Consider the following 144,179-nt stretch of genomic DNA (forward strand, 5'->3'; position numbering starts at 1 on the left):
CTGACCCCCTCCTGCCTGTATCAAAGAAATTTAAAAGTTTGGTTGATGGAAGGGAAAAAGTAATTGAAATCACACACATCCTGATCAACCCGCTCTTTGCACTGTCTCCACATCCTTTCCCACTTTGGATCTTCCCAAAGTTCTGATTTTGCCTTTTGTGTGACATTACCAAGCTAATGGCAAGTGATACTAAACAAATTGTTCAGAAATGGAGTTACTAAAGTCTATAATAAATCCTTAAGTCAATGGGGAACAGTTGGTGTTGTGGAAGAAAAGGAAATAAAACAGAAATAAGAATCCTGGTCCGAACTTTTTTCCTTCTGGAATAATTTCCAGTTCTCACTCTTTGCCCCATTTCACCAAGAGTGAAGGAATGAAAAGCAAGTCATAGTAACTCCAGTCCAAGTCCAAGAGAATAAATGAAAGGGGGTTGTGATGTTATTTCTAACTTTAATATTTATTAATTTATTTTTCTCCCCCAAGCAACATCTTAAAATCATTTGATCATTTATTTAATTGCTGCTTGTGGGATCTTGCTGTATGAAAATTGTCTGTTCAGCATTTTGGGATTTATCCTGGTGTCATGAAAGTTCGGCATATATAAATGCAGTTTTGTTTTAATTATACAATGTCGGTCATGGAAGTACAAAATAAAGGAAAATAATGAGAAAATGGTCAACACCGATCTTTTCATCCACTTTCTTTCTGGAATGGGTACTCCTTTTAAAGTAAATTAAGGCAAAACATGCCATTGCTTTGAGATCTTCAGGGCATCTTTTAAATTGTGGAAATTAGAAGCTATGATTTCAGAGATAAAGAGCTATGCTCCATTCCTGTAAGAATAATTATTTGCTCAGGGATAAAATACAACTTTGGTATTGCCATTTTGAGCACAAGCATTTTTAAAATAAAGTTGATAAAAACTGATTATTTCCGAGGCTATTAGATCTTAATGTGCAATTTTAATGAGATCTTAGTTTTAAAATGCAATGCAATGGGGCTGTTCAGCACAGGGCTAAATCGCTGGCTTTGAAAGCAGACCCAGGCAGGCCAGCAGCACGGTTCAATTCCCGTACCAGCCTCCCCGAACAGGCGCCGGAATGTGGCGACAGTAGCTTCATTTGAAGCCTACTTGTGACAATAAGCGATTTTCATTTCAATTTGGTTATATGTTTCTCATCCACAAAATGAAACAGTTCCATGAAATAGGATACAGGCTTTAATACTCCAAGTCCCAACATTTGCTCAAAGTTAAATGTTAATTCATACTGTAGTACGAACATCTTTAGCAAACCGATTTTGCCCCGAAGTCAGAAAATCACGGAACGGGAAAGCAAAGTCGACCTTTCGGTCCACCGTGTCAATATTAGCTCTTCGAAAGAACACCCCTTTCATTTCTCCAGAGACTCGCCAAACCCCCCCAAATGCGAACTGAATTAAAATGAGACTTCAATCGGCTGGAATCTGCCAGCTGCCAGCCTGTGTCGGTTGGTGCTGGAATTGCGGGTGGCCGGGCCCCCAATTAGTGAGACACCGGGGTTTGTGCAGGTCCCTCACTTCCTGTCGTCCGGGTGGAGCGGAGTGAGTTTGGAGGTGGGGAAGAGCTTGGATTGGGTCCCTGATACTGGACGGAGGGAACTAACTCTGGTTATCTAACATTCCCCTCTCGTCAGACAGGTTTGAGCCGGGAACCACTAACTCAGCAGCCGGAGTAAAGAGGCGGAAGGAAAGGGAGAAAGGTAATGGAGGGCCCAGCTGCTGCCCCTCATTGATCAGATTTAAACGCCATTTGGGCTATCACCCTCCCCCCCCCTCCCTCCCACTCCCCCTCCCCCAGAGCAACAGCAGAAACAAACGAAACGGCTGAAAAGCCGCAAATGCACGGACTGCCCACGGGTCTCTAAAGAGGAAATGTGTGTTGACCTTCAGGAAAAAAATCTTTCTTTTTCTAAAAAGTACCGAGTTCTGACAAACCCCAAAGTTTTTCACGGCTGTTTCCGCCCAACCCCGAACTGGTAGTTGAAAAAGTAAAGGTAAAAAATGGTGTTGAACACACTTAAAGAAGTAAGGTACCAGGTACAGCAGTCGCAATGAGAAGATTACTACTTCGAATCTTCCGCCAAATGTTTATCAGGAAACTCACACGCATGATATAAAAGATTAAGTCATGATATTCAAAATCGAGAGAAGCTCCATCTAGTACAAAAACAAGAAAAAAATTCAGACAAATGCGATAGAATCGCACAGTAATCCATCCAAGGCAAACAAACACTTGGGGGGCCCTCCATCCCACATTCTGCCACACACCTACTCTTGGATGCAGATAAACCATTATAGAATGAGTGGGGGAGAATGATAGTCAAAGTTGCACTGGATATACAGGCTAGAAAGAGGCTCTTTGACTCAACCAGTTCTTTCTGGTATTTATACGCCACTCAAGCCTCTTCCTCATCTAACTCTATTTGCATAAATGTCTGTTCCTTTCTCATTTATACTCTGATATAGTTTCCCCTTAAATACATTGAAATGAATTGCCCAAACTTTCCTCTTTAGTAGCGTGTTGCACATTCCCAGCGTTGATTGGGTAAAGAAGTTTCTCTTGAATTCCCGATTTGATTTCTTGGTGACTATCTTATTTTGATGGCTTCTAGTTTTGTTCTTAAATCATAGAATTTATAGTGCAGAATGTTCAGATCAGAGAGAGATAAGAAAGGTGTCAAGGAGCTCTACCTGTTGAAAAGATGTAGGGTGTCATAAGATGGAATGGCCAGAGTGTGAGTGTGTTGAATGACAAGACACTCAAGAGTTAGACTTGTGGACAAAACTTCCCATACCAGCCTCCCCGAACAGGTGCCGGAATGTGGCGACTAGGGGCTTTTCACAGTAACTTCATTGAAGCCTACTCGTGACAATAAGCGATTTTCATTTCATTTCAACTGAGGTGTCTATAAAGTGATCATTGGAACCCAGTGTTCATATGCAGGTGATTAGCAATTACATAATTTTACATGTAGTTAATTTCTAGAGATGTTTTTTGTATTTTTAAAACACAAATCAAGCAGATATGTAGCTTCTGACTTTAAAACGTCTTATTTGTCCTGCCTATTTTCTGCTGTATTCTCATTAGTAATTAGTGCAGTGATATGGTTTCATATGTGCTGACTGCCTCATTGTACAATATTGGTTAGTGTAGACAGCCCCTATTTTTCTGCAAGGTATATCAGAGAAAAAAGGAAACAGTTTCTGCTCAGTGTCTACACAGCAGAGATCACTGAATAGCAATCATGAGCAAGGACACGAGCTGCCATTTTGTTTTTCTTCCTCTCCCTAATTTAGCAGGCATTTGAGAGACTACTTGTAAGATCTGAAATATGTTTAGGATGTCTGATGGTTTACATCATAGGTTTTCAAATGGGGTCTCTGACAGGATCTGAAGGTCATGCGAGGTCATTGGATTTCTGGTTGGCTGGGACTAGTAAAGCAGATGCCCAGTATCAAGAATTCTCTTTGTCTTTTGCTAGGACATAGTGAAAAAATAAGAAATCCAATACATGGTGATGTGTTTTGGTAGTTGTAAGTTTAAAGGGAAAATGAGTCATTATTTTTTAAATGGAAAAGTAACAAATTGTTTGAGTTGATAGAACTGGGGCTTTGATATGCTTCACTGGGGACACGTGTTTACCTAAGGCCAATTTGGCAAGAGTGGAAGATGGGGATAGATTTCACATTTACATTCTAAGAGGTGAGGTAATTACAGGTGACTCCTGAAAAGCTTAGTTCAGATAAGGGGAGATCAAAAAGAAAAGAGGCAAATTCACTTTATGCAGGGAATTGCTTTCCATCTTCCCAGGCAGTACATTCCAGGCTGTCATCACCCTCGGGATAAAAAGGTTTTTCCTCAAATCCCCCTTAAACGTCCTGGCCCTCATCTTGAACTTCTGCCCCCTCGTAACTGATCCTTCAACTAAGCTCTCTATCCACCATGCCCCTCATAATTATGTGCCCCTCATAATTCTGTACACCTTGACCAGGCCGCCCTTCCATCTTCTCTGCCCCAGCAAAAAGAACCCAAGCCTATCCAAGCTGTCTTCATAACATAAATGTTCCATCTCAGGCAATATCCTGGTGAATCGCCTCTGCACCCCCTCCAGTGCAATCACATTTGTGTGCCAAAACCTTTGCAGTTACAGCTACGAGCTTGTTTGGCAACTGTCAGCTCCTATTTATTGTCTCAAATGAGGAAATACACATTTTTTTCCCCTCGTAATTCTTTCCAAGGAGTCTTAATTTCTTAAAAGTTTTGCTTCATAAGCTTTATTTTTGATCAGCAGAAATGAAGACAGGATTTTGGCTTCGGGATGCAAGAAAGCATTTATTTACCTGGCGAAACTGCAGTTCTCTGCAAAACATCTCAGCACTCTCAGAAAGAACTCGGATGTGGAGAAATTATAAAATAAAAATCCAAAGTTTAACAACATTCAGCAGGCATGGCTATTCAAGTAAAGATTCTCAAGTTTGGCGAACCTCTGTTCAACACAGTGTGGAATTGGTGCCATGTGCCAGATTTCATTCAACCTTCAGAAGTGTTGTACACAAAGCAGGACTTGCATCAAAAAGAGTGCCAGACATCAAAGCAAGCACACTCTCCAGCATGTCAAACAGTGGCTTTTCATCCAACAGCAGATATATGCCTGCTTGTATTTTGTCCCCCAAAAAATTTATTGCTGAAGAAATTGCTGACCTAGCCAGAGATTTTCACACATCTTCTCGGGTCTTAGCCTTGCCGATCCCTCTACTCTGGATTCTACTGAAACCGCTGAAAAAGCTGACAGCAATGCTTCTTGGCAGGTAAAGTGCTGGACCTGTATGTGTTTGATCAGATACAGTGCATTCCTAACAAGTATCACAATTTTTACACTGCACCTCCGAATTGGTGATTTGGAACTTGCTTTCCAAATTTGAACGGGTACTATCAACAGTGAGAGATATTTGCCTTTTCCCTGATAATATTGCCATAAGAGCGTCCTCTGTTATGTCAAATTACTAATTAAGACTCAACAGGTGGATATTAAAATGCAATTTTTATAATATATTCTTTACAATGAATTGCACTGAGTGCTGAATTTGGTGCATTTGAGTGCTATAGTGAGAGTTTGGTGACTGAGGGAGTATAATGGTTCATTTATATCTGAAGTCTAGTCTTTCTTTTATTTAGTTAATTAACTTAAAAGTTGCTGTTTGGTTTAGAAGAAGGTGAATTTTCAATCAGCTTTAAACAAATGTTCTACTTGTAGATACTTGCAGCTGGAGCTTGTTAATTAGTTAATTGGATTAGGCCAGTTCTCAGAGGCTAGATTCACAGTATAAAAGTGATCCACCTACAGTGTGCAGATTTTGTCTGCACTGAGTGCTGAATTTGGTGCATTTGAGTGCTATAGTGAGAGTTTGGTGACTGAGGGAGTGCTGAATTTGGTGCATTTGAGTGCTATAGTGAGAGTTTGGTGACTGAGGGAGTGCTGAATTTGGTGCATTTGAGTGCTATAGTGAGAGTTTGGTGACTGAGAGAGTTAGGTGAGGTGGGAGTAAGGTGCTCCTTTCATTTCATTTCCTACATTTCCGCAAAGAGCGAGAAGGGAGCCAGGAGTTTACAGAGAGTGCAGCTGACTGGGAGCAGAGTCGGAGGGCGGAGGTCCAGTTGGTCCACAGGGCAGCTATATTCTGTAAGGTAAGAGGGGATGGAGGCTAGGCCAGTTTCATGCTCCTCCTGTAGGATGTGGGTGGTGAGGGATACCACCGGTGTCCCCACTGAATATACCTGCGGGAAGTGCACCCAACTCCAGCTCCTCTGAGACCGTGTTAGGGAACTGGAGCTGGATGAACTTTGGATCATCCGGGAGGCTGAGGGGGTTATAGAGAAGAGTTACCACACCCAAGGTACAGGACAAGAGCATTGGTTACAGTCAGGGGAAAGAAAACAAACAGGCAGACAGTGCAGAGATCCCTCGTGGCCGTTCCCCTTCAAAACAAGTATACCGTTTTGGATGCTGTTGGGGGGGATGACCTACCGGGGGAAGGCCCTTGCGGCCAGGTCTTTGGCACTGAGTCTAGCTCTTGGGCTCAGAAGGAAAGGGGGGAGAATAGAAAAGCAATAGTGATAGGAGATTCAACGGTTAGGGGAATAGATAGGAGATTCTGTGGTCGCTAGCGAGACTCCCGGAAGGTATGTTGCCTCCCGGGTGCCAGGGCCAGGGATGTCTCGGATCGTGGCTTCAGGATCCTTAAGGGGGAGGGTGAGCAGCCAGAAGTCGTGGTGCACATTGGTACCAACGATGTAGGTAGGAAAAGGGGTGTGGAGGTAATAAACAAGTTTAGGAAGTTAGGCTGGAAGTTAAAAGCCAGGACAGACAGAGTTGTCATCTCTGGTTTGTTGCCGGTGCCACGTGATAGCGAGGCTAGAAATAGGGAGAGAGTGCAGTTGAACACGTGGCTGCAGGAATGGTGTAGGAGGGAGGGCTTCAAGTATTTGGATAATTGGAGCGCATTCTGGGGAAGGTGGGACCTGTACAAGCAGGACGGGTTGCATCTGAACCAGAGGGGCACCAATATCCTGGGAGGGAGGTTTTCTAGTACTCTTCGGGAGGGTTTAAACTAATTTGGCAGGGGAATGGGAACCGGATTTGTAGTCCAGCAACTAAGGTAGCCGATATTCAGGACGCCAAAGCGTGTAGTGAGGCAGTGGGGAAGGGAACACTGACAAAGGAGAGTACTTGCAGGCACGGCGATGGATTGAAGTGTGTATACTTAAACGCAAGAAGCATCAGGAATAAGGTGGGTGAACCTAAGGCATGGATCGGTACTTGGGACTACGATGTGATGGCCAGCACGGAAACTTGGATAGAAGAGGGGCATAAATGGTTGTTGGAGGTCCCTAGTTATAGATGTTTCAATAAGATTAGGGAGGGCGGTAAAAGATGTGGGGGTGGCATTGTTAATTAGAGGTAGTATAACAGCTGCAGAAAGGCAGTTCGAGGAGTATCTACCTACTGAGGTAGTATGGGTTGGAGTCAGAAATAGGAAAGGAGCAGTCACCTTGTTGGGAGATTTTTATAGGCCCCCCAATAGTAGCAGAGATGTGGAGGAACAGATTGGGAAACAGATTTTGGAAAGGTGCAGAAGTCACCGGGTAGTAGTCATGGGTGACTTCAACTTTCCCAAACATTGAGTGGAAACTCTTTAGATCAAATAGTTTGGATGGGATGGTGTTTGTGCAGTGTGTCCAGGAAGCTTTTCTAACAGTATGTAGATTGTCCGACCAGAGGGGAGGCCATATTGGATTTGGTACTTGGTAATGAACCAGGGCAAGTGATAGATTTGTTAGTGGGGGAGCATTTTGGAGATAGTGACCACAATTCTGTGACTTTCACTTTAGTAATGGAGAGGGATAGGTGCGTGCAACAGGGCAAGGTTTACAATTGGAGGAAGGGTAAATACGATGTTGCCAGACAAGAATTGAAGTGCATAAGTTGGGAACATAGGCTGTCAGGGAAGGACACAAGTGAACTGTGGAACTTGTTCAAGGAACAGGTACTACGTGTCCTTGATATGTATGTCCCTGTCAGGCAGGGAAGAGATGGTCGAGTGAGGGAACCATGGTTGACAAGAGAGGTTGAATGTCTTGTTAAGAGGAAGAAGGAGACTAATGTAAGGCTGAGGCAACTAATGTAAGGCTGAGGCAACAAGGTTCAGACAGGGCGCTGGAGGGATACAAGATAGCCAGGAGGGAACTGAAGAAAGGGATTAGGAGAGCTAAGAGAGGACATGAAAAATCTTTGGCGGGTAGGATCAAGGAAAACCCCAAGACCTTTTACACATATGTGAGAAATATGAGAATGACTAGAGCGAGGATAGGTCTGATCAAGGACAGTAGCGGGAGATTGTGTATTGAGCCTGAAGAGATAGGAGAGGTCTTGAACAAGTACTTTTCTTCAGTATTTACAAATGCGAGGGGCCATATTGTTGGAGAGGACAGTGTGAAACAGACTGGTAAGCTCGAGGAAATACTTGTTAGGAAGGAAGATGTGTTGGGCATTTTGAAAAACTTGAGGATAGACAAGTCCCTCAGGCCTGATGGGATATATCCAAGGATTCTAACGGAAGCAAGAGATGAAATTGCAGAGCCATTGACAATGATCGTTTCGTCCTCACTGTCAACAGGAGTGGTACCGGGGGATTGGAAAGTGGCGAATGTCGTGCCCCTGTTCAAAAAAGGGAATAGGGATAACCCTGGGAATTACAGGCCAGTTAGTCTTACTTCGGTGGTAGGCAAAGTAATAGAAAGGGTACTGGAGAATAGGATTTCTGAGCATCTGGAAAGACACTGCTTGATTACGGATAGTCAGCACGGATTTGTGAGGGATAGGTCTTGCCTTACAAGTCTTATTGAATTCTTTGAGGAGGTGACCAAGCATGTGGATTAAGGTAAAGCAGTGGATGTAGTGTACATGGATTTTAGTAAGGCATTTGATAAGGTTCCCATGGTAGGCTTATGCAGAAAGTAAGGAGGCATGGGATAGTGGGAAATTTGGCCAGTTGGATAACGAACTGGCTAACCGATAGAAGTCAGAGAGTAGTGGTGGATGGCAAATATTCAGCCTGAATCCCAGTTACCAGTGGCGTATCGCAGGGATCAGTTCTGGGTCCTCTGCTGTTTGTGATTTTCATTAATGACTTGGATGAGGGAGTTGAAGGGTGGGTCAGTAAATTTCCAGACGATACGAAGATTGGTGGAGTTGTGGATAGTGAGGAGGGCTGTTGTCAGCTGCAAAGAGACATAGATAGGATGCAGAGCTGGGCTGAGAAGTGGCAGATGGAGTTTAACCCTGAAAAGTGTGCGTTTGTCCATTTTGGAAGGACAAATATGAATGCGGAATACAGGATTAACGGTAGGGTTCTAGGCAATGTGGAGGAGCAGAGAGATCTTGGGGTCTATGTTCATTCATCTTTAAAGGTTGCCACTCAAGTGGATAGAGCTGTGAAGAAGGCCTATGGTGTGCTAGCGTTCATTAACAGAGGGATTGAATTTAAGAGCCGTGAGGTGATGATGCAGCTGTACAAAACCTTGGTAAGGCCACATTTGAAGTACTGTGTACAGTTCTGGTCGCCTCATTTTAGGAAGGATGTGGAAGCTTTGGAAAAGGTGCAAAGGAGATTTACCAGGATGTTACCTGGAATGGAGAGTAGGTCTTACGAGGAAAGGTTGAGGGTGCTAGGCCTTTTCTCATTAGAACGGGGAAGGATGAGGGGCGACTTGATAGAGGTTTATGAGATGATCAGGGAAATACAGTCAGAGACTTTTTCCCCAGGTGGAACAAACCATTACAAGGGGACATAAATTTAAGGTGAATGGTGGAAGATATAGGGGGGATGTCAGAGGTAGGTTCTTTACCCAGAGAGTAGTGGGGGCATGGAATGCACTGCCTGTGGAAGTAGTTGAGTCGGAAACATTAGGGACCTTAAAGCAGCTATTGGATAGGTACATGGATTATGGTAGAATTATATAGTGTAGATTAATTTGTTAAGGGCAGCACGGTAGCATTGTGGATAGCACAATTGCTTCACAGCTCCAGGGTCCCAGGTTCGATTCCGGCTTGGGTCACTATCTGTGCGGAGTCTGCACATCCTCCCCGTGTGTGCGTGGGTTTCCTCCGGGTGCTCCGCTTTCCTCCCACAGTCCAAAGATGTGCAGGTTAGGTGGATTGGCCATGATAAATTGCCCTTGGTGTCCAAAATTGCCCTTAGTGTTGGGTGGGGTTACTGGGTTATGGGGATAGGGTGGAGGTGTTGACCTTGGGTAGGGTGCTCTTTCCAAGAGCTGGTGTAGACTCGACGGGCGGAATGGCCTCCTTCTGCACTGTAAATTCTATGATAATCTATGATATAGCTTGAGATTCTTAATGTAGCTCACATTGGAAGTTTCAGGGTTATTTTCAACAGTGTTTTAGCTGTGAACTGAGAAATGGGATTTTTTGCAGATGAATGTATGAGCACAGGGTTTAGTTGCAGTGATGAAGGCAAATGAAGTAACAGGGTGATGGGAGGACACATCTGGAAATTGTACTTGTGCTATACAAGGTACTGGCTGTCATCGGGTGCTCCCTTCCTGATGGGATTCATTTGATCAGGCACTGAATGCTTTTGAATGAAGGATTCCCCTGGAAGCTCCTAAACAATCCCGTTATGATTTCCGATTTGGGCTTTCCGCATGACGTGTTCCCCACCCACCGCTGGGTGAATACAAGTGGTGGTGGGATGAGGCCCTTAAGTAGACAGTAATTGCCCATTTGGAGGCTCCAATAGGCAGTAGAGCAAAAAGGCTGTCCACAAGCCTTGCTGCCGTGCACTTAGTCAGGGACTGAGGCAGGAAAGCAGCGTGGTCCTCATAAGCCACCCTCCACCACAATTAAATGCCTCCACCCCCCCACCCCCAGACCCCATAAAGCTCGCCTCAGGGCTGGGCATTCAATTCCATCCAATGTCTCTACTCAACCACTATATAATTTCTTCAACTGTCACTTACCAGCCCATGTCTGGACGTTGTCCAGGTCTTGCTGCTTTTGCATGTGGACTGCTTCAGTCTCTCAGGAGTCGTGAGTGGTGCTGAACATTGTGGAATCATCAGCAAACATCCCCACATTTGACCTTATGTTGGAAGGAAGGCTATTGATGAAGCAACTGAAGATGGTTGGGCCTTGAACACTAACCTGAGGAACTCCTGCAGTGATTTCCCGAGACTGAGATGACTGAACTCCAACCACCACAAACATCTTCCATTGTGCAAGGTACAACTCCAACCAGTGGTTGGCTGATTCCCATTGACTCCAGTTTAGCTAGGGCTCCTTGATGCCATACTTGATCAAATGCTGCCTTGATGTCAAGGGCAGTCACTCTCACTTCACCTCTGGAGTTCAGCTCTTTTGTCCATGTTTGAACCAAGACTGCAATGAGGTCAGGAGCTGAGTAACCTTGGCTAAACCCCAACTGAGCATCAGTAAGCAGGTTATTGCTGAGTAAGTGCCGCTTGATAACACTGTTGATGATTCATTCCATCACTTTACTGATGATTTAGAATAAACTAATACGGTGGTAATTGGCTGGGTTGGATTTCTCCTGCTTTTTGTGTACAGGGCATACCTGAGCAATCTTCCACTTTGTCGGGTAGATGCCAATGTTGCAGCGATACTGGAACAGCTTGACTAGGAGTGTGGCAGGTTCTGGAGCACATCTTCAGTACTATTGCCAGAATATTGTCTGGGCCCATAGCCGTTGCTGTATCCAGTGCCTTCAACCGTTTCTTGATGTCACATGGAGTGAATCGAATTGGCTGAAGACTGGCATCTATGATGCTGGGGAGCTGTGGAGAAGACCGAGAACGATCATCCACGTGGTACTTCAAGCTGAAGATTATTGCAAATGCTTCAGCCTTGTCTATTTCGCTCAAAATGAAACAATCAAGTACTGGAAACATATCAATCTTATGCTTGAGGTAGCTGTACTAATTAAATACAACATAATGGCAATAGAAAATGGGTCGTAACTTTAAAGTAGAAATAGGCCTATATGGATTGTGACGAAGGACAAGAAGGATTCAGATACAGTAGTATTCTACAAACCACCGCATAGTCGAAGGGAAGTTGGGGAAGAAATATGTAGGCAAATCTATGGAATGATTTTTTAATAATAATAAATAAGGGAGATTTCAACTATCCCTAATAAACTAGCACAAAGAGGTAGGAAAGGGGAAAATGAATGGAGTTTTTATAGTGTTCAAGATTCATTTCTTATCCAACAAGCGAAGAATCACTGCTGAATCTAATAATGTGAAAGGAATCAAAGCAGAAAGTGTAACGGAATATCTAGGCAACAATGATCATAACGTAAGATTTAAAATAATGATTGAGAAGACAAAAATAAGACAAGGAGCAAAATAATAGGTTGGCAAGGCTAATGTTTGTAGAATGGAACTAGGGAAGATGGAATGGAAAGAAATGACAAATAGAACAGCTGTTGGAAATATTTGAAATGGATATTGTAATATCTGAGTGATTGACAACCTCCAGGTTTGAACAACTTCTAACTATTTATTAGAGTAATGATAACTATATGCAGAGTGCTATGATGTGCTACTGACTTCTACAGCTCCGGGATTGATTCTGATGGGAAAGCTCGTGCTCAGCCCCTGGGATCCGTATACTACAGCCCTTCTGGCCGATCGGGTCACATGACCCTTCGAAAGCTCAACCTTCAAGGGGCCTGCTACTACATTACCCCCCCTTAAGTCCCTGACTACAACATACTATTAAAAAGTTAAACTATTTACAAGGCAACATCAATAATAAATATATTTAACACAGTTCATTATAAACTCAGTCTATCTGGGGACTTTTGAATGGGAACGACGTAGCTCAACAGGTTGTGTCTCAACAGTAAAGGTTGTCTCAGTTGAAGTCTCTAAAACTTGGCTCTCTCCTTGCAAGGGTGCAGCAGTGCTCTTTACTTCTTCAGTTTCCACAGGATCAGTACTTGGCCCTTCCTCAGCCTGACTCACCTCTGCAGTTCCTGGACTAACAGCCATATTAGAAGCAGGTACAATCAGAGCGGACTGTCCAACTGGTTCTTGAAGTGATTCCCGTCTCATCTAATGATCCATGTGCTTTTTTTGGATTTTGCCCTGTACCTCCACCTCATATGACACCAGGCACGTTCTGGCCACCACAACAGCTGGGACCCGATTTGGTCCACTTCCAAAGGTTTTGACAAACACTGTATCTTCTACTCCGAATGTCCTCTCACCCCTTGATGTATTGCGATTCTTCTTCTGAACACTTTGCCTTGACTCCACCCTCTCCGCCAAATTTGGAAGAACCAGGTCCAATCTGGTTCTTAAACAATGACCCATCATTAACTCAGCAGGGGTTACTCCAGTGGTCAGGTGTGGCATGGATCTGTAGGTAATGAGGAAACGCACCAATTTTGTCTCCAAGAATGCTGGTGGTTGTTTCGTCATGGCCGCCTTAAAGGCCTGTACAACATATTCAGCATGGGTGGTAAGATGCAGTGCGCAGGTGTTTAATCCCATTTGATGACATGAAGGGCTGGAACTCAGCACTGGCAAATGCTGTCCCATTGCCTGAAAGTAGTACCTCTGTCAGACCGTGGAGAGCAAAGCAGTGAAGAAGCTTCTCCACTTTAACATAAGCAGTTGTGGCCTTCACCTCGTAAATGTCAAGCCACTTTGAATATGCGTCCACTAAGCAGGAACCTTGTACCCATAAATGAGCCTATCTAATTAACATGAACTCACATCCATGGCCGACTTGGCCATACCCAAGGGTGCATTGGGGCTGCAGTTGGTCATTTCTGTTACAGTTGGCATTGGGCGAACCATTTTATCATTCTTTTGAAAGCTGTGTCTATCCCGGGCCACCAAACGCAACTACGAGTCAACATCTTCATTCTTGACATTCCAGGTCGCTGTGTAATTCATCACTTAATAGCTTTTCCAGGTGCGGGGACGATCACTCTCGCTCCCCACAGGGGGATACTGTCCTCACGGCTAAATTCCTTTGATAAAGTTTCAACTGTTCTGACGTCCTGTCATGATGCCAACAATTGCTTGACTTTTGACAACATTAGATCTCTCTGGGTCCATTACTTTATCTGTTGTGCAGAGGCAGGGAATGTGTCAAGAACATTTAAGGCTAAGATGATTTCCGAGGCACTGATGGGATTGGCATACTTTCTGCTAATGAATGATGTCTTAAGATGTTTGTGTTGGCGATGTGTGCGCCTGGTTGGCATTGGGAAGTGTATTCATCAGCAGCCAATAACAAAGCCCAATGCAATTGGGGGATTGCTTTGTCTTCCTTGAAAATCCCAAGGAAAGGTTTATGATTGGTGATAGAACCATAGAATTCCTACAGTGCAGAAGGAGGCCATTTGGCCCATCAGGTCTGCACTGACCCTCTGAAAGAGCACCCTACCTAGGCCCACTCCCCCACCCTATCCCTGTAACCTTGAATCCCATCTAATCCACACATCTTTGGGCATTAAGCGGCAATTTAGCATGGCCAATCCACCTAACCTGCACATCTTTGGACTGGGAGGATACCGGAGCACCCGGAGGAAACCCATGCAGACATGGTGAGAATGTGTAAACTCCACACAGACAGTCACCCAAGGTTGGAATTGAACCCGGGTCCCTGACACTGTGAGGCAGCAGTGCTGACCATTGTGCCACCCCTATGATGCCTCCCATAATCGGAATTGTACTGGTGAAATTTTCTGATACCAAAGATGACAGCTATGCCCTCCTTCTCGATTTGTGAATATTCTGTCTCTGCATCAGTTAGATGTGCCATAAATAACAAAATCAAAATCAGGATAGGGATGCTCAAGGTAAACCCACAGATAATGACAGCGAACTTTGCCTCAGTATTTACCATGTAAACTAACAATGTGGGCATGGCATTAGAGGAAGAGATCAAAAAAGATTTAAAGACATTTAAGCTAGAACTGGGCAAGATAATTAAACTATTTAAACGTAAAAAGGATGAAACGCCTGGCCTAGATGAAATGCATCCAATCATAAGATGAAGCTGGGGAACAGATAGCAGAGATACAATTACATATATTTGAAACTATTCATCAGGAAAAGGAATGCTGCCAGAGAATTGGAGAACAGTAATTTAAAAAGGAAGCTGGAACAAGTCCAGGCAACTATAGACTATGAGCATAATGTCAGTGATAGAAAAGGGAATGAAATCTTTTCTCAAAAATGTAATAGAAAAAACATGTAGAAATGGAAAATATAGTAAGAAGCAGTCAGACTGATTTTAAAAAGGGATGGTAATGCTGATTAACCTCATTGAATTCTTTAAAGAAGGAACGGAAAGTGTAGATAAGGTGTTACGGTATATGTAATGGGCGGAATTCTCCGTTTTCCCAGTGCCCGGGGGTTTCCCGATGTCGTGGGGCTGCCCCACAATGGGAAACCCCATTGGCCGGACGACGTATCGGGGAATCCGCCGGCGGGTCGGGACAGAACTGCGGCGGGGCAGAGAATCCAGGCCAATATATTTGGAATTTCAAAAGACGTGTAATAAAGCACTGCATGGTAGATGTTTGACTGAGACTCGGAGCATTTCGAGTTGGGAGCAGCTAATGAGATGGATAGCAAAGCTGCAGAACAGAAAATGGAAAGTAGGTGTTAAGGATAGCTATTCAACCTAATAAATGCTCTGAAGTAGCTAATGCACATGGATTGATGTTGAGCCATTATTGTTTGTATTGAAAAGCCATAGCAGACAAGGCTACAGACCAAGTGCTGAAAAATGGGATTAGAATACATAAGTATTTGAAGGTCGGCACAGACACGATGGACCGGAGGGCATCTTTCCGTGCTGAAAAGCTATGACTATGACAATTTACAGTAACAATTTGGATTTGGGAATTGAAAGTACAATTTCTAAGCCTTTGGATAATACCAAGTTGAGGGATGCAGTTAATACAAATCAACAATGTGAAAAACTGCTATTAAACTTTAATAAACTTTCAGAATGGGAATTCAATTGGCAAATTAATCTCACCATAGATAAGTGTTAGGTGATGCATTTTGGTAGGACAAATTAGAAGGCCACATACTGCTTAGGTAATGGGAGTCAAAATAGATAGAGGAGAAAAGGGATCTAAATTCCTCCCCATTCTTTATTTTAAGGCTTCCTGGTGCCTCCAATGGGCAAACAAATACCATACCCATTTAACAAGTCTGACATTTCCTTATTGTCCATTAGAATCTTGAAAGAAGCAATATTTCCTTTTGCCAGTCTTTCTCTGTTTATATATTTATTTTTTAAAACTTTTACTGTTAGCTTTGCATATCCCTTTTCACATTTCTTTTGCTTCCTTTGTATCCATTTGCTGTTTTTTTAAAATATAGCTCTCCCAGTCTGATGGATTTTTCAGGAATTCCAAAGTTGTGTGGTCTTGGCAGAATTGAGTGTGAGTACATAATGATATATGAGCCAGTGTGGAATTTGTACAGGCACAGAGTAAATTGTTCTCCCAAACTAGTTGCTTGAGAAATCATTTTATGTGCACAGCAAACAAACTTAACCAAGCTCCTCATGTAAGAGAAAATAAACTCTTTGCTTATCCTCAGGCACTGTAAGGTGTCAGAAGATCAGGAGTCAGGGAGAGTTTCAATATAAATCCTTTCCCAAAGTTAGATAATGGTAAATCATTTTTAAAAATTACTAGATTCCATCCTTCTGGAGACTCATCAGTTCAGATGTCCTTTCTATTACGGAACCACTGAACTGAAGTTAGCTGCAGCCACCCCATATGAACTCCCCAACATCAGCACTCTTTCTGGTCCTGGATGAAAAGTGAGAATTTCTTTGGCTGCCTATTTTGCATTGCTATGCACTTAGCTGGCACTGAATGTTATTAATCATTCAGTCACCATCAGATCGAGGACCACAAAACACCTCCAAATCTATATAATTCCTGATGGAATACCTGACTGACATTCCTACAAATTGTACAAGCTAAAAATATAGGAAAGTAGTCAATGAAACATGACCTCTGGAGGCCGACTGTTTGAAAGGGGCATTGGAGGAAGCGAGTGGAAATGGAAAGTTCAGTTGACTGAGAAGAGAGCCCAAAGAAAACAAGAGGCCAGTGAACCATTGACTTCCTCAACCCACTGTCTTCCTCTGGGGTAAATGTGGTGGAGTCTGCCATACCAGAGTGGGATTCCTGACCCACACCAGGCGACACGTAACAGAGTTGACCACTGCAGCGCAAACCATCGTCTTTTGAGATGGAAGACTGCAACAAGAAGTCAATGAGTAGGATGTCTTTTTAAAAGTCAACTTGGGGGGGGGGGGGTCACATGATGTGAGCATGGGACTAGCTGTATTTACATGTGCTATGGCACTCCTCAGCCTATGATCCTTTTATTTATCGTGTTCATGCAGCTCATGCTTAACTAATCTGGGAGTGAGAACTCTCAGGTATGTCCCTTATATCTGACTAAACGTTGGTGACAAAATGCCAAGAAATATTAAGAAAATCGTTGACAAAAAAGAGCAGTCAGAAGTGACTGGGATGGAGCAACCTCCTCAACATGGCGACTTACCGGCACTCTCAAAGCCATTACAACTGATGACTGCTAATATTATTAATGTAATTGACAAGAAACTCGATTTGATTAGCACAAAATATCAGCTCATACTAAAGAGCTGCAGAGTACGGGTAAAAGGGTTGACAAAGAGGAGAAGAGAATTTGTACTGTCGAAAATGTAACTTCCTCCGTAGAGGCCCACTTACAATTATTGGAAATGCAGCTACTTGGTGTGTCAGAATTCCAGACAATCTGGAAAACTGAGGCCAGAGGAAGAATGTCCAGATTGTTGGTTTGCCAGAAGGAGCTGCGGGTAAGCTCTCAGTTAACATTTTTGAGAGCTGACTACCGCACCTTTTTAATTTAGAAACAAACGGTGGGCACATTAAATTAGAAAGGGCACATCATATCCTGCTTCTGAGGTCTCTGAACAACCAACCTGTAGTGATCCATTTTCGTAACTTCAAGAGTCACCAAAGAGCATTGGAGGCAGCTGGTTGTAATTGGGCCTTGCTCTATGAGGGAGTGAAGGTCTCTTTCAAGATTTCTTGGCTGCAATACATCAGAGACGCATGGGGTTTGATGAAGTTAGAAGACACCCAAAGGCCATTGGAGTACAAATGCCCTACTGTATCCTGCTATACTGAGAGTGACATCCAAGAACTCAATAAAGATGTTCAACAATCCAGCCAAAGCCTTGGCTTTTGTGAACTCCATGGGTGGCAATAATTTGGAGTGACAGACTGCAGTTCACTCTATCCCTTGTCATTATAATTCCTTCCTGATTCTGTGTTGGTATTTTTCATTCTGACAGAGATGACTTAGCAATCTAGCACTACAGTGCGTTTTTATCCTTAAGAATGGCAGGGACTTCCATCTGCCTTTAATGAAAGTTTCTCCTCAGCTACCTCCTTCTGGTTACGGAATATTTTGTGCTGGTTGTATGACACCAAGGCTGTGTGAAGACTATCCTTCTTCCTTTCTTTTCATCTGTATGCTTATAATGGAGGTATCTGTTTTATGGTCTCCTTTGCTCCAATTATGATGAATATGAGTAGGGCCACTGCTGGTAGGTGGGGGTGTGGATTAAGTCTCAATAGGAAGGGTTAGAATGCAAAAAGGGCATTCTCTGCTCATCCTTTTCTTGGCACCTTTGAGGAGGAAGACTCCTTGGTATAATTATGGAAGATTTGTAGGTATAGACCTACAGGGCCTCACATTTGGTGAGGATAGGGCAGCACGGTGGGGCAGTGGTTAGCACTGGGACTGCGGCGCTGAGGACCCGGGTTCGAATCCCGGCTCTGGGTCATTGTCCGTGTGAAGTTTGTACATGCTCCCCGTGTCTGCATGTGTTTCACCCCCACCACCCAAAATATGTGCAGGTTAGTTGGATTGGCCACACTAAATTGCCACTTAATTGGAAAAACAAAATAATTGGGTACTCTAAATTTTTTTTTTTTAAATGTGGTGATAATCACTAGAGCTTTTTTATTATTTGGGGGTTAAAGAATCATGAATTAGTTCCTGTAAGGGTACAGACAAGTCTCATATCTTAGAAACAGACTTTATAATGTGTCACTGGTGCTTCCGGTCTGGTTGGAGATGGGGAAGTATGTTTTGGTGCACATTCGAGCAGGGCAGGGAAATCCTTGGCTGGTAGCCATTTTCTCTGTGTCAATATCCAATACTCTCTTTGACTGAATAAACAATGGAAGTAGCTACTTTGAAACTCTACTTCTGGAATGTATTAGGGTTAAATCATCCTATTAAAAGAAAACAGTTTTTGTCTTTCCTTAAAAAGTTGAAAGTTGACATGCCTTTGTTGCAGGAAACTCATTTAGATCACAAGGGTGGTGGTTGCGATTTAAGTTAATAAGAATGTGCCTTTTAGACTGGAGAACTGTGTGAAGGATAAGGGGGAAGGTATGTAATTGTTAGGAGGATGCTACATGGGAAAAGTATGTTGGGAATGAATTTCTATGGCCCTCCAAACTACTCTCTGATTTTATTCGTGAAGACTTTATGGATTTTGCTGAATTAGCTTCAACAAATTCCTTCATAGGTGGGACTTTAACGGCCATCTTAATCCTTTGATGAACAAATTTCCCATAATAAACAATCCTCCCATTCAACAGTCAAAGGCATTAGCATCGGTATGTGAAGATTTGGGATACTTGGATGTTTGGAGAACATTGCACCCCAAAGATAAAGAGTTCACCTTCTACTCCACTTCTCATCAATGAAATACCAGAATTGATTATTTTTTCATGCCAAAACAGTATTACATTCAGTGGCCTCCTGCTATTATAGGTAGTATTATAATCTCCAATCATGCCCCAGTCTTCTTGGAATTTTTATTAATGGGGATTTATCCTGTGTCTATTTCTTGGAGATTTGATGCATCTTTACTTAAGGATCATAACTTTTTAACTCGTACTTTGAGGCCAAATTTGATCTCTTCCATTCAGTCAATTCTCTCTCTGAAGTGAGCCCTTCAATCCTATGGGAAAATGTAAGGCCTTTGCAAGGGGCTTGGTCATTTCGTATATGACCTTTAAAATGCTGTAGTGACAGCGCCAACTTGAAGTAAAATTGCCCAAAACAGCGAGAGTGTATGGTCGGAATCCCAGCCATTAATGCTGAAAATAATTATTGCAATCCGACGGAACTGGATTCCTTATAGACTCAACATGCTGAGAGGAGTAGGAAGTTTGCCAAACAAAAGCTACATGAGTTTGGAAATAAACCAAGTAGGTATTTGGCTTTCCTTACTTAGAAGAAGGTGGACAGTAGGGTTAAAGGGTGGCATGGTAGCACAGTGGTTAGCACTCTTGCTTCTCAGCTCCAAGGACCCGGTTTCGATTCCAGATTTGGGTCACTGTGAGGAGTCTGCACGTTCTCCCCGTTTCTGTGTGGATTTCCTCTTGTTGCTCTGGTTTCCTCCCACAAAGTCCTGAAAGACGTGCTTGTTAGGTGAATTGGACATTCTGAATTCTCCCTCTGGATACCCTAGTGGCAGCTAACGGATTTTCACAATACTTCATTGCAGTGTTAGTACTTGTGACACTAATAAAGATTATCATTATTCTTATTATTTTTCCTCTGTGCTAGATTCCAAGGGTAACACAGTGATTAAGACAGAGGATATTAATCGGGTATTTAAAAGCTTCTATGCTGATTTATACAAAACGAGTCAGTTGCAGACGCACTCATATATATGGAGCGATTTTTCTCTTCATTTAAACTCCCAGCAATTTCTGAGGACCAAAGGTCGATCATAAATGCTCCCATTTCTATGGGGGAAGTGGCAATTGCCTTGAGGAATCTTCAGTCTCGTAAGATTCCGGGGCCTGATGGTTTTGGGAGTGAATTTTATAAGAAATTTAAAGACTTTCTAATAGATCCTCTGATTAGTATGTTAAATCGTTCATTCAAAGCAGGTCTGATGCCTCAGTTGCTTCAAGAGGAAATATTTCCTTAATTTTGAAGGCAGGCAAGGACCCTGAGGAATGTACATCCTACATGCCAGTTTCACTCTTGAATGTAAACTTGAAATTGTTGTCCTCCCCCTGATGATCTAGGGTTCATAATAGCTGAAATCCATGTCACAATGTTAGGAGATTATTAAATATTATTCAAGTCTTTCAAAAGCAGGTGATAGCCAGCTTGATGATCTCATTAGATGCAGAGAAAGATTTTCATCGGGTGGAGTGGAATTATTTATTCTACATGCTGCAGAACTTTGGACATGGAGGGGAGTTTGTTTAGCGGATACAGGTGCTTTATAAAAATCCTCTGGTGGCATTTCTTACTAACCTCCAATCATTTTAGTATTCAGCAAGGGACCAGGCAGGGTTGCCTGTTATCCTCATTATTGTTTGCAAGGGCAGCACGGTGGCACAGTGGTTAGCATTGCTGCCTACGGCACTGAGGACCCGGGTTCGAATCATGGCCCTGGGTCACTGTCCGTGTGGAGTTTGCACATTCTCCCCGTGTCTGCGTGGGTTTCACCCCCACAACCCAAAAGATGTGCAGGATAGGTGGATTGCCCACGCCAAATTGTCCCTTAATTGGAAAAAATAATTGGGTACTCTAAATTTATAAAAATAAAAATTATTGTTTGCAATAGTTATTGAGCCCCTAGCGGAGGCAATTAGACAGAATCATTCGGTGTTGGGTTGTCTAGTGGTGGGAAGGAACATAAGATCATGTTATACACGGATGATGTGTTGCTGTTCAGGTCGATGCCAGACTCTTTTCCTGCTATTATTGATATTGTGAGTAGGTTTGGCTCCTTCAGGGGTAGCACAGTGGTTAGCACTGCTGTCTCACGGCGCCGAGGTCCCAGGTTTGATCCCGGCTCTGGGTCACTGTGAGTTTGCACTTTCTCCCTGTGTTAGCGTTGGTTTCACCCCCCACAACACACACATGTGCAGGGTAGGTGGATTGGCCATGCTAAATTGCCTCTTAATTGGAAAAAAAATGAATTGGGTACTTAAAAGCTAATTGTTTCCTATCCATTGAAAGTTTCTTCCGAAGAATTCAGTAGCTCCGCAATCTCACTTTATTTAAGCCTCTATTTTAGACCTACAAAGATCAAAATCAGTCAGGATTCCATTCTTCCTAAAGAGCTCATCTGATCAAACGATGCCCAAAGGTAGAAACTCAGAGACAACAACCTGAGAACCAGTTAGACCAAAAGGTATAATGATTTCTCGCGAACATTAAATAAATACACCTATCCACAACCTACTGAATAAATATACAGGATCACAAAATATTGCAACAGGATCACAAAATATTGCAGCAGGCTAACAGGCCAGTAGGCCTGTCAAGTCTGAACTTGTTTTTTTTTCTACATGATCGCCACCCATGTCCTTAAACATTTTTCTTTTTTAAACAGCAATCTAATTCCCTTTTAAAAGAAATTATCGCTCAAGTTCACAATTGCGCAGGTGTGCACGCGAGTGTGTGTGTGTTGTATCAGCCACTGAGTGCAGTCACTGAGTCAAGGGCTGGTCTAGCACACTGGGCTAAATCGCTGGCTTTTAAAGCAGACCAAGGCAGGCCAGCAGCACGGTTCAATTCCCGTACCAGACTTCCCGAACAGGCGCCGGAATGTGGTGACTCGGGGCTTTTCACAGTAACTTCACTGAAGCCTACTTATGACAATAAGCGATTTTCATTTTTTATTTCACTTCTTAATTGAAAAAAAGTGTTGGCTCCTTTTCGGACTATAAAATTAACTTTGTGTAATCGGAGATGTCTCTGGGAAGGCTTAGAGGGAGGCCAGGTCCCCACCTCCGCCCCCTTGCATAATCGAAGAATCGAGGCATAATCTGTTTTCTAAATGGGGATAGACTTTGGAAATTTGAAGCACTAAGGGACATAGGAGTCCTAGTTCAGGATTCTCTTACGGTTAGCATGCAGGTTCAGTTGGCAGTTAGGAAGGCAAATGCAATGTTAGCATTCATTTTGAGAGGGCTAGAATACAAGAGCAGGATTGCACTGCTGAGGCTGTACACGGTTCAGGTCAGACCCCATTTGGAATATTGTGAACAGTTTTGGGTTCCATATCTAAGGAAGGATGTGCTGTCCAGAGGAAGTTCACCAGAATAATCCTGGGAATGAATGGCTTGTCACATGATGTCTCTGGGTCTGTATTCAATGGAGTTTAGAAGGATTTTTAAAAATAAATTTAGAGACCCCAATTTTCTTTTCCAATGAAGCGGCAATTTAACGTGGCCAATCCACCTACCCTGCACATCTGGGTCATGGGGATGAGACCTATGCAGACATAGAGAAAATGTACAAACTCCACATGGTCAGTGACCCAGGGTTGGGATCTAACCCGGCTCCTCGGCACCGTGAGGCAACAGTGCTAACCACTACACCACAGTGCCGCCTAGAATTTAGAAGGATGAGGAGGGAATCTCATTGAAACTTGCAGAATACTGAGAGGCCCAGATAGTGTGGAGGTGGTGAAGATGTTTCCACCCGTAGGAGAGACTGGAATGCAAGGTCATAGCCTTAGACTAAAGAGACGATCCTTTAAAACTGAGATGAAGAGAACTTTTTTCAGCCATTGGGTGGTGACTCTGTGGAGCTCATTACCGCAGAAGGCTGTGGAGGTCAAGTCACTGAGTGTCTTGAAGACAGAAATAGATAGGTTCTTGATTAATAAGGAATCAGGGGTTAAGGGGAGAAGACAGGAGGATGGAGAAACATATAAGCCATGATTGAATGGCGGAGCAGACGCGATGGGCCAAATGACCTAATTCTGCTCCTATATTTTATGGTCTTATGGATTAAGATGAATGTGTTGCCTAAGTTGTTACATCCTTTACAGATGCTATCAATTTTGCTTTCTGCTATGGTCTTAAAGGAAATCAATGGGTGTTTAGCTCTTTTATATGGAATAAAGAGAGACAAATTGCAGCTTCCTAGTTCAAAGGGAGGTCTAAGGGTGCCGAATATTAAGATGTATCAATTAGCCTTGCATCACAGGTTTATATGAGAATGGATAAGAGGGGACCACACTTCCACCTGGCCTGATTTTGAGCTGGCCAGTCTGAATACTCCTTGCAAGCTCTGTTGTTTCTGAGGGATTTTAGGATTGTGCCGGATAAGTGTGAGAATCCAATAATTATCAACAATCTGAGAGCGTGGAGAATGGTCCGTGAGTTAGAAGGTAGATTTAATTTGACTTCCTCTACCTCCCATTCAGGGTAACCAAGATTTCCCTCCAGACAGACCCCAGTCTTGAAATTTGAAAGGATAGAGGACTTGTTTGGTTTGGGGACATGCTTTCTTGTTATCTTTTGAGCAAATGTGTCAACAATATGTTGCCCAAAATATTGCTTTCTCAGAAATCTACAACTTAGAGATTTTATTCTTGATAAGATACTTCTGCAATGATGTTAGTTTCTCCCCGGTGGTAAAAATCCTGTTATCTACAAAAGCAAAGCAGTTCATTAGCAATTACTATGACACATTGGGCGCGATTCTCTGGAAAAAATTCTAAGTGTTGCAGCAAGCCGCGAGCTTCACAGGACTTGGCCCAGCGAGGCCGGCAACGCAATTCTGTGTTAATTGGTCTTCTTAACGAGGTCTCATGGGCTTCTCGCTGCAAATGATGGCTCACCAGCTGATTCGCCGGGTCCCCAACTAACAAGGTCGAGCAGCACTTAAGCTGCACTTAACCCCAGCCAGCTTGTAACAATGGCGCAGAGGAGCTCAGCCCCAAGATTTGGGGACGTGGTGGAGGTCAGGAAGGATGTCTTGTTCCCCCAGGGGTCCCAGAGGGTGAGCCACAAGGCGAACAGTGCTGCCTGGGACGAGCTGACGGCAGCATTCAGCTCAGGGAATGTGACCAGGAGGACTGGCATCCAGTGCCGGAAGAAGTTCAACAACCTATGCCACTCAGCACAAGTGAGTAGACACCAATGCCCCACCGTCCCCCCCAAACCCTCCCCCTCAGCCACACAAGGGAGCATTCACCCTCCCAACCTTCCCACCACACCCCTCCCCCTTCAACCCTCCCTCCCTTCAACTCCCCCCACCCCCCACACACACACACAAAACTGTGAACCACACATGTGGCTAATGGTGCCCTCTCTGTGTCTCCTCAGGAAAAGCTCTCCCATAATCGGCGGGAGAGGGCCCAGAGTGGCAGAGGCTGCCAGACTTGAGAATCCTCACTTTGTTCGAGGAGCGAGCCCTGGAGGTTACCAGGGTGGCCGAGGACAGGGCGGTCACCACGTGGAGGCTGGTGGACGCCACAGAGGTGAAGAACCACCGGGCTCAACCGGAAGACCTGTCAAACATGAGTTATTGCCCATCCCTCCCACTGACCACATCTCCATTCTCCTGTAGATCCTCCAGCCGACGGTGCTGGCCCATCCCGGGCGGCACCCTCTTGTGGCTCCGAGGAGAGCAACTTGGAGGAGAGCTTCGATGATGCAACCATTATAGTCGCGCCACAGTTGTCATCCCACCCTCCACCAGCGCAGATACACACACCTCGGTGGCAAATGTTAGTGATCAGGCCTCTCGAGCGCAATCTGGTGAACACTACACTGCTGATGCTGCATATCTGGTGGAGGCAGGAACCGCCAGGCGAGACAGCAGTCGGAGGTCTGCTGGATCCCAGGACCCAGCTGGGTGCCAGCTTAATGCTGGGCCTATGGAACAGGGTTACCCGGAGCGGATGGTGATGATAGGGAGAGGCCGGGACATTCAGAGAGAGATGTCAGTGTCACATCAGCAGATCCATAGCCGATTGGAGGAGTCCCAGAGGCTAAAGACGCAGGAGATGGTGCCAGCAATGAGTGGCACTGAGGCCAACACTGCTAGGGTGGAGACCGCAGTGGAGAGCCTGGTGCACGACGTCGGCACAATAATAATAATAATAATAATAATAATGTCACAAGTAGGCGTACATTAACACTGCAATGAAGTTACTGTTACCACATTCCGGCGCCTGTTCGGGTACAGAGAGGGTGAATTCAGAATGTCCAAATTACCTAACAGCACGTCTTTCGGGACTTGTGGGAGGAAACAGGAGCACCTGGAGAAAACCCATGCAGCAGACACAGGAAGAACCTGCAGACTCCACATAGGGAATCAACTCCGAGCTGGGAATTGAACCTGGGATCCTGGAGCTGTGAAGCAACAGTGCTAACCACTGTGCTACCATGCGTCCCACTATTAGTCAAGGCGTCGCTCAGTCAGCGACGGCCATGGCTGAAGACCTCGGCAGAATATCCACCTCACTGTTGGATGTCACCCAGTATCAGGCCAACCTTGATGAGGTTCTGCGGGACATGTCCCGTTCTCAGATGGGCATGGTCGAGGCGCTGCAGAGCTTGTCTCAGTTGCAGTTGGGCATTACCGAGGCAGAGCATGTCCCAGTCACTGAGGAACATCGTCGAGGGCATCGGCACCATGGTGCCGACATCGGTGAGCCGCCAGGGCTGGCAGAGCCAGATGATGCAGGGGCAGCCGGGTTTCGAACCAGTTGCCCCTCTGTCCCAAGGTGGACCCCAGGGCCCTATGGGCACCAACCGGGAGGAGGGAACACTGCATGCCTACCCGGACTGAACCCATGAGGCGCGAGGATGGCCACCAGCTCTCCCAAGTTCCACCCCTCTGATGAGGCCGCGTCTTGGGATCAACACACTGTAGAGGGCGGCACGGCTGTGCATGTGCCGTCGACAAGTGAGCCGGGGCCCTCCGGCCCCTGAGCTCCCAGAGGATGCCCGCCTGGGTTATCGAAAGCCACGGGACAAGGTAAGCAGCTGGCTGCCTCCACCTCAGATGTGCATCCTGGGGAGACACCTCGACGTAGTGGTAGAGCAAGGAAGGCAAAAGCACATCGAGGATCACTGACGTCACCTGGGTAGGTAGGGGGTGAGGGGGACTGTGGAGGGTGGGTGTTGGGGGGTGTGGAGGCGGCGCATCGGGAGAGTGGAGACCTGTATTGAACAATAAACATCCTTGTGCCCAACCAGTAGGATGCCTCTGTCACTTTCTTCCGCAATGCATCACTGCGTGCAGGTGATGGGTCTGAGCGAGCACTCTGCAGACATGCAGGGGTCAAACTATGGCATGGATTGAGTAGCACTAGTGCTCAGCTCTCTGCGGTATCATCACCTCCCTGCCCTTGACAGTGACCTGCTGACAGTGCCGACACAGTATGAGCACCCTGGAGTGATGTGACACATACCCTGGGGGGATGGGAAATGCGGGTGGTGGGTGGGTACAGTTGTGATTACAGACTTGGCCACATCCTAAGTGAAGCGGGCGAGTATGAGAGCCTCCCTGGTCCTCCGAGCTTGATGGCACCTCACCGCCTGTCCTGCAGCTGCTGCCTGGGCCACAGGTTCCTCCTCGACCTCCAACCCCTGCTGGTCCGGCGCCTCATCATCATCCAAGTCCCCCTCCTCGGAAGTGGCTACATTTTCCTCGTCACCAACCTCCTGCTCGTCTCCCCGCTGCTTTGCGAGGTTGTGGAGGACGCAACAGACCACAACAAAGCGAGCGAACCTCCAGGTGGTGTACTGGAGTCATCGTAGCTGCATCTTGAGGAATTTGATGTACGCTCAATGACAGCCCGGGTGGTTAAATGGGCCTCGTTGTACCGGGTCTCCGATTCAGTCTTCGGCCTCTGTACTGGCATCATTAGCCAGGTCCTCCTCCCCCAAGAGCCAGCTTCCAATCCTGGGGTGCTCCTCGAAGAGGGCAGGGATTCCCAATTGCCCCAGGATGTAGCTGTCGTGCACACTCCCCGGGAAGCAGACACACATGTGCATGATGTTCGTGTGGTCGTCACACATGAGCTGTATGTAGAGGGAGTGGAACCCCTTTCTGTTAACATAGGGCACCCCAGATGGCCTGGTGAACACAGGGCGGCACACGTGACATCTATTATCCCGGCGATGGCGATGAAACCTGATGCCCGGGCATCTTGCTGAGCCTAGTCCATGTCAAAGACGATGTAGCCTTCTACCCAGGCATACAGGGCATTTGTGATCTGCCCAAGTACACCTGTGGGCTGTGGCCTGCGAGATAACGCACAGGTCCCCACGCGAGTCCTGGAATGATCCTGTGGCGTAAAAGTTCAGGGCTGCAGTGACCTTGATGGCCACCGGGAGTGGATGTCCCCCTCCTCCATGTGGTGCCACGACCACGAGGACATGGCATAGATGTCACACAGTGTCCTTGTTGAGGCGGAGCCTCCTGCGGTATGTGCTGTCCGTCATTTGCTCGAATGACCAGCGGCACCTGTACACCCTGGGCTGTCGTTGGGCTCCCCCTCTGGGTCCCTCTCTAGCCTGATGGGAGGCCGGGTCCTCAGGATATGGGGCAGGGTCCGGTACATGGCCCGCTGCCTCGAGCATCTGCAGGCGCTCCTGCTGCTGACCGCATTACGTAGCACCAGCACTACTAGGGCAACCTCTGCATCGAACATTCCTGCCATAGCATTCAATTTCTGCAAGGAATTGGGAGAGAGTGTCAGACTGACAAACAGCAGTGGTTCCCACCCCGGGACCTCCATCCCTAGAAGTTTTAGCCTTCAGCTGCACGGCCAGAGGCCTCAGCAATCAGTGGGGGTTATGGGTGGTCACTTGGGGCAGACGGGCAGGGGTAACAATTGCACCCAAAATGGGTACACACAAGCCAGGGGTTGGCATGGTGGTGCCATGAGTGGTTGCCACCCAGTGCATACCCCTCCACTCTCCTATGGCGGCCCACCGCTGCAGAGGGTCCCCCACCCTCAGCTGAGTTTCCGCCACCCCCCCAGGTCGAGCAAGGTGCAGCAAGCCCCCGGGCTCTTTGCCTGTGAGCAAAGGTGGCCACTCACCTCCTCAGCTACCCACAGAAGCCCTTCCGCCAGGTTCACATTTTTAAAAAGCGTGACCATTTGCTGGGGAGGCTGCTGAATGACGGGAGACCATTGGATAAGGGGTGGCTCTCGTTAATTGTATGGAAGTGGGGCTTAAGTGGTGATAATTGGTTTCTCGCCACACTATGGCGAGATCCCGATTCCGCCTATGGGGTGAGCCGGCTGCATCGCAAACTGTTTGGCGCCTAGCGCGGATCTTGTTTTTGGCCTCTCACATTATTCACCGGCCTCGTTACACTTGAGCGAGAGCGCAACGAGGCCTGAAGATCGCGCCCATTATGTTTTAGATCCTGTATGAATATGCTAGAGACTTTGCGGTTGGGAAAAAAGATCTTGCAGTGAATATTGATGAGGAGTCCTGAGGCACTATCTAGGGGAAATGCCAATAGAATCTCAGCCTGTAATAGAACAAAGAAGACCCAATTTAGAATTATTGCACCATCCACATGTACCAAGCTTACGAAACAGGATAGATCGCGCTATATCCTCACTGCACCAAAAGTGCAAAATAAGGAGAGATTATACACATTGGGTGCGATTTAACAGAAATGAAACAGAGTCCCATGTTGAGCGTTTTGCCAGGGTGGCATCTAGATAGCAGTGCCATGGTGCCCGGGCAGCATTGGGGGTGCCAGGTTACGATACTGCCCAGAGCTGACCACCCACGTGGCCCCGATTGACTGGGAGATCCTCACCAAGTGCCCATACTTCTGGTCCACATTTATGGAAACCAGTGCTAAACAGCGCCCGCTCGGGGTCTCTGAGGCGAGTCCGTTAGGTCCTGGACGCTGGGTAGATCCGGCGTCGACATACTCAAGTGAGACTAATTGCTCATTTGAATATGCAAATCTCGATCCCGAATTCAATGGGCGGGATCCAGATCCTGAAGCGTCGTGAGATCTCGGTAGATCTCGCAAGGCATTATGAGGCTGGTAAATCATGCGAGAGGCCTCTCGGGAGATTTATCGGCCTTGTCACATCCCGTGTCGGTGCGGTGAGGCTGATAGATCGCGCCCATTGTGTCTGGTCCCTTGTCAAAATTAATCCTACTGGTTGGGCACACTTAAAGTGTTTGAAAAGATATTTGGTATGGTCTTAGAGTTTGAGCCTTTGGTCTTGATTCTGCGGCTCCCAGGCAAATAGGCAATAGATGCCAATGAGAGAGGCTGTACAATATCCTTACATTTGCAGCACAAAAGAATACCTTTGTTCATGGATTAGCGATAAGTCTCCTTCAGTTCAGAATTGGCAAGAAGTTATTCTGGATTGCATCCCAATGGAATACTTTGATCCAAATCGGAAACATTCTAAAGAGTACAGGGCCCCGATCCCAAATACTCAAGCCCTGTAGCGTCTGACTTACTCCTACAAGGTTTTCCGCAGGTTATGTAGTTCCGCTCCAATGCACGAGACGTGAGGCTGTGCACCACTTTGCCATGATTTCATGGCTTTTTTTTCCCTCCATCCTATTACTTGTGCTCTCCACTTTTTGTATGTGGGAAAACGCCAGGATTACTGAACCAGCTTTGCTTTACTCCTGGCATTGATCATGCTGTACTCTACCAGTTTTGAGGGTGGGTTCTATTGTTTGTAAAAATGGAAAAATATATTTTTTTAAAGTCGCCTTGATGGACACTCTCTTCATTCACATACTTCTCCTTTGATGCAACAACATTTCAAACTTTTGTAACAAAGCAAATCCCTGAGATAGTAGGAGTCTTCTGAAAGGGGCAAAAGACTAAACTCTACATATTTTAAACATTTCCCATTCACAATTTAGTTTGGAATTTTATTGTGATTTAGGCAAGAGTTGAGCAATGATATGTTTTTATTTTTTTGAGAGATATTTTGTTTGCTTGCTTGGTCTATACCTGCACAGGTATTAATAACTGCTGCTGACTCTGGATGTTTCAGTTTTTATTGGTTTTTATTTTGCTTTAAATTGTGCTTTCTGATTATTGAAGCATTAAATAATTCCCATCCGGTACAATAAGCTTTAGGTTGGTATTTTACAGAGCACTCCGAGGTCGACTGCCAGTTTGTTAGTTAGTCGTATCTTATTTTCAGCGGTTGCAGGGTTATAAGAAACCTCTGTCCTCTGTGTTTAAGTCTAAAGATAAAACTGTGGAGCAGAGACTAAAGCAAATGGAAGGTCAAGTTGAAGGCATATTTGGAGATGGCTGCATTATTTTGAAACAAGCTTTGGAATTCAAGCAATCCACAGTGTCCATTGTGTGGGAAATCCCATAATGTTTCTTCAGATTGTAATGGGGACTTACTTTATGTGTTTTCAGGAGTATACGGAAATGGTGGCAAGCTCTTCCTCCTGACAAACAGGAGCTACTTAAGGACACTATGAAAAGGAACAGGTGGAGCATTGTATTAGGCATATGTAGTCTGTCAAGTTTGATTGCAATATATTTCTGGACCCACTTGGACAAGAGTCCAATCACAGGACGCAATCGCCTGTTGATGTTCAGCAAACGACAGTTTCTGCAACTGGCTGAATTTGAGTACCAGTCGGTAAGCATGCACTTGGTGCGCAAAGTATAAGTTATAAACCTGGCCCGCGTGGCTCACAACACAAGATTTATCCTAGGTTGGTGTGGCTTTGAAACTTATTATTTAAAATTGAACGGCTTCACATTCCACTAATATTTTGTGGTCCTTCCCAAATCTATGTTCATTGTAAGATCTAACGCTACTACATCCAAATAATATGTATATATTCCATAGAAATATTCTGCATAAACATTATTGTTGAGATTCTCATGTTAACATTTTCAAAAGGCAACTTTATCTGTGCCATTTCTCTGTGAGCCAGTAGATGGCGGCCTAATAGGATTTCCAGTGTTAATCTGATACTGAATGTTAATATGGAAATATCAATGCACCCATTGCTGGTAGCACTGTGGTGCAAATGCCCTAACCTTATACACAATTTAATTTCCAGCTTCCTTTCATTAGAACATTTGCACCCTTTATACATTTGTTTCCAGCTCTTTATATGTTCCTGGTCCTGGCTTCCTGTGGCCGATAGAAATACAGCCTCCTGCATATCCTCTGCTGTTTGTATTCTACAATGTAGTTGTCCTCCATGTTTTCTTGTGGCTGTTTTGCATTTGGTTCATTGTGTGTGCTGCTGGATTCTTCCAGTGTTTTCAGACAGCTGCCATGTGATATTTTATTCTGCTGTATTTGTATCTTCCTTGAGTTCAGGGAGTCACAGAATTGTTGGAAGCAATTCACACTCCCACTACCACTATCTTAATGTTTTTTTAAAAATCAGTACTTGTGATGTGAGTATTGCTGACAAGGTCAGCATTTACTGCCCATGCCTAATTGCACTTGAGAATGTGAACCGCATTCTTGAACCACTGCAGTCCATGAGGTGTGCATACATCCATAGTGCTGTTAGGGGGGGAATTACAGGACTTTGACCTAGCGACAGCGAAAGAATGGACGGTGTCTAACTTATAGGGTAACTTGTAGGTTGCGGTGTTCCCATGCACTTCCTGTCCTTGTCCTAGCTGGTTTCAGGAGTTTGGAAAGTGCTCTGAAGGAGCCTAGCTGAATTCCTAACGGTTCCTGCTTGGCAACCACCATCACTTTTTCCTTCTGCAGTGCAGATATAAACTATTTTTTGCATTTCTGTCTTCCAGATCCCTTTGTGTGAAAATTTCTCTCAATCTATCTGAATAAACTAATGCACTATTCACCAGCACATAATACGAGACATACTTCAGCCAATTCTCACAATCACTGTCAAATTTTCCTAATAACTTGAAAATCTTTTGTGTCTTCCTGAATTTTAGATATATGCATCCATATATTCCTGATCTCTTCATAGTTAGAGACATAGGGTGGCATTGATGCCTCACAGCGCCAGGGACCCAGGTTCAATTCAGACTTTAGATGACTGTGTGGAGTTTGCACATTCTCCCCGTGTCTGCGTGGGTTTCCTTCGGGTGCTTTGGTTTTCTGCCACAGTCCAAAGATGTGCAGGTTAAGTGGATTGGCCATGTTAAATTGCCCCTTAGGGCGGGGTTGGAGGAATAGGGTAGGGTGCTCCTTCCGAAGGGTCGGTGCAGACTCAATGGGCCGAATGGCCACCTCCTTCTCTTGAGCATCACTACTTATATCCCTCAAGTCCAGAATCCATTCATTGACCATTGTTTTCTGGTTTGTCCAGTGTTGCACCTTATCAGGTGACTAAAAATTCATAAGCATCACATGTGTTGCATTTCTTTTCTCAATACATTGCATTCCTCAAATATTTATTTCAGATTTGTAGTACATGACGTTCATTTCACAGATCCATGTTAGCTCCCTTAAATTAACCTGTGTTTTTCTGAGTATTGATATCCTGTATTGTGACCATTCAAAGCTTAGCTTCTATTGATGTTAGCCTGACTGATCAACTGTTACCTTTCTTCCATTCCTCTTAGAGTCCCATATCTAATAATGTTTGAAAACTATTAGTAAGAGCATCTGTTATTTCCTCTCTGAATTCCCTCAGTATTCTAGGATGCATGCCATGTTGGCCCTCTGCCTTTCCACTTTCAGCTTCACCAACCTTTTAGTGCTCCTTCTTTATGTATTCTTATCCTATGATTGCACCATCTACTATTGCTGTGGCTTTGCAATTGCATTATCACCAGCTTCTGTGAAAATGAACTCATTTAGTATGTTCACTATTACCTCATACTTCTCGAGAAGATTTATTGACTCTAATCAATCCCTAATCATTCCTGCTCTTCATTTTGTTATCTGCTTAAAACTTTAAATAGTTTCACCTTTTTCATTAACTCTATATCATCCTTTTTTACACCATTTTTCCTACTCTATCCCTCAATTTTTAAATCCAGAAATGTTTAGTTCACTGTCCAGCCCTGGACTATGACACATCTCTGCTAATGCTGTTACATTATCCTAATTGAAATTAGTAAGAACAAAATATAATTAACAAAACACTATAGACCGACGAGAGCTACAGCCTCCAGAAAATGGAAGTTTCCGATAAATGAAAACAAGCTGATTTATGCGTTGTTTCTACAGTTGGATCAATCACTTCTTAATTTTGCATTCTACAAAGCAATTTCACTGAACTTAATCATAAAAAGATTATTTTAGTATTCATGCAGCGCAATCTGCAATTATAAAAATGCTTCCTTATTTAAGCACTGTTTTAAAAATGTATTTAAAAATTCATGTTAAAACTGTTAGAAAGGAGAGGTAACGAGGATTGGGGTTTTCTTTGTTATCCTAGAGCAAAAGGCTATAGTTTCCTCTCAATTTACTGAGAAAGTAGATGTGACCATAAAATAGTGAGCTAGATTTAATGTTTCCCACTGTCAGAAGGAGCACGTTAAATCCAGCGGTTGACCTGCCCCCCCCCCCCCCCCCCCCCAACCTACCTGCCTGTCCCTGCTCCCACTGCAATTGGACCAGCAGCAGGGTGACGTCCGGCCATTTGAGGCCCTTAGCTGCGCAATTGATGCCCACTTAACAGCCTTCCCACTGCCACAGAGATTTACTTGGTGGGGTGAGAGCACCACGCTAAACGACCAGCCCGGCAGGTTTCCAGGTTTTCCCGCATTGATTGGTGGTGGGGGCACCTTAACAGAATTTGTGGGCTCAATGGACGGCTCCCCAAGGTGGAACATGACATCCTCAGCCCCCCGCCCTCCCATTGAGGCAAACCTTCCTGAACCTGAGGGGCGGATACCCTAAATATTGATCGTCAGTCAGCTAATCAATTTACGGGGTGGACCCCCCTTACCAACCACACCCAACTATGGGGGACTGTGGTACCCCATTAAATACAACTCAGTGTCTCTAACTTTCTACTGGCATCTATATTTTACTAAAGATAGCAAATAGGGAAATAGAGAAAAAATATGCAACAAAATTAATGTAGTAATTGTTCCCATATTTCATTTCAGGGTATATTTTATCCATATTTTAATTAGAAACCTAGCTGCAGATACAGGCTCAAAGTCGAGGACAACATCAAGGTTGCAAAAGGAGAAATGAAGAAATAGTGGTTAGGTGGCGCCAAACTTGGCTTTTAAAAGCTCGTAGGAGAAAGTGAAGACTGAGAGAGGTATGGAGTTTCACAGTTTTAAAGTTATATAAAAGAATGAGTTAGAGTAGGAGTCAGTACAAATAGTGGAAATGCTCAGAGGTAGCACTGACCGTAAAAGAACAGATGGTAACAGGGAGAAGACCAGAAAGGTTGTGATGGGGACAGAGAAAAAATAAGTTTTGACTTGAGAACAAGATTGCTTTTCAAGTAACTGAATGACACTTGATCTTATTGTATTCAAAAAAGCATCTAAACTAACATCGATCATGGAATTTTATATTACATAAAAACAAAAAAAGAGTTGAAATACTCAGCAGGTCAGGCAACATCTGTGGAGGGAGAAACAGAATGCTCTTCAAACTGAATCATTAATTCCCATTCCCTTACTGCCGATGAATCCAACATTTTTGTTCTTATTTTAGATTTCTAGCAATCTCATTATTGTGCTTTTAATATTACTAAAATTTGATGCACAATTAGTTTGTGTTAGCCAACCCTTGCTCATTGAAGGTACTTCACTGTTAGCTAAGAATTGAAATCTCAAATTTCAGAACCTTATACGTTTGGCAATACTTCAGTTGGATTTTAGTTTTCCTATGTCATCGAGGCAGAAATTGATTGTGACTAGGTGAGGGTAATGCTGCTTTTGCTTACTATTTTCTCTACGTCACCTGAATATTGGTTGGCAAAAAGGCTGATTAGCAATTCAATAATCCAATGGGGAAGCACAATGGTTAGCACTGCTGTCCCATAGTGCCAGGGACCTGGTTCAGTCCCAATCGGGTGACTGTGGAGTTTGCACATTCTCCCTGTGTCTGCGTGGGTTTCCTCCCACAGTCCACAGATGTGCAGGTTAGATGGATTGGCCACACTAATTTGCCCCTCAATGTCCAAAGTTACGTGGGGTTACAGGGATAATAATAATAATCTTTATTGTCATAAGTAGGCTTGCATTATCACGGCAAGGAAGTTACTGTGAAAAGCCCCTTGTCGCCACACTCCGGCACCTGTTCGGGTACACAGAGGGAGAATGGGGTGGGGGATTGGCCCTAGGTAGAGTCCTCTTTTGGAGGGTCAGTGCAGACTCGATGGGCCGAATGGCCTCTTGCACTGTAGGGATTCTAAAATGTTGTAAACCTTTCTGAAGCTTTTCTGAATGGAAGGTTGTGACTAGTGGTATTCCACAGGGATCTGTGCTTGGGCTTCTGTTGTCTGTAATGTACTTAAACGATTTGGAGGAAAATGTAGCCGGCCTGATTAGTAAGTTCGCATATGACACCAAGGTTGGTGGAGTGGCAGATAGTGTTGAGGATTGTCAGAAGATACAGCAAGACATAGATCAGTTGGAGACTTGGGCAGAGAAATGGCAAATGGAGTTTAATCCGGATAAATGTGAGGGAATGCATTTTGGTAAGTCTAACATAGAGGGGAAATATACTGTAAATGGCAAAAACTCTTTGGGATACAGAAAGTCAGAGAGATCTGGGCATCCAGGTCCACAAATCTTTGAAAGTGGCAACACAAGTGGACAAGGTAGTCAAGAAAGCAGACAGAATGCTTGCCTTCATTGGACGGGGCATTGAGTTTAAAAACTGGCAAGTCATGCTACAGTTGTATAGAACCTTGGTAAGGCCGCACTTGGAATATTGTGCACAATTCTGGTCGCCAAACTACCAGAAGGTTGTGGAGGCTTTGGAGAGAGTGCACAGGAGGTTTACCAGGATGCTGCCTGGTCTGGAGGGTGTTAGCTATGTGGAGAGGCTGAATAGACTCGGACTGTTTTCATCAGAAAGATGGAGGTTGAGGGGTGACCTGTTAGAGGTCTACTAGATTATGAGGGGCATAGATAGAGTGGAGGGTCAATCACCAGGGGGCATTAGTTTAAGGTCCGTGGGGCAAGGTTTAGAGGAGGTGTGCGAGGCAGGCTTTTTACTCAGACGGTGGTGCGTGCCTGGAACGCGTTGCCAGGGGAGGTTGTGGAAGCAAATAAATTAACGGCGTTCAAAAGGCATCTTGATAAACACATGGATAGGATGGGTATAGAAGGATATGGTGCAAGGAAGTGCTGAGGGTTTTGGCCAAGGTTGGTATCATGACCGGTACAGGCTTGGAGAGCTGAAGGGCCAGTTCCTGTGCTGTATTGTTCTTTGTTTTCACTTGTTTTCTAAATATGTACGGAATATAGATATTTGCAGAGGTTCCTTTACTGAAACTAATAAACTGAAAATTAATATTTTTAGAGGAATTTAAAAAGCTGCGACTTAATTAACATTCAATTAAGTCTCCAATAACCCCATTGTAAATACTTATTCCATATACAGACTATCCGCGGGAGAAATTGGATGAATTTCCCAGTGAGAGCAAATCAGGAAGCGATTCCCAGTCCTTAGCCATGCACATATTTGCATGGTGAGGATTGCGAGGGCCAACGGTCTGCCATTTTGAGTGAAAAAAATGACAGCTTTAACACTCACCCGGGCAATACACCTGCTGGGTCAGACACAGGAAGCAGCACCTGTCAATTCCTGGAAAGAGAAAAACAGTCAGCTGGGTGTAAACCCCCTCAGATCTTTGATCTGAAAGCCATTCATTCATTTCTGTTTGATATTGATTTTACTGGGCTGTGATCGACAGCTTTCACACCCCCCCAGGTATCAGCATTGTTCCATTCATCTCCTTTCACAGTTGAGTAACTTTGAAGTGGTCAGCTATGAAACTAACCGCAATGTTTATAAACATCAACCTTTGATTGACAGCTCCTGGACCTCAGCAACAGGGTTATGTGCTTTCCATTAATTGCCCTTCACGGTTGCGTGATTTTGAAGTTGTCAGCAGTGAAACTAACTGAAAGCCCGGAGAATAGCCCAGCACGGTAATAGGATGCAAATGGGTCTCAATGAACCATTTGCATCCTCCTGCTAGCTTTGGGCATGAACCTCAAAACCCATGCGTTGGAAACCGAAGCATCAACAGCGTTTTTCCCATTGCAGCATTCTCCATTGCATTGAGAACTCCGTTATCGGCAGGTGGCGGTGGAGAATCCAGCCCTGGGGTCAATGCTTTGTATCATAGGCTGGAGTCCTTTCCTTATTCTTTGGTTACAACCTATCTGACACTGGGAGGTGACATAGGAATTGAAGTAATGTTGAGTTGATTCAGTTGTGGACTATAGGTTTAGATGAGCACCTTTATCATTTACAGGTTTGCAAGTAAAGGGTGTCTTCATCGTCTTATGCTTTATCTCAATACAGCTTTTCAATTCCTTTAGGAAGAAAACTAGCTGATTATTATACAAATTTGGGGCTGATGTGGCTGGTTTAGCATACTGGGCTAAATAGCTGGCTTTTAAAGCAGACAGGCAGGCCAGCAGCACGGTTCAATTCCCGTACCAGACTCCCCGAACGGGCGCCGGAATGTGGCGACTAGGGGCTTTTCACAGTAACTTCATTGAAGCCTACTTGTGACAATAAGCGATTTTCATTTCATTTCATTTTTCGTTTCATTTCAATTATAGATTTAGAGTAAAGAACTAAGGGCTGTTGTCAGGAGCAGTTTCCAGCAAGCCAGTTATATAATACAGACAACAGAAATGGGGTTAAGTTCCTAAAGAGGATTTTTCAGTGTTTTTTCTATTGTTCGGGTGGAGTATGTCTTCAAACTTCTGGAACAAATTGAGAGGACAGAAGCCAGATGTACTGTTGCTGGTCTTGCCATTTGGAAATAAATGTCAGCAAAAAATCCATCCACTTTTTCAAGACCATCAAATGGTAGTGATTATTCTTTGCAATTCTAAAAACTGTAGAAGGGTTAAACAGAGTTTTAAATCTATGATCTATTCCCTTAATGAAAATCCACAAATTCAGAACATATTTCTAATTAAGGTATTGTTTAAATACAAGAATTTCTTCCCTGTATACTGTAGGTAAAACCAGGGCACTTAGCAGCAACACACTTATGATTATATATTATACACCAGAAATAATTTGCCACATAATGGAGTGGAGATCCCCAAGATCACCAAATAATAGCTTGTCAGACTGTCAATTGTGATTGGAACATAAATGCATTTAACTCAATGCAAAGCACAAGTAAAATATCACACCTGCATTTTTGAAGTTCATTCAATAGAAGTTGGAAGGAAATTTAGCAAAAAGGAAACGGTGACAATAAAACCATTTAACAACTTGTCTGAAATTACCTTCAAAGCATGCTAGAAACATCTAACAATTAGGACATTTCCTTTTCTGTTTATAGTCATTGGTGTTGGAAAAATGATAGATGTAAAAAATAAGTGCTCAGTAATTATTTTTAATATAGGAGGATTTGATTGGTCATGATTAAACTAACTGATGTCAATATTCTTCTTTCATACAGTACTCTTTTTTGCAAACTGTGTTCACAGAGAAAGCTATATACCTGCTGTAACTATCCATTATGAGAATTTGAGGAAATATATGTGAATTCTGAAACATCTGGTTCTGCATAATGCTATGCTCTTACACAACAAACTATAGGTTAGGCATTTTTCTTCAAGCCAATTTGCGATTGACAGAAGCACAGTTTCCATTTATCAGTAGGGGCTTATAATAGTGTGCTATGAGAATAGTTAGATATATCTCTTGCAAGGGTCATCTTCATATTGCATTGTATTTTATTGCATGCAGTGCTGAATACTTGCACTAGGAACAATAATGAAAGAAAGAAAGAACTTACATTTCTGTAGTGTCTTTCATGGCCTCAGAGAGCCCCATAGCACTTTCCATCTAATTCTCTTCCCACACCTAGTGGTACACTAAGGCAGATTTCATCTGTTTCCATAGCTAGTTATAACTTGAGGGGCACCACCCCACATCAAGAATGGCTGACTAGGAGTCTCTCCCACTCTTACTGCCAACCATTGGCGTATTGGAAGGATTTGCAGGTTGACAGTCGACCTGTTTGGCCTTATGAATGCACCCTCCTTGGCCATCAAGTGCTGGGATGGGACTCAAACCCAGAGCTTCTGGCTCAGAGGCAGGGACGCCACCCACTGCACCACCAGATCTCCTCCAAAGCACTTTACAGACAATTAATTATTTTTAAAGAAAACTTACATATTTGCTGTGCTCATTCTGCTCCTAGAGAAGTCCCAGAGTGCTCAGAGAGTGAATAAAAGTTGGGTGGCGGGAGCAGAAAAAAGAGGGCTATCAGTCTCACAAATGTAGGCAAGGAGCTTTTGAAAGGGAGGAAGCCAAGTAAGAAATGTTGAGGGAGGCTGTCACTGTGGGGAGCGATACCATGGCTTGAGTGGTCACTGGACTGATAGTATTGCTGAGGTTAGATAATGTGGATTTCCTATTTAGATAGGTGATTGGAGCACCATATTCTTGAAATGGAATAATGCAGCTTTGATAACCTCCATTGAGCTTAATTGCTGATTTAACTGTGGTGCTTTGGAAGGACATTAGGAGGGGAAAGCATGCCTTGACTATTCTTTTATATCTTCAGGTGCCTGGCATATGGTGGCTTATTGTTGGAGTCCAGGGAGCAAGGCAGGCTTAGTCAAGGCATGGCATGGAGATCAAATGGACATGGGGAGAAAAACACTTAACGATGCAGCTTATTTATTGTCTTAACTTTTTTAAATAAGTTGTTGAGTGCACTGTATCTTGAGGGATTGATACTGAAATTGTGTTTGTTTCTCATTATTTCCTCCTTGTCCTTAGGTGCTAGAGAACTATAAAGATAAATTTCTGCCTGTGACTGACCCAATGTATGAGACCACTCAGTTTGTTTTCAACCAGTTGATTGAAAAAAACAAAGATATCCCAGGAGTTTCTGAAACAAAGTGGAGCATTAATGTTGTTGAAGATCCAGAGATAAATGCCTTTGTCATGCCGGTAAGAAACAAATCCTGAAAAAGCTTCAGGCTAAAAATGTAAACATTTAATATGCTACATTAGCAGTTTTATTATGGATCTTTATTGTACCAGGGTTATATTATATAATTCAGTTATGAGTTCTGCTTTACAATTGAAAAATAATTTCCTTATTATATCCTCTTGTGGCTTACTTGATGGTATTATTCTGCAGTTATTATGTCATTACAGTGTTTAATCAGTGAAGTGGCTACAACATTTCAGCTTTCGTTAAGTGTTCAACTTAATCAGTTCCACATTCCAATTAATTTAGAATCCCTACAAACCTATACTGAATGCTGTTTTATACACTCAAGCAGGACAATAATAAGTGCCAATTAGAATTTTATACTAAAGTATAGCTGAAAATTATATTTAGTCAACTCCTCCCAGTGACAATCATTGTAAATTTTAGCAGTTATTAATCATCTACAAATGAAGGGAGTACAATGCACCAGTGCACTATTTATTAAGAAGGGGGTACAGTTTCATTTTGAGTTTCCCCTGTACTGACAAGTTCCCAAACCCAGCTGTTGGGCCTCAGTGCAGCAAGTGCATTACTTAACGTAGGTGAAGATTACAGGAAAGATTGTTTTGTGAACTAGAAACTAATTTACTCTAGAAAAAAGTGCATAAAAGTTAAGATTCAAGATATTATTTAGATAAGATGTACAAGATTCAGCAAAGTTCTATCTCAAGTTAAATATAATTATGGTTTTGCAACAATCAACATCTGGTCACACAGAGAAAATATACCACAAAGTCTGAAGTAGTATTTCCAATCTGTAAAACTAACCTACATAGAAAATTGATTACTCACTAGGAATAGGTCAGTGACCCATTTCCTGTGTTGTCGGACATGATTGGCTGTGAGAATTGGGAATTAATATATATGATAGTTAAAAATAGAACAGCCAGTGATAATGCTGCCAAAACCATTTAACAACTGTGCAAGCACCAATTGACATTCAGTACTCAAAAGGATTGATATGCACCGTTTCATTTCAGTGATGTATGCCAGTGGCAAAACACTTGCTTTGGTGTTTCTTTAGTATTGATTGCTACCATAACCTGACTATATTTGCTAGATGGGATGAACAGTTTCTGTGACGTTTAGTGATTTCAAACTGACTCTCCACTGGTGAAATTAAGAACACACTGCCCTAAAAATGATTTGACCCTATAGAAAGATTATTTAAAATATTAAATGATGAGAGTTATTCACCATTAAAAATAAATTAATCTGTACATCACGTACAATATATGTGGTTGCATTGTTAACTGGATGGGGCAGATTTCTTTTTCTTCTGTTGATATGTCTGTCTGTACGCCTCGTGTATGTTACATTTTACATAATTTAAATGCTATTTTCAAAAGCCAGCAGAGGAATCCCAGGAGGTTTGAAGGAAGGAAGCTTGTGCAGTCGTTGTTAGAACATAGTAGTGCATAGGTCAAATGAACACGAAGAACAATATTTTACAAAACATTTTTTTTCCCGGCAATTTGGCAGTTGTCCTTTTCCTCCCACTGAAACAGGACCCCAGCTCAACTTTCTTTCAAAGACCCAGAAGACCACCTCCCATTTAAATTTGCACTGTGACAAACAGAGATGGTGTTTTGCAGTTGATGTGCACCATTCGCAAATTTAGGCCAATAGTTTCGATCCTCTTTCCTTCAAACCTACCAAATAACTTCAGCAAATATAAGTGATATTGCATTGTACGAGACTGCGTTCCAATCAATAACATACCTTGGGCTTGAAATTTATGTGCCTCAGTTTTTGGGTGTGGGGTTGGCATTTTGATCTGTGACTGTTGGTTCTGATTGAGGCGGGCAGCATGTAAATCTGATGCGCCAACCTCATCTGCATGATTATAGCGTGTAACTGATTGGGTCCTGCAGCCTATTCTCCTTCACACTGCCTTTGTGCTCCGTAGGAGGCCAATCAGCATTTTGCAGGTTTCATATAGAGCAGGCAATTTGTTCTTCTTAAAGGCAAGATGTCGATCTTAAAAGGAAATTTCACAGAATAATATTGGTGAAATGTAAATGCTGGAAAAGTGACCATTGGGACAGAGAAAGTGTTGGATGCGAGGCTGGAAGCATCAGTGATGAGCTGGGTAAGAGGATGACACTTTTGTTCTACAGAGGACCAGGAGGCCCTCACGGATCACTCTCATAAAGGAGTGTGAGTAGTTGTTAGGGAGATAAATTCCCAGCATCTGTGCCGAGGACCTGGCAGCCGTGCCATAAGAAATCTAATGATCTCACATGGGTGGTCAAGGTCAGTTAATTCATCTTGACATAACATCTCCTACCCACCGTACTACTAGCTTCCCACCCTGCTCAATACACCATATCCCCATCACTTGCCCACCAGCAGTCTCCGACACACTATGTACCTAACATCAAGAAACTCCAACTCATCCTCACACATCTAACAATGCTATTGAATTCAGAATCGCCTCACCTCCTGTAATTACATCCAGCCATTCAGCTAAGGCAGGAACATCACCCAAGCACAAATTTGCTACACAATCTCTGCCCTCTTGTAGGACAGTAAAAGGAAACAGAGCAGAACTTGGGGGGACATGTATGCCTCGATCTCCTAAATCCTATGCAGGAGATATCTCTCGGCATCATGGTGCCAGTAGTGATAGAGCCTGTGTCATCCATGTCTCAAAGAACATGAAGAATTATTATAATTTCCTGCCTTATATTCCTCCTCAACTTGCATCTCAGCCTCATCCTGCTAATTGGCATGATGAGAAAGCTGCAGATGGTATAACCATGACCTCTTGCTTCCTACCCCATCCCATTTCCTTAGAACAACCTCCCCCCTGTCACCCAGGCACAGCCACCCATGTTTCTTATGGGTCCTTATGGCTTACTCCATAAGCCACCCATAAGAAGAGCACCAATGAAGAGGTCCTATGACTTGAACTTATCCTGCCGTCTCCGATACTACCACTGCATATACTTTGGTGGCTAGTATAGAGTTGTCATCAGCATGTGGTGAGTAATGAAATGAAAATAGCTTATTGTCACAAGTAGGCTTCAAATGAAGTTACTGTGAAAAGCCCCTAGTCGCCACATTCCGACGCCTGTTCGGGGAGGATGGTACGGGAATTGAACTGTGCTGCTGGCCTGCCTTGGTCTGCTTTAAAAGCCAGCGATTTAGCCCAGTGTGGCCACAGCCAGGAAATGGGTAAAGATTGATTCATTTGCCAGATTCCCATAGGGCAAGGTTGCAGACAGGATCTGTTGCACAGAACTCAGCTGAAGACCTCCTTGGGATGGCTTACAGGAGAACATAAATGGGCGTATTGGTTGGCCTACCAAACAGCCTCCTATCATGATCAACGAGCATGTATCTATCTTCCCAGTTATCCCGCAGACCCGGAGCCACTGATATTGCTGCCCTGAAGACCCAGAGCCACTGACACTGCTGCCCTTGTACCCGTGCAGCCTTTGCAGTGACAGATAACCACAGCTGCTGTCCTCCCAATCAGGATGCAATAACATTGTCTGGCAAATCCAGGAACTCGCCATGTCGCCACCAAAAACGATCATGAGTACGTTCGGACACCTTACAATAGCCGAAGTTCTGAAAAATTACAGTACCTACAATTTGAATGGCTAGCCCTTTAGGGAATGTTAGGACAGGGCGAGGCTCACCTTAATGAATCTGTTGTGTGCAGTAGTCCAGATTATATATCCTGGTTAGCTGTGGTGTTTGACATCAGGATAGTGCTGCTTCACAGGCTGAGGATAGCCATATGGTCTTTGCTTTGAAGGAATTGAGCTGGAAGTGACTGGCAGCGCTGTGCACCCCAGCAAAGTGGCACCAGGCCTCTAGCACAAATTCAAGTGTTGCTATGAAGATGAATTTTGCACCCCTAGGTTATGAACCACAGAATTTCAACTTTGCAGCCCATGTATGCTTTTTTGAAATGCCCTTCACCACAGGAGGATAACATTGCTTTAACCAGAGACCAATGGAGAAACTGAATGTTTAAAAAGATAATCAACATAGTCTAAACTGAGGTAATGTCATGCATAAATGAACTGTAGAAAAGCCATGACAAACTACTCTGTATCACTGCAGCATGGAGGGCAGCATGATGATGCAGTGGTTAGCACTGCTGCCTCACAGCACCAGGGACCGGGTTTGATTCCCACCTTAGATGACTGTCTGTGCGGAGTTGGCACTTTCTCCCCGTGTCTGTGTGGGTTTACTCCGGGTGCTCCCATTTCCTCCCACGGTCCAAAAATGTGAAGGTTAGCTGAATTGGGCATGCTAAGTTGCCCCTCAGGGTGAAGTTACAGGGCGGGGGATTGGGCCTAGGTAGGGTGGTATTTCAAAAGGGTTGGTGCAGACTCGATGGGCTGAAAGGCCTCTTTCTGTACTGTCGGGATTCTATGATTTGTTACCTTGTGGACTGGTTCATTTTCTCCTTCCCACTCTCCCATCCACAGACCATGTCCCATATGATCTGTCAGTTCTAGGCATGGTACAGTGATCGGCAGCAATTTGCCATCAAAGAACTGCATGATTTGAACCATAGTGATGGATAGTTTATTTCATCTCCAGCAACAATGAAATTTCAAACAATCTAGATTATTATGTAACACCATATTACTTTTTAATCTTCCAAACGGCTTGGACATAACCAAAATGTGGTGGATTATTGTTGGTTAAAACATTGAGAGGGTCATTAAACATTAATTTAAATTGTCACTTTTTAGTGCCTCCCATTGCTAATTGATGATGTATGCCCTTCTCATTGAATTATTTTCCTTTTCTCATAGAATGGGCAGGTATTTGTTTTGACTGGGCTGTTCAAAGCAGTAGCTGACAGTGATCAACTGGCATGCATTCTAGGTCATGAGATGGCTCATTGTCTCCTTGCGCATGGGGTGAGTGCAACTTCACTGTTGTCAATGGTTTGGGGTGTAATGTATTCACAAATTAACTAAGACCTTCGCCATAGGAACCACCAGTTTCACTGTTAGTATCGGGCAACTTATTGTAGTGAAATAAACTTAACACCTGGAAAAATTATTGGTCAGATATGATTTGGGCTTCATTCAACATTCAAATCTGGTAGCAGCTGAAAAAAAACATTTGGCAATTGCTGTAGGTAGAGGGCTTGGCTTACAGAAGTATTATAATAGACACTTGAGTTATTGGTTTACATTACTACTACATGTATCACCCAGGTAATGGCACATATAATTGGAGAAGAGCAAAAACTAACTAGGAAAGTATTGCAGTATTTTTAAAATCAACTTTGACCAAACTAAAGATAGCCTTGCACACTGTGATAGATAGCATTATGTCCTGGCATCTATTTTCAGCATTTTTGTGCTCTTGGGCCTACTGTTCAGTTTGACCCTGGGCTGCATTTATGATCCCATAATTTCTACATCACCAAGGCCACCAACTTCCAATTCTCTAATGCTATTTGTCTCAAACTCTTACTCAGCTCAGTTCCTCTGCTGCTGAAACATTTGCTACCCCTAAACTACACTATTCCAATGATCTCCTGCTGGCCTCCCAATTTGCATGCGCTGTACACTTGAGCTCATCCAAAACTCAGCAGCCTGTATCCTAGTTCATACCAGTTTACCCAGCATCTCAAGCAGGTTGATCTACATTGACTCCTGGTCTGAAAATGCATCAATTTGAAAATGCTCGTCCTTATTTTCAAACTCCCCCTTGGCCTCACCCCTCCCCTATCTCTGAACCCTCAAAGATTTGATGTTTATCTCACCACCATATCTTCAGCTGCCTTGGCCCAGGTTTTGGAATACCCTCCCTAACTCTCTGCCTCTCTACCTCTGTCTTCTTTTAAGAAACTTTTGAACCTACGTCTTCAATCAAGCTTTTGGTTACCTGTCTAAATATCTCTTGTGACTTGGTGGTAAATTTTGCTTGATTCATGCTCCTGTGAAGGGTTCTGGGACATAAAAGCCCACTGCAATGTTATAATGAAATTTAACGCAAGCTTGAGGAACAGCACCTTATCTATTGTTTGGGTTCTTTGCAGTTTCCGGACTCAACATTGAATTCAACAATTTCAGACCGCAAATTCTTGGGTCAATTTCAGACCGCAAACTCTTGGGTCAATTTCAGACCACAAACGTTTGGGTCAATTTCAGACCGCAAACTCTTGGGTCAATTTCAGACCGAAAACTCTTGGGTGGATTCTCTACTGCCCACCACTGGTAGCTGAGTTCCCAATGCGGCGGAGAATCGCGCATTGGGCAAAAAACGGGATCAGCGCCCAATGCTCCAGTTCCCCGCTGGCAGTGGCAGTGAGCTCCACACTCCATGCCAGCCCGTGGATGCAAACGGGTCCAATGACCCATTTGCATCCGATTAACGGGCTGGAGACGCGATTCTCCATGCCTCTTTGATACTCCGGCTCTCTTGATTGGATTCATGCGGGCATGGATTGGATTGGATTGGATTTGTTTATTGTCACGTGTACCGAGGTACAGTGAAAAGTATTTTTCTGCGAGCAGCTCAACAGATCATTAAGTACATGAGAAGAAAAGGGAATAAAAGAAAATACATAATAGGGCAACACAACATATACCATGTAGCTACATAAGCACTGGCATCGGATGAAGCACACAGGGTGTAGTGTTCATGAAGTCAGTCCATAAGAGGGTCATTTAGGAGTCTGGTGATAGTGGGGAAGAAGCTGTTTTTGAGTCTGTTCGTGCGTGTTCTCAGACTTCTGTATCTCCTGCCCGATGGAAGAAGTTGGAAGAGTGAGTAAGCCGGGTGGAAGGGATCTTTGATTATGCTGCCCGCTTTCCCCAGGCAGCGGGAGGTGTAGATGGAGTCAATGGATTTGAGGCAGGTTCGTGCAATGGACTGGGCGGTGTTCACGACTCTCTGAAGTCTCTCTGGCTTGGTGCAAGTCTCTTTCAGCGTAGCACTGACTTGGTGAACCTCACAGTTGGTCTAGGGGTAAGAATGTAAGTTCGGTGCTTCCAAAGTCCATGGGAGGCCCCCTACAAATCAAATCCTGTCCACCCTACCCCCATCAGACCCCCCCATCTGACACCCCATCAGAGAGACCCCCATATCAGAGAGACCCCCATATCAGAGAGACCCCCATATCAGAGAGACCCCCATATCAGAGAGACCCCCATATCAGAGAGACTCCCATAATCAGAGATTCCCCTGTATCAGAGACCCCTCCCCATATCAGAGAACTCCCTCCCCAAATCAGACCCCCCCACATCAGAGACCCCGCCCATAAAAGAGACCCCCCCCCCATCAGTCACCCCTGCCTGGAAGCTAAAGAGCAATCCAAGCAGAAATAGAGCAAAATCACTCCTTTTTCACTTACCTGTCCCTGACACCTGCAGAAAGCAGCAGCTATCACTTCATAGAAAGCCAAACACACACAAGGCTTTAAACCCCCTCAGATCCTTTAATCTGTGAGGCTCCTATTCACTTTCAAAAAGAAATAGCTTTCAATAGGCAGTAGTTGGCAGGGTGATAGCTTCGAGACAGCCAGGTGTCTGGGTTTATTTTAATTTCCCGTCATACTTGAATGAATCTCAAGTTACTGCTGTGAAGCTATCCACAATGTTTATAAGCATCGAGCTATGTTGACAGTTTGGGTCACCCTCATACATGGCATGCTGTGTGTGTATGTGTGGGGGGCAAGATTCATGTTGTTGCAGGGGGGCAGCCACCAGACCTTGGTATTGTGCTGCCCACTCAAATTGGCGGCCCGATAACGGGATTCCCCACGGAGCTCCCCACCATGCAGAAATTTGCATGGCAAGGGAGAGTGAATCACTCCTGGGTGCCGCTCCTAGTGCGAGCGCAGGCCAGGAGCGATCCTACTCTGGCTGGAGAACATAGTCTCGCAAAAGGTGTATCCTGCCCTCTGTCTCCCACTGATTTTCAATTTCTTTGCATGTGTCAGTTTTTCTTCTATTTTTGCTCTCAGACAGCATCACTACTGCTTCAGGGGTATCTTTTGTTTCTTTTCTTGCCCCATCAGCATTTTGTTTGGCCCCATAGGGTTAACTCTTCTGTCTTCAATCTGTGCAGTCCTCCACCATATCACAGACCTCACTTTGTCCATGTCCCATCCACCCTTTGCTCAAAACCTCTCATATCACAGAGGAATACAGTGCAGAAAAGGCTGTTTGGCCCATTGGGTCTGCACCATCGCATGAAAGGCACCTCACCTGCCAATCATAATCCCATTTGCCAGCACTTGGCCCATAGCCGCAAATGTTAAGATGTACCATGTGCTCATCCAGGTGCTTTTTAAAGGATGTGAGGCAACCCGCCTCTACCACCCTCCCAGACAGTGCATTCCAGACTGGCACCACCCTCTGGGTAAAAACGTTTTTCCTCCAATCCCCCCTGAACTCCCATCCCTCACCTTGAATTTGTGTCCCCTCGTAACCGACCATTCAACTAAGGGGAACAGCTGTTCCCTAACCACCATGTCCATGCCCCTCACAATCTTGTACACCTCGATCAGGTCGCCTCTCAGTCTTCTCTGCTCCAGAGAAAACAACCCAAGCCTATCCAACCTTTCTTCATAACTTGAATGTTCCATGCCAGGCAACTTCCTGGTGAAATGTCTCTGCACCCCCTCCAGTGCAATCACATCCTTCCTATAATGTGGCGAGTAGAACTGCACACAGTACTGCAGCTGTGGCCTTATCGATGTTCTATATAACTCCAACAAGGCTTCCTTGGTTTTGTAATCTATGCCACGATTGATAAAGGCAAGTGTCCCATATGCCTTTTTCACCACCCTATTAACCTGCCCTTCTGCTTTCCGAGATCCATTTACAAACACACCAAGGTCTCTTTGTTCTTCAGGGCTTCCCTGTGTGGTGCCATTCATTGAATATTTCCTTGTCAAATTACTTCTTCCAAAGTTTTTCAGGATTAAATTCTGCCCATTTGACCATCCCGTCTATATCTTCCTGTAATCCAAGACTCTCAGCCTCACTGTTAACCACCGAACCTATCTCTGTGAAATCCGCAAACTTACTGATCCTACCCCCCACATAGTCATCTAAGTCATTTTAATAAATGACGAATAATACGGGACCCAGATCCCTCTGGTATGGCACTGGACACTGGCTTCCAATCACTAAAACAACTGTCTGTCATCACCCTCTGTTTCCTACGGCTTGGTTAGCTTTAAATTCATCGTATCAAGTTCCCCTGTATCCCATGTGAATTTGCCTTCTTTATAAATCTCCTATGTAGGACCTTGTCAAATGCTTTGCTGAAATCCATGTAAATTACATCGATTGCACTACCCTCATCTACACACTTAGTTACGTGCTCAAAATATTCAATCAAATTTTTTAGGCATGACTTCCCTCTGACAAAGCCATGCTGACTATTCCTGATCAAATCTTGCCTCTCCAAGTGGAGACAGATTCTCCTTCAGAATTTTCTCCATTAGTTTTCCCACCACTGACGTGAGACTCACTGGCCTGTAATTCCCTGGCTTATCCTTACAACCTTTCTTAAATAGTGGTACCACATTTACGGTTCTCCTGTCCTCTGACACCTCTTCCGTGGCCAGAGAAGAATTAAAAATTTGGATCAGGGCCCCTACAATTTCCTCCCTCGCCTTCCATAGCAACCTGGGACACAATTCTTCCACACCTGGAGATTTGTCCACTCTTAAGCTTGCCAACACCTTCAATACCTTGTCTCTCTCTATGACAACTTGCTCAATAACCTCACAGTCTCTCTCTCTGAGTTCCATATCTGCCTCTGCATTCTCTTGGGTGAAGACAGATGTGAAATGTGAAATATTAATTTAACACCCTACCAATGTCCTCTAACTTTACCCAGCTCTGATGAAAGATTATTAACATGAAAGGCTAATATTTCTATTGCATCTTTCCTACAGATGTTGCCTGACCTGCTGAGTATATCCAGAATTTTCTGTTTTTACACTATATAAATGCAAGTTGTTGTTATGGTGGTACGTTTAAAAATGAAACACATTAAAATTTAAATTGCCTTTTGTAACTTCCACAAAATTCTGTGTATTACGGTTACCTCACTAGTCAGAATTTTGGTGAAGGCTAATTCTCTTAACAGTCAGAAACTGATCTCCTACAGCCTATCAGTAGAGACTTTTGTGATGGTATACCAGCCATCTTCTATTGATGACCTAGTTTTGTTCTTCCTCACAAGTGGAAACATTCTATTATCACTTTACAAAAACCTTTCATAATTTTAGAGACCTCTGTTTGGTCACTATTTTGCCTTCTCTTTCCAAAAGATAAAGGTCTATTCAACCTTCCCTGATAACCTCACAGTCAGGCTTCATCCTTGTAAATCCTTTTGCATCCTTTCCAGTGTCACTACATCCGTTTTATACTATTGCAACCAACACTGCACAGACCACTCCAAGTGTGGCCCAACCAAGGTTCGATACAAAATTAATATAACTTCGCTATCTCTAGAAATACGTCCTGTTGCATGGTTTGCATATTTTATGCCATTGTTGACTTGCATCACAGCTTTTAGTGATTTGTGTATTTGCACTCGCAGATCCATTTGCTCCTCTACCCTGTTTGGATTCTTATTTTCCAAGTTATATGTATGATCTTTATTTTTCTTAATAAATGTAATATCTCACATTTATCTAGATTGAAAAGGAGTTGCCAATTACATGCCCATTCTGCTAGTTTAGTAATGTCTTGTAATGTAGTGGGTGGCACAGTGGTTAGCACTGCTGCCTCACAGTGCCAGGCACCCAGGTTCAATTCCAGCCCTGGGTGACTGTGTGGAGTTTGCACATTCTCCCTGTGTCTGCATGGGTTTCCTCCGGGTACTCTAGTTTCCTCCCACAGTCCAAAGATGTGCAGATTAGGTGGATTGGCCATGCTAAAGTGTCCGAAGATGTGTAGGTTAGATGGGATTATGGTATTACAGGGATAGGGTGGGGAGTGTACCTAGGTAGGGTGCTCTTTCAGAGAGGGTCAGTACAGACTCAATCAGCCGAATAGCCACTTCCTACACTGTAAGAATTTTTTTTTTTAAAGGACTTTATTCCAAACGCGGAAACAGCAACAAATAAAATACACACTCCACAAAATCGCAGCCCACAGTTTGTTCAATTTTTCCCCTTTTATCCCCTCCCTTCCCCCCTCCTCAGCGCCGAACAATTCCTCAAACAGCGTCATGAATAATCCCCACCGCATCTCGAAGCCCTCCGCTGACCCCCTCAACTCAAACTTAAGTCGTACAAGTCCCCCAGCCAGGCCACCGCCCTCGGCGGCGTATCCGACCTCCAATTTAACAGGATCCTTCGCTGGGCAATTAGAGAGGCAAAGGCCAAGCATCAGCCCCCTTTCCCCCCAGATGCTCGACACTTCCAATACCCCAAAATATCATCACCATTGGGTCTGGCTCTCCCGCTATCTTAGATAACGTCCCAAACACCGCCTCCTAGTATCTCTCCAGCTTCTTGCAACCCCAGAACATATGCGCATGATTCACCAGCCCCACCCACACTTCTCGCACCCAACGGCCACCCCCTGCAAGAACCCACTTATCCGCGCAGAGCCATATGTATCCTATGCACCACTTTGAACTGAATCAAGCTCCTCATCGCGCAGGATGAGATTGAGTTCACCCTCCGCCTCGCCTCTCACCACAGTCCACAGTCTATTTCCCCCCCAACTCCTCCTCCCATTTGTTCCTGATCCTCATCACTTGCACCCCACCCTGCTCCCCCAACCACCCATATATATCTTGCACTGTAAGAATTCTATGGTAGTCCACCTTACTGTCAACTATCCCTTCCAATTTACTGTTGTCTACAAATTGAGAAATTGTGTTTTTGATTCCAAATTCAAACCACTAATATAAATTGTAAACAATGGTGATTCCCCTCACTAATCCTTGTGAGACTCCACTTTTCGCCTTTGCCACTCTTAATTGCTACCATTTACCCTCTACCCTCTGTGCTTTCTGTCTTGCAGCCAGCCAGCTATCCATTATGCTAATTGCCCCCTGACTTTGCATGTTCTGACCTTATTCGTTAGTCTATTATGTGGTACCTTATTAAGGGTCTTTTGGAAAGTTTGATACATTACACCAACTGAAGTTAAGTCAGTTACCTCCTCAGAAATCAATGAGGTTGGTTAAGTATGGCTTCCCCTTTTGATATCTTTGTTGTGTATTCAGTATGTTTTTGTTTTACAGATGTTTTTCTATTTTCTTTAGTCAGAAGTTTCTTATTTTTCCTACTACCAATGTTAAGTGACTGGTCTATAGTTTCTGGACAATTTCTATCTCGTTTCTTAAATAGAAGTATAATGTTAGCTATCCACCTGGCTCTGACGCTACACGTTTTTAAAAATAAATTATTAAGTATGTGTGATTTTTTTCTCTGCTATCTCTTGCTTAGATTATTTTAAAATGTACGATGCAATCAATCCAGAGCAGGAGTTTAATCCTCATTCATTTTGATTATTTTATTTAATATTTCTCCTCTATGTTAAATATGGTTATATCAATTCTATTCTCAGTTTCCAATGTCATATCCACCTAATTCTTCTTCCTGGCAAATGCTGAAGTAAAAATAATTATTCAGTATTTCTGCCATTTCATGACCACTGCCTGTGATTTTATCCTCACTGTTCCTTAGCCCTATTTCCATCCCGACCTTCCTATTTTTGTTTGTGCTTTTGGAATATTTTACCAATCTCTTTTACACTCTGATAATTTAGTTTCATAATTCCTGCTTTGCCTTCATATATTTGTTTTTATATTTCTCTCGGCCCCCTCCTATTCTACCTTGTCATGCCCTACCATGTTGTTAATGTATATAGTTTATACCTCTTCGCTTATCCTTAATTTTTTCCTAACATCTTTATTTATCCCTGGTGTCTCATCGGTTTTTAGTTTTTGTTTTTAACATAAAGTATTTTTCTGTGCTTTGTTCAACGCTTTCAATGGTTCCATTGCTGTTTGACATCAAGAACGAGAGTGCAGAGATTTAAGGTGATTTGCAAAAGAAGCAAATGTTATGTGAGAAAAAACTTTGTCACATAATCAGTGGTATGGGGCAGGAATGCACTACCTGGAAGTGTGGTGGAGGCAGGTTCAATTGAAGCAGTCAATATGGCATTAGATGAATATTTGAATAGGAACATTATGCAGAGGTACGGGGAATGGCATTAAGCTAGTATTTTTCAAACATTTTTTCCTGGGACCCGCTTTTACCAACCGGCCGACACACACAACCCATGCCGGCCGACTTGCGTGACACACACTGGCTGATCTTCGTGACACATCATTTTTGCTTATCTTTAATGCGACAGATAAGCCTGCTTGGTCCTCACAATCTCACTTGCTGTGTCATTCAATGTTACATTTATATGCTGAGGACTTCAGCTGATGATTTAAGTCCTCGTTGCATCCTTTGAAAAAAAACAGAAGGTTTGTCCTTGAACCCGCCATGCTCTGTCTTCAAATACCTTTGAAGTTTTGAGGCTTTTAAGCTTTCATTTGTCAGTAATTCCCTGCATATAACATGCATAGGCTTTGCATTCTGAGTTGTATTAGTACAATTGACAAAGCCACACCTCAAGATATCATCTTTACACTGCTTTGTTCCAGATTTCACTTTTTTCTTCATTTTAAACAAACCATCTTCAGTTCTTCACAGTCCTGTTTAGTGCTTGCTTGAAGCCAGAAAATGGAGGGATGTCTCCTCCGTGATTTAGCGGTAAAACACGGACATACAGGACGCATGACATCAGTGTACATGTCGGGCTTTGACCTGCTCTTTGCCACTGTTTCTGGCCGGAAGACTGCATCGTTATATTTAAAATTCTCAATTTAACAGCCGGTCGTGGCCGACATTCTGAATTTAACAGTCGGTCGCAGCCAGCATTCTTAATTTAATCACTGGTCACGGCTATTGGGTGCTTCTCCCGCAATTGCGAACGTAACGACTGATCGCTCCATGACCCTCCCAATACCCGCGTGTGGGTCGCGACCCGCAGTTTGAAATGCTAATTTGGAGAGCCGGTGCAGACACAGTGGGCCAAACAGCCTCCTTCTACGCCAATATTCTGTTTGCCAAAATACAAAATGTACGAACATATGAATTAGGAGCAGACCATTTGGCTCTTGAAGCTTTGATAAGATCATGCCTGATCTGATCATAGCCTCAACTCCACTTCCCTTTCTACCCTCTGACTCTCTTGTCAATCAAGAATCTATCTAATTCAGCCTTTAAAATATTTAATGACCCTGCCCCCCGCCCAACCACCACCACCACTCTATGGGGAAGAGGTCCACAGATTCACAAACCTCTGAGAGAGAACAAAAATTGCCTCATGTCTGTCATAAATGGCTCTCTAAGTGAGCTTATGAGGTCCCCCCCCCCCCCCCCCCACACACACACACACATGGGAATTACCTCACCACCACCCCCCCAAATGAGGACACCCCGCTATGGGGTCCCTGGGGGCTCCCTATCCAGGCTACCCACTCCCCCTTACAGTCACCCCCCTTCCAGGACCCTCAACCGTCACCCTCCCAACCTCCCAGAGGCCCTTCTTATCTGCTATGCACACCCCACCTTTCATACCTCCTTCCCCCCTGCTTTCATGGACATGGCCCCCCTTGGGTCCTGACCCTTGGTTGTGCCAACCTGGCATCCAAGTGCCCTTGCACTGCCCCCCTGGCAGTGCTACTGCCAGCTTGGCAGTGTTACCGGGGCACCTCGACAGTGCCAAGGTCCCCGTGTTCCAAGGGGCCACCCTACACTATCTTTGGCCACCCAGAGGCCTCCAATGGCCTGGGAGAGCCCTTGGTGCTGTTCTGCCTGGTCCACCTTTGTGTGGACCAGTACTGAATGGTACCCGGCTGGGGACTCACTGGGGAGACCGTTAAATGCCGGGAGGCCGGTAGATACTGAGTAAGTAGGCCTTAAGTAGGTTTAAGGCCTACTTACGTGAGCGCGGCATGGTCCCGCCCATTGTGGGCGGTTTCCTGATCCGACACCTTGCTGGACTTGGGTAGATCCCATAAGGCGCTGCGACTCTCGCAAAGCCTGCGATAGGCTTCACCTGTGATCTACCGGCCACAAGTCACTCCCATTGGGGCACGGTGTAGCCGGTAGATTGCGCCCATCATCTTAAACCGTATTGTATTATGGTCAATATTGTCCAGATGTTCACCTATTTTTACTTCTCTAATCTGTTCTAGTTCATTCCTCATTCCCAGATCCAGTAGTGAATCCTCTCCTGTTGGACTTTTTACAGACTAGCTTAGAAATTAGCACTGGACATATTTCACGTGTTCTGGCCAATTTATTTTGGTGTAGTTGAAATTTCCTACCATTATTATTCTCTGCTTATTTATTTGTTTCCATATTTCTTCTTCCACCTCACTTTCACTATTCAGTGGTGTGTAGTCTGTCATCGTGATTGTGATTGATCCTTTTTTATCTTTTATCTCTTCACATGGATTCTATTTCTGTCTTACTGATGGCTCTGTCACTTTTTTCTACAGCCGTTATGTTATCTGTAACAACTACAGCTAATCCAGCTCACCTTTGCGCTTCTCTATCTTTTCTAAATATATTATACCCATCAACGTTTGATTCTAAGGTTTAATTTTTCTGTAGTCATATCTCAGCAATCCCAACTCCGTCTTGTTCCTCACAATGTACCGGTATTATAGTCTCCAGTTCACCATTTGTTACAAAACCTGCATCCATTGCTGTGCATACAGTTTACATTATTTTCGCAGTAGTTTCTCTCACTTTATATTAATCATCTTTTTACCCTCCTGTTCTATAAAAAATTATACCGTGGCTATTTATGTGCTCCTTTAGCATAATCTGTCCCATGCTCTCCTTTCTGTTTCATTTATAGTTCAGCTTGCTTCATTTCTTGAAGATCCTTTCTCCTCCTTACTGGTTTAAAGCCTTTCCTCTATTTATCATTTTCCTTATGACACTGATCACACTCAAGTTCAGCCGGAACCTGTCACATTGTGTCACAATGTTATCCATGGGTAAATTGGTAATACTCTTGTCCCTGAATCAGTAGCATTTGGGTTTAAATCCCACTCCAGGTCTTGAGCACAATAACTCTCGGCTGACACTTCAGTGCTGAGCGGGTGCTGTACTGGCAGAGCTGCTGTCTTTCAGATTCGGGATTTAACCTCTCAGGCGGACATAAAATATCCCATATCGTTACTTGACAAAAGCAGGGAAGTTATCCCTGGTATTCTGACCAGCTCTCGATAAATATCATTAAAATCTGTTATCTGAATTATCACATTATTGTACATAGGAGCTTACTGAGTTCAAACTGGCCACTATGTTAGAATCATAGAATTTACAGTGCAGAAAGAGGCCATTCAGCCCATCGAGTCTGCACCGGCCCTTGGAAAGAGCACCCTACTTAAGCCCACTCCTCCACCTTATCTCATAACCCAGTAATCCCAGCTAACCTTTGTGGACACGGAGGGGCAATTTAGCATGTCCAATCAACCTAATCTACACATCTCTGGATTGTGGGAGAAAGTGCAAACTCCACACAGTCACCCGAGGTGGGAATTGAACCAGGGCCCCTGGAGCTGTGAGGCAGCAGTGCTAACCACTGTGTCACTGTGCCACCGTTACCTACATTATAATCATGGCTACAGTTGGATGCTGGATAAATTGTTTTCATAAATTCCCTTTTCACCTTAACAGGAATATTTTGTAGCCTGTTATTTCCAGTTTTGAAGACTCCTCTTTTCTGCCCAGGTTAATTTTAAAAACTAAGTCCCCTCTTAAATCTTGTTGCAATCCACTTTTGTCTTTGGCTGTTTATTATCTTTTTCTATATTTGTATTGAATCTAAATGTATTCTGGTTACTGTTATGCAGTTGTCCTACTCTTGCGTTAGTTGTCGACCAAAGTTACTCAGCAATGCTTCAAGCAACACTCCTTTCCTTGTTGCAATAGAAACATGCTGATCATATCAGTCTTGGTTGCATTCTAAAAAAACATTCCTTTAATCCAGTCTATCTCAGGATAGTTTAAACCACCCTAGTTATTGCCCATTGTTCTGTCATTTACTGACAAAAAATGGAAATCCATTTTACCGTCTAGAGATCAGTCTTGAAGATGTTGATTGCAATATCAGTTGTGTACTAGAGGTTTTGTAGTTTGATCTAGTTTTAAACCAGGAAGACCTTGCTACAGCACTATCTTAGGCCCTGGAATCAACACAAGTATAATACAATTAATAGATTTAATTTAATCTTTGATGAGTAGTGGGATTCATTTACATCAGATAGGAGCAGGTTGGTGTTCGTAGACAGTATAATGAGGCAATGGAAAATCTGCATAATTGGAGTGTGGATAATGAGGTTCTATTATACAAGCATAGACATGACAGGGTTGTAATGATATTTATATGAGTACAATTTGTTTTCAGTAAAATGAATAACCATTAACTTATCAGGATGCTGGTCATGTGATGTTGTTGATTTCCAGGCAGAACATGCAAGCATAATTCAGCTCCTAGATTTTGTGTCTCTTGTATTCTTGACACTTATTTGGGCTGTGTTCCCAAGGGATAGTCTTGCTGTTCTGGGACAGTGGATCCAAAGCAAACTGATTCAGGTGAGAACATTTCCTTCTCCTTTGTGAATTTAATTTTCTAGGTCAGTTTTAAAGTCAGCAAATATAATAACGCAGTAATAATCTGCAAACAAATTACAAAGAGATTGTACTATTGAAAATTATAGCTTGACCAAAACCTGACATGTTTTTTTTGCATCTCCAGCTCTCTCCAAGGCATTGACTCATGTTGGACTGTGCTGCAGTGAAGGCAGCGATTGTAGTAGTTTGCCATCACCTCATTTGTATGACGTAAAAGTTGAATGAGCAGAGCTTTAATAACAATAACCATAAAAATTGCTCTTTTTATTCCTCCATTTCTGGTGCATGGGTGCTGAGGTCAGTTGTGATGGACAAAATCATGCAGCTGTTCACGCAGGCGTGAACCCCCGCCATGGGTTTCCCGGTGGCGTAGGGTTGATTCTGCCACTGGCCAATGACGGGCCGCCTCCCGCCGCTGAGAAACACACCGCGGGGGAGGCCCGAGAATCTCGCCCAATATCTCTGCTGTTCTTTGGGTTGGCGTAAGCTAACTCAGCACAAACTGGGGATCAAATAGGACCCTACCCGTTCCAAATGCTTGATTAGTCTGCTGGCTTCTGTATTTCCTCACTGACGTTTAGGGAACATTGTGTCTTTTTAAAAAAGCATTAGGTAAGAGTTGAACGTTTTAATAAAATTAACTTTCAGCTGATCGTCTCTGACTAACCATGTCCTGTCTGTATAAAATTTAAGTATTACACTGAGACTCTCTGTAATGTTTTCTAGGTTAGAACATACTGTCCTGTTTCAAAGCATATTTTTCACCACAATGGCATTTTTTGTGATTTTTGTATAGAAAGGAACATAATGTGACCTTTTAACAATTTAGTAATGCAACTTACGTGTTTTCCTAACAACATTCCCTGATGGGTGTCCGATGGTTCTGTCTCTCTCTCTAAGTTTTAAAGACTCTTTAGCCTTGCTGCTACTTTAACCCCACAACCCTGGACTAGCTTCATTGTTGGGAATACATTCCATTCCTGCCCTGCTGGCACCCTGCCTTCATCTTACCTCTGTCTCTGGCCTTTCAAAAAAAATTCCATGAATCCAAGTGTTTTCATTTAAATTGTCCATTATTTTGAAGTACATTTTACTGTTAATGTCCTTTACATTTTTTAATTCAAAATGGAACTCACTTGGAAATAATAACATTTTAAAAGGCCTCTACACTCCTAAAATGTAACTTTAATTATTTCTCCATGCCAATGTTAGAGGATCATGTTGAAAAGCACTGTACTTAGGGGGAAAGGGGTGTTGTGTGCATTGAGGATGTTCTGAAAGGGCAACACAAGATGGCTTCATGAAGTGCCACCTGAGACACAAGCTAGGTCATGGAAGAGTGGCAATAGAGGGGGATAGTGGGATTAACCATGTCAAAAGCTGCAGAGAAGATAGGAAGCACATGGTCACAGTCACAGAAATTGTTATTTGTGCCTTTGTTTACCTGGTAGGGACTGAAAGCTGATTGGAGGAACTGAGATGCAGTAGAAGTAGTAATGGTCTTAGGAGGCACTAAGTAGTACCAGTACCAATGGAAACAGTGGCATAGATGTGGATCAAAAATGGCAAGGTGACTCAGGGTCAGATAGAAAAAGTCACTCAACACTATAAACTACATTTTTCCTAAGTCACCTCCATAAAATGAACTTGGAGACTCTTTCTATATGACTCCTCATTTCCCACCTGAAAGGATGCCTGAAAACAACAGAAACAGATAAAATAGTGAAAGAACCCAGAGACAGAAATCAAAGGGAAAAGAAATACAGGTGATATTATGACAGAAGACAAGAGGAGACAAATAAATATCCAGAAAAACACTATACACACAGAAGAGACATGGCACCATCTGATATATTGCGATCAACGCCATGAGAGATTGTCATGAGAATGTAGCTTTAAGAAATGTTTGATTGCTCATATTACTGCAGTGATGTCAGAGTGTGGGTGGAGCTGGGCTGTCCTATCAGCTTTTTACTTTTGTTTTTGAGCAGGCTGCAGGGTGTGTTTTAGTTTCGTTTTCAGATCTGGATAGCTACAGTCGCAGCCAGAAGGTGTATGAGTTTCTCTCTGTAATCTAAAGACTGAAAATCGATCCTGGTGATTTAAAACTAAGAACAGTAATTACTTTAATCTAATGTGCTTCTGTTGAAAGGCGTTTCTTCTGTCTTCTGGGTGTTGTTTGGGAAGTTATTAAGCATTACTGAGTGTTGTATTCTTTGGGGGTTGTATTTGAATTAATGGTTGCTAAGATGTTCACTGTATGTTTTAAAAAGGTTAACTTGAGTTCATAGAATAAACATTGTTTTGTTTTTAAAAATACTTTTCCATTTCTGCTGTACCACGCCTGTAGAGTGGGCCGTGTGCTCCCCATACCACAATCTATTAAAAGTTGTGGGTCAGGTGAATTCCATGATACACTTTGGGGTTCTCTAAACCCTGGCCCATAACAAGATGCACTGCTCATATGAGAAGATTCTTGTGATCTGTCACACTATGATATTCTGTTTAAGCAATGGAAAATAATGTCAGTTAAATTTTAAAGAACTTTGACATAGATGATGGAATGAACTCCGTTACCTGCTCCATCCTAGTTACCACATTGTGTAGTGACTTTATTAGCACATTGGCTCTCAGGGTCAGATCTTTATGGTGCCTGGAAAATTCAACGGTGCCAGTCCTTGTTATTTCTGACATTTACCTAAAATGCTAGGTCACGGGCTGGATTCTCCATTATAGGGATTATGTCCCCCACGCCGGCGTCAAAACAGTGGTGTTTCACACCAGAAAACCTGGCATGAAAGGGCCACAAATTCCTAGCTTTGCAGGGGGCTAGCAGGGACCCGGCATAGATCTAGCAGCTTTTACTGCAGATATGGATCCCCGCACTTTCGGGTCGGAGGCTGCACATGGCGGCAGCCTCCAGCGGTCGCGCCGTGCTCCATGACAGACTCAGACCGTGAAGCTGGCCCCTATTCCTTGCGGGGAAATGGATTCTCCGTTCCCGCGCCGGCCGCGATTCTGTCATAGGGGTGTGGAGAATCCAGCCCCACACTTTTGCAATTTAAGTTTTACTCCCTGCTCTTATCTGAAATTTGACATTAGTGGAAGCGGCAGTGTGAAACCTGGTTTTGTGAACAAGGACAAAGTTTGATTGAATGTAGCATTGTGAAAAAGTAGCATAATTGCTAGTACTTGCAGTGCTCTGGAGCCCACAGCCCATCATTTCTTCTTCAAAGTATTTTTATTCCACCAGTTTTCAACACTTTTACAATTTACAACTAACCCACAGACTTCCCAACCCATTAGCCCCCCCCCCCCCCCCGCCCCTCCCAAAGCAGTCAATGGCAACCAACTCTCCAAAATACAAAATAAACAATCCCCAACTATTGTAGAACTCATCACTCACTCCCCCCACCCCCAGAAAGAATTTCACTTTTTCCAGGGCCAAAACCCTGCGAGCATTCAGCGAGGCGAAGGCTAAAACATCTGCCCCTGCAGCCTCGGCCGGTCCGGCACCACGAATATGGCTTCTCGGGGACTGAGCTCCACCTCCACATGTAGAACCCCCAAAATGGTGCTGAACACCATCCTCCAAAACCTTTCCAACTTTGGACAGGCCCAAACATATCCACATGGTTCGCAGGACCCCTCCCACATCGCTCACCTCCACCCCTTCACACTTGTTCATCCTCGACTTTGTATAGTGCGCCATACACTAACTTCATCAGCTTCAGCTTCGCACACGAGATTGAGGCATTTACCCTCCACAGTACCTCTCACCACAACCCTTCCTCCAGTGCTGCCCCAACTCTTCCTCACACTTCGCCTTAACCCCCTCCATGGACACTCCATCATCCTTCATAATCTTCCCATAGATCACTAAAATGACCCCCACTCTCCAACCCTCCAGCTGACAGCACCCCCTCCAACAATGATGAGGTAGGCTCTATCGGGAAGGTCGGGAAGACCTTCCTCGCCAAGTCCTGTACCTGCATTTCCCTAAAACCTTTGACCCATGCCAGCCCAAATGTCTTGCTCAGCTCGTCCAAACTTGCAAATTGCTCTCCCATGAACAAATCCTTCTTTCTTTGACACCCCCCCCCCCCCCCCCCCCCTCTTCACATCCCCATAACCTTGCATCCATCCTAATCGGCAGCAACACCCGACCCTGCTCCCAACCGAAAATGCTGCCTAAACTGCCTCCAGATCTTCAACGTGGTTACCACCATGGACTCACCGAACACTTCCCTGAAGCCATCGGAGTGGCGCCATTGCCAGCGTCCGCAATCCCGACCCCCTACAAGAGCCCACCTCCATCCTCGCCCACAAAGCCCCCCTCTCCTTATTACATCCCTGAAGCTTCTCTGATTTGCCACCCAGTAGTAATACATCAAATTTGGGAGGCCTAGCCATTCATTTTTATTGCCTGTACCCTGCCTGCCAACGACCGAGGAAGATTGTCTCACCTCAACAAGTCAACTTTCACCCTCCCCACCAAGCTAGTGACATTGAACTTCCGGAGACCTGCCCAATCCCGGACCACCTGCACCTCCAAATACCTAAAGTGAGACGTTGCCAGACAAATTGGCAGGCCTCCACCCCCCGCTCCCACTCCCAGAGAGGCGACCATAAAATACTCACTTTTCCCTAAATTCGGTTTGTACCCTGAAAATGTCCCAAATCTCTGAAGCAACCCCAGTATGCTCCCCACCAAAAAGCTCTGCTCCAAAATATACAACAAGAAGTCATCAGCATATAAGGACACCCTATGCTCCACTTTCCCCCCCCCCCCCCCCCCTCACTATCCCCTCATTCAACCCCGAGCTCCTCAGCACAATGGCCAAGTACTCTATAGCCAATGCAAACAGATGGGGGGACACGGGGGCACCACAGCATCATATAATGTTTTATTTTACATGCATCAAGCTCCTTGTAAAACCAAAGCATCTCTTTAAATCAAATCGGGAACAGCACACATTACTGCTGATGTTACTTTACATAATGGTATTTGCAATTTTTGACTATTTTAATTGATGAAATATTAACTCTCAGCACTGAAAATACAAAGTTAACACATCAGAAAGAATCTTTAAAAACTGTAACATCATGAGATCTAAAGGAGACAAAATAATTTTCTTGCATTGATTTACCTACATTGTTAATATAGATCAGACTTGATGGATTAGTCTGTGTTTGCAATCACGATTAACATTAATAAATTTATTTCCTACAGTACATGTTTGATAGACCATACAGCCGAAAACTAGAGATTGAGGCCGATGAGGTTGGTCTACGCCTTGCGGCTAAGGTAATTTGTGTCTTCCAAAGATTTCTGATCCTTGGTTTGTAATCATGCATTGAACAGTACAAAGTCTCATTTGTGACAAATTGTGGGTAATATAATCATCAAGTATTTTGCTCATCATTCTTTTACAAAAAGAAGACCATGAGACATAGGGGCAGAATTAGGCCACTCGGCCATCGAGTCTGCTCCGCCATTCAATCATGGCTAATATTTTTCTCATCCCCATTCTCCTGCCTTCTCCCCATAACACCTGATCCCCATATTGATCAAAAACCTATCTATCTCTGTTTTAAAGGCACTCATTGATTTGGCCTCCACAGCTTTCTGCGGCAAAGAGTTCCACAGATTCACCACCCTCTGGCTGAAGAAATTCCTCCTCATCTCTGTTTCAAAGGATCGTCCCTTTAGTCTGAGATTGTGTTCTCTGCTAGTTTTTCCCACAAGTGGAAACATTCTCGCCACGTCCACTCTATCCAGACCTCGCAGTATCCTGTTAAGTTTCAATAAGATCCCCCCTCATCCTTCTAAACTCCAACGAGTACAGACCCAGTGTCCTCAACCATTCCTCATACGACAAGCTCTTCATTCCAGGGATCATTCTTGTGAACCTCCTCTAGACCCTTTCCAAGGCCAGAACTAACGGGCTCAAAACTGCTCACAATACTCCAAATGGGGTCTGACCAGATCTTTATATAGCCTCAGAAGTACATCCTTGGTGAAGAATATGTTTTAATTGTGTATTGAAAAATACTGTTCAGTGTTTTTTTTTTTAAATTTAGAGTACCCAATTCATTTTTTCCAATTAAGGGGCAATTTAGCGTGGCCAATCCACCTAGCCTACGCATCTTTGAGTTGTGGGGGTGAAACCCACACAAACATGGGGAGAATGTGCAAATCCCACACGTACAGTGACCCAGAGCCGGGATCGAACCTGGGACCTTGGCGCCTTGGGGTAGCGGTGCTAACCACTGTGCCACTGTGCTGCCTTGTTCAAAGGTTTCTTAATGTAAGAAAAGAATCAGATTTATGGGCAAGATTTTCCCGGGTAGCGGCAAAGGCCCATGTCCGTGGGAAAATCGTCGTTGAAGCTGCTGTCGGAATGGCAGCTTACTCTGCCACACAGTCCGGGACTTAAAAAAAAAACTTCAAGGAATGGGTCCGACAATGTATTGCTGGTAAGGCGGCCTCTGATTCACCAGCCCTGCTAGCAACTTAAAGATGCTAGGCTCGGTGTGCTATTTTTAAAGGCCTCCCCAGCGCACAGCGACCAAAACAGTTAACCCTGGAACTCTCCCAGCACATCCCCTGGCACTGCCTGGCCAGTTCTCCGACACCCTCTGGCACTGCCCAGACACTACCCAGGCAGTGCCAGGACGTGCCCAGACAGTACACAGGCATAACCTCTTCCTCCAGAACGCTGTACTCACCTGAACTCCCCTAGATGGTCTGCTCACCAGATGCAGGCCTTCGGAGCCCAGAGGGTTCACACTGTTCTACTGTCATGCCGCCGTGGATGGATTATTTAACAGGGTGGGGAACCTGAGGTGTGTACAATGATTCCACCGTAAGGGACTGATAATGACATGTTAATGTATTCAAATGAGATTCCCAACGCTGAATGTTGGGAAACCCGTCCCGTCACTGACTGGGGTGGGGGAGGGGCGGGGGGGCAATTGCGTTGTGCATTTACGCCGACATAAAACACGACTTTTCATTTCTTACAATATTTTCTGCTCCCATTGCAGAACCCATCTGCCATGAATCGGAGTGGAAAATCCAAGCCTATGGCTATAAATGTTATCCTTTTTATTAAGGATTGATGTTCAAATTCATAGAGATAAAAAGAATGAAAGATGAAAACACAAGTGTTCGAAATATATAAAGTCAGAAAGACAGATTAACATTTCATATGGAATGTAGTTCCATTAAACATGAGGCTGCTGACTAATGTTTTTTTTTGTTTAATTCTCTATCTCAGAATACCACAAATGGCACTGACTGGTTCAGAGATGCATCATGTCAGACTAGTACTTCACCCAATTACACATTCTTCATAGATTACCTTAACAGGCAAATATTACTCAGCAGCTCATACACTTGAATCTGATCTTGTTGTCATCCAGTAGACAGATGATATTTTCCACTACAGTCACTGGATAACAATCAGGATTAACAACTATGATGGATTTCAACCCTGTATCCTATCCCTACAAATGCTGACTTGCTACAAAATGGCTGAGATCAGCTAATTTAGCACAAGTTAGGAATTGAAACTAGAACTTCAGGTCTTTTACCACCATTGCTAACTAAGCCATTGAGTGAGCTTAAATATTTTAATTGCAAATAATTTCTTCTTTGTAGAAATACTGAGCATCGGATCTTGGTCAGGCTCTAACTTAGACTATTTAAAATATGTTCTGAACCAAAGATTTAAATGTCTGTACTGTTGGCACCAAGCATCATTTCCATTTTCAATCAGTGTATTAATCAACATCATGAGTACAAAACCTCATTACATCTCTGGGACTTTAATATACTTTGCTACGTGATGCAGTGGATAGCACTACTGCCTCACAGCGCCAAAGTCCCATGTTCGATTCCGGCTCTGGGTCACTGTCAGTGTGGAGTTTGCACATTCTCCCTGTGTTTCCGTGGGTTGCATCCTCACAACCCAAAGGTGGATTGGCCACGCTAAATTGCCCCTTAATTGGAAAAAATGAATTGGATTCTCTAAATTTCTAAAGAAAATAATATATATACTTTGCTACTCTTTATTACTTTTAGCATTTTGCTAAATGTTACTTTGTGCGGACGATGTTGCAGCTGCAATCATTTTATGTAGTATGATCCAATGGCAGTGATTTCTTTCAGATTTGATTCGAATCGACTAATAGCGGAAAATGTTACAACTGAGGTAGTCAGGCAATAACGACTAGAAAACAGAAGCCTGGTCCGAATACACTTAGAAGCTTGTATTTACAGAGACGCACATTGCATGTCATGAACCTCCACCCAACAGTCCTCCTTTCAGCCTGCTCCCAAATTTATGTGGACAGGGGAGCCCCAATTAATACCACCGCCTGAATGTAATTAACCCCCATTCTATGTACAACTAACACAAATTGAATTCTGCCGTCTAGAGCGGGTAGGGAGGTGGGGGGGCAGGGGTTGTGGAATGGGTGGAGAAATGGCTTTGGAGGGCTTCTCACTTTCCTGAACCCCTCCAATTCAGTCAAAGACCGGAAGATCGAAGATGGCCTGCGCAAAGGCAAATTGAGGCTCTTAAGTGGCCAACTCATGGTTGCATAAGAGCCTCATCCTGTCACTATTGATATTCTGCCAGTGGCGGGGAAGCCTTATGCAATGTGGGGAGGACACACAGTAAACACTGGCGGCTCCATTACAGACCCAGTGGCATGTGATTGGGGGGAGGCTCCTGATTGGAAACCATGTAGCACACAAGGAACCTTGCTGCCAAGAGAATGCTTTGGAATACCTCATCCTGCCTTACCCTCACCAATGATGCCATTGACAACCACTCTCTATCCCACTCCCCAACCATCAGAGCCTGCCTGATTGGCTCCCACCAACCCCAGACATTACTTCATTTTGGGCCTCCGCCATTCTTGTTGGTCCTGGTTGGCCGCAGTCCCAGCAATAGCAACAGCTCCCACTGGTGCGGCTGTCTCTCTGGTTAGCTGGCAGCTCTTGGATGTGGGATCTTTGTCTTTAAAGGAGCAGAAATCCTGATGCCAGGCGGTTAACTGCCTGATGGGCAAACAATTACTTTGGGGGTTTCAAAAATGACTGTGGTGCAGTTGCCCCAGGCTTTCCACCTGCTGGCCACTACTGTGGCTCTCAAATTCAGCCCCATGAAAAACACTACAAATCAAAAAAATTCTCATTTTCTTAAGAATGTGTGCTTCCTTTGTCATAAAACTCACAAGCCAAATTTATTTTGTGATGAAACAAAAATATATGTTAATGATAAACTTTATCACAAATCATTCTCATTAATTTAGGCATGCACGGATGTAAGAGCAAGCAGTGTATATTGGCAGCAACTGGAACTGATGAAAATTGTTTCTGGAACATTTCAAATTCCTGAATGGTTTTCTACCCATCCATCAAATGATCATCGTGTTGAACACCTGGATAAACTAATACCTAAGGTAAATAGGAATTTGCACTCTTGAAAAATGAAATGAAAATCGCTTATTGTCACAAGTAGGCTTCAATGAAGTTACTGTGAAAAGCCCCTAGTCGCCACATTCCGGCGCCTGTTCGGGGAGGCTGGTACGGGAATTGAACCGTGCTGCTGGCCTGCCTTGGTCTGCTTTAAAAGCCAGCGATTTAGCCCTGTGCTAAACCAGCCCCTTCAAGAGAACTATAGAGCTAGGTAGTTAATTTTTTAAATGTGAAGTTTTTATTTTGTTGACACAGCAATGATGTCTCACGAGGAAGTGTTTTAATGAATAACCATATTGGGCAGTTGCTTCGTTTTGCTATTAAAGTTGTTGAACTTGGGATGAAATTACCTAAAAACACAAAGCCTTTAGTTTTGCAAGATAATTTCTATCTGTACTCTAAAACAAAAGCAAGATACTGGAAATCTGCAATAAAAACAGAAAATGCTGGAAAAACGCAGTTGGTCTCTGGCAGCATCCTCCGAGTGAGAAAATAGGGTTAATGTTTCATATGACAAACTTGAAATGTTAGATATATTTTCCCTCTCCACAGATGTTGCCTGACCTGTTGAGTTCTTCCAGAATTTTTTGTTTATATTTCTACCTCCACTCTGATGTTGCATGATCTTAATCTCTTGACATTGAGAGTACAAGGCTAATTTTTATTGATGCTCTAAGCTAGTGAAGCTGAAAGCAATGGTATGATAATCAGATGAATTCTGTATTAGACCTGCGAACCACTCCATTGTATTTTCGCTGAGGTGAGGAAATTGAATATTCCCCCTTTATGCCTTTGTATATAAATTATAATAGTCAATATCCTGTAAAGCCAGCATTGAAATCAGTGAAAGGACAAAATGCTATGGTACTTAACTAATAGCTACAGCAGAAACAGATAGGGCTGGTGTATTCAGATGCAAGTGAGTTTTTAAGGGTGTGATCAGTCAGAATTCCTGCCAAATCGGCCGCACGGTGGTGCAGTGGTTAGCACTGCTGCCTCACAGCGTCGAGGTCCCAGGTTCGATACCAGCTCTGGGTCACTGTCCGTGTGGAATTTGCACATTCTCCCTGTGTTTGCGTGGGTTTTGCCCCCACAATCCAAAGATGTGCAGGGTAGGTCAATTGGCCACGCTAATTGCCACGGGGAGGCTGGTACGGGAATTGAATCGTGCTGCTGGCCTGCCTTGGTCTGCTTTAAAAGCCAGCTATTTAGCCCTGTGCTAAACCAGCCCTGATTAGTTGAAGCATTGCTGAATCAGATATTTTGAGGGTAACTCTTCATCAGAACCCGAGCTGTTGGATTGGGGAAGCAGCTCATGCAAGACTGACAAGCCACTTCAGCTCATGAAAGCAAGCCATTGAGATTTTTAACCACGTTTACAAGGAAAGGATTTGGAAATAGTGACATTTGTCGTGTATTTTAAATAAAAGTAGGTTTGCACAAGTCTTCTATCTATGGAGACCAATTTGTGTTTGCACATTACTGATCCAGACATCCGGTAAAAACCCACATTTACTGCCATTTAGATGTCTCTTATTTGTGGTCTGTATCAGGTGTCTACTGAGGGTCCACTCTTTGGTGGAGAATGGGAAGGTGTGGGTGCAGCTGGTTTTATTGCTGAGCCGACTGATGGATTTCTAAATGTGGAAAAAATCAGATGCCTTTCCCATTTTTGCGTGATCAGAAATAACATAAGAAAAACACACGTCCAGTATGTCAATCAATTGTGGAGTATGGAGAGAGAGAGAAGGTTTAACATGAGCTCTGACCTTGGCTTGGATAATTGATCGCATTCAGAAAATAATGTCTGAGAAAATGTATTTTATAAACCTACTACAAGTGTCAAAGTGGTATATGTTTGTTACTTATTTTGACGAGGAAAAATAGCTGGTTGTGTTAAAATGAGAGCAAGAGGATACAATATCAATTTCATTACAGCATCCAGGTTATACTTCTAAATTAGTAGGTATTGGGCAATTGGGCAAACATCTGAACCGCTTACAAATGAATGCCATGAGTATTGTATGAATGTCTAAGGTAATACCTGAGGGAATATGGAAAATAAATCCCAAAGTGTTTTTTACACTTGTCAGCAGCTGTCTGAGATACTGATCTGTGCTGTTCACAGAAGTGCCTCCAAATTGTTAACAGAATGACCCCAATACCTGAAAATGTCAATCACCTCAAAAGAAGCAGAAATTAAAATGGTGTGATTAGTCTTGGAAATATAAGTGAAAACATTTCAACTAAAAGAATGAGAGTTTCAATTGAGGGTACCAGGGGAATTGACAGAGCAAAGGGAATGTAGACAGGAAAAATAGCAATGCACTGAGAAAGAAAAGGGAATGGTAAGATCTCACAGAGAAGGTTCAGCAGCGTCAGCGCAAAGCCAGTGTGAAGGAGATAGTGCATTAGCGTGAACTGTAAGGGAAGAGAAGAAGAGGCATCAACGTGCAGAGAAACAAAAGTGGGTTGTATGTCTGGAAATTAGGTCATAGAACATGGGGCCCACTGTTTTACAAAAGTGAATTGTTTTCCAAATTTTATTGAGGGGGATGGTATAGTTTTATGCACACTTATTAATTGTTAGCAAGTGATGGGACAAGTCAGTCATTCAGCTGACTGGCAACTTCAATAAGTGAGAAAGCATTTGTGGAGTTTTTACAGGTCAACCTGTGTAAATGTGTTCTATGATATTTTAAAGTGTGCTATTCTCAGAGTTTATGATTTAACATGACGTATAAAGACAGCATTTTAAGATATTAGGGAAAACTCAAAGCAGTAGTTACAGGGAAGTGGTTGCTGAGCTCCAAAACACAGCAAATGTGGTTAGAATGCACAGGTGTAACAATCTACATTTCGCCTTTTAGGATACATTTCTAGAAATTGTTCCAGAATTAAGGATCAGGTTACTTGATAAGGAACTTGAAACTCTTTAAGTAGCTAGCTGCATGTGCTGGTCATTTTGTGACCATGTGGTACTAATGTATGGGTGGGAAACACAGCACAGGTATGCAAAATGGAAGCTCGCAGCCACTAAATGATTTGGGTGTTTCCAGTGAGGTTTAGGTAGTGTATTCTGAGCTGAACCATTGCTAAAGGTTCAGGTTATGTCAGAGAGAAAGTCAGAGACTGAATTCAATAAGGCACTTCACAGAGGGAGCATCTTCTCATCTGTGCAAGACAGGCTTTTGGGAAGCAGATTTGCCTCTCACTCATGAAGGATGAAACTGGCTTCTGTATTTTACCTGCTCAAAACTATATGATATACTGTAGCTTTGGACCGGTGGGAGCAGTTCATTGGGGAAAGCTGTTCAGCTATGAGCTGAATACATCAATAGTAGCCCATGACGGAATCAGTGCCAGCACTGTCACACTGTGCCAAGCTGAAGCTGGGAGCGTGTGGAGACCAGGCTGCAAGGACAGCAATTTGGGACTGTCAGATAGCACAACCTTACCGTGCCACATTAAACATGGAACACTTGTTAGTGTAAGAAGTTAGAAGTGCCGGGCTCTTATGAAGATTGTAATAAGAGCAGCAGCTTATATTTATAAAGCACTTTTATCATCATAAAATGTCCCCAAGTGTTTCACAGAGGCATTATAAACAAAGTATGACTCCAAGCCACATAAGGAGATATCAGGACAGATGACTTGGTCAAACGTGTAGACTTTAATGAGTGACAAAGGAAGATGGGGAGGCAGAGAGGTTTAGGATGGGAATTCCAGAGCTTAGGACCTAGGCAACTTAAGGCACAGTCACCAATGGTGGAGTGATTAAAGTTGGGGATGCTCATAAGGTCAGATTTAGAGGAGAGCAGCTATCTTGGTGGGTTGTAGGGCTGAAGGAAATTACAGAGATAACGAGAGTTCAGGCCATGGAGAGAATTTTAAATCGTGATGGTGTTTCACTGGGTGCCAGTGTAGGTCAGTGACCACAGTGGTGATTAGTAAACAGTATTTGGTGTGAGTTAGCACATGGGCAACTGAGGTTTGCACAACTTCCAAGTTTACAGAGGCACAAAGATGGGAGACAGCTAGGAATACCTTAGAACAATTCAGTCTGGAGGTAAGAAAGTCCTGGATAAGCATTTCAGTAGCAGAAGAGCTGAGGTAAGGGCAGAGTTGGGTGATGTAACATAGGTGGAAGTAGGTGATGGCACAGCTATGTGATTTCAAGCTCATTTGACACCAAAGTTGTGAACAGTCTGGTTCCGCCTCAGGCAGATGCCAGGGAAGGGCGATAGAGTTGATGGCAAAGGAGCGGAGTTTGTGGTGGATCAGAGATCTTCAATCTTCCCAATATTAAAGTGGAGGAAATTTCTGCTCATCCAACAGAGATCCCAACTCTCCTTCCTGCAGTGAGAAGGAACAAAGGTCAGTCAGATGGTGAGAACTGCTGAAAAGCAGGTCATTAGGTCAAGAGATGCTTCTTTCAAGGAGAAATCCTGCCTTGGTTTGGATAATTGGTCTGGTTTCAGGGAGAATGAAAAGTGATTTTTTTTCACCTAGCCTGCTAAAGGAATAATGTGCTTAATTTTTTATTCATGAGAAGAAAATATAAATAGTTGGATTATGATAAGATTTGATTATGGTCGTTATTCATTCGTTTATTTTCTGTAAAATGCAGCAGCTCAATGATTCTCATCTCACTACTCGTGTCATCAAACCGCCTACCAAAAGATGACAGAATTGTGCCTGAGAAATGTAAAAAGCATAATATACATTTCTCAGTTTACAGGGGGTTTTATTGTTAGGTCTCCCAGGTTATGATATATGATTTGATAACAGGCATTGCAAACACAATGTTGAACACAAAATGTGAGTATTGCTTGTGTAGTGACCAGTATTGTTGAATCCAAATGAATATCTAAGGCAGACCAAAATTTAGTAAAATATGTTATGGGGTTATGGAGAAGGGACATCTATGATGATAGTTATAAATCTTCAAGTGCAGTGAGATAAATTTAAATGACCTTATTATCAGACTCTTGAGGCTATTGTTAAATATAACATAAAGTGGAGCAGAGCTAAAAATAGCACACATAAGTGGCACATTACATGTCCTCTAGAAAATAAGGGCTTATTCCACATCCACTTGAAGATAAGTGAGCATCTGTAGCAGATGTGTACAAAAATAGAGGTAACAAACCTTTTGATTCTGAAAATGATTATTTCCAATAAATGAAGTAATGGGCTGGGTTTAATGCAATCCATCATGACTGGGGACTTGGAGGCTCGGCCCATTTAATTATGGGAGAGGCCCTGTATCAGTCTCTGGCAGTGACAGATCCTCCCCCAATTAGGTCTAAGGGCAGAAAGGCTGACGCGTGATTTTCAGCTGTTGATAGCAGATGTCAGTTAGGCTCATCAATGAGTCAATTGGCACCCATCATCCCTAAGCACACTGCAATTTAGAGGTGTCTCAGGGATTAAAGGCAGCCGCACAGATTTCCCGTGCCTTTGGAAGGCTGTCCAGCACCAGCCAGGTTTTCTAGCAGCCTCCCAGGAGGGTCCCTACTAGTTATCTGCACTGTGCCCGATAAGGGACCAAGCACCAGGCAGACGGGTGGTTGCGAAAAGCCACCCCCATGAAGCACCCCCATGCCCTTGTCACTGAGTCCACCCCTCACCCAAGACCCGCATTCCAGCCCTTACTCAGCTTTGGCCTGGAATTCCATGATGCTCCTGGTCCTCTAATGTGTGGAGTGCTACCAGAAGCCACTGGTCCCACTAGGGCTGGTAGCAATGATGAGCTGACTTCCTCTGATTAGCTGGCAGCAGGTGGATTTCTACCACCAGGGACCTCGGCCAGGGGGCATGGCCCGACGATGGTCACTTTAGTGCCTGAAAGGCAGTTAATTTTGTCAGGCCTCCCCCGGGAGCTGATGGGGGTTCCCAGCCACTTCTTCAAACAGTGGGCAAAACCTCAGTGGCCGGACAAAGTCTCAGCCACTGTGCTTTGTTGTAGATATTAGACAGAAAAATCAATCTCCAAAGTTGACTTGGGCACAAAGTTGATGATGCCATTCCTCTTGCATTGTGCTTTGGTCACGCCATACTGAACCCAAGTCAGTGATTTCAGTGTCATCATCTGCTGGTGCCAAACATGGTTCACTTTAGCTCAACAGTCAGAGAGCCCTGAAAATCAGCCAACTGCTAGACTGAGCCAAGTGTTAGACTTACATATTTACAGGGGGCGGCATAGTAGCACAGTGGTTAGCGCTGCTGCCTCACAGCTCCAGGGTCCCGAGTTCAATTCCGGCCTCGGGTGACTGTTTGAAGTTTGCACTTTCTCCCTGTGTCTGCGTTGGTTTCCTCCGGGTGCTCCGGTCTCTTCCCACAGTCCAAAAATGTGTAGATTAGGTAGATTGGCTAAGCCACTTAGTGTCAGAAAGGTTAGGTGGGGTTACTGGGTTATGGAGTGGAGGCATGGGCTTAAGCAGGGTGCTCTTTCCAAGGGCCCATGCAGACTCAATGGGCAGAATGGCCTCCTTCTGCACTGTAAATTCTATGTTTCTATGAACTGAACAGGCACCTTGGTTGCCTGACCCCATCTGGTATCTGCCGCAGTTGGTTGCAATTTGGGCTAGAAGGTCATGATGCAAAATGTGAACTCTGTACTCCAATTTTATACCTGGAAAATAAACCTGGGGCGGGATTCTCCGAGTGCGCGCCGGGTCGGAGAATCGGCGTTGACGCCTAGAATTCCCGCCTCACCGCTCCGACACCAGGACGCGATTCTCTGGCGACCGGAGAATCGGCGTCAGTCGGGGGCCGTTGAAAGAGGCCCCCACGGTGATTCTCCGCGGTCAACCGGCCGAGTTCCGCCGGTGTGGTTCACATATGGTACAACCCGGCGGGAGCTCGGACCCGTGGCCGCAACGGCCAACCTGGTGGGGGGGCGGGGGGGGGCATCAGTCTCCGGAGGGGGCCTCCACTATGGCCAGGCCAGTGATCGATGGCTACCGATTGGATGGCGGGCGCGATCTGTGGGGGGGGCAACCTTCTTCCACGCGGGCCCGCTGTGTCGCTACGCCATGTTACGGGCGCTGGCGCAGAAAGGGCCGCCGCATGCTTGTGCGGACCCGCGCCGGCAGTACAGGGCCACATATCGGTGCCGGAGCTGCGTGGAGCACTCCGGCGCTGTGCTGTCCCCAGTGGACCACTGAACGCTGGGCCAAGAGGCCCGTTGATGCCAGTGGGAAACACTCCTGTGTTTACGCCAGTGTCAACACTTTGCCGGAGTTTTGGAGAATCCCGGCCCTGGTGTTCTGGCCAACCTTTGTTCCTCAAATGAAACAGATTATCTAGTCATCGTTGTATTATTGTTTGCAGAATCTTGCTAGATGTCAATTGGCCGACACATTTATTTACCTATATTGCATAATTTTACTTAAAAAGAACTTACTTGATGTGAATAGAGCGAGAATAGGTATAATGGTCAGAATGGCATTCTATTGTGCTGTAAATCTCTATGGTTCTGCAAAGAGACTAAAGGGCAAAGTTGTGGTCCAACAGTTGGAGACAAACAACCGGTCTGAAGTTGACAAGATAAAAAATGCAACAGCAGTATAAAGATAACAGAAATAAAAGACCACCAGTAACACAAGTAAGCACACAGAAAAAAGAAACCAAGAGAGTCAAACCCCATATCTCTATAATTGTAGACATTGAATGTTTCCAACTCCCATTTTTAGAGTTTGGATACTGAATTCAGCAGTAAAGGAATATAAGTTTCAAACTTGTTCGATATACATGTTCTCGAAAGCGTCGTTGACAGTGCTATCAAGTGGCACTTACTCAGCAATAACCTGATCATTGATGCTCAGTTTGGGTTCCACTAAAGCGACTCAGCTCCTAACCTCATTCTAGCCTTGGTACAAACATGGGCAAAATAACTGAACTCAAGAAGTCAGTTGAGTGTGACTGTCCTTTACTCGAAGGCACCATTTGATGGACAGTGGCATAAAGGAGCCTAGCAAAATCTGAGTCAATGAAAATAGGGGGGGTGTATTCTCCACTTCTTGGAGTCACATCCAGCACAAAGGAAGATGGTTGTGGTTGTTGGCGGACAACTATCTCAATCCCAGGATATCACTGCAGAGTTCCTCAGGGTAGTGTCCCAGGCCCTACTATCTTCAGCTATTTCATCAATAACCTTCCCTCCATCTTAACGTTCACTGATGATCAAAAAATGTTCACCATTTGCAACTCTTCAGCTACTGAAGCAGTACTTGCCCATCTGCAGAAAGACTTGGACAACATTTAGGCTTGGGCTGATAAGTGGCAAGTAACATTCATGCCACACAAGTGCCAGGCAATGACCATCTCCAACAAGAGAGAATCTAACCATCACCCCATGGCATTAAATGGCTTTACCATCGCTGAATCCCCCGCTATCAACATCCTGGTGGTTACCATTGACCAGAAAATCAATTGGACCAGCCATATAGGTTCCGTGGCGACAAGAACAGGTTAGAGTCTAGGAACTCTGCGGCAAGTAACTCACCACCTGACTCCCCAAAGCCGGTCCACAATCTACTAGGCAGTGTGTACCATCCACAAGATGCACTACAGCAACTCACCAAGGCTTCTCTGACAGCATTTTCCTAATCCGCCACCGAGAAGGACAAAGGCACCAGATGCATGGAAACACCATCACCTTCAAATTTTCCTGCAAGCCACACGCTATCCTGACTTAGATTGCCATTCCTTCACTGTCGCTGGGTCAAAATCCCAGAATTTGCTTCCTAACAGCACTCTGGGTGTACCTACACAGTATGGACTCCAGCGGTTCAAGAAGGCAGCTCACCAACATCTTCTCAAGGGCAATTGAGGATAGGCAATAAACACATATCGCATGAAATTTAAAAACAAATTCTCTTTCCCAACACAAAATCCGTCAAACTTGCAAACCAAGACTCAACTTTATGGACAAAATAATCTGCATTGACAAGCTGCAGGGTAAATAATTCATCTATTTTTAAACATCTGATTGATGATAAATACCACAGTGAAAGCTAAAAAAATACGTATAAGAAGTAAAATTTAAAACTGTTTAGTCACATTATAAAAGTTAATTTAACTCAGGTTTCTTTTTGAAAATAATTAAAGTTATGAAACCATTTTACTGTTCTATTACTTCGACTACACATTGTTAATCCCAAAATTATTATAGAAATTTGAACCATTTTAATTCATTTATTGAGAGATTCATCCACTTATAGCATCTATTGTTCATTAAATGATTCCAGGATTTGTACCTCCTCGAAAAGCAGAATACTGCGGACACTGGAAATCTGAAATAAAAATGGAAAGTGCTGGAAACACTCAGGTCAGGGAGCAAATGTGTACAGTCGTGGACCTGAAACAGTAACTCCGTTTCTCTGTCCACAGATGCTGCCTGACCTGCTCTGTATTTCAAGCATTTTCTGTTTTCATTTTGTACCTCCTTTATTATTTTAAGTTTAAGCGATATGTTGAGCACACTTTGAATGAAGAATATCCTGATGTAAGTCCTAAAATGGCCAATTTAAACTATACACACATTCTATTGCTGCACTTTACAGATAATACTCCACATTAAATTTGACTACACTTTGAAGAAATTTAATATATTTTTATTAGCTTTCATTCACCATTTTTCCAATGACAAATCTTAGGTGAAAGAAATGAACCCCGCATCACACCATTAACTTCTGTCCATGTAATGGTACAGTGAGAAAGGAACTAGAAAGTTAACACCTCTACCCTGCAGGATATCTTCCTCATTTTGTTTGACTGATCAAGAAATATAGTTCAGATTTGGCCAAAACTATCAATCAAATTGGAGTTCAAAGGCATAATGTGTCTGACAAGTTTTCTGACTCATTTTTAATGTCTGTGCAACAAAACAGTTTTCCCACAATGTATGACCCTTACCCCAACCTTAGAGGATAGTTACTGCCAATACTATTTTGCACAAGTTGCTTAGTAATCCATACAAGCAGAGGTCATACAACTCACTGCCCTTTGATAGATTTATTTACATGCTAGCCAGGGTTCCATTCTTCACTGAGAATTTTTTGAAAAATAACAAGACATTGGACTTGTTCAAAATTTATTTAAATATAGATATTTCAAAAATCCTTGCCACAAAAACAATGAGACTGGGAGAGATGTAATGGTGACTCTTGATCTGCAGACGTAATGTGCTTATCTGGCACAACTGAAGAGGCACCATGCACTTTTGGGGCTGGTTTCGCACAGGGCTAAAGAGCTGGCTTTGAAAGCAGACCAAGGCAGGCCAGCAGCACGGTTCAATTCCCGTACCAGCCTCCCCGAACAGGCGCCGAAATGTGGCGACGAGGGGCTTTTCACAGTAACTTCATTTGAAGCCTACTTGTGACAATAATCAATTTTCATTTCATTTTTTCATTTTTCATTTTGATAGTCTTAACACCCAGTTGTAGCATCCTGCTGTCTTGAGTGGCATCATTACCAATGTGTGAAAAATAGCATTTGACAACAGCAACATTTCAGTTTTGACACTTCCTTTTCTACACTGAACTGAGCAAGGAAGTTCGAAGTGTGCTGACAGTATGATTTAACCACACTGCTGTAATCATGTTCCAGGCACCGTAAATCACTGTCAGCATAATTAGAACACAATTATTTCTACTGATTTCCATAATAATATGGTATCTTGTTGATTGATTGACAGCCATAGAAAAGATTTCTTTTGGTGCGTATCTAATTTGCATGTGTTTAGTTGGTTCATAGCCAACACATTGAATGGTTTGTCCGATTTCACTGAAAAATCCACTTGTCTGGTCTTGATAGGAAGAAATAGTTATTAGGCAACAGGACAATCAAATTAGGTTAGATTGAAATCCTCTTCCCTGAACAAAAAACCCACAAAATTCTGTTTTAAGTACATTATAGTGAACAAGGAAAGTATTTTCCTTTAACTCGGGAAGGAAGTCCTGCCCTAGAGAACTGCCAGCCAATCCTGCCTAATAGCAGCCCATGAAGGGAAAGCTGCTGGGTTTTGCACCCGTCTTCCCCAGCCTCTCAAAAAATTGTGGAGGAGGCAGATGAGGCCCCTAAATGACCATTACTTGGCCACTTAAGGACCTCAATAGACCCAAAGGCTTGCGAGCTGCCTGATGCCTTGCCCAACTACCATAACAATGGATGATAGGTTGGGGTGGGTGGGAGGGGGGGTGGGCAAGCTACCCATAAGCAATGGGGGATGGGTGCTGTGTAAAATTCAGTCCATGGTTTCTCTTCCTCACTTATCTCAATGGCTTTAAAATGCCCTCTCTGCCTCACCTCTGAAAAGATCAACATGAGCCATTCTCATGGTCCCAAAATTAATCAGGACATTGCAGAGTCTGGCTCATGAAGGATAAATATTGTACACTCTATTTTTCACGCAATCAGGCTAGGTGACAAGGATAGCAATGTTATCTGTGTAAAAATACCACTCCCTCTCAGACTTGAAAATGTCTTATCTGCCTCACCCAATCTAAAGCTTCAAAGAGGCATATCTGGGGCTCCAATATTAAAATCTGTTTGCAGAGTCAAGAAATTGATCTTCTCTGAGCAGCCCAGGCTTTAACTTCTTCCTTGTAAAAAATTTTATTGCAAAGTTTTTTTTTTTTTAAAATCGGGGTGGGGCGTGGAGGGGGGTAGTCAGGTCGGACTGGATGGGGGTGGTCAGTCCAGGAGGGATCGGATGGGGCTCCTGGAGAGGGTCATGTGTGTGGGGGATGTTGTGTGCAAAGCTGGGCCTTGGTGCTTAAGTCGTTATCTTGGAGTTAGAAGGGATTATTTTTTCCTCTAACTCTTTCAGAGTAACTCAGTGTAAAACTAGCAGAACCATCTGAAATTAGCGATTTAAATTGCTTCTGCCGGTTGGTTCCCAGCCCAGTGCAGTTGTCCAGAGGAAGTTAGCACTTCAGGATAACATTTTTTATTATTTATTCATGGGATGTGGGCATCGCTGGCTTGGCCAGCATTTATTGCCCTTCCCTGAGGGGACTTAAGAGACAACCACATTGCTGTGGATCTGGAGTCATATGTAGGCCAGACCATGTAAGGGTGGCAGATTTCCTTCCCTAAAGGGCATTGGTGAACCAGATGGATTTTTATGACAATTGACAATGGTTTCATGGTCACCTTTTGTACTTTAAATTCCAGATTTTTATTGAATTCAAATTTCACCGTCTGCCATGGCAGGATTCAAACCCGGGTTCCCGGAACATGACTCTGGGTCTCTGGATTACTCGTCCAGCAATAATACCACTACACCACTGGCCCCCTTATTGCGGTAAACCCTTGTGTGGGAACTTCCTAGGAGGGATTCACCAGTGCATCAGTGGGGCACCCCCTAAATGAGAAGTTGGGGAACCAGGAGGTTATGGGTGACTAACAGATTGCATACATTTCTGTAGATATATAAATAGGAAGAAATTAGTGAAAGTAAATGTGGCCCATTTGAGGTAGAGACAGTGAAATTATAATGGAGAAAATGGTAATGTCATTAAACAAATACATTATACCTGTCCTCACGGTAGAAGACACAAAAAATATTCCAGAAATAATGGGTAAACCAAGGATCGAGCAGGTATAAATTATTTTAAGAAAATAAATAGTACTGGAGAAATTAATGACACTAAGTGGTGACAAATCCCCTGGAACTGGCATTCTACATTGTAGCGTTGGCTGCAGAGATAGTGGATGCATTGGCTCTGATTTTCCATAATTCTTTAGATTCTAGAATAGTTTCCAGGGACTGGAAGGTAGCAATCATAACCCTCCACTATTTAAAAAGGGAGATGAGCGAAAATGAGCAAGAATAGGTCAGTTAGCCTAATATAAATGGTAGACAAAATGTTAGAATCCGTTATTAGGGACATAATAACAAGGTACTTAGAAAACGCATATGATTTTTTAAAAATAAATTTAGAGCACCCAATTTTTTTTTCCAATTAAGGGACAATTTAGCGTGACCAATTGACCTACCCGACATATCTTTTTGGGTTGATTAAGCAGAGTCAACGCGGATATGTAAAAAGGAACCAAAAGAGAAAATGCTGCAAAATCTCAACAGGTCTGGCAGCATCTGTAGGTAGACAAAGAGCTAATGTTTCGAGTCCAGATGACCCTTTGTCAAAGCTTTGACAAAGGGTTATCTGGACACAAAACACAAGCTCTTTTCTCTACCTACAGATGCTGCCAGACCTGCTGAGATTTTCCAGCATTTTCTCTTTTTGTTTCAGATTCCAGCATCTGCAGTAATTTGCTTTTATATAAAAAGGAAATTTGCTTGAGGTTGTGACTAGTAAGATGGATAAATGTTAGCCAGCAGATGTACTGTATTTGAACTTACACAAAGCATTCATTAAGGTGCCATACGAGAGGTTATTACACAAAATTAGGACTCATGGGAAATTATTTGGCAATGATTCAAGTGTGAAATCATACCCTCTCCCCAATCTCTTCCTTGTCCACTGGAATCTCACCCTCCTCCAAGACCCCTGCTTCTCAGCGACCAATGGACCTGGTTCCACATTTGCGTGTCAATTCAAGAACTTACTTCTTTGCCTCAGCAGATTTGGGACACCACTGCCTGCTGTTCATCTTTGATATTCCACATGTGGCCGTTTCTCCTGTAACGACATAAGTGTTTTCATGAACTCCTCTGTACCTACCAGAACATAAAGGCTGCCTCCTCCCTACCCCCGAAAAGACGGATGTTCAGTTGCACATAAAATTGCGCCCCATGACCCTTACATTCATGTCAGCCATCTGGTATAATCACATGCAGGGCAGGATTCTCCGTTTCAGAGACTATAATCTCCCGCCGGAGCTGAGTTACAACTGGTTTACCATCCCCCTGGGAGCACTAACTGGTAAGCAATTTCATATTCCTTGCAATGAAAATATATGCATGGCGTGGACTAGGAGGCATTCCCAGGAAACCCTGCTATTGGTCCGCCATGTTGAGCGGACTGCCCGATAGCAAGGTCCCGCAGCCGGCCACCCCTCTGCACCGGAAATTAGGCCCTAACACGCCCCACCCTAGACTGCCTGGATGCCACTCCCTACCCCCAAGTACAGGGTGACCTGAGCCCCCCTGGGTCCCTGTGGGGGTTGCCCCTGTTACAGGAGTTTTTGGGGTGGGGGTGTCTGGTTCCTAGAGGAGGCCTAGGAAGGCAGTGCATTATTGGCGGGGGGGCGTGGGGGGTTGTTAGTGGCTCTCAGATGCACTCAGATGGTCTCTACCAGCGTTGCCCTGGCGTGATGGACTTCGCGATGGGACAAGGGGGCCATCATTGCCCTTTGGCCCACCACGAGGTCCACCACAACAGGGTCATGCTGGTAGACTGAGACCAGGGAGAGGGGGAGCGCTGACTGGCCCCTGCCATGGGCTCAGGGTGCACATGACATAATGCAGAAACTATGGGCGGGATTCTCCGACCCCTCGCCGGGGTCGGCGTGAGTCGTGCCGCCCGCCTCGGAGAATGGCGGGGTCCGGCACGACTCAATGGGCCCCAGGGTGGCCAGAATTCTCCGGCCCGCGATGGGCCGAAGTCCCACCCGCCTGTAGTCGGTCCCGCCGGCGTACATTGGAGTTGCTCCCTTACCGGCGGGACCTGACGGCGTGGGCGGCCTCCGGGGTTATTGGGGGGTCGCGGGGGGATCTGGCCCTGGAATGTGCCCCCCCCAGTGCCCTGGCCCGCGGTCGGAGCCCACCGGTCCGCGGGCTGGCCTGTGCCGTGGGGGCACTCTATTTCTTCCGCACCAGAGGCCGTGGTCATCCGCCATTCCCGGTGCAGAAGTGACTCCATGAGCGCATGCGTGGGGATGATGCTCCCGCGCATGCACGGACCCGCGCTGGCCGGCGAGTCCCTTCGGCCCCGGCTGGCGCGGCGCCAAAGGCCTTCCACGTCGGCCGGCGTGGTGTAAACCTCTCCGGCGCCGCCCTGCCCCTGAAGGTGCGGAGGATTCCGCACCTTTGGGGCGGCCCGTCGCCGGAGTGGTTCCCGCCACTCCATTGCACCGTTTCTGCCCGCCCCGCCGATTCCTGGAGAATCCCGCCCAATATCTCAAAAACGTTTTACGATCCTTGGAATATCATAGCAGTTGCCTGAGGCAGATCCACAACAATTGTCATTCTTCAGCGAGCTCCTTTGAAACCTGCCACCCACACTATCATTCGTCCTGTGCCCTTCCTCCTCCTGCAGCATCCCCCCCTTTCCCCCAGCAGCACCGAGTCTGTCTCAATGTGCGTTTCGTCCTGACCATCGGTTAATTCCATTAATCGGTCAGCCAGTGTGAAATAGCTGCCGGAAGACAATCGTGGGGCAAGAGGGGATTTTACCTCCGCTTCTACTCTTGCCAGTTGCGCTCTCCTGACAAGCCAAAAATTCAGGCCTGTGTCTTGAAAAGGAATTGATTTCCCATCTCTGTCTGTTTGTGATAAATTACTTTCCCTGATCGTTGCTATGCAGTGCACTGGACAATATCAGGTAGCAACCTTGTGTGAAAGTAAGTGGATTGATCACTTGATGGTATCCAGTTAGGGTGCTTATTAAAATTTACATGTACTTAACACTGTCGGGAAAGAAAAGGTGAATAAGTTGGAAGGGTGTGAAAATGATAAAATGCTGAGAGTGAAAAGTTCTGTCGGCAAAGCAGACCGTGCTTTCAGTAAATAGGGTTACAGCTTTTCACTGGTGCTGAATTTTGAGTGGCCAACTTTAGACGTTTAAATTACATGCTGCTTTTTGATTTTCTTGCAGGCTATCAAACTACGAGAAGATTGTGGTTGCCCTTCTTTATCATCCGTAGATCCACGATTGGTCTTCAGACTCAGCGTACAGGAGATGTTGAAGCTTTCAAAGAAGAAGGAAGAATCATTCAGCATAGATTCTGGAATTAAGCAGCTACCTCAGTACCATGAGCCTAGGACAGCCATTATCGAGAGACTACCTACTGTAGTTTCAGTACAGGCACTCCAAAGCACACAAAATACTCATAAATAAATGTATTTCATTTTATCCAATATCATGGCATGAAAATCAGTATTTTGTGTTCCTTTTTAAACTGTAATGGTGAGAAGTCTCCATGTCAGTCATGGTCCCAAAGCAAATATTCAACCTTTGATGTGGAGATGCCGGCGTTGGACTGGGGTGAGCACAGTACGAAGTCTTACAACACCAGGTTAAAGACCAACAGGTTTGTTTCGATGTCACTAGCTTTCGGAGCGCTGCTCCTTCCTCAGGTGAATTCACCTGAGGAAGGAGCAGCGCTCCGAAAGCTAGTGACATCGAAACAAACCTGTTGGACTTTGTACATGAATTTTGAGGATCCTTCCCATGGTCCTCTATTTGTTTCCTTAATTAAGTCTGGTTCCATTTTTGTACACTGTAGTAAATCTGTTTCTCTTAGAAAAATATAATTTGTATGGTGCATTTTTGATGAGAGAATATCAACTGGTGCTGTTGCTCCTTTGTAATGGTGTTCTCGTTAGTGAAGCTCCCTTTAAAGAAGGCTAGGTCAAAAATAACCATGAAAAAGATATAAAAGAATGAAGTAGTGTATGTGAATAAAGTAGGAGATGCTAGCATTGCATAATGTTACTGGACTAGTAAGCTGGAGGGCGAGACTAATGCTCTGGAGACATTAATTCGCATCCCACCACAGCAGCTGCGAGAATTTAGTTTCAGTTCATTAGTAAATCTGGAATAAAATGCTAGTCCTGTTAATGATCATTAAGCTATCGGATTGTCATTAAAACCCATCTGGTTCACTGATGACCTTCAGGGGGACTTAATCTTCTGTCCTTACCCAACCTGGCCTGCATGTGACTCCAGACCAGCAGCAATGCAGTTGACTCTTTCACAGCCCTCTAAAATGGTCTAGCAAACCACTCAGATTCAAGTGACCCACCACAACTCCTGCTGAAGGAAGGTTGGGTAAAAAGCATGTGGCTTTGCCAGTGACCCTTGCACTACAAGAAGACATTTTTAAAAGGCCGTATGCAGGAGCATAAGTTGTGGGGGCAGTGGAAATTTAACATGAAGAACAAAAGTAAACACATGTATGACAATTTAGATCACCATGGTCGAATGGTAATGTGACATTTAGAGCTATCCTTCTTAACATATCAGATCCTAGTAAAATCCAAACGTCAATCTGCATGTAAAACTTAAATTTGACTGCATCATTTTTTAAAACAGTGCTGAATTATTCTCTCTTTTTCTGCTTCCGTGCCACAAAAATCAAAATTCTGCTGGTAATGGAGCAACTGCCTCTGCTTTTCTGTAACTTCCAGCGAACATGTAAATGATCTCGCTTCGATCTTAAATTTTAATGTAAGATTGAGAACTGCAGCACCTGTTCCTCCACTCATTAGTGCACTTTCACTGGGCCGCACTAATGTCATATAAAATGGGTTTTCCATTATCGATTTGCTTATCAATTGCAACAAGGTTGCAGAATTTCTTATACATCTAAAGGAAAATAAATATATTTTTATGAACTAACAGTTGGTGCTTTTCTCATTTACTCTGTGCAGATAATAATGAATGCTTTGTACACTCAAGAGAAAATACATGTTGTTGTTTAAATATAAGATGTACAACATTGGCAGGTCCTATGCAGGCACAGATGTTTCAGGAATGTTTTACTGCTTTGTTTTTTATTGTTAATAAGCTGCAAAATTACCAATTTTTTAAAAAATGTTTTATTCCAAACTTATACAAAAGGTGACAAAACAAACAATTTGGGGAGCACAAACTCCCCAACACACAACTAAATACTTTGTACAAACGTTTCCCTTTTTCACCCCCCCCTCTCGTGCCTGCAGCAAACAGCTCCTCAAACACGGCCACGAACATCCCCCACCTTGTCTCGAATCCCACTGCTGAACCCCTTAATTCGTACTTGACCTTTTCCAGCCAAAGAAAGTCAGATAAGTCCCCAGCCAGGCCACCGCCCCCAGCGGCATTGCGGACCCACTATTCGAATAGGTTTCCTCACCGGGCAATCAGAGAGGTGAAGGCCACAACGTCAGGCTTCCGCCTCTCCATCAGCTCCGGCTTCTCCGATATCCAGAACCCATCCCCCACTATCCTTGTTAGCACCGCGAACACGACCGCCCAGAATCGTTCCAACTTTTCGCAGTTCCAGAGCATATGTGTAATTCACTGGTCCCCACCCACACTTCTCTGCCACTCCCTGGAAGAACCCATTCATTCTTGCCCGAGTCATATGTACACTGTGTACAACCTTAAACTGTACCAGGCGCATCCTTGCACACGAGGTCTTATTTACCCTTCGTAGCGCCTCACTCCATACTCCCCAGTTTATCTCCCCTCCCACGTCTCAATTTTCACCACCTGCTCATCTCCCTGCTCTCCCAGCCGCCCATATAGGTCTCCCAAAATTGCTCAGTTCTCCCCCAATTTATGCTCCTGATAAGAGTCATTGGCCACTTCTGGGTCTCAAAATAATATTCCCGGTCTTCATAAGTCACCCATGGTTTCACCCCAAAAGTGATCTGCCGTCGATATAACACCGCCTTTGCCTTGTTGAACCTCGCACGCCATTTTGCCAGTTCAGCTCCGCTGTCCTGGTATGTTCAGACCTTGTTCTCCCATTCGCAGTTCCACTTCTCCCTGGCCTACTTCAAAGATCTCTTTCTCCACAAACATGTGGAGTCTCACGATCACTGCCCATGGTGGCTCCCCAGCTCAGCTTCTGCCTTAGGATCCTGTGCACTCTATCCTCCTCAGGTCCTGTCCAGCACCCCCTCCGCCACCAGTCTCACCAGCATCCTCAAAACTTACCTTGTGGCACTCGCACCTTCTACTCCTTCAGGCAGGCCAAGGCACTCGCACCTTCTACTCCTTCAGGCAGGCCAACTATTCTCAGATGCTGCTTCCTCAACCTTTTTCCTGCTTCTTCACCATTGCTCTCAAAATCTTGCAAAGGTCTCCTAAGAGCCCTGCCTGCAGTGCCACCACTATCGTTGTGTTCAGAGATTACCCTCATGATCTCTCGGATCTGAGACCCCTGTGCCTCCAGACATTTTTTCACCCTCTCCATCGAGCCTTTCAGGGATGTCATAGCCCTTCGATTGATCCTCCTGCATCTCCTTACTCTGCTGGCGGAACTCTTCCTTGATGAAGGCCATCAACTGTTCCATATAGGGCTTGCCAACTTGCACTGACCTTTCCCCCTCCGCCATCTTTCCACTTGCTGCTGCGCCACAAGTCTCTTCCAACTCCTTGGCCAGATCTTTCACCTTCTGCCTGGTTTTGTAAACAGCAGACGTGCCACTCCTGACAGGATCTTCTCCTCTGACCTCCAGTTACACTTTTCTGTCGAACTTATACCCGATTTGGGGTAAAATGGGCTTCAAGCAGGAGCTGCCCTGTGTGACCACTCACACCATGGCCATCGCCGGAAGTCATCAAAATCACCAATTTATTTTGGCCGGGATGTTCCCTATCATACAATTCATTTGGTGCTACTGTTACTAAGAACAAACTATAATGTTGCACAAACATCTGCTAAAACGGAAGGTTCAAATTAATTATTTCATTATAAATTGTTAGTCATCGCTTCTAATTTCAAGCACATTTGTCCACATGTTATGGAAACATGTGGTAGCATTTAACTTGGAGGCCAGAATGTAGACCTGAAAAGGTCACATTACGAGAACTGCAAACACATCATTGAGGACCACTGTAACGACCACTTTCCGCTATCTCCCAAGGTAAAGGGAGGTGGAAATGGAAGTAAACTTCTGAATTGACACTGAGCCCAGGTTGGTTTGTGTAATGAACATTGATCCCAGCCTTTAAATTTGAATTATTTTTCATTCTTCACTACCTTTCTTGTCCACTGAAAGTCTTGTATTCATGCTGGAACACTGTTACAGATAGTGGTGGCTCTTTTGGAGCCCTTCAAGTAACAATTGGAGGAAGATTTGTGTGGAACTGGGCTGCAAAATATAGCTTCGTAACTGCAGTGTGTTGGCTACCAGTTTATCTGCAAAGTGATGTGATTTGATGCCAGACATGCCATTTTGAAACTTGCTGCTCTAATTAATTGTCTTAAACATACCAGCTAAATCTTTACTCAGCAGCATGAGGGACCATTGACCAGTTCTATTTGAAGGGATTATCACAAACTTGTCCCTCAGGCTGCAGCACGAGAGGTAGATGGTGTAGAAGCAGCAAAGAAGACAAGCTGATCACAGGGGAAGGAGGATGACAGGGAGAAAGGATTTCAGCAGTAGAACAGACAATACTAGGGAATTACAGGAGCACTTCTATTCCCACCTAAGCCCGGAGCTGTATTTTCAGTGTTTGCACTTCATCAAGGAGAGGGTTACAGAACTCTGGTACCTCTTGGAACCAGACCTACAACCACAGAGGACAACACTGCCAGTGTCCATAAAGATGACCATTTCTCTGTGCTCGAAACTTTCCAGGCTGGAGCACAGAAGAGTTAACATCTTGCAGATTAATGTCCATTGCTGCAGTAGAGATGTGCCAGAGGCTATAAAGACTAGGAGAGGGGGTTCCCTTGTCCCCTCTGTAAATAGAAACAGCAGTCTTTGCCAAGTTAGTGGGCTTCTCCAGGATGCGGGTTGCCATCGATGGCACATAGGTAGCTTTGTAGATGCCACATCGCAATGGTGAGATATATGGAAACCGCAAAGATATGCAACTATGCTCAGCACACCATGCAGCTGAAATGTTGGTCTGCTATCTTGATGTCTTCGTCCTGCACCAGTCTGCTGTTATATCAACTTTTCAAACCAGAACATGGCTATGTTGTAACAAAGGCTAACCCCACACCTGGCTCAGAGAAACATAGAAAATAGAAGCATAAGCAGGCCATTCAGCCCTTCGAGCCTGCCCTGCCATTCATTACGATCATGGCTGATCATCAACCTCAATACCCTGATCCCACCTTCCCCCCCATATTCAAATCCTCTCACAATGATGGCCAACATGCCATTTGCCTTCTTTACTGCCTGCTGTACCTGTCCACTTACTTTGAGGGACTGATGCATGAGGACTCTTAAGATCTCGCTGAATATCCTTCTCAATTTATTCGAATGATCTGCATTCCTACTTATGGCTACCGAAGTGGATAACCTCACATTTATCCACATTATACTGCAGCTGCCATACACGTGCCCACTCACTCAGCCTGTCCAAATCCCGCTGAAGCATCTCTGCATCTTCCTCACAGCTCACCCTCCCATCCAACTTTATATCTTCTTCAAATTTGGAGATAATACATTTAATTCCCTCGTCCAAACCACTAATCTATAATGTGAACAGTTGGAGTCCTAGCACAGGTCCTGTGAAACCCATTAGCCACTGCCTGCCAATCAGAAAAAGACCCATTTATTCCAATGTTTTGCTTCTTGTCTGCTCATCAGCTTTCTATCCATCTCAAGACACTACCTGTAATCCCATGCACTTTAACTTTACGTATTAATCTGCTATGCAAGACCTTGTCAAAAGCCTTCTGGAAGTCTATATAAATCACATCCACTGGTTCTCCATGGTCAACCCTACGAGTTACAACTTCTAGAATTCTTTGAAGATTTCTTTGAAGATTTGCAAAGCATAATTTTCCTTTCGTAAATCTATGCTGACTTTGTCTGATTACACCATTGCTTTCCAAATGGTGCGCTATAAAATCCTTGATAATGAACTGCAGCAACTTCCCTACTACCGACGTTAGGCTCACTGGTCTATAGTTCCCTATTTTTCTCTACCTCCCTTTTTGAATAGCGGGATTATATTCGCTACTGTAATAATCCACAGGAGGCAGGTGTTCCGTCACCACAGCAGTATTTATTTGCAATAACTTATATACAAGAGCAGCTCCAAACAGTGCTGCTGGCATTCCAGTTAACTTAAGACTGCCTCACAAAGCCTACACAGGTGCTTATATGGGCCCCCTCAATGAGCTATCATTGAGGGAGCTCACACTCCAATTGGCCAACCAATAATGCCAATTGGAGGTCATTACGCCCCCCCCCCCCCCAAGGTCCAAGGAATTCCTGCCAGCTGGCATTCCTCGGAGCTTCTTCCTGCTCCTCCTGTCCGGGTCTGTCACCTCTGTCGTCTGCCGGGTCGTTCTCCGATGTGGGTGGAGTGTACCTTATAGGTGTCCATCTTTTCATTGACAATCTCCTTGGAAGTTGTACTTCCTCCTCCTCGGGGAGAGGTATCGCAGCGGCCTCGTCAAACGTGTCCATCTCCGACTCTGACGACGGGGTCTGGAGAAATTGCTCGGGGCTGGGATGTGGGTATCTTTCCCGTCTGAGCTATCCCAGCTTGAGGCGGTCCTGCTTCGACTGCGCCCAGGTGTGGTTCCGCTGCCCTTATTTGGTCTAGGTGTTTCTTCAGCACCTTACCTCCTATCAAAACTTTATATGATATGGGCCCTGTTTGGGACTCTACCATACCTTTGACCAACGTTGGTCTATTCCCAAACGTCTTGACCCAAACCTGTGCCCCCACCTGGAAATGTCTCTGCTGCCGACTATTATCATGCCCCCTGCGTTGGACCTCCTGTTGTTTCTCCACTTTCCCCGTTAAATTTGGGAAAAGGAGACTCAGCCTCATTCGCAGCCGCCTTCCCATTAAGAGTTCAGCTGGTGGTATGCCCGTTGTGGAATGCGGTGTGGTCCTGTAATCAAACAGCCAGCGGGAGAGCTTTGTGTCGATTGACGCTGCCGGCTGCTTCTTGAGTCCCGCTTTTAGAGTCTGGATCGCTCTCTCTGCCAGGCCATTGGACGCTGGATGGCAAGGGGCCATTTTGATGTGGCGGACTCCGTTTCCCTTTTGGAATTTTCCAAATTCCCCACTTGTGAATGCCGTTCTGTTGTCCGACATCAATACCTCCGGAAGTCCATGTGTTGCAAACGAGGCCCTGAGCTTTTCAATTGTCGATGCTGTGCTTGCCGCGTTTACCCGGTGGACGTCCAACCATTTGGAGTGGGCGTCCACTATCACCAAAAACATTGAGCCCGGCGAGGTCAATATGCAGGCAGGTCCACGGTCTGCCTGGCCATTCCCACGGGTGCAATGGCGCAGCTGGTGGCACTCTTTGCCCCTGTAGGCACTCCTGGCACCGATGTACCAAGGCTGCTATGTCTGTGTCTAATCCTGGCCACCAAACATAGCTTCGAGCTAGCATCTTCATTTTAGACACCCCTGGGTGTCCGTGATGTAACTCGGTTAAGATTGCCCAACAGCCCTGAGCTGGGACTATTACCCGGGCTTCCCATAATAGGATACCATCTTCTACGGTTATTTGGTCCCTTCTGCTCCACTATGGGTGCATCTGGGGCTCCACTGGTCTCTCCAGTTCCCCTGTTAGCAGTAAATGATTCATCTTGGCCAAAACTGGGTCTTTTTGCGTCCACAACCGAATATGTTGTGCGTCCACTGGTAGGGTGTCCAAAAAATTGAGTCATTACAGTCTCCTCTACTTTCGGTATTAGCAGCAGGGTATCTGGGAGGGGAAGTCTGCTCAAAGCATCTGCATTTGCTACTCGCGTTCCCGGTCTGTGCTCCAGAACATATCTATACGCCGCCAGTAGCAACACCCAGCGTTGGATTCTAGCTGATGCAATCTGGGGTATTGACTTGTCTTCTTTTAATAACCCTAATAACGGCTTATGGTCCATCACTATGGTGAATTTCCGCCCGTACAGATACTGGTGAAATTATTTTACTGCAAATATCACCACCAGTCCTTCCTTCTCAATTTGGGCGTACTTTCTCTCAGCCATCGCCAAGGTCCTCGAAGCTTGGGTTTTGGCCGTTCTTCCCCATTCCTTCCTCTATGGGCTAAGAGGGTCCGCACGCCGACAGCAGTATAACCTGTTTCCTTCCGTCCTCCGTTATCTTATTGGCCTGGAAAAAGTAACACATTCTCTCCACATACTGGGACCAGTCCTCAATAGTCGGATCGAATGCATCCAACTTCCCAAAAAGAGGCATTTTTGAAAGAGCAAGGCTTACCCTCCGAGTGCGGCAGCTGGTCTCCGCAAGGTTCTTTGTTTACCTCGTCGCCACTGTAATAATCCACAGGAGGCAGGGGTTCCATCACCACACCAGTATTTATTTGCAATAACTTATATACAGCAGCACCTCCAAACAGTGCTGCTAGCATTCCAGCCAACTTAAGACTGCCTCACAAAGCCTACACAGGTGCTTATATGGGCCCCCTCAATGAGCTATCATTGAGGGAGTTCATACTCCAATTGGCCAACCAATAATGCCAATTGGAGGTCATTACAGCTACCCTCCAATCTGTAGGAACCATTCCAGAGTCCAAAGAATTTTGGCGAATGACCACCAGTAGAACATAGAACATACAGTGCAGAAGGAGGTCATTCGGCCCATCGAGTCTGCACCGACCCATTTAAGCCCTCACTTCCACCCTATCCCCGTAACCCAATAACCCCTCCTAACCTTTCTTTGGTCACTCAGGGCAATTTATCATGACCAATCCACCTAACCTGCATGTCTTTGGACTGTGGGAGGAAACCGGAGCACCCAGAGGAAACCCACGCAGACACGGGGAGAACGTGCAGACTCCGCACAGACAGTAACCAAGCCGGGAATCGAACCTGGGACCCTGGCACTGTGAAACCACAGTGCTAACCACTTTTGCTACTGTGCTGCTATATCTAGGGCCACATCCTTTAGAACTCTGGGATGAAGATTATCTGGCCCTGGAGATTTGTCCACCTTCAATCCCATTAATTTCCCCAAAACCACTTCCGGTTGCGGCTATGCCTAGGTAGGTCGCACAGTCGGCAGCTCCTGCCGATAACGGACTTTTGGACCCTTTTAAGGAGCTCCAGCGGCATTTGGACGACGATTCCCGGTGTGGGAAGGAAACAGTGAGGGTCCCCCAGCGCTGTATGGAGTGGACCAGGATTGGATCGGTCAAAAAAGTGGCTTGAGAGAAGAGAAGAGAATGGGGGTGGAAAAACAAGATGGCAGCGGGCGGGGATCAGGCAGCGTGGGCCCAGTGGTCCCGGGAGCAGCAGGAGTTTTTAAGAAGCTACTTTGCTGACTTGAAGGCGGAGATGTTGGTCCCTATGAAGGCATCGATTGAAAGGCTGGTGGAGACCCAGAAGATGCAGGGAACGGCGATCAAGGAGGTGCAGCAGAAGGCCAATGATAATGGGCCTGGCGTTCAGAGTGGAAGCGCACGAGGCGCTGCACAAAAAGCTGAAGGACCTGGAGAATAGGTCGAGGAGGCAGAACCTGCGGATTTCAGGTCTCCTTGAAGGCGTGGACGGGTCGGATGCTGGGGCATGTGTCACCATGATGCTGAGTACGCTGATGGGCGCGGGGGCCTTCCCGAGGCCCCTGGAGCTGGATGGGGCGCACAGAATCCTGGCAAGGAGGCCGAGGGCGAACCAGCCACCGAGGGCTATGGTGGTAAGGTTCCACCGCTTCACCGACAGGGAGTGTGTCCTGCGATGGGCGAAGAAGGAGTGGAGCAGCAGGTGGGTGAACACCGAGATCCGGATTTATCAGGACTGGAGTGCAGAGCTGGCCAAGACGCGTGTAGGATTCAGTCGGGCCAAGGCAGTCCTCCATGGGATGGGGGTGAAGTTTGGGCTGCTACAGCCGGCGAGGCTGTGGGTCACATACCAGGACCAACACCATTATTTTTATACGCTGGATGAGGCGTGGACTTTCATCAAGAACGAAGTTGGACTCGAGTTAATGGATTGCAGTATGTAATGGGGGTTGTTGGTGAGGGGGATGGGACGGTGTTTGGGTGGGGTTTCCCCCACATTTTCTTGTGTCTTTGTGGCCCTCGGGGATTTGGGTGAGGTCGCAGTTGAGAGGAGCTGCGTCACAAGGGGTGGGGTCGGCCCAGGCAGGGACGAGGTTTTTCACACGAAATGGTGGGGGCGTTACCTGAAGTGGGTGACATTACTGTGTTCGATGTACGCATTGGCTCATATGGGGTGTGGGGGGTGGACTTTCTCTAGCCCACTTAGGTGGGGGGGGGGGGCTGGAGATTTGGATGGGGAATTCACAGGGGGATTGGAGGTTGAGGCGGGAGCGGCCGGGGTCAGCATGAGTCAGCTGGCTTACGGAAGGAGTGCAATGGGGGGGGCGGGGGGGGGGGGGTTTAAGCAGTTGCTTGGCCGGGGGGGGGGGGGGGGGGGGGGGGTTGTGGGGGGGGGACTGAGTTGCTGCTGTGCTGATTGAGGGGGAATCGATGGTAAGAGGGAGATATGGGGTGGGGAGCCTCTGCCTGGGGGGCTTGAGGGTGCGGGAGGCGCGGGCACGTGGCTGGCCTAAAAAAGGAGATGGCTATTTGGCAGGAGGGGTGGGTGGGTAGCTCCCCGATCCGGCTGATCACGTGGAACGTGAGAGGCCTGAATGGGCCGGTCAAGAGGGCCCGGGTGTTTTTGCACTTAAAGGGGCTAAAGGCAGACGTAGCCATGCTGCAGGAAACACACCTGAAGATTGCGGATCAAACCAGGCTGAGGAAGGGATGGGTGGGGCAGGTTTTTCACTCAGGGCTGGATGCGAAGAACAGGGGGGTCGCAATCTTGGTGAGTAAGTGGGTGGCGTTTGAGGCGATGGGTATTATGGCAGATAAGGGGGGTCGTTATGTAATGGTGAGTGGCAGGCTGCAGGGGGCCCGGGTGGTGCTCGTGAATGTGTATGCTCCGAACTGGGACCATGCAGGGTTCATGAAGCGGATGCTGAGCCGGATTCCGGATCTGGAGTCATGTAGTTTGGTAATGGGAGGGGACTTTAATAGGGTCCTGGACCCGATATTGGATCGGTCTAGGTCGAGGTCGGGTAAGAGGCCGGCAGCGGCCAAGGTCCTGAGGGTGTTCATGGACCAGATGGGGGGAGTGGATCAGTGGAGATTTGGGCCAGGCCAAGGGCGAAGGAGTTTTCCTTCTTCTCCCATGTACACAAGGCTTACTCGCGGATAGATTTTTCTGTGGTAAGCAGGGCGCTAATTCCCAGAGTGGAGGGGGCGGAGTACTCGGCCATTGCGATCTCAGACCATGCCCCGCACTGGATGGAGCTGGGGATGGGGGAGGAGAGAGTCCAACGCCCGCCGTGGCGAATGGACGTGGGACTACTGGCGGACGAGGAGGTCTGTGGGCGGGTCCGGAGGTGCATCCAAAGATATGTGGAGGCCATTGATAATGGGGAGGTTTCGGTGAGTGTGGTCTGGGAGGCGCTGAAGGCAGTGGTCAGGGAGGAGCTAATCTCAATCAGGGCCCACAGAGAGAAGAGGGAGAGGATGGAGAGGGAGAGGTTGGTGGGGGAGATACGGAGGGTGGAGAGGAGGTATGCGGAATCCCCCGAGGAGGGGTTGTTGAAGGAGCACCGGAGCCTTCAAATGGAGTTTGACTTGCTAACCACGGGGAAGGCTGAGGCCCCGTTGAGGAAGGTACAGGGGGCAGTGTATGAGTATGGGGAGAAGGCAAGTCGGATGCCGGCGCATCAGCTGCGGAAGAGGGAGGCGGCTAGGGAGATTGGGGGAATTAGAGATAGGGAGGGGAACATGGTGCTGAGCTCAGCTAAGATAAACGAGGTCTTTAAGGACTTTTATGGTAAATTATACAAGTCAGAACCCCCGGAGGGAGGGGAGGGGATGAGGCAGTTCCTGGACCAACTCAGGTTTTCAAAGGTGGAGGAAGGGCGGGTAGAGGGATTGGGGGCCCCAATTGAGATTGAGCTGTTGGGCCCGTTGCTGTTGAGGACTATTAACGAGGCCAAGGAAAAGGGTCGCAGGCTCTGATCTTGCTTAACCTTAAACGTGATAAGGACCCGCTGCAATGTAGCTCCTATAGGCCGATTTCGCTCGTTAATGTGGATGCCAAGCTGTTGGCCAAGATCTTGGCCACTAGGATTGAGGACTGTGTCCCGGGAGTGATTCATGAGAATCAGACGGGGTTTGTGAAGGGCAGGCAGCTGAATACGAATGTGCGGAGGCTTCTGAATGTGATCATGATGCCCTCGGAGGGTGGGGACACAGAAGTGGTAGCAGCAATGGATGCGGAGAATGCCTTTGACCGGGTGGAGTGGGAGGACCTGTGGGAGGTGTTAGGCAGATTTGGGTTTGGGGAGGAATTCATAGGGTGGGTCAAATTGTTGTATCAGGCCCCGGTAGCGAGTGTTTCGATGAACCGGCGGCGGTCGGTGTACTTTAGACTATATCGTGGAATGAGGCACGAGTGCCCCTTGACCCCCCTGCTGTTTGCCCTGGCGATTGAGCCACTGGCCATGGCATTGAGGGAGTCCAGAAACTGGAGGGGGTAGGAGCACCGTGTTTCGCTGTATGCGGATGACCTGCTTCTGTACATTACGGATCCGGTGTAGGGGATGGGGGAGGTCATGCGGATACTTAGGGATTTTGGAGACTTCTCGGGATACAAGCTAAATGTGGGAAAAAAGCGAGCTTTTTGTGGTGCATGCGAGGGGCCAGAGAAAGAGGTTGGGTTGGGAGAGCTACGGCTCAAGATGGTGGAGAGGAACTTTCAGTACTTGGGCATCCAGGTGGTCAAGAGTTGGGGGGTCTTGCACAAGCTCAATTTAGTGCAGCTGGTGGATCAGATGGAGGAGGACTTTAGGTGGTGGGACATGCTGCCACTCTCCCTGGCGGGCAGGGTGCAGTCCATAAAGATGACGGTCCTCCCTAGGTTCTTGTTCGTCTTCCAGTGCCTGCCCATTCTCATCCCCAAGTCCTTATTCAAGCGGGTAAATAGGAGTATTATGGGATTTGTGTGGGCAAATAAGACCCCGCGGGTTAAGAGACTGTTTATGGAGCGCAGTCGGGGGGTGGGGGGGAGGGGGGGGGGGGGGGGGGGGGGGTTGGCACTGCCGAACTTGTGCAGCTATTACTGGGCAGCGAATGTGTCTATGATGGGAGGGAGACGGGGCGGCGTGGAAACGGTTGGAAGCGGCGTCCTGTACAGATACTAGCCTGGGGGCACTGGTGACGGCACCGTTGCCGCTTCCGCCGAAACGGTATACCACGAGCCCGGTGGCGGTGACACTGGGGATTTGGGGGCAATGGAGACGGCATGGGGAGGTAGGGGCCTCAGTCTGGACACCGATACGGAACAACCACAGGTTTGTTCCAGGTAGGATAGACGGCGGGTTCCTAAGCTGGTACAGGGCGGGAATCAAAAGGATGGGGGACTTTTTTATCGATGGGACTTTTGCCGGTCTGAGGGTGCTAGAGGAGAAATTTGGGTTGCCCCCGGGGAACACTTTTAGGTACATGCAGGTTCGGGCGTTTGTGAAAAAGCAGGTGGGGGAATTCCCTCTACTACCCGCCCGGAGGATATAGGACAGGGTGGTCTCGGGCGTGTGGTAGGGGATGGCAAAGTATCGTACATATACCAGGAGCTGCAGGAGGCGGAGGAGGCCTCGGTGGAAGAGCTGAAGGGCAAGTGGGAGGAGGAACTGGGTGAGGAGCTGGATGAGGGCCTGTGGGCTGACGCCATGGGCAGGGTCAATTCCTCCTCATCTTGGGCCAGGCTGAGCCTGATTCAGTTCAAAGTGGTGCACCGGGCGCATATGACAGGGGCGAGAATGAGTAAGTTCTTTGGGGTAGAGGACAGGTGTGTGAGATGTTCAGGGAGCCCAGCGAACCACACCCATATGTTTTGGACATGCCCGGCACTGACGGAATTTTGGAAAGACTTTGCAAAGGCTATGTCCAAGGTCTTGGACACGCGGGTAAAACCGAGCTGGGGGATAGCGATATTTGGGGTATCGGATTATCCGGGAGTGCAGGAGTCGAAAGAGGCCGGAGTTCTGGCCTTTGCCTCCTTGGTAGCCCGGAGAAGGCTCTTGTTAATGTGGAGGGACGCGAAGCCCCCAAGCGTAGAGGTTTGGGTCAGTGACATGGCGGGATTTCTCAGGTTGGAGAAGATGAAGTTTGCCTTGCGAGGGTCCTTGCAGGGGTTCTCCAGGCGGTGGCAACCATTCCTTGACTTTCTCGCGGAACGTTAGATGGAGGTCAGCAGCAGCAGCAATCCCGGGGGGGGGGGTTGATTTCATTTTATTTGTAAGGGGCAAATGCCCTACCTTGTTTTGTTTTGTTTGTTAAATTGTTAATTTGTTAGAGGGTTAAGTTGTTTTTGATGGCATATTGTTTTGTTCTCTTTGCATTATATTTTCTTTTGTAGTGGTTTGTAAAGATTATTGAAAATCTTGAATAAAAACATCTGAAAAAAAATTCCCCAAAACCATTTCTTTACTAATACTAATTTCCTTGAGCTCCTCACTAAGACGTCCCAGTACTTCCTGTACATTATTCATGTCTTTCTTTGTGAACAGTAAGAAGTCTTATAACACCAGGTTAAAGTCCAACGGGTTTATTTGGAATCACTAGCTTTCGGAGTGTAGCTCCTTCATCAACTGAGTTACTTTTATTGAGGTTCAGGACCCTGGTCTCAGAATCAACTATATCACTATTCACCTTGATAAAGAATTCTACCAGATTCTGGTCATTCATCCCCAAGGGTTCTATCACAACCAGATTGCCAACTAATCCTTTCTCATTGCACAACACCCAGTCCAAAATGGTCTGTTCCCTTGTTGGTTCCTCAACATACTGGTCCAGAAAACCATCCCATATACACTCCAAACATTCCTCCTCGATTGTACTGTAACGAATTTGAGTCACCCAATCTAGATGCAGATTAAAGTCACCCATAATCACAGGTGTTCCTTTATTTTGATTTGATTTATTATTGTCACATGTATTAGTTTATAGTGAAAAGTATTGTTTCTTGCATGCTGTACAGACAACGCATACCGTACATAGGGAAGGAAGGAGAGACTGCAGAATGTAATGTTACAGTGATAGATCAGGTGTAGAGAAAAGATCAACTTATTACGAGGTACGTCCATTCAAAAGTCTGATGGCAGCAGGGAAGAAGCTGTTTTTGAGTCGGTTGGTAAGTGACCTCAAACTTTTGTATATTTTTCCTTAATGGAAGAAGGTGGAAGAGAGTATGTCCGGGGTGCGTGGGGTCCTTAATTATGCTGGCTGCCTATTGGAGGCAGCGGGAATTGTAGACAGAATCCATGGATGGGAGGCTGGTTTGCGTGATGGATTGGGCTACATTCACGAACTTTTGTAGTTTCCTGTGGGCTTGGGTAGAGCAGGATCCATACCAAGCTGTGATACAACCAGAAAGAATGCTTTCTATGGTGCATCTATAAAAGTTGGTGAGTGTCGTAGCTGACATGCCAAATTTCCTTAGTCTTCTGAGAAAGTAGAGTCGTTGGTGGGCTTTCTTAACTATAGTGTCGGCGTGGGGGGACCAAGACAGGCTGTTGGTAATCTGTCCACCTAAAAACTTGAAGTTGTCGACCCTTTCTACTTTGTTCCCATTGATGTAGACAGGGGCATGTTCTCCACTACGCTTCCTGAAGTCGATGACAATCTCCTTCATTTTGTTGACATTGAGGGAGAGATTATTGTCGTCGCACCAGTATACCATATTCTCTATCTCATTCTTGTACTCTGTCTCATCATTGTTTGAGATCCGACCTACTAGGTTGGTGTCATCAGCAAATTTGGAGTTGGAGGGGAACTTGGCCACACAGTCATAGGTGTACAAGGAGTATAGTACGGGGCTGAGGGCACAGCCTTGTGGGGCACCGGTGTTGAGGATGATCGTGGAGGAGGTGTTGTTGCCTATCCTACCTGATTGTGGCCTGTTGGTTAGGAAGTTCAGGATCCAGTCGCAGAGGGAGGAGCCGAGGCCCAGGCCACGGAGTTTGGAGTTTCGTAGGAATAATGGTGTTGAAGGTTGAGCTGTAGTTTATCACACGCATCTCTGATTTCCTGGCTAATGCTATTCCCAACATTATTACTGCAGTTTGGTGCTCTGTATACCACCCCTATGAATGTTGTTTGCCCTTTGATGTTTCTTAACTCAACCCTGATTCCATATCATCTGTACTAACATATTTCCTCAATATTGTATCAATATCTTATTTAATCAACAATGCCTTTTCCTTTTCCTTTCTGTCTGTCCTTCCTAAATACTGAATAGTGGTCAATGTTCTCAGCCTTAGTCACCTTGGAGCCATGTCTCCGTAATCCCAACTATATCATTTCCCTTTACATTTATCTGCGCAACTAATCCATTTTATTTCACATGCGGCACGTGTTCGGTACAAATCCTTAAGTCTCGTCTTTTTAATATTCTTTGCCCCGCCCCTACTTCTTTTTATAGCATCAATATCTAACACAGGCCCTTGATTTCTCTGCCTGTCACTAATGAAGGATGTTTGGATGGGAGTTGCTTCAGATGACCAAACAAAAAGAGTTGGAGCTGCGCAGAATGCAGTCTGCAACACAAATATTCCTATCCTATTTCACCCTGTACAGCAGTATCTGAAACCCAATGAACATACCAACAGCAAGAAGAATTACCATAACCTGACTTTCCTTGACAACCTAACCCTAAAGGCTAAATTTGATTTAAAGCGTGAGAACCCTTTTGGAAATCCTCAGGAGCAACAACTTCAACAAGATAGTTTATAAGTTGCATTCTAGAAACAAGACCTAAAACTTGGGGGTGAATGCAGCAAGAATTAAACCTCAAGAGGAGAGATGCAGGGTCTGACAGAGGCCAGGCCACAGTATGGAGAAGGCATCGGAGAGTCTGTGCGACAAGATTCAAGTAAAGGAGGCCCTGCCCTGCAGCCTGGAGGGGCAATGGTGGGTAACTAAAAAACAGATCGAAAACCTGAGGCAAGAACTAAAGAATTAGACTCTGAAGTGAAAGCTCTGAAAAAGCAGCTGAATCAAGTTTTGCGATGTGAGAACAGGACTAAACGCTGTGCTTTTCATAAAGGTCAAGATGTATTGGCAAGGAACTATACCTCCAGTGAATAGAGCAGTACGGTATCATTGTGGTTATCACTATGGCTTCAGAGCACCAGGGTCCCAGGTTCAATTCACGGCTTGGGTCTGTGCATAGTCTGCACGTTCTCCCCGTGTCTGCGTGGGTTTCCTCCGGGTGCTCCGGTTTGTAGCCACCTAAATTGGCCAACTCCTGATTTAAAATGGAGAACGGCAAAGGCTGATGGGAAAGTCAGCCAACACAGGCAGAAACCAGCAGGTGCAGGTTTGCTGTGTATTTAACTCTGCAAAAGCCCAGACAGCATCGATACCAGCGACCATCAGCATAACAATGTAGCAGCCATCTACATACTGATGAGCAATCCCCGGGAACAATGGCAACGTTTGGGACACTCAAAACTAAGCCAGACTCCCCGGCGCCAGCAGGAGCCAACACAAAAGAGGTTAACGAACACCTCAAGACCGCCCATCGATCAGGGAACCGCTCCAGTATTGGAGAAATCGAACCAAGCGATTGGAACAAAGTCCAATCACCTAGAACCAGGTACAGGGTCCGCCCCGAAAGGCGGGAAGCCCCTGGGGACTATAAGAGTGAAGCCCCAAGTTCAACTCGCGCTCTTCGTCTGTTCGTCCTGCCCGGGTCATCCAGCAACGTGAACCAACCTAGACCGTGACCGGTGCAGTGACCACCGAAAGAAGTAAGTCTTAATTCAACGCTCGCTACGAGATAGGCGCTCCTAGCTACCAATACATACCAATTTTGAATCCTGCAGACTCAGAACCCGAACGAAAGGCCATTTGTTCCCCAGACCTGGTGGGCCAGTCCGAAGTTAAGTATAGGCCTGTTAGTTGTATAAGTAGCTTAGATGTAGAATTTGTGCATGAGTATCGATTACTGTGTATAATAAATGTGCTTTGATTTGAATCTTACTAATCGGTGTATTGAGTTATTGATCATTACTTGGACTTGAACCTCATGGCGGTATCATAAAGATACCTGGCGACTCGAGAGCAAAGGTAATAAAACGGCAATTGAACCAACCGGAAAGTTAGCAACAGGTTTCCTCCCACAAGTCCCAAAAGACGTGCTATGAGGTAATTTGGACATTCTGAATTCTCCCTCTGTGCACCCAAACAGGCGCCGGAATGTGGCGACTCGGGGCTTTTCTCAATAACTTCATTGAAGTGTTAATGTAAGCCTACTTGTAACACTAAAGATTATTAATTATTATTAGTGGATACCTGCCATAGTCTTGGCACAAACAGGAAGATTTTTGTACACCATTCAAATTCGGGATGATGTAGTATGGAGAAGACACACTGACCAACATTTAGCAGCTAGAACAAGGTTACCAGAGGCAGAGCCAACCAAGAGTCTGCAACAAACTGTGCCAAGTGAAGACCTGTACATACCTGAGAACCTGACAATACCAGAAACAACTGTGAAAGACAGTACCTCAGTTGAGGATATTTCAATACTCCAGTTGAGGCAACAACAGGCAACGTCCAAACTACACCAATAACACCAAAGATTACAGTCAACACAAAGGAGTAGACGCCTGAGGTTCGCCGACAACCACACAGGAAACAACGACCTCCGAAACCTCTAACGTATTGACTGTTGTGTTTGTTAATTGTTCATATTGTAAATTTTGATCGTTAACGTTATATTGTGTTTAATTTCAAGAACCTCTGATGTAACTGGGGGAAAAAAGTGTTGTGTATCCATGTTTGTTCCGAGTTGGAACAAGGTCACTTTAAGAGTTTGATCATGTGAAGTACTGATGACATTATCTGCAATTTGGATGGGCTAACAGTCGGTCTGTTCTAACAGCTTGTAGAGAAGGCACCTTTCCAATAAAGTTCTTGTTTGTTTGTACCTTAGTGGTCTGTAAGCTTCTTTTTAAATCACCACACAATGGAATATAACACCCTTATTCCAGACAGGGACATATCAAAGGTACAAAGCAATACAGACTGAACTGTCATCTCCTATGGAGATAATGGAAGCTGATTATCACCTCCGCAAAAATCATATCCTGTAAGTTATGTCCCCTGCCTGTTTGCGGGGTTTTCCCCTTCCAGGAATATACAGAGGACTGAGGTGAAATGTCAACTGCAAACCTGGTAAGTGTGGACTGGTGTTAGGGTGTCAGAGTGTGTGACAGAGAAACAAGGAAAGATAGCAGCAGTCACTCATGCTCTGACATAAAATAAAAGTCTCTCTTTCTCTAATTACTCGAAGCAGGTCAAGTCAGCAAAGCCACAATTGAAAAAGAAGCAACTCAGCTCCTCTCAACTAAACTGCAGAACCCTGGAATCCCCAACCGAACTGCTCAACTGCTGAATTCAGCACTACTGGAATCACAAATCCAAAACAGCTGCAATGTTTCACCATCTACTCAGCATGGACAAGTCAAAGACTGATTCGTATATCTTTTTATTTTTGGACTTATTTCTCATTGCTAATCTGTAAGTATATATGTGCATGTATTTTACTATTTTCTGATAGTTTAGTAGCTACTAAACTCACTCTTTCTTTAATTCAAGTAAGCCTAGCTAAATTGCCTCCTTTTAAAATATAAATGCCTTGGCTCTGGGAAAAAGGACCCACAAGGGAAAGAATCCTTTTCAAATTAATCTTCTTGTAGCGATCAACTAAGGAGGTTGAATAAATGAAATGAGTCAGCCCTTTTCTCCTCATTCAGGGGGCATAAAAATTTGGGGTCTCCCATCCAGAACTTAAGAAATTGGGGCTTGTGGTGAGACAGTTCGCACAGAGAAGGTTGAGGGTAACAAAGCTGGGGACCGGGTAACAGCTCATCGAGCAGACAATTGGAATGCTGAACGTTTCTGCTGCCTCAACTGCTTTTGAGCAGCTTTCCAATATTGGATGGAATGGTTGTCCCAATTTGTGGGAGGCTCTTGCATTGTTACACACTGACCGACATGAAGTTGTGAGGTGGACCAACGCCCTGAGCTCAGAAACGGGTGGTAGGAACATGCAATGTAGAGGACACGGACAAAGATTTCTGACCAATGACCAACACTAAGGCTGATATGGAATTTCTTTAAAAAATAAAGACTGGATAAAGATATCACACACATGCACACACGCACACACAATGCCACCGGGCGGTGACTAATCAGCAGACACTCTGATTACAGAAACTGACCTAGACAATGGCCTCTCGGGTATGTGTGAAGGTCTTTCTTCCCAAGATACAGAAATCACAGCCATTTTTGGCAAGTATCTGGAGACAACCCCTGTTGCGAGCAGGAAATGACCACATGCAGGCTGTCTTTACATGGCCAGTGTGGGATTGATAATCTAATCAACTGATTTAAAACATGATACATATGCCGAGAAACCAGGAACAGAATAAAACCACAGCCCTCAAGGACATTGGGGCTGCAAGTGGAAGTCTTATTTGGTCGATCATTGGAAGTCATGTGGATGAATGTGTCCAACGGATAGACCATCCAGGGAACAAGCTCCAGCACATATGTCTTACGAAGGAACTGGTGTTGCAAGTATATACTGGTCTGGATTCTCCACTTTGCGATGGTGGAAACTTGAATCACCATCGGGCAGAGAATCACAGGTAATACAAAAATCAAGGTTTGCACCCGGTGCCGATTCCAACACTATGCTCCCGTACCTTGTTGGCAGCGATATCGCAGTTTGCACCCGGCGCCAACGGATCCATGCAAAACCATCATCTACATGGATTTCAATATTCTGCAATGCTCCACCCCTCTTAGGTGGAAGTCTTGTGGTTGCAAATTAGTGGAAATATTTACAAGCAGGAATGGGCACTTTGGCTGCGGAGGGGGAGTGGGAGGCTAAACAAACACTGTAAAACGCTTGAAAATTATCGGGCTTGGTTTGGGGGGGGGGGGGGGCAGTAGCGGGGAGTGACTTGGTGCCATGATGTCCGGGGACTTGGGTGTCTTCCTTGGGATTGGGGTGGTCTGGCTCAGACCACCATTGCTGCAGTCTGTTTTTTAAATGCACCCCTTTAATGCTACTTACAAACTCCTGGCTGCTCACACTGCTGAGTGCTGCCTGTTCCATTTGAATCCTCAGAAGGCCTCTGGTAATTTGGGAGCCCACCCATGCCCCCCCTCTGTCCCAGAGGCCTCACGAGTGACACCCACCCCTCTGATTCTCCTCCTGGTGAGACAGGCAATGCTGACTGCTTCTGTCACCACCTTCCAGGCAGTGTTTAGAAGGGCAGGTTGAGTCTGCAACCCACCCTGGGGAAGAGGGTGTCCCTCTGCTTCTCACTGGCATGGAGCTGTGAGTCCACCTCGGGCTCCACAACGCGATGGGGAAGGAGGGGGTGGGGGCAGGTTCCTGTGAACCACCTTGGTGGCTGCACTGAGTGTGTGGTCAGTGGACCACAGCTCCAGCTGCCAGACTCTTTACCACTAACCCCGGCCCCAGCGGTTACAATGCCCGCTGGGCCTGGAATTGCTCTAAATTCACGCTGGCCAAGTGCTGTCCTGACTTGCTTACCAAATAGCGCTCGCAATGGAAGTGCGAATTACATGCATCTCAGTCCTGGCAGCAACACTTAGTCTCCCAAATAGAGAATTCCAGTCACTATTGCTTATAGAACATAGAACATAGAACATTACAGCGCAGTACAGGCCCTTCGGCCCTCGATGTTGGGCCGACCTGTGAAACCACTCTAAAACCCATCTACACTATTCCCTTATCGTCCATATGTCTATCAATTACCATTTGAATACCCTTAGTGTTGGCGAGTCCATTACTGTTGCAGGCAGGGCATTCCACGCCCTTACTACTCTCTGAGTAAAGAACCTACCTCTGACATCTGTCTTATATCTATCTCCCCTCAATTTAAAGCTATGTCCCCTCGTGCAAGACATCACCATCCAAGGAAAAAGGCTCTCACTGTCCACCCTATCCAATCCTCTGATCATCTTGTATGCCTCAATTAAGTCACCTCTTAACCTTCTTCTCTCTAACGAAAACAGTCTCAAGTCCCTCAGCCTTTCCTCATAAGATCTTCCCTCCATACCAGGCAACATTCTGGTAAATCTCCTCTGCACCCTTTCCAATTATTCAACATCCTTCCTATAATGCGGCGACCAGAATTGCACGCAATACTCCAAATGTGGCCGCACCAGAGTTTTGTACGGGTGCAACATGACCTCATGGCTCCGAAACTCAATCCCTCTACCAATAAAATCGAACACACCGTACGCCTTCTTAACAACCCTCTCAACCTGGGTGGCAACTTTCAGGGATCTATGTACATGGACACCGAGATCTCTCTGCTCATCCACACTGCCAAGAATCTTACCATTAGCCCAGTACTCTGTCTTCCTGTTATTCCTTCCAAAATGAATCACCTCACACTTTTCTGCATTAAACTCCATTTGCCACCTCTCAGCCCAGCGTTGCAGCTTATCTATGTCCCTCTGTAACTTGTAACATCCTTCCGCACTGTCCACAACTCCACCGACTTTAGTGTCATCTGCAAATTTACTCACCCATCCTTCTACGCCCTCCTCCAGGTCATTTATAAAATTGACAAACAGCAGTGGCCCCAAAACAGATCCTTGTGGTACATCACTAGTAACTGGACTACAGTCTGAACATTTCCCATCAACCACCACCCTTTGTCTTCTTCCAGCTAGCCAATTTCTGATCCAAACTGCTAAATCACCCTGAATCCCATGCCTCCATATTTTCTGTAGTAGCCTACCGTGGGGAACCTTATCAAACGCTTTACTGAAATCCATATACACCACATCAACTGCTTTACCCTCATCCACCTGTTTGGTCACCTTCTCAAAGAACTCAAAAAGGTTTGTGAGGCACGACCTACCCTTCACAAAACCGTGTTGACTATCTCTAATCAAATTATTCCTTTCCAGATGATTATACATCCTATCTCTTATAAACCTTTCCAAGATTTTGCCCACAACAGAAGTAAGGCTCACTGGTCTATAGTTACCTGGGTTGTCTCTACTCCTCTTCTTGAACAAGGGGACAACATTTGCTATCCTCCAGTCTTCTGGAACTATTCCTGTAGACAAAGATGACTTAAAGATCAAAGCCAAAGGCTCAGCAATCTCCTCCCTAGCTTCCCAGAGAATCCTAGGATAAATCCCATCCAGCCCAGGGGACTTATCTATTTTCACACTTTCCAGAATTGCTAACACCTCCTCCTTATGAACCTCAAGCCCTTCTAGTCTAGTAGCCTGAATCTCAGTATTCGCCTCGACAACATTGTCTTTATCCTGTGTGAATACTGACGAAAAATATTCATTTAGCACATCTCCTATCTCCTCGGACTCCAAGCACAACTTCCCACTACTGTCCTTGACTGGCCCTACTCATACCCGAGTCATTTGTTTATTCCTGACATATCTATAGAAAGCTTTTGGCTTAGTTGGTTAATAAAGTTTTTCCACATAAAGCAGAAATTGTATCCATAGTGTGTTTTGTGTCGTTGATACCAAAGCACGAGATGAGGACATACGAGCGTAATGAGACCACTTGGTTAAGTATCTTTCAGGAGGAGAAGGGAGGGAGGAGGCAGCCAGCACATCCACATACAAGACAGACTGTCCATGAGCACCTCATACAACTCTGGTTGCCGTAAAACCCAGATCCTCATTGTTCAATAGTTTCACACCTTCCACCATGTTACGGGCGATCACAGCAATACCTTGGCTACAATCCTGAATTAAAAGCCATCACAAAACAACCATGGCAACTTTATCCAATAATACATCAAACACTCAAGATAGCACTCAACATCTATACTTCCTTCACACCCATCCTGCAAGTGCCTTTGTCTGGCTTGGTGCCCCAATGCAGTGCCAGAATGGCTAGTGGAAGGCTACAGACATTGGCCTTGCAAAATGTCCTGGAGCTTCTCTGGACCTCGAGCACCTGGCTTCAGACTGTATTTTCATGGTATAGGGAACATGCTGATTTTCAGACGGCGGCAAGGGTCAAGGACCACTGGCAGTGCAAATGGGATGAATGCTGTTATCCTGAAAAAGGACCGCAAGTTCATTTGGTTCATGGCAGCAATGCCATTTCCCTGCGGACAACTCAACAATCCCAGCCAACTGCTGGAGGACATATTCCTGAACTGCTGTAGGACTCTGAAAACATTTTTTCAACACTGGTATTTGTTGCAGGATATTAGATACAGTTTGGTAGATCTTAATTAAGTCTTTGTAGACTAACAGGTTAATTGTATGTATGTATTAACTACAAGAACAATGTACAAGTATACAGTAAAGGTTCAAGCTAGGAGCTGTCTTTAAGCTTGCTTATGCACACGGTGCTGTCCAACATTAGACACAACTGCGTGGGCAGCACTGTTCTCAGTCCCATCTTAACCCAATGTGCCTTATACTACAGTGTTCACAGCCATGGTGGCAGCAGTCTGAGCTTGCATGGCACCGTGCTTGGCTTTCATGGCAAGACATTGAGATTTCACAACCATAATCTGAGTTTGCAGTGCAGCACAAGGACATTGTGTGGGTTCTGCTTGTGTTGCACTGGAAGCTGAGACATCAGCCAACAGCATGATGTTTGGGTTCACAAGTGTTCTCATGGAGTTCATCATGCTCTTCCATGTTGGAGAGGATGGACTCCAAGCGCAGCACAAAGCCCTGTGCCATTTTAGAACTGGACTGCTTACTGACAGTGACAACCGGCTTTCTGACAGCAATCATTTTTCTATACCCTGCTCTACAACAGAACCTGGTGCAACCTCACTCTCCAGTGAGCTGGCACTCACAAGATCCTTTTCTGCTGATGTAGCTGCAGCTTCACTTGTGCTCAGTGACTCATCACATGCCAAATCCCCCAAAATCCGCCGTGTCAGTATCTAAGCTGGTGACTGTGAGTGTCAGATCAAGTGACGGTGTTTCTTCCTCCTTAGTCATTCTCCCTCTAGGCCTTCAGCCTCCTGCACCACTGCCCGGTCAGGCTGCTGTTCTTGGGAATTTCAAAGCATAAACACCCAAAGACAGGCTTAGAGTGGAGAAGAAATTCAGAGGTGCATAATTACACCATCTGCAGATTGTAAATCAAGTAGATTGTGGGATGAAAGTGAAGTGAAATTTGAGAAGGTGCATTAGGCAGAAACATACTGTCATCCTTGATAGTTTCAGGTCTGCTGCTGGCCTCTGCCTCAGTAATGACCACTTCAATGATGACCAGGGCTGTCTCCATCAGGCGGCACATGTACAACTGTACCTGCCCTCTGTGGATCAGCTGCTGTCACTGCCTGCTTCGGGCTGCCTTGTTCTGCAAGAAAGGGAAGTGAATCGGTGAGACTGGCACTCGATGTTTGATTGGTATACCTTCCAGAGTTGAAAAGTGTGAGTGTGCAAGGTGTGAGATGTGAGCGTGTTGCTTACGGCTATGAAATTATGTGGGAATGAGGTGAGACTGTGAATGTAAGAGATGAGCCATGGATGATAGAGATTATTGTTAGGAAAATTGGGTGTGGTGAATGGAGCAGTGTGTGAGGCTAGTGGTGCAATTCATAGGACATGGCACCTGAAGGTGCATTCACTGACCTTGACCACTCAAGTTAGATAATTACATTTCTTTCTGCATTGCATCAAGTCCTGAGGGCTACATTAGTGGCTTTGGCCGCAATGGCTTTCTACTCCCACTGTCTTATCTGCCTCTGTCTAGAGGGCCTCCTGAGGGAAGAGAATCTCTCTCCTCCTGTACACCTCCTGCAATATCCTAGAACTTTGGGACATGCTGTTTTGCCTGTTGCACTATTTTTATTGCTTCTTCTTGGTCTTAAACTCTTGTTCAGCCAGTTTCATCCACTGCTGCAGCCAGAATGCACCTCATCTTTAAGACGTTCTGACTGGCTGCAGGTAGTGTCGGCTAGCTTTACGTGGTGCTGACCTCACACAAACCTGGACAAACCTGCTGAGGTGTGCAGACACCACAATCATTGCAGTTAGCAGGCAACATGAAGGTTGCTTAATTAGCAGGCAACATGAAGGTTGTTTGCTGCCTGCATCATTTTGAATGGGTGCAGGTTTATCAGGATTACCTGGCCTATCAGACTTTCTAAACTAACTGCTATACTTTTAGGAGCACACTTCTGGTACCATGTGGTGTTCTTTTGCGGTGCTCTTTGTGCTTAAGTTTCCACTCCTGGTAGCGTGTGGTGTTCTTTGTGATTCTTATTATCAGGATAGATGCCATAGTGTTCACAAAGACCACAGAACCTAAGTTCAATAACAAAGCTAAAATGTATTACACTACTAATTAAAGCTCGGCCACTTACTCCTATAGCAAGCAATAATCTAGTAATTTACAATCTACACTCTACTAACACTAGTCACCACACTGTAGCTATAACTGTACTCTGCACTCTCCAGACCTCTCCTTTGCACTCTCTCTCGCCCTCTCCCAGAAGCCTGAGAGTGAGTGTTTTACATAGTTCTGCTTCCAGCTCCATCTAGTGGTCAATTATGATATTGCATTAACCCTTTAGATTCTAGACATTCTGCACAATGTCACAATTTCAGGGCTATCCTTGGTGGTTTGTGAATCCTAAATAAACTTTTAAACGTTACCAAAAGGAAAGCTATGGTCAGAATAAACATCTGACTTCAAATTTGATATATTTCACACTCACTGCCGCCCAGTCACTTCTTTGGCTTGGTTTCTTCTTGGTCTCTAATCCAAGGCAGGATTCAATTGTGTGCACACCAAGGCAGCAGAATAAGCCAAGTCAGTGGGGACTGGAGTGGGAGAAGGGGGTGGGGGCTCTCTCATCAATGGAGGCATACCTGGTACAAGGGGGAAAGAGTTGTGATTGTGCTTATGCAATTTGAATGAGTAAGCATGTAAGTATGAGTAAGCTGGACAGACACACCAGTTCACTAAGCACACAGCATCCCAGGCTTTATTAGAGAGAAAAAGATTCATGAGAATAGTTTCATGGATAAGGAACTTCAGTTACATTGATAGATTGGAGAAAGTGAGATTATTTTCCTTGGAGATTTGAAAGAGGATTTCAGAATCCTGAGGGGCCTGCTGTCAGTTAACAGGAAGAAACTGTTCCCATGGGCGGAAGGATTGAAAACAAGAGAGTGCAGATTTAAGGTAAAAGGCAAAATAACGTAAAGGCAACTTGAGGAAAAACATTGATATGCAGTCAATGGTTGGTGAATGACTGTAATGGAATGCACTGTGTGAGACCATGATGGGAGCTGGTTCAAATTAGGCAGTCACGAGGATATTGGATTATTACCTGAAAAGGAAGAATTTGCAGGATTTGTGGGGAGAAGACAGGAGAGTGGCAGCAGATGAATTTCTCCTTCTGAGACCCAGCACAGACATGACAAGCGAAATGGCCTCTTCTGCGTCATAGCCATTCTGTGATTCTAACTGCACTTGTGGTTGGTTCTGTGCCAGGAGCAAGCTATATATGATATTTTGTTGTTAAGTGAATACTCACTGTCAAGAAAGAAAATTGAGTTCTGTTACAGAAATAAATATCTTTTTAATTGAGCTGGGCGTTTTGAGGCCATTCGTTCTCTGTATATTTATCCACACTTTCCTCCAGACTGTCTATTCATTTTCAAATAATGCCCTTGTTACCTGTGATCAGATTGTAGATGATTGCATTGGTATATGATTTTGACTGAAACTTGATGCATGACTGTCAACACCTTGACCCTGATAGAAGCCTCATCATGTTGATATGCATCCCACCTATCCCACCCAAATGTCATAATATAGTGTGACCACCGTTACATTTTGATCTCTTCACCTAATTTTTCTTTCAAGCACCTCAGGCTGGATTCTCCGTTTCAACGGCTAAGGGGCGGCTCAAACGTAGAATTCTCGAGCCTTTTACGATGAAATAATCTGCGCCGAATCCTCACCGATTCCAGGACAGTTGAGGGGCTAGCAGCGGCGCTGGCTGAAACTCCCGGCTCCTGCGCCAAAAAAGGCTGGAGAATGGCCGGGTCCCTAGCCCGCATGCGCAGGATGGCGACCTGCAGCGGTTGTGCCGTACAACATGGCGCCGGCCGTGTGCGGACCCTACTTGCCAAATGCGACCCCACAGGCCAACCCCTGACCCACCAGTCTCCCTAGCCCTCGCGGAAGACCCCCCCCCCCGCCCCCCACCCCCCCTCCCCCCCCCCCGGCCAGCAGCGTGGATCCCGGCCGAATGTGGCAGCGCTGGACACAGTCCGCAGCCGCCACGCCGGGATCCCGACCGCTCAGACCACACGTCAACCTTGCGGCACGCGACATGGTGATGCCATTTTGGAGGGGGCGGAGGTGCGAAAACCAACATCAAACCGGCAGAGTCTCTGATTTGGCTGTTGGAAGGGATTCTCCGCCCAGTTGCCGATTATGATATCGGCTTCGGGCAACGGAGAATCCCACTCCTCATCTTTTCCACTTATGTATTCTCCTTTGAAATCCTCATTATTTACCATCTCCACCCTCAAACTCTACCCTGAATCCTTTTTCTGAGGTACACTCCCTCCTTTCCTCTCTCATCTGAGCATGGAGTGACTCCTCATTCCTCTTAGGATTTCCAACTTAAACTGAATGCTCTTTGTCCTCTTGCAGAATTCACTATCCTCACATAACATTTTCTACCCATATTCTCCGCCATCCCATTGTTCTTGTAGTCAGCCATAGTCTCTTTGCTTACAGAGTTTCAACGTCAAGGCCATCTCTGTCATTGTCTTGAATCCCTGACTTCCTATCCTCTTCCAACCCCATCCTTTCTAACTCTGCCCTGCAAAATGTCAAGTCACTTACAACTGCTCTTTCAACATCCCACTTGCCAGGGCCTTTCCTCTATTGTTGCCATGATACTCTACAGCTGTTCAGTTGCTCAGTCACTCTCTACACTCTCTATCCTTGATGCCTGTCTCCCGAGTCAAACTTTGGGCTGGATACTCCGAGCCCGCGCCGGGTCGGAGAATCGCCGGGGGTGGGGGGTGCGCGAATCCTGGCACGCCTCTCCGATGCCAGGCCATTGAAAGTGGTCCCCACGGCGATTCTCCACGCTCGATGGGCCGACTGCCCGGCGAATTCCGCTGAGTCCCACCGGCGTCGTTCGCGTATGGTCCTATCGGGCGGGACCTCGGCTTTCTGGCTGCGAGGGCCGTCCTGGTGTGGGGGCGGGGGGGTGACTCCGGGGGAGGGGGGGGGGACTCTGGGGAGGGGGCGACTCTGGGGGGGGGCTCCGCGGGGGGGGGGTGACTCCGCGGGGGGGGGGCGACTCCGGGGGGGGGGCAGGCCCGTGATCGGCAGGCCCGTGATCGGCAGGCGCGCTCATTCTGGGGTGGGGACTATGTTCCTCTGCACCAGGCAGGCCCCTGTAGGGCTCCGCCATATTGCCCGGGGGGTCAGCGCGGAGACGGCCGTGGCACACATGCGAGACCCGCGATGGCCGTGGAACGCATGCGCAGACCCACGCCAGCCGTGTAGGGCCGGCTTTCGGTGCTGGAGCAGCGCACCGCACCCCGGCGGCATGCTAGCCCCCAAGGTAGGGGAGATTGACTGGGCCTGGAAGCCCGTTGAAGCCGGCGTTGCTCACGCCGGTATTGACGCCGGCGTCAACACTTGGCCTTGTTTTCAGAGAATCCCGGCCTTTATTTCCAGCACAGATGCTGGAAATCTGAAATCAAAGTACAACCTGTTGGAAATACTCTGCAGTTCTGGCATTTGAAGACAGGGAATCAGAGTTAACTTTTCAGGTTCCAGCATTTTCTGTTTTTATATACCTGCATTCTCTCCCACCTTGGTCCTTATTTACAAAAGTCTAATCGCCAGTGAAGTTGGAGTTGCACCTCAGGACTAGAATGAGGTTGTGTAAACTCATTTCACATTGGGCCATTACTTCAAGAAGAAGTTTTCATCTCATCGATCTGAGCTGGACTTGATTCCAGAACCCAGGGGTGAAAAGACCAGTGTTTAACCCACTACTCCACGCAGTCCACAGCATTATGATTCACAAACGATCACAGACCCGGATTATTAATAGACAATGTTGCAATTGTGGTATTAACTTTCCTGTAATGATATAGATATAAGGGCCGGGGTTCCTCCGATCCCGCAGCGGGTCAGAGAATCGCCGATTCGCGGGGCGCGCAAATCCCAGCAGGCCGCTCCACCGCCAGGTCGCCAATTCTCCGGCGACCAGAGAATCGGCGCCAATCGCGCCGGCTCGGTTGCCACGGTGCCGGTCGGGGGCCCTTGAAAGCAGCGCCCGCCAATTCTCCGCGCTCGACTGGCCGAGTAGCCGCCGAGTTCCGCCCAGTCCCACTGCGTTGACCCGGCAGGACCTCTCCGTTCTGGCTGCGGGGGCGTCCTGGTGGGGGGGGGGGGGGAGCCGATTCCACTGTGGCCAGGCCCGTGATCGGGAGCAACCGATCGGCGGACGGGCTCAATCCGGGGGGGGGGCCTATGTTCCACCGTGCCGGGTCCCTGTAGGGCTCCACCATGATGCCCATGTTGCGTGCATGCGCGGACCCCTGCCGGCCGTGGCTAGCCGGTCTTCGGCACCGGAGCAGCGCACAGCACTCCGGTGCCGTTCTAGCCCCCTAGGTAGGGGCGAATGCCTGGGCATGGAGGCCCGGTGACACCAGGGTCGCTTGCGCCGGTTTTTACGCCAGCGTCAACACTTGGCCGGGATTTCGGAGAATCTTGGCCCAGGGGTCTTTGACACATCATGAGTATAAAATACCTTTTCTGGTTAGAAGAACTAAATACTACCTTGAAATGGCTATGTTTTGTGCATGGCAGCACAGTGGTTAGCATGGTACACACATGGCGGCATGGTAGCACAGTGGTTAGCACTGTTGCTTCACAGCGCCAGGGTCTCCGGTTCGATTCACGGCTGCATCTGCGTGGGTTTCCCACAAAGTCCCGAAAGATGTGCTGTTAGGTAATTTGGTCATTCTGAATTCATCCTCTGTGTAACCAAACAGGCGCTGGAACATGGTGAGTAGAGGCTTTTCACGGTAACTTAATTGCAGTGTTAATGTAAGCCTACTTGTGAAAATAAAAATTATTATTATGACTCTGTGGCTCCTGACTATGTCTATTTTTTTCAATTCATTTTGCAAGACTTGAGGGTCGCTGGTTGGGCCAGCATTTATTGCCCATTCCTAATTGCCCTCCATTTCAGAGGGCATTTGACAGCACGGTAGCCTTGTGGATAGCACAATTGCTTCACAGCTCCAGGGTCCCAGGTTCGATTCCGGCTTGGGTCACTGTCTGTGCGGAGTCTGCACGTCCTCCCCGTGTGTGCGTGGGTTTCCTCCGGGTGCTCCGGTTTCCTCCCACAGTCCAAAGATGTGCAGGTTAGGTGGATTGGCCATGATAAATTGCCCTTAGTGTCCAAAATTGCCCTTAGTGTTGGGTGGGGTTACTGGGTTATGGGGATAGGGTGGAAGTGTTGACTTTGGGTAGGGTGCTCTTTCCAAGAGCCGGTGCAAACTCGATGGGCCGAATGGCCTCCTTCTGCACTGTAAATTCTATGATAATCTATGACAGTCAACCACATTGTTTTACCTCACCATAGTATACTTTAGAAGAATGGCGACTGAAAAATCTTAAAGCGAGTAACCACCCGATGTTTAGAGTAAAATAATGTCACGGGTTTGATCTGATGGAAAATATGTGTATAATTTGAAATTAAAATAAATATTTTCATTTTAAGTACCACAGTCGGTAGGTTTGGCCTTGAATCAATGTAAACACTTTTACTATTCTATGTACTGCCTAGAGTTACAAGATTTACAATTTAATTAACGCAACAACAGTTACTTATGGAAGAGCACAAGTACCAGTACTTCCTAGAAAATTGTGTTGTCTTTATTTTCATTGATTATTATTATTACATATCAAACCATTTCTCAGTATATTTTTGACTGCAGGGGATGTAAAGTTTGACTGGAGAAATGCTTGTTTCCGTGGTTTCATTTATTTATGCCAACATTTAGCTTTGTGATTGATATGTTGCTGTAGTTGAAACCAAATTAGGCTTGAATTAAAAATTAAATCAGTTAGTGTAGTATCACCAAGTTGAGAAGCAGAACAGATGGAAGAGTCTCAACTTCCCTCCCTGCCCATGATAGTTTTTCAGTAAGCCATATGAGAACGGGCTAATGTCTGCCTTTTCCAGAAGGTTGAATTTTCCCTCCTCTGGGTGAAGCAATGCAATTATCAGCATGAGGACAAAATGTGTGGTTTACTCGTATACCAATTAGATTCAGTGGAAAGTGCATGCCTAGTTCCAGCTGTTAACACTCCTGCAGGCGACAATGTGCCAGATCCAATAGAGATCAATGGCAAAGTCTGCAGATCTCATGAATGTCTGAAACTAGGCCTTTGAATGAAGCATATGAAAGCTTTGATGCTGGAGGGAACTCTTGGAGTTTAAGGGAATTAAAAGTCAACCTAATCTGCCTTCAGCGCAAGCACTTGAATTGGATTTTCAGACCAGGGTCTTCTTCAAAGTATTTTTCGTCATCTTGTTTTAACTGAGACAGCGTTTGGAGTTCTCCGGTCATTACAATTCAATTTTCCCACGGCAGTGCACCCCTCCCAGCGGGTTTCACAGTGGTTACAATGGGAAATCCCATTGACAAGCGGCAGGAGGGTAGAATCCTGCTGCCGGCGAACGATGTACAGCTGGGAAACCCGCAGCTGGCGGAGCGAGAATCCCGCCGAATCTGATAAGAGGCCTGGAGATGAAGATTGCTGAGTTCGAGTTGTGGCATACTGGTGTAATTTCTTAAAATTCTAGACTGGAAAGAGTTATGTTATGCTATATGGAAGTGGTTGAAACAATCCTTTTTCCTAGTTATCTCCCACTTCCGGAATGTTCTCTCATCATCCACTGTTTGCCTAGCCACCTCACTTGAGTTATCGGGTTGCCTCTGAGATCTGTGCAGTATCTGCAGTCTGTGGAGGACTAGGATTCAAGCCGCACCGTTAAATCTTTTCAGATTTCCCTGCTCAGGTGCCTAATATTGAGATGATGAAGAAACTGAAGCAGGACACCAGGAATCCCCCTCCTGTCTCACTGCATACTCCAGGAATTCCTGGGCAGTGTCACTGGAGCAGAGAGATGACACAAGGGTCTGAATTCTCCATTCTGGAGATTAAATGCTTCCGCCAGCGGAGACTCACTACTGCCCTCCGCTGGCACTAGAGCGACACCCAGGGGTGAATCCCTCTCCTTTACCATGCTAATTCAGGCAGGGAAGAGAGCTTGCCAGATTCCGTCGAAATCCCGGTTTCAGACCGTCATATTGATTGGGCGGCCCCATATCGAGGTCTGGCAGCTGGACCCCTCCCCGACAATGCAAATCCCGTCCACTCCACCCCTCCCCCCGACTGTCAAGTAGGGACGCCCCCCCCCCCCCCCCGCCCCAAACACGGGAATAATGGGTCACTCCTGCACAGTATGCAGGCATGAGGATGGCCTGATTCCCCCCCACGAACAACAACCCCCCCCCCCCCAGCTCTTCCATCAAGCCCCCATCAGATCTCCCTCCCATCAGGCCCCCTATCAAACCCTCCCCATCAAACACCCCCATCTGACCCCCCCCCCATCATTTCCCCCATCATTTCCCCCATCAAGACTCCATCAGATTCCCCCATCAGAGACCCCACCAGGGACCTGCATCGTTGACCTCCATCAGATACCCCAACAGCAACCCGCAACAGAGCCCCCAATCAAAGACCCCTAGCAGAGACTCCCCGATCAGAGACTCACATCATCCAAACCTTACCTGAAAGTTAAAGAGCAGTCCAGGCAGTCAAGTGAAAAATAATTGTGTTTTCACTTACCCTTCCCTAACATCTGCTGCCTCAGACTAAAGTGTTTAAAGCAGCAGCTGTTACAAGTGTCAGGGGCTTCTTTGAAAGTCAAACACACTTCACTGGGCTTCAATCCCTTGTCAGCCTTTGAAATGCAAATCTTCCATTCAATTTCACACAGCAATACATTGCATTAGCCAGTGTTTGTCAGCTTTATTACTCCAGAGAGTTCATTGATCTTTCCGTTCACGCTTGGATACATCACAAGTAGGTGGCACGGTGGTATAGTGGTTAGCACTGATGCCTCACCACGCCAGGGACCCTGGTTCAATTCTGGTCTTGTTTGACTGTGTGGAGTTTGCACGTTCGCCCTGTGTCTGTGTGGGTTTCCTCTGCGTCCTCCAGTTTCCTCCCACAGTCCAAAGATGTGCAAGTTAGGTGGATTGACCATGCTAAAATTTCCCTTTAGTGTCCAAAAATGTGAAGGGTAGGTGGGGTTACAAGGATAGCGTGGGGCTGTGGGCCTAGGTAGGGTGCTCTTTTAAAGGGCCGGTGCAGACTTGATGAGCTGGTTGGCCTCCTTCTGCACTGTAGGGATTTCCTGGTTCTATTCAATGCTTCTAAGTACCCTGCTTTGATGCTGACCGCAATGTTTATAAACACTCTTGCTTTGATTGACAGCCCCTCACCATATCAAAAAAAGCTAAATCCTCTCTGCAGTGACAAAAGGCAAGTCAAAATACTGAGCTGTTTTTGATGTCCTGACTTCCAAGACCCCAACATGGGTTTGGGGACCCCCAAGGAAGCGCTGAGGAATCCCAGGTAAGGCTTTGCACGGCAATTTCTCAGAAATGCAAACTTCCCCTGTACAATTGTGCTGTACTGTGAACCATCTGAAATGTTATGTAAATCACAAATTCCAGATGGTTCCAATTGTGTTTCACCAATAGTTACTCTGAAAAGGGGAAAAGAATTAAAACCTCTCTGAGCTTCTGGATAACTATTGGAGAAATGAAGACTGATCCCCCCCCCCTTTGTCCCTCTGCCCACTAAAGGACACCCCTTACATCCCTCCCCTCACCCCCATTAACCACATGCCCCATGGTATTCCCTATCCTCTCATGGGATTCCCCTGACCCCACTGGACCATCCACGAACCCTCCCCTACAAGCCGATCCAACAGAACTCCACGCCCCTCCGTAGGTTGGACTTCCCCTCCCCCACCCCCGGGCCCGAACCGACTAGCCCTCTCCAACATTCGCCCCCACCCCAAAGGTCCGACCCACATTCTTGAGGCCTGACCTCTAAACCCTTGACCTCCAAATCTCCCACCAAGGTTCCACCTCCCCAAGTTATGCCCCCCCCCCCAACCTCCCATCCATCATCCACACAACCTCTAGGATTCACCCCCTCCTGCCACATGCCTCCCCCTGACGTCCCACCGCCCCTCATGTTCCCCACCCCAGAGGTCCAATCCCCCACACTTCCACCCCCATTGAGGTCCAACTATCTCGCCCCGCCCAGTCCCGCAGGCAGTGCAGTAAAAAGAAGGACATGCTCTTCATCAATGTAAAGCTAATCCACAAAGGTAAGTGAGCATGGAGGGCAATTCTGATGCTTCAGCCACTCGAAGAAGTTACGGCTCAATGGGTCTTTACCTGTATTTCTTCTTTTTTGAACAAAACTTCAGAAATGCCCCCACTATGCACTCTAAGGTAAAGCTTGCATCAGGTCAGAGGGAAGCATATTAGCAGTTAATGTTCACATGGTTAGTGTGACCTGGACTGGTTGCAATCACCTGAGGAGGTCAGAGAGGCAGATCCTAGAGTTTGTTCCCCACTACTGACCCTAGGTTTCTTTCACCTCTCATAGATAAGTAAGCACATCACAGCTCCGAAGTGGATTCCCTTTATTTAAAAAAATGTTTTTATTCAAAATTTTCAATAATTTTACAAACCACTACAAAGGAATATATAATGCAAAGAGAACAAAACAATATGCCAACAAAAACAACTTAACCCGCTAACAAATTAACAATTTAAAAAACAAAACAAAACAAGGTGGGGCATTTGCCCCTTACAAATAAAATGAAATCAACCCCCCCCGGATTGCTGCTGCTGCTGACCTCCATCTAACGTTCCGCGAGAAAGTCAAGGAACGGTTGCCACCGCCTGGAGAACCCCTGCAAGGACCCTCGCAAGGCAAACTTCATCTTCTCCAACCTGAGAAACCCCGCCATGTCACTGACCCAAACCTCTACGCTTGGGGGCTTCGCGCACCTCCACATTAACAAGAGCCTTCTCCGGGCTACCAAGGAGGCAAAGGCCAGAACTCTGGCCTCTTTCGACTCCTGCACTCCCGGATAATCCGATACCCCAAATATCGCTATCCCCCAGCTTGGTTTTACCCGAGTGTCCAAGACCTTGGACATAGCCTTTGCGAAGCCTTTCCAAAATTCCGTAAGTGCCGGGCATGTCCAAAACATATGGACATGGTTCGCTGGGCTCCCTGAGCACCTCACACACTTGTCCTCTACCCCAAAGAACTTACTCATTCTCGCCCCTGTCATATGCGCCCGGTGCACCACTTTGAACTGAATCAGGATGGAAGACGAACAAGAACCTAGGGAGGACCGTCATCTTTACGGACTGCACCCTGCCCGCTAGTGAGAGTGGCATGTCCCACCTCCTAAAGTCCTCCTCCAACTGATCCACCAGCCGCGCTAAATTGAGCTTGTGCAAGACCCCCATGCTCTTGGCCACCTGGATGCACAAGTATCGAAAGCTCCTCTCCACCATCTTGAGCGGTAGCTTTCCCAACCTCTTTCTCTGGCCCCTCGCATGCACCACAAAAAGCTCGCTTTTTTCCCACATTTAGCTTGTATCCCGAGAAATCTCCAAAATTCCTAAGTGCCCGCTTGATCTCCCCAATCCCCTCCACCGGATCCGTAATGTACAGAAGCAGGTCATCCGCATACAGCGAAACGAAACACGGTGCTCCTACCCCCCCCCCCCCCCCCCCCGAACAACCCCCTCCAGTTTCTGGACTCCCTCAATGCCATGGCCAGCGGCTCAATCGCCACGGCAAACAGCAGGGGGACAAGGGGCACCCCTGCCTCGTTCCACGATATAGCCTAAAGTACCCCGACCGCTGCCAGTTCATCGAAACACTCGCTACCGGGGCCTGATACAACAATTTGACCCACCCTATGAATTCCTCCCCAAACTCAAATCTGCCTAACACCTCCCACAGGTCCTCCCACTCCACCCGGTCAAAGGCTTTCTCCGCGTCCATTGCCACTACCACTTCTGCGTCCCCACCCTCCGAGGGCATCATGATCACATTCAGAAGCCTCCGCACATTCATATTCAGCTGCCTGCCCTTCACAAACCCCATCTGATCCTCATGAATCACTCCCGGGATACAGTCCTCAATCCTAGTGGCCAAGATCTTGGCCAACAGCTTGGCATCCACATTAACGAGCGAAATCGGCCTATAGGAGCCGCATTGCAGCGGGTCCTTATCACGCTTGAGGATAAGCAAGATCAGAGCCTGCGACATCGTCGAGGGAAGGATTCGATTTTCCTTGGCCTCGTTAAAAGTTCTCAACAGCAACGGGTCCAAAGCTCCGAGAATTTCCTATAGAACTCTACGGGAAACCCATCGGGCCCCGGGGCCTTGCCCGCCTGCATACTCCCCTACCCCTTAATTAGTTCCTCCATCTCAATCGGGGCCCTCAACCCGACCTTCCTCCACCTTTGGGAACCTCAGTTGGTCCAGGAACTGCCTCATCCGCTCCGCTCCCTCCCTCCGGGGGTTCTGACTCGTATAATTTACCATAAAAGTCCTTAAAGACCTCATTTATCTTAGCACCATGTTCCCCTCCCTATCTCTAATTCCCCCAATCTCCCTAGCCGCCTCCCTCTTCCGCAGCTGATGCGCTGGCATCCGACTTGCCTTCTCCCCATACTCATACACTGCCCCCTGTACCTTCCTCAACGGGGCCTCAGCCTTCCCCGTGGTTAGCAAGTCAAACTCCGTTTGAAGGCTCCGGTGCTCCTTCAACAACCCCTCCTCGGGGGATTCCGCATACCTCCTATCCACCCTCAGTATCTCCTCCACCAACCTCTCCCTCTCCATCCTCTCCCTCTTCCCTCTGTGGGCACTGATTGAGATTAGCTCCTCCCTGACCACTAGCTTCAGCGCCTCCCAGACCACACTCACCGAAACCTCCCCATTATCATTGGCCTCCACATATCTTTGGATGCACCGCCGGACCCGCCCACAGACCTCCTCGTCCGCCAGTAGTCCCACGTCCATTCGCCACAGCGGGCGTTGGACTCTCTCCTCCCCCATCCCCAGCTCCATCCATGCGGGGCATGGTCCGAGATCGCGATGGCCGAGTACTCCGCCCCCTCCACTCTGGGAATTAGAGCCCTGCTTACCACGGAAAAATCTATCCGCGAGTAAGCCTTGTGTACATGGGAGAAGAAGGAAAACTCCTTCGCACTTGGCCTGGCCCAAATCTCCACGGATCCACTCCCCCCACCTGGTCCATGAACACCCGCAGGACCTTGGCCGCTGCCGGCCTCTTACCCGACCTCGACCTAGACTGATCCAATGTCGGGTCCAGGACCCTATTAAAGTCCCCTCCCATTACCAAACTACATGACTCCAGATCCGGAATCCGGATCAGCATCCGCTTCATGAACCCTGCATGGTCCCAGTTCGGAGCATACACATTCACGAGCACCACCCGGGCCCCCTGCAGCCTGCCACTCACCATTACATAACGACCCCCCTTATCTGCCACAATACCCACCGCCTCAAACGCCACCCACTTACTCACCAAGATTGCGACCCCCCTGTTCTTCGCATCCAGCCCTGAGTGAAAAACCTGCCCCACCCATCCCTTCCTCAGCCTGGTTTGATCCGCAATCTTCAGGTGTGTTTCCTGTAACATGGCTACGTCTGCCTTTAGCCCCTTTAAGTGCGAAAACACCCGGGCCCTCTTGACCGGCCCATTCAGGCCTCTCACGTTCCACGTGATCAGCCGGATCGGGGGGCTACCACCCCCCCCCCCCACCCCCTGCCAACTAGCCATCTCCTTTTTTAGGCCAGCCACGTGCCCGCGCCTCCCGCACCCTCCAGCCCCCGAGGTGGAGGCTCCCCGCCCCGACTCTCGCTCTTACCATCAATTCCACCTCAGTCAGCACAGCAGCAACCCAGTTCCTCCCCCACAAACCCCCCCTCCCCTGGCCAAGCAACTGCTTAACCTCCCTGTCCCCCCCGCCCCCCCATTGCACTCCCGTAAGTCAGCTGACTCATGCTGACCACGGCCGCTCCCGCCTCTACCTCCAATTCCCCAGTGAATTCCCCATCCAAATCTCCAGCCCCCCCCCCCACCTAAATGGGGTAGAGAAAGCCCCCTTCACTACTCCCCTTATGGGCCAATGCGGACATCGATCACAGTACCGTCCCCCGTTTCAGGTCCCGCCACCCCCCCATTTCGCAGGAAAAACCGCGCTCCCTGCCTGGGCCGACACCACCCCCTGTGACGCAGCTCCTCTCAACTGCAACCTCACCCAAATCCCTGAGAGCCCCGGGCCACGGGGCCACAAAGACACAAGAAAACGCGGGGGAAACCCCACCCAAACACCACCCCATGCCCCTCACCAACAACCCCCATAACATACTGCAATCCATTAACTCGAGTCCAATTTCTTTCTTGATGAAAGTCCACGCCTCATCCGGCGTATCAAATTAATGGTGTCGGTCCTGGTATGTGACCCACAGCCCCACCGGCTGTAGCAGCCCAAACTTCACCCCCTTCCCATGGAGGACCGCCTTGGCCAGATTGAATCCTGCACACTTCTTGGCCAGCTCTGCACTCCAGTCCTGATAAATCCGGATCTCGGTGTTCACCCACCTGCTGCTCCACTCCTTCTTCGCCCATCGCAGGACACACACCCTGTCGGTGAAGCGGTGGAATCTTTCCACCATAGCCCTCGGTGGCTCATTCGCCCTCGGCCTCCTTGCCAGGACTCTGTGCGCCCCATCCAGTTCCAGGGGCCTCGGGAAGGCCCCCGCGCCCATCAGTGTACCCAGCATCGTGGTCACATACACCCCAGCATCCGACCCCTCCACACCTTCAGGGAGACCCAGAATCCGCAGGTTCTGCCTCCTCGACCTATTCTCCAGGTCCTCCAGCTTCTCCTGCCATTTTTTGTACAGCGCCTCGTGCACTTCCACTCTGACCGCCAGGCCCAGAATCTCATCCTCATTATCAGAGGCCTTCTGCTGCACCTCCTTGATCGCCGTCCCCTGCATCTTCTGGGTCTCCACCAGCCTTTCAATCGACGCCTTCATAGGAGCCCACATCTCCACCTTCAAGTCAGCAAAGTAGCTTCTTAAAAACTCCTGCTGCTCCCCTGACCACTGGGCCCACGCTGCCTGATCCCCGCCCGCCGCCATCTTGTTTTTTCGCCCCGTTCTCCTCTCTTCTCTAAAGCCACTTTTTTGATCGCCCCACTCCTGGTCCACTCCATACAGCGCTGAGGGGCCCTCACTGTTTCTTTCCCACAGCGGGAATCGTCGTCCAAATGCCGCTGGAGCTCCTTAAAAGGGCCCAAAAGGCCATTGTCTGCGGGAGCTGCCGACCGTGCGACCTACCTAGGCAGAGCCGCAACCCGCAGTCCGAAGTAGATTCCCTTGAACGATACCTCTGAGGTTCTACTGGGAACTGGAGAACACAAGCAGTTTGCTTCAGGCATGCTCTTGCAGGCTATTGAAGACTTAATCGACTGCTGACTGTTTACTGTCTACTGTGCATTTGGGTTTCTTTGCACGACTGTACTGTTGGAGTTTTGTATTTATACCAATGGCGACTGATGATTATTGGTTATTGTGATTTGAGCAATTTGGTTTTATACTTTTTAAAAATCCTTTTTTATGATGGAGACTGTGTAATAAACAAAATATTCCCAGGTGGAGTCCAGTGGGTGGGTGGCCATTTAGCATGTGGGAATCATTGCCAGGCAACCCAGTCAGACAGTGGTGCTTGGACACTGAGCCTGAACATTGCAGGAAGTAGGATGCAGCAGCCAACATCCAAACACCCAAGGGCTGGGCACAGCACCAGGGACATTTCCACGACCAGAGGGTGGGTGTGTGCATCGGGGACGGGACTCATGCCCGGTCCAGGTAATGTTACGTGCAGGTGTCTGCGGTACAGGGTCTGTGATCCAGTGACTAGCAGCCCCTCTTGCGGCTGGGGATGTGTGGGTAGGACGTGTCGGATGGCAGGGGATTGTGGCGGTGGGGGGGGGGGGGGGGGGGTTCGGCGAGCAATGGGGAAATGGAGTGTCCCGGGGTGGAAGACACCACTAGTTGTCAGTCTCTCAACCTCTCCAAGCTCTCACAGCTATTACACGGGATGGATGATATCTTGGACCCTGCAGAAGCTGCCCTGGCTGTGCTGCTGGCTGGCCAGGCAGCCAGACCCCGAGAATGCAGCAAACTTTATAAACTTTGGCATGGACCAGACCCAACAGGATGCCCGGGCAGCAGGACTCTCTGCAGACGACAGGATGCCCCAGGTCCAGGGGTAATAAATAGCACGCATGTCGCCTTGCGTGCAATGGGTCATCAGGGAGTGCCCTACATCAACAGGAAGTGATTTGACTCCCTGAGCGTCCAGCTCATATGCAACCACCACATGAGGATCAGGCACGTGCGTGCACGCTTCCCAGGGAGTGTACACGACATCCCCAGCCTCTTCGAGGAGCACCCCAACTTGGTACCCGCTGAGGACCTGGCTAATGACATCAGTGACTGATGCGGAGACCCAAAACAATGAGCCCACGCTGCCACCCGGGCTGTCATTGAGCGGTGCATTGGACTCCTCAAGGTGTGGTTCCGAAGCCTCGACCGCTCTGGTGGTACACTGCAGTACGCTCCCAGAGGGTCACCTGCTTTGTGGTGGTTAACTGTGCCTCCCACAACCTGGCACAGCAGCAGGAGACGTGCTGGAGGTGGAGGGGAAGGAACATGTGGCTGCCTCTGAGGTGAAGAACAAGGAGGCACTGGACCAGGAGGGGCTGTGGGACGAGCCCGGGGAGGACCCGCAGGACCAGTAGGAAGATAAGGGACAGGCGGCAGGGGCGAGGGTCTGGCAAGCCCGGAGGGCCAGGGAGGCCCTCATCCCGGCCCACTCCACAGTAGACGTTGCTTTATCCGCCATCTCCCGCCCTCCCCCATCCCCCCCGCCTTCCCCTCCACCCATTCCGCCCAACCCCCCCCCCCCCACCACCACCCTGTTCCACCCTCTGTGGGGGGGAATCCAGGAACTCCATGCCTGGGGGCTACAGCAGGGGATGGACAGTCGGCCACATCGTGGAAGAAAGTGCTAGAGGTGTCATATTTCTCGGGTTCAACTATTTTATTGCGGTACATATGTGTCCCCCAACTGCCTCTAGCCTACGATGGTGCTGCCCCACCTTCCCTACCCCTCCAAACCCGTCTCCCCAACCTTCTCACCCCACTCTCCCCTTTCCCCCCAACACCCTTCCCCCTCTTCCTCCCCTTCCCTGTAGCCACTTAAATTGGCCAACTCCCCATTCAAAATGGCGAACGGCAAAGGCTGATGGGAAAGTCAGCCAACAAGACAAAAAACCAGCAGCTACAGGTTTGCTGTGTATTTACCTCTGCAAAAACCAGACACATCGATACCAGCGACCATCAGCATAACAAAGTGAACAGCCATCTGCATACTGATGAGCAATCCCCGGGAACAATAAGTAACATTTTGACACACAAAGCAAAGCCAGACTCCCCAGCGCCAGCAGGAGCCAAAAGAAAGGAGGTGAACGAGCACCACAAGACCGCCCATCGATCAGGGAACCACTCCAGTATTGGAGAAAATCGAACCAAGCGATTGGGACAAAGTCCAATCACTTGGAACCAGGTACAGGGTCCGCCTCGAAAGGCGGGAAGCCCCTGGGGACTATAAGAGTTGAGCCCCAAGTTCAAATCGCTCTCTTCACCTCTGCGTCCTGCCCTGGTCACCCAGCAACACGAATCAACATTGACCGTGACCGGTCATTTGTTCCCCTGACCTGGTGGGCCAGTTCAAAGTTAAGTATAGGCCTGTTAGTTGTAGAAGTAGCTTAGACGTAGAATTTGTGCATGAGTAGCGATAACTGTGTATAATAAATGTGCTTTGATTTAAATCTTACTAATCGGTGTACTGGATTATTTATTTTTTTTAAATATATTTTTTGGCCAAACATAACAATACGTAGTGTTTCTTTTACACAACAATAAAGCAATATAAATAGCCGTGGCCAGTTTTAAACAAATAAATAAATAATATATATAAACAAAAGCAAAAGAAAAACAAAACTAAATGGCAACTGCCTTGTCCAAAATAAATACTCTCCAAAATTACAGCCCAACAGTCCAATATACAATTACATATACCAAATGCCTATACATGTACAATAACATCCCTGAGAGTCCGTCCGATTCCTCCCCCCCGCCCTTCCCCCCCCCTCCCCCCTGGGTTGCTGCTGTTATCTACTTCTTTTCCATTCCCTCTATCTTTCTGTGAGGTAGTCGACGAACGGTTGCCACCGCCTGGTGAACCCCTGAGCCGAACCCCTTAACACGAACTTAATCCGTTCTAACTTTATGAACCCTGCCATGTCATTTATCCAGGTCTCCACCCCCGGGGGTTTGGCTTCCTTCCATATTAACAATATCCTGCGCCGGGCTACAAGGGACGCAAAGGCCAACACGTCAGCCTCTCTCGCCTCCTGCACTCCCGGCTCTTCTGCAACCCCAAATATAGCCAACCCCCAGCTTGGTTCGACCCGGACCCCCACCACCTTCGAAAGCACCTTTGCCACCCCCACCCAGAACCCCTGTAGTACCGGGCATGACCAGAACATGTGGGTGTGATTCGCTGGGCCTCTCGAGCATCTCGCACACCTATCCTCTACCCCAAAAAATTGACTAAGCCGTGCTCCAGTCATATGCGCCCTGTGTAGCACCTTAAATTGTATCAGGCTTAGCCTGGCACACGAGGACGATGAGTTTACCCTACGTAGGGCATCCGCCCACAGCCCCTCCTCAATCTCCTCCCCCAGTTCTTCTTCCCATTTCCCTTTCAGCTCATCTACCATGATCTCCCCCTCGTCTCTCATCTCCCTGTATATGTCCGCTACCTTACCGTCCCCCACCCATGTCTCTGAGATCACTCTATCCTGCACTTCCTGCGTCGGGAGCTGCGGGAATTCCCTCACCTGTTGCCTCACAAAAGCCCTCAATTGCATATACCGAAATGCATTCCCTTGGGGCAACCCATATTTCTCCGTCAGCGCTCCCAAACTCGCAAACGTCCCATCTACAAATAGATCTCTTAATTGTACTACCCCAGTGTGGTAGTATGTATTGGGGGTCATGTGGGACTGGAAGTCCTAATGTCATTGGCTGACAGATCCCGGGTCCTGGTTGGCCGTTGACCTCAAGCTCCGCACTGAAGGCGGAGTATAAGAAGCCGGAGTCTTCCCCCGCAGGCCAATTTACTATCGATCTGCGGGGGAACAGACACGCTTAATAAAGCCTCATCGACTTCACTCTATTCGTCTCACGGGGTCTTTGTGCGCTACACCCAGCTCTTTGCCATGCTCCAAATCCCCAATCCATTCTCCCCGGAACAAACCTATGATTGTTTCTTATCGGGGACCGCACCGAAGCTACCGTCCCTCCCCTATGCCGTCTCCACAGCCCCCAAATTCTCAATGTAGCCACCACCACCGGGCTTGTGGTGTATTTCTTTGGTGAGAACGGCAACGGCGCCGTCACCATTGCTTGCAGGCTAGTCCCCTTGCAGGACGCCCTCTCCATTCTCTTCCACGCCGCTCCCTCCCCTTCTCCCATCCACTTACACACCATTGAAACATTGGCGGCCCAGTAGTACTCACTTAGGCTCGGTAGTGCCAGCCCCCCCCTGTCCCTACTACGCTGCAAGAATCCCCGCCTCACTCTCGGAGTCTTCCCAGCCCACACAAAACTCATAATGCTCTTCTCAATTCTTTTGAAAAAAGCCTTCGTGATCACCACCGGGAGGCACTGGAACACAAAAAGGAATCTCGGGAGGACCACCATTTTAACCGCCTGCACCCTACCTGCCAATGACAAGGACACCATGTCCCATCTCTTGAAATCCTCCTCCATCTGTTCCACCAACCGTGTTAAATTAAGCCTATGTAATGTACCCCAATTCTTGACTATCTGGATCCCCAGGTACCGGAAGTCCCTTGTTACCTTCCTCAACGGTAAATCCTCTATCTCTCTGCTCTGCTCCCCCGGGTGCACCACAAATAACTCACTTTTCCCCATGTTCAGTTTATACCCTGAAAACTCCCCAAACTCCCCAAGTGTCCGCATTATCTCTGGCATCCCCTCCGCCGGGTCCGCCACATATAGCAACAAATCGTCCGCATATCGAGATACCCGGTGTTCTTCTCCCCCCTAAGTACTCCCCTCCACTTCCTGGAACCCCTCAGTGGCATGGCCAGGGCTTCAATCGCCAGTGCAAACAATAACGGGGACAGAGGACATCCCTGCCTCGTCCCTCTATGGAGCCGAAAATAGTCAGACCCCCGTCCATTCGTGACCACGCTGGCCATCGGGGCCCTATGCAGCAACTGTACCCACCTGATATACCCGTCCCCAAAGCCAAATCTCCTCAACACCTCCCACAAATAATCCCATTCCACTCTATCAAATGCTTTCTCGGCATCCATCGCCACCACTATCTCCGCTTCCCCCTCTGGTGGGGGCATCATCATTACCCCTAGCAGCCTCCGTATATTTGTATTTAGCTGTCTCCCCTTCACAAACCCAGTTTGGTCCTCATGGACCACCCCCGGGACACAATCCTCTATCCTCATTGCCATTACCTTGGCCAGGATCTTAGCATCCACATTCAGGAGGGAAATGGGCCTGTATGACCCGCATTGCAGCGGGTCTTTTTCCTTCTTTAGGAGGAGCGATATCGTTGCCTCTGACATAGTCGGGGGCAGCTGCCCCCTTTCCCTTGCCTCATTAAAGGTTCTCATCAGTAGCGGGGCCAGCAAATCCAAATATTTCTTATAGAATTCAACTGGGAATCCGTCTGGTCCCGGGGCCTTCCCCGCCTGCATGCTTCCAATCCCTTTCACTACTTCCTCCGTCTCAATCTGTGCTCCCAGCCCCACTCTCTCCTGTTCCTCCACCTTCGGAAATTCCAGCTGATCCAGAAAGCACATCATTCTCTCCTTCCCATCCGGGGGCTGCGCTTCATATAATCTTTCATAAAATGCCTTGAACACTCCATTCACTCTCTCCGCTCCCCGCTCCATCTCCCCCTCCTCATCTCTCACCCCCCCTATCTCCCTCGCTGCTCCCCTTTTCCTCAGTTGGTGGGCCAACAACCTACTCGCCTTCTCCCCATATTCGTACTGCACACCCTGTGCCTTCCTCCATTGTGCCTCTGCCATACCCGTAGTCAACAAGTCAAACTCTATATGTAGCCTTTGCCTTTCCCTGTATAGTCCCTCCTCCGGTGCCTCCGCGTATTGTCTGTCCACCCTCAGCAGTTCTTTTAACAACCGCTCCCTTTCCCTACCCTCCTGCTTTCCTTTATGTGCCCTAATAGATATCAGCTCCCCTCTAACCACTGCCTTCAGTGCCTCCCAGACCACTCCCACCTGTACCTCCCCATTATCATTAATTTCCAAGTACCTTTCAATACACCCTCTCACCCTTAAACACACCCCCTCATCTGCCAATAATCCCATGTCCATTCTCCAGGGTGGAAGCTGTTGTTTTTCTTCCCCTATCTCCAGGTCCACCCAGTGTGGAGCATGATCCGAGATGGCTATAGCCGTGTACTCCGTCCCCGTCACCTTTGGGATCAGTGCCCTTCCCAAAACAAAAAAATCTATTCGTGAAAATACTTTATGTACATAGGAGAAAAACGAAAACTCCTTACTCCTAGGTCTACTAAATCTCCAGGGATCTACTCCTCCCATCTGCACCATAAAATCCTTAAGCACCCTAGCTGCAGCCGGCCTTTCCGGTCCTGGACCTCGATCTGTCCAGCCCTGGGTCCAGCACCGTATTAAAGTCTCCACCCATTACCAACTTTCCCGCCTCTAGGTCCGGGATGCGTCCTAACATACGCCTCATAAAATTGGCATCATCCCAGTTCGGGGCATACACGTTCACCAATACCACCGCCTCCCCTTGCAGTTTGCCACTCACCATCACGTATCTGCCCCCACTATCTGCCACTATAGTCTTTGCCTCAAACATTACCCGCTTCCCCACTAGTATGGCCACCCCCTTGTTTTTTGCATCCAGCCCCGAATGAAACACCTGCCCCACCCATCATTTGCGAAGTCTAACCTGGTCTGTCAGCTTCAGATGCGTCTCCTGAAGCATAACCACATCTGCCTTAAGTTTCTTTAGGTGTGCGAGTACACGTTCCCTCTTAATCGGCCCGTTCAGCCCTCTCACATTCCACGTGATCAACTGGGTTGGGGGGCTCTTTACCCCCCCCCTTGACGACTAGCCATTTCCTTTTTCAATCCAGCTCCTTACCCGGTTCCCACGTAGCTGTATCCCCCCCAGGCGGCGCCCCCCCCGCCTCGACCCCCCCCTCCCATACCAGCTCCCCCTTCTCCCCAGCAGCAGCAACCCAGTTACCCCCCCCGCTAGATCCCAAGCTAGTGTAATTGCACCCCCCATGTTGCTCCCAGAAGTCAGCAAACTCTGGCCGACCTCGGCTTCCCCCCGTGACCTCGGCTCACACTGTGCGAGGCCCCCTCCTTCCTGCTTTCCTGTTCCCGCCATGATTACCATAGCGCGGGAACAAAGCCCGCGCTTCCCCTTTTGGCCCTGCCCCCAATGGCCGGCGCCCACAGCTCCTCATCCTCCCTCACCCCCTCCCCCACGACATGGGGAAGAGAGAGAAGTTGCAGGGTCGCAGGTTTAACAATCTGGGAAGTCTTCTCTTCCCCCTTTTCCCCCCTTCATCCCACAAATTCACCCCTCCCCCCTTTTGTCCCAAACGTTCTTTTTTTCTGGCCCGCTCACTCCAGCTTCTCCTCGACAATAAATGTCCACGCTTAGTCTGCCGTTTCGAAATAGTGGTGTTTCCCTAGATGTGTGACCCACAGTCTCGCCGGCTGCAACATTCCGAATTTGACCTTCCTTTTATGCAACACCGCCTTGGCCCCATTAAAGCTTGCCCTCCTTCTCGCCACCTCCGCACTCCAATCTTGATCCACGCGGATCACCGCATTCTCCCACCTACTGTTCCGAGTTTTCTTGGCCCATCTGAGGACCATCTCTCTGTCCTTGTATCGGAGAAATCTCACAACTATTGCTCGAGGAGTTTCTCCAGCCCTCGGTCTTCGCGATAACTCGATAGGCTCCCTCCACCTCCAGCGGACCCGTCGGGGCCTCTGATCCCATTAACGAATGCAGCATCGTGCTCACATATGCCCCGACGTCCGCCCCCTCTGCACCTTCGGGAAGACCAAGAATCCTTAAGTTCTTCCTCCTCGCATTGTTCTCCAGCACCTCCAGCCTTTCCACACATCTTTTGTGTTGTGCCTCGTGGATCTTCGTTTTCACCACCAGGCCCTGTATGTCGTCCTCATTCTCAGCAGCCTTTGCCTTCACGACCTGAAGCTCCTGTTCCTGGGTCTTTTGCTCCTCCTTTAGCCCCTCAATCGCTTGTAATATCGGGGCCAACAGCTCCTTCTTCATCTCCTTTTTGAGTTCATCTACGCAACGCCGCAGGAACTCTTGTTGGTCAGGGCCCCATATTAAACTGCCTTCTTCCGACGCCATCTTGCTTTGTGCCTGCCTTCCTGGCTGCTGCTCTTGAGGATCCACCGCAATCCAGCTACTTTACTCTCTTTTTTCCATCCGTGTTCGGGGGGGGTTCCCTTCTGGATTACCGCACAGTGTTATTTGCCGTTAAAATTGCCGATGGGGCTCCTATTAAGAGCCCAAAAGTCCGTTCCACCGGGAGCTGCCGAAACGTGCGACTTAGCTGGTCATCGCCGCACGCGGAAGTCGGTGTATTAGATTATTGATCATTACTCGGACTTGAACCTCATGGCGGTATCATAAAGATACCTGGCGACTCAAGAGCAAAGGTAATAAAACAGAGCAATTGAACCAAGGAGAAAATTAGCAACATTATTTGGCGACATCCTGATGGGAGCCGATCTAGAAGTGGAAAACCACTCCGGGAGAACCCAGAATTTGAATTAGAGATCCAATTGGCAACAGAAAACCACAAGTGTTCAAGCAGTTCTGATCAATACTCATAATTCGGAAGTTGTGTATGCATGCATAACTAACAGGGCGATAAGGTAAAACTGATAGATTTTTTGTTGCGACAAAACTGTCGGTAGTTTGTATTTCGGAAAGTAGCGAAAGCCGTACCTGTATTTACAGCACCGCCTTAATACCCCTGTCCCAAATTTGAAGAGCAGCATTCGGATTAATACCCCTGTCCCAAATTTGAAGAGCAGCATTCGGATAGGAAAGATGGCAATGCAGGCAATGCAGCGCCTAATGAACCCAGAGGAATTTGCGGTCGCAGCGACCAGCAGCAGTAGAGTGGGACAATGTCCCATTTGGGAGGAAAAGATCAGGAAATATCTCAAAGGGAAAGGATGGCCCCTTTGGAATGAATTCTGTGACAACGAGGAATCAGGCCCCGGGAGTATAGGACATACTTGGTGGGAGAACCTGAGCGAGATCCACAAAAAGAGCTTAGGGAAAGCTCGCAAGCCGATGGCAATCGTGTCCTGCTTGGCGCAATTGCGAGGCACAGAGGAGGTCGTTAGGAAAGCTCCGGAAAGAAGTTGAGGGCATACATCGAATGAGTAAGGTCGATGTAAGCGAGGTAGAAAAGGAGAATTTGGAATTGAGAAGGAAGTTGGCAGCAAAAGATGGAGAGGGGGAGGATGCCAAAAGGGCACACCAGTCTTGTCTGGCGCACCTAAGCAGCTTCCAGTCTCAATACGAAAAGGCCTATCAGGACACGCAACATGCAGTCCTGGTCGTGAATAAAAAGAAAAGCAGGTAGAGGCATTACAGAGACAGTGTAGTGACCTCAAGGCAGCATTAAGAGCACTCCATGCTGCCACCACAGGACAAAGACAAAGCACGCTAGATCACGCAAAGTGCCGGAAGCAGATTGCAGAGCAGCAATCGCTGCTTTCAGTTCAGAAAGGTTTCCAGGAAACCTTTGGAGAAAAATTTGATCAGGAAGACGGCCCTGATTGGGAAGAATTGAACGAAACAGCGCAGAGATATGTTCAGGGAACATGTGCGCAGGGAAAGCCACAGAAGAGAAAAGCGCCCCAACCCCCCACACAGCAGATAGTTCAAGCTCCAATGAACCCAGTAACCACCCACCACACAGCCACATCGGACGATGCGGAATTTCTATACTCCACCCCCCTTAACAGTCACCCAACTACGGGACGCGTGCGATAAGATCACACTGTTCCTCCCCACCTCAGACCCCCACCATTTCTTTGCACAGTTAAGCATCAGACGACCATGTGCGGCCTGGATGAGCGAGAGCATGTAAAGCTCACAGTTTTAAGTTTAGATCCTTCAGTAGCAGCAGCCCTTCCCGACCCACAGAATGTAGGAGGAGGCACCCTTGCAGAAATGCATACCGCGATCCTGGATGAGATCGGGTCTAACCGGGGTGACCCCGTAGATGGCCTCAACAAATGTAGGCAAAAGAAATCCGATCATCCCACAGCGTTTGCTGGACGCCTGTGGATTCACTTTGCAGCAGTCTTTGGAGACTTAGACCGCGCCCATTTGTCCCCAGCCAACATGGCCAAATGGACCTGCACGCTTATCTCCCATGCCACAGAAACAGGACAGAAAGCCTGCGCGAGTTATGATCCCTCAGAGGAGGCCCATAATGAGAAGTGGGTAGTGAAAAGATTGTCCCACGCTTGGGAGCAATCTATACAAAGTAAACCCGCAGTCAAGAATCCTGAGGAAAAGCAGGCCGGAGCAGATATGCAGGCAGTAAAAACACACCAGAACCCCGCATGGGTGAATGAGGGAAAAAACAGCCCCCCACCCAAGTCACAGGAGTGTTACAACTGCGGACAGTTGGGACACTTCGCAAGAGAGTGCAATGCCCCTAAAAAGCCTCAGAGAGTCAGCAGACGGACACTCTGAGTAAGAAAAAGACAGAGCCCATTCATAGCGTTAGCGCCTGTTCAGATCAGACAGACTTGACCGGAATGGACTGACGGTGTACGGGCTCCCCCAGTTGGGTCTGCGACACCCTTTGGGATCGGTCCGGACGACCGGTAGTTGCAGTGAAAATTCGGGGACAGCCCATCGAATTTCTCTGGGACACAGGAGGGTCCCGCACCACAATAAATTCCTCCACCATGTTTCAGAAAGACTCGTGGCCCACTACAGCCACTATCACCCTCAGCGGCTTTACAGGCCACTCACAGCAGGGACACATCACAGCCCCTGTACCCATTCAAATCGGTACCATCACCACCATGCACCCCGTAGTTTTAGTTGACCTTCCCCACACAGCAGAACACATTCTGGGAATCGATTTCATGAATATCTGGAAGATGGCAATATCCGCAAGAGCCCCCACAACGCTCAACATAGGAGAGTACGCGAACAAAATTAGCGCAGTAGGCGAATTTTGGTTCAACCCGACCACGCTTAGTACGGACAAGCAGGTTAGGGCAGTTCTGCAAAAGAACAGGGCAGCATTCGCGACCCACAAGCACGACTGTGGACGGATGACTGGCTCCGTACAAGTAACAGGACCGGACCCTAGACCCCAAAAATAGTATGGATTTCCCCAAGAAGCAGAGGGAGAAATCTCCAAGGTAATAGAAAGCTTATTAGAGCAGGGCGTACTTAGATTAGTAGCCTCCACTAATAATGCCCCGATTTGGCCAGTGAGAAAGCCCGATGGATCATGGTGACTGACCATCGATTACCGGGAACTCAACAGCCCCCACAGTAGCCACAAGTCCCGAAACCATGCTCAAGCAGGGACTCAATTCCCGATTCTTTACGGTTTTGGACGTCAGTAATGGATTCTGGTCCATTCCATTGGCAAAGGCGTGCCAGTACAAATTTGCCTTCACCTTTAAAGCACAGCAATACACGTGGCCATGCCTGCCACAAGGATTCCACAACTCCCCCTCCATTTTCCACCGACAGCTGGCAAATGGTTTAGCTAAATTCTCTCGCCCCGAATGTCTGGTTCAGTATGTAGACAACCTACTACTGCAGACAGACACCAAGGAAGAGCCAGCTTCTGTCCGAACTCCTGGAACTCTTACACTCAATCGGTTGTAAAGTCAACCCCAAAAAGGTCCAGATTTTGGAAGAAAAGGTGATATATTTGGGAACAATTATTACACATGGTAAACGCGAGATCGAGCATAAAAGAATTGACTCGATCGCTAAATTGCCCCTTCCCCAGAACGTTTCAGCCCTCCGGTCGTTTTTAGGACTGGTTGGCTACTGCCGAAACCACATTGACGGTTTCGCCAGCAAGGCAGCACCCCTCTCAGACCTCCTAAAGAAAGGAGACCCCTGGGTATGGCTTCCGCAGCATACGGATGCTGTGGACTCTTTAAAACAGGCACTCATAGCAGCCCCCGCACTACAAGTTCCAGACCCGCTTTCCCCTTACGCCATAGAGGTAGCGACCACAGACCGCACCCTTTCGGCCGTGCTCCTCCAGGAAAGGCACGACCAGTTAAGGCCCGTAGCTTACGCCTCCAGAATTTTAGATGCTATGGAGCAGGGATTTTCAGCCTGTGAGAGGCACCTGCTCGCAGTATTTTGGGCAGTGCAGTATTTTTCATATATTACCGGACTGAACCCCATCACAATTCTCACCGAACACACCCCCACCCAACTTTTACTGGACGGACGACTCAAGGACGGTACAGTAAGCCAGATTAGAGCAGCGAGATGGCCCTTCTCTTGCAGGGACGGGACATCACTGTTAAACGGACAAAGACGCACACCTATTTAGCCGACAACTTACAGTACCCCGGAACCCCCCATGAATGTGAAATTATCTCTCCACACCATGACAGAGGCCTCTTTATTGCTAAGACACCCCCCAGAAAGATAGGTAGTTCAACCCAGAGCCCCCAGCACACGGACATGTGTGAGCCCATAAAGATCTATGTGGATGGATCTTCCACAGTCTTGGATGGGAAGCGCATAACAGGTTGCGGTATATATGTCGAGGACGCGCAGGGACGCGCCCTCGAGGAAATATCAATAAAACTGCCAGGCCACTTAGGCGCGCAGGCAGCAGAGCTCGCGGCCATCGCGTATATAGTGGAACACCCAGATTCCTTCCCCAGCCCAGCAGACATATACTCGGACAGCCTCTATGTCTGCAACAGCCTCACGGAATTTCTGCCCCTGTGGAAAGCAAGAGGATTTGTTTCTGCAGACGGAAAACCCCTCCCCCCAGCCCCATTTCTCCGTCACATTTTAGAGCGAGAACAGAACAGGACTTTTGGGATAGTCAAGGTTCGTAGTCACCATCGTTCCTCCCCTCCTGGAAATGTGAAAGCCAACGCACTGGCTAAAGCAGGTTCCAGTCATGGATATTTCTGGACACCCCCCGAAAGCACACCTGTGAGTGCAGTTCAGGTCTCACAGACAAAGATCGAGGATATAGTGGAGGCCCAGAAGCAGGACAGCAATCTCAGGGAGATTGTAAAAGGAAAATATCCAGCACCCTATGAGAGGTTCAAAAATGCACTGACCACACATGACGGTGTGGTGTTAAAAGACACCCTTTATGTGGTTCCTTAACAGGACAGGAATCAACTGATTTGTTTGTTCCATGACGGTCATGGACATCAGGGAATCGATCCCACTCCAGCCCATCTCAAGCAGCTTTGTTGGTGGCCGAATTTAATGGAAGATGTAAACCATTACATCGAGAATTGTCTTATCTGTGCCCAGAATAATCCGGACAGATATGCCAAAAAGGCTCAACTTAGCCACACCCGATCCGTTAATGGCCCCTGGACTAACCTCCAGATCGATTTTATAGGACCATTGCCCCCTTGCAGGAATGGCTATAAATATGTACTTGTGGTAATTGACACATTTACGAAATGGGTGGAAGCATTCCCAGCCCGCACAAACATGGCAAAAACCACAGCCAAGATTTTGACAAACCACATCTTCAGAAGATGGGGCTCCCCCGCATCATTGAATCCGACCAAGGCTCCCATTTTACGGGACGTGTCATGCAGAACGTCTTCACGATATTTGGCATCACCCAAAAATTGCACATAGCATACCACCCACAGTCGAGTGGTATCGTGGAGCGCATGAATTGGACCCTAAAATCCACCCTCAGAAAATGGTCCAGCAAAACAACACCACTTGGGACTCAGTCCTCACTTTTGCGCTGATGTTTTTGCGTCATACAATTTATACTTCCACAGGTTACACCCCACACACCCTCATGACCGGACGCCCCATGATAGGCACAGAATATTTATTAGGTTTAGACTTGACCAGCCCCGAAGTGACGGCCCTCAGACACAAGAAAGCAGTAGAGCAATTAGTGGAAAATGTTAAAATGGCTCAGCTAGCAGCCGCAGTAAAACTGGGCACAAGGAAAAAACAGAGCAAGGCTTTTTTCGACAAGACAGTGCATGCGACTGAGTACAGTATAGGAGAGCAAGTCATGCTCTCCGTATATAACTGCAGCACATTCCTGTCACCAAAATACTCGGGTCCGTACTCCATTGCGGACAAAGTAATCCCTTCCGTATGTAAAATAAAGGAGCCCAACGGTAAGACTGCGTGGTTCCATATCAACCAGCTGAAGGCATATGGAACACAGTCTAACCACGCACACCATGTCATGCTCGACGCAGCACACACGCCCCACCCACGGCCGACGTAACCCTACCATCCCCCAGCACGTCCAGCCCAGCCACGGACTCGACCTCGACTCCACCCCCAAAATATACACTCCGCCCCGGAACGCCCACAGACTGCAGCAGCAGAGACAGCGACTGTGACTCGGACGACAGCCACAGCACGCCTCCCTACTATCCCCATGCAACAGGACCCACACCCAGCGAGTCCGACTACGATCCGAGTGATCCCTTCATGATCACTTTCCTAAACAAACCCCACCACCGACCACTGAACTACCATGACGACCCCGATTCTGTCCCCACACAACTAGACACCAACTATTGGCACCAAGATAACTTGTTCTGACTCGTCCACAACGACGAGAGCGACCCCACCTCACACCATACAGCCCTTTCAGCCCTGATACACTCAAGAGTTTGGCACCCGGGAGAAGATGACGACCTTGGGTCTGACTCCCAAACCGAGAACCCCTTTGCGACCCTGTTCGCAACCGAGAACTGAGGTGTCCAGATGATGTTTTAAAAGGAACTGCTTGGGAGAAGTGGTGTCCTTTCTGATGGAACCTGACGCATGTTTTATGTTGTTTGTAAGTTTGCTAAATGTTGTTTGTCAGACCGAAAACATTTTCACGGCCCCACGCCTTTTCGACCGAAACCTCTGAGGTCTTGCCCACAGAGACTCACTATTGGCCAGACACTAGTTCAGAGGAACTAGCTTGTCTGCAGAGACTTGTTAAGGTACCAGACGCCCGTTCGTAACTGCCCTTCTGGTTTGAGGGAAAGAACCACTACGGCAGCCCCACCACGAAGACTACATTTCTTGCCCGTTCTTGTCGGTTGCTCAGGCAGTGGAGAAACGGCTTGGGATCCGCCCTGCCTGGGAACACCCCCTCTGGTCAACTACGCTCGGGTAGGGGAGATACGGCATTGGTAGCCGTCCTACCCGGGGACTCCATCCAACTCTTACCCGTCGCGGCCCATACGCACCTCATTTTGGAAATTTTAGTTCAAAAAGTTTTGTTTTGTTTCAGGTAACCCTTAGGTTGCCAACCACATGCTATTTACATCCTGAAACATTTGGATGGTAAATTGCGCAGTCTGCGAGACGGCTCGCACTGGTTCAGTATTTGGAAGTGAGTCTTCTCCTAAAATTCGGTTTTTGGAGAATAAAATGAGGGAGTCACACAAAGTGACCAATTATAAAGGGAGTAATTGGCACTAAAGGACAGACAGACTATCGTACGAGATGTTAAACCAAGATAGTTACACTATGCTTGTTGCCACAGAAAACTCCAGAAGCTCCAGGACCAGAGAAGAAAAGAAATGAAAAGAAGCACCATGAGGACATCCTCCGGATGGCTTATCTTTATGGACATTTGGTTGCGAGTGAACGCAAACCCCATGACTTCAAGCCCCCCAGCCGTTAATGTTTCACTTCCCCACAGTACCCAGTGCCCAGTCACCAGCTACACCACACCATCTTGGTGTGCCAGGTTTATAACCTGGTACTCTCTGTCATATGTAATAGAGACCTTACTGGTATTGGCGATGCTCTGCTGCATCGTGCAGGCTATGCACCTAAGGAAATGGAGAAGGAGAGCCTACCGCGCTCGAACCCCGGTATATAGGATCAGATCCCCTATTTTCGGATACGACCAGACCCCCGACCCCCGCGATCTATAATAAAGAGCATTCATTTGCGGCTTTATTGTAAATAAAGAAATGAAAAGAAATGTTCATGAGCAATTGTATGATCTTGAGCTTGACTGCCAAGCCAGGAAAAATGTGTATAAACTGCTATGATTTTGTTTGTATGGTTGAGGAAGTTAGAATAATGAAATGTTTGAGTGTAGCGTATTAAGAATAGTTAGACGTTTCCATTTTTTTTGTTTTGTAATGCATGTCCCTGTTTGAGAAAGCGCCCCTTAGAATTGTCAGTTAAAATTTTTTTGCATAGCTATGGTCAGTGTAGAGGCCATAAAAGATGTGCCCCCAAGGTCAGGGAATGGAAACCAACATAGTTATGTGATCCTTCACGCTTCGCGTTAGGATCACAAGGAGGGAGTGTAGCCACTTAAATTGGCCAACTCCCGATTCAAAATGACGAACTGCAAAGGCTGATGGGAAAGTCAGCGAACAAGACAAAAAACCAGCAGCTGCAGGTTTGCTGTGTATTTACCTCTGCAAAAACCAGACAACATCGATACCAGCGACCATCAGCATAAAAAAGTGAACAGCCATCTGCATACTGATGAGCAATCCCCGGGAACAATAAGTAACATTTTGACACACAAAGCAAAGCCAGACTCCTCGGCACCAGCAGGAGCCAAAACAAAGGAGGTGAACGAGCACCTCAAGACCGCCCATCGATCAGGGAACGGCTCCAGTATTGGAGAAAATCGAACCAAGCGATTGGGACAAAGTCCAATCACTTGGGACCAGGTACAGGGTCCGCCTCGAAAGGCGGGAAGCCCCTGGGGAATAAAAGAGTTGAGCCCCGACTTCAAATCGCTCTCTTCACTGCTCTCTTCTTCCTGCCCGGGTCACCCAGCAAAAGGAATCAACATTCATCAAAATCGTAAGTCTTAACTCAACGCTCGCTACGAGATAGGCGCTCCTAGCTACCAATCCGTACCAACTTCGAATCCCGCAGACTCAGAACCTGAACGAAAGGCCATTTGTTCTCCTGACCTGGTGGGCTAGTTCAAAGTTAAGTATAGGCCTGTTGGTTGTAGAAGTAGCTTAGATGTAGAATTTGTGCATGAGTAGCGATAACTGTGTATAATAAATGTACTTTGATTTAAATCTTACTAATCGGTGTATTGGATTATTAATCATTACTCAGACCTGAACCTCATGGCGGTATCATAAAGATACCTCGTGACTCGAGAGCAAAGGTAATAAAACAGAGCAATTGAACCAAGGAGAAAATTAGCAACATCCCCCAGTGCCCTCTCAGTGATTCTTGACCTTCCGTGCTCCACTGCTGCGTCTTGGTGCATCCCCTGGCTGCACATCAGAGGTGGAGATGGCCTGTGGTTTCCAGTATTCCATGGCCTTCGATGCACCTGGCGGAAGGGTTCTGTGTTTAGCCCTGGTGCCACGCATTGCCATGCTATCTCCTGCGCCTCTAGCCTCGGGGGCTCCTCCAATCGGCTATGTACCTGCTGGAGTGTCGCTGATATCCTCCTCTGAATCTTACGGCCACATCCTATCGACTGCATCAGGTCCAGGTAAACCTGGTCCAGAGGATCAGCATCAGGCTGGGATCCAGCTGGGTCCTGGGATCCAGCAGACCTCCGACAGCTGTGGCGCCCGTCCGTTCCTGACTCCACCAGATGTACATCAGCAACTGTGCGGTGTTCACCAGAATGTGCCCCAGAAGCCTGACCACTACTGTCGCCCACCGAGGTATGTGTCTCTGCACTGGTGGAGTGTGGGGATGAGAGCTGTGCCGTGAATATGGTGGTCTCCTCAGAGCTCCCCTCTGAGGTGTTCTCATGGAGAGGGGGGGGGGGGCGGGGGAACCACCTCGGATGGGCTGGCAGCGTCGCATGGAGATCTTGCGGGTTCAGTGGGAGGGATGGGCCATTCTGTATGGCATTAACAACTCACAAGTAACAGGTAATCTGGGTGGCGGCCGGTGGACCCTCACCTCTGTGTCATACACCAATCCCTACGTCGATGACCAATCTGTTCTCGGCCACCCTTGCGACCTCCAGGGCCCGTTGCTCCTAGGGGGCGAGGACTCTGATGCCGGCACTCCTCTGTCTGTCTGGGCCTTCTCCCATCTGTTGTGGTCAACTTCTCCTGCGGGGATACCTCCCAGAGGAGGTGTCGTGAGCCGCACACTTGAATGAAATGAAATGAAAATGAAAATGAAAATCGCTTATTGTCACAAGTAGGCTTCAAATGAAGTTACTGTGAAAAGCCCCGAGTCGCCACATTCCGGCACCTGTTCGGGGAGGCTGGTACGGGAATTGCATCATGCTGCTGGCGTGCCTTGGTCTGCTTTCAAAGCCAGCGATTTAGCCCTGTGCTAAACAGCCCCTAAACCTTGTTCTTCGCGGAGGGAAAGGGGAGCGGTGGGAGGGGGGATGAGTTGTATGGGGGGAATGGCTGGCGTGGGTGACAATGCTGGACATGGGTGGGCCAGGGCACGGTATGGTGCTGGGCTTGGGCAGCGCAAGGCGCATGGTCGTGGTGGTGGGGGGCATGGCGGGTGGGGCCGGTGTCAGGGAGCCGGTGCCAACCCAGCTGTGCAGCCCGGTGAAGGTCGTTGATCTTCTTATGGCACTGGGTGCCAGTCCGACTGGTGATGCTCCCCGAGCTGAGGCCGCTCGCTGCCACTTTCTCCCAGGCGGCACTAGTTGCCCTGTGGCTGACCCTCCGACCCCCTCGGAGGAACAAGGCATCCCATCTGCACTCGACCGCGTCCAACAATCTGGCCAGGTCTGCCACCCCGAATCTAAGGACCGGTCTCCTGGTGGCTTGGCTACAAGCTGTGTGGGCTTTGCTGGCAGGATCTGTTTAAGTGCTGCTCTCTCTTCTTGGCAGGGAGCTGGCGGGCCTGGCCCCAGTGAATCAGCCGGCAGGATCATCATTTGCGGTGTGAAGCTTGTGGGGCCTCGTTAAGTGACGGGTGACTTCGCCGGGTCGAGTTTCGGGAAGCTTGCGGCAGTTCCCTCTCGTTACCACATATAGAAACTTTTCAGCTAAATCCCGCTCTATGTGACTGGAGGGGGTGGGGGTTTAGGTGTTGGGGAGGATGTAGGAACTATCCATCTGTCAAGGTTTATTTCCTGTAACTTCTGACTAGACAGCACTGCAATTGTTCTTTAGGTCCAAAACAATCCCTCCTGTCTCATAGATATTTATATTTCTCAGAGACAATGAGATAGTATAGAGTTGAAAAATTAACATCAGTTCAAAAAGAGCATTTGGAAGAATGCCTGATTTGGACCAGCTTCAGTTAATTTGCAAAATGTGCAGTTTCCTGACCTTTGGAAAATGATGAGTGCAACACAGGAACAAAATGCTGAAAATGTTCCAAATCTCAACATCTATTGCAGAATTTATGATCTCCACGATGGCTGGTAGCTGGGTGACTGAAAACCTGGCCTGGCTGTTACTAAGGCAAGTATTTTTCAAGCATTCATATATGTAACAGATTAGTAATTCCATGTGTTCACATTGCCCGACAATCTAGTTTGGAGGAGGATCTACGCTGGCGGTGGTGGGGCAGGGGGTGGGGGGGGAGCGGTTGAAATTGGTCTATGCCAAGCTTCTTAAAATGGGCTGTTAATTTTCTCTGAGTGTGTTTTGTATGACTCGTATAGAGTAATTTCACCCTGAGGGTTTCTAAGTAGTTTAGCAAAACTGCCATGGTGACCTGCAGACAGCGGAACTAAGCTTCAATATTAGAAATACACATAATTAAGGATCTGACATTTACAGAAGACTGACTGTCAACTGTTAGAATGGTGACTTTGACTGAATTTTTAAGTATCATCGCTTATAATACTTAACATAATGTGGTATGCTTGTAAATTACATATAAGGCTACTCATACTCATGTCCTCATTGTGCCAACAGATACAA

General features: G+C 46.6%; 1 protein-coding gene across 6 annotated transcripts; it reads left to right on the forward strand.

Annotated features, from left to right (window-relative positions):
- The first annotated feature begins 1,573 nt into the window (after nucleotides 1-1,573).
- On the forward strand, nucleotides 1,574-85,318 carry oma1 (OMA1 zinc metallopeptidase). 6 transcript variants are annotated; one of them, XM_072511005.1, is made up of 9 exons: nucleotides 1,574-1,739; nucleotides 4,329-4,848; nucleotides 30,884-31,112; nucleotides 40,383-40,556; nucleotides 45,387-45,494; nucleotides 58,118-58,246; nucleotides 63,519-63,593; nucleotides 67,613-67,762; nucleotides 83,573-85,318. In XM_072511005.1, exons 2-9 carry the CDS (start codon nucleotides 4,334-4,336, stop codon nucleotides 83,813-83,815), a joined length of 1,623 nt encoding a protein of 540 aa, XP_072367106.1. In that variant the 5' UTR covers nucleotides 1,574-1,739; nucleotides 4,329-4,333; the 3' UTR covers nucleotides 83,816-85,318. The 6 variants fall into 6 exon arrangements, with proteins under 6 accessions (XP_072367106.1, XP_072367105.1, XP_072367110.1 ...); XM_072511004.1 differs by having other exon boundaries at nucleotides 4,332-4,848; XM_072511006.1 differs by lacking the exon at nucleotides 1,574-1,739 and adding an exon at nucleotides 1,887-2,033 and having other exon boundaries at nucleotides 4,332-4,848.
- Nucleotides 85,319-144,179: the final 58,861 nt, after the last annotated feature.

The sequence above is a fragment of the Scyliorhinus torazame genome, chromosome 7 (assembly GCF_047496885.1).
Source record: "Scyliorhinus torazame isolate Kashiwa2021f chromosome 7, sScyTor2.1, whole genome shotgun sequence".
Classification (NCBI taxonomy): domain Eukaryota; kingdom Metazoa; phylum Chordata; class Chondrichthyes; order Carcharhiniformes; family Scyliorhinidae; genus Scyliorhinus; species Scyliorhinus torazame.

What these genes read in the sequence shown, in the direction of transcription:
- oma1 (XM_072511005.1), top strand. Translation starts at nt 4,334, where the DNA reads ATGAAGACAGGATTTTGGCTTCGGGATGCAAGAAAGCATTTATTTACC. An exon ending in TAAATGCCTTTGTCATGCCG is followed by an intron (nt 40,557 to 45,386) that starts GTAAGAAACAAA and finishes CTTTTCTCATAG; the next exon opens with AATGGGCAGGTATTTGTTTT. An exon ending in TCCAAAGCAAACTGATTCAG is followed by an intron (nt 58,247 to 63,518) that starts GTGAGAACATTT and finishes TATTTCCTACAG; the next exon opens with TACATGTTTGATAGACCATA.